This window comes from Gordionus sp. m RMFG-2023, chromosome 1 (genome assembly GCF_954871325.1).
Source record: "Gordionus sp. m RMFG-2023 chromosome 1, tfGorSpeb1-WG-v2, whole genome shotgun sequence".
NCBI lineage: Eukaryota > Metazoa > Nematomorpha > Gordioida > Chordodea > Parachordodidae > Gordionus > Gordionus sp. m RMFG-2023.
Window position 1 is genome coordinate 27,035,653 of NC_088775.1, and position 144,179 is coordinate 27,179,831.

General features: G+C 28.2%; 2 protein-coding genes across 4 annotated transcripts in view; both read right to left on the reverse strand.

Annotated features, from left to right (window-relative positions):
• Positions 1-11,223: 11,223 nt before the first annotated feature.
• LOC135922378 (uncharacterized) lies at positions 11,224-117,587 on the reverse strand. 2 transcript variants are annotated; one of them, XM_065456765.1, is made up of 22 exons: positions 116,969-117,587; positions 86,778-87,210; positions 68,521-68,999; positions 62,609-63,006; positions 62,216-62,385; positions 56,077-56,267; positions 54,674-55,295; positions 50,963-51,183; positions 40,481-40,591; positions 40,180-40,351; positions 39,960-40,093; positions 29,420-29,623; positions 28,771-29,004; positions 27,297-27,420; positions 23,033-23,509; positions 20,577-20,680; positions 19,772-19,932; positions 18,952-19,095; positions 18,512-18,635; positions 17,987-18,230; positions 12,500-12,840; positions 11,224-12,095 (listed from the first exon to the last, which is right to left on the reverse strand). In XM_065456765.1, exons 1-22 carry the CDS (start codon positions 117,515-117,517, stop codon positions 11,640-11,642), a joined length of 6,093 nt encoding a protein of 2,030 aa, XP_065312837.1. In that variant the 5' UTR covers positions 117,518-117,587; the 3' UTR covers positions 11,224-11,639. The 2 variants fall into 2 exon arrangements, with proteins under 2 accessions (XP_065312837.1, XP_065312838.1); XM_065456766.1 differs by lacking the exons at positions 68,521-68,999; positions 86,778-87,210; positions 116,969-117,587 and adding an exon at positions 64,254-64,970 and having other exon boundaries at positions 11,228-12,095.
• A 20,260-nt stretch (positions 117,588-137,847) lies between these two features.
• The window catches only part of LOC135931328 (uncharacterized), a 23,030-nt gene continuing 16,698 nt past the window's right edge, over positions 137,848-144,179 (reverse strand). For both annotated transcript variants that reach the window (XM_065468364.1, XM_065468365.1), the window contains 4 exons: positions 143,860-144,011; positions 138,695-139,280; positions 138,339-138,397; positions 137,848-138,098 (listed from right to left, as the gene is read on the reverse strand). In XM_065468364.1, coding sequence (XP_065324436.1) covers positions 138,009-138,098; positions 138,339-138,397; positions 138,695-139,280; positions 143,860-144,011 — 887 coding nt within the window. In that variant the 3' untranslated portion in view covers positions 137,848-138,008. The remainder of the gene's footprint in view (positions 138,099-138,338; positions 138,398-138,694; positions 139,281-143,859; positions 144,012-144,179) is intronic.

The following is a 144,179-nucleotide window of genomic DNA, read 5'->3' on the forward strand; positions in this document are numbered from 1 at the left end:
CATTATGAAAAATTACATTGATAATTTTAAGTAATAATTATCATTTTATATATTAAATTTATAAAATATTATATTTTAACTTGTAATAGATGTTACTTTTCTTGATAACATATTATTTCCATACAATTTTATTGCTTCTTCATAATCCTTTATGGTGAAAATTTTCCTATTTGGAATTTTTATATATTTGAGTATCATAATAATATTATACAAATTAAGTTATTTATTGCGCCGACATGCCACGATTCTACTAACCCCAATGATGTTAATATTACTAATATGATCTTAACATATATTTAAGCCTTACAAATCAATTTAAAACTTTCCTAACTATTAAAATAGAGTTTTAACTTACGTATATTGTCAATTTTGTCATGTTTAAGCGTTTAGTTTTTTTAATACAACCAATAATGTAAAGTAAAAATATTGTAATTTTCACTTCAAAAACATGTCATAACAAATAAAAATTTAAATAACCAAATAATATAAATTATTTTCTTCCCCACATATGGATATCATAGAATTCTATTTTAGAACAAAATTTAAATTTATAATCGTTACTGGGTTTAAAATAAAATCAATTGAACCGACAAGCCCCTTGTATCTACTAGCCCATGTGTTACCAATTGTGCGTGAAAAATGGATTTCAAAAAATTTATCTCTTTTTTGAAAGAATATTTGAATGTTAGATAACACTCTTAATTAAATTGTTATACTGTATTAGATTAACATTGTTTGCTTCATTTGTATATTATAAATAAAGGGAACATAAAATAATTAAATTATAAAAAATGGTAAAATTTGATAAAAAATAAAACTCGACTTTTTGTGTGCTTGTATTTTGTCTTGGCTTGATGATCGACCGAAATTAATTAGATCTGATAGCTATGTTTAGAAATGATTGCTAATGAGACACAATAGAAAGAGAGGAAATCAAAATCAGGAATTTGGAGCTCGAAAAAAATATGGGGGTTTCAGTTAAACTCAATATTTTTCAAAATAATGTTCAATTAAAACAATGGCAAAAAAATTTGAAAAAATTTAAATACTTAATGAACCTTCTTAAAAATGATTAAACTCAAAAATTTTGATAATATACGTAAACATAAAATATAATATATATAATCTCCATAATCATAACACGATTGTTTTCGTATCTCCCTAATGTATCTTAAATTTAAGGAGACTATATAGTGTAATGTTAATTTTTTGCTCTCTAGAATCGAACTCGAGCCTCCCCGTTTCAAAGGCATATGATTTACCGCATGCACCAACTTGAATATAAATAAATTTAAAATATTAATTATATATATATTAAAGTTTCACGCATGCACCAACTTGAATATAATATAATTTAAAATATTAAATATATAGATGTTGAAGGGTATTCATTTAGTTTGTGTGTATGGTATTAAATATACTTTATTAATAAATTTTATATAAATATTAATTATATAGATGTTGAAGGGTATTCATTTAGTTTGTGTGTATGGTATTAAATATACTTTATTAATAAATTTTATATAAATATTAAAATTTAAGAGTAAAAGAGGTAAAATTGTTCAATGTGTACTGTGAGCATGTATTAGAAATATCAAAATTTAAAAATGTGATGGAAATCATATTGAATAAAATTTAAAATAGAGGTGCTTTAAGATTTTTGAATTTTAAATATGGGTTATAGATTGGTCTGAAATTTTTTTTGCAGACATAGCCAGAACTGATCAAAAAACCATGTGTTGAAGGGTAATTATTTAGTTTGTGTGTATGGTATTAAATATATTTTATTAATAAATTTTATATAAATAATAAAATTTAAGAGTAAAGAGAGAGGTAAAATTGATGTATTGGAAATATCAAAATTTAAAATGGTTTGTTTAAAATTTAAATTAGGATGAACATATTTTCAGAATGGTACTTTAATATGTATTCATGAATTTCATATAAATAGCAGGAGCTCAAATTTACCCTTCATTTGATTATAATTTTGAAATTAGACAGATTTAATTCTTATAAGCCCCTTATATCAGACCTATTTTTCTGGATCAAATAAATTATTTGGGTTTTCCTGGGCTTGGGAAATATTTTTCACCATTAATATGGGCTTGGACATAGCTTGAGAAACATTTTTCATAATTATTATAGTCTAAAATTCCTGTAAATTTTTTAATTTTAAATATGGGCTAGAAATTGGCCTGAAAATTTCTTTTGAAGACATGGCAAGGCCTGATCAAAAACCAAGGCCCATGCAACTTTCATATTCTGATTGTATTTTTAAATGCATTGTGACTTTTTATATATTTTATTTCAGTCCTCAACTATCAAAATTATTATGGCCTTTTGCAGGTTTGAGAAAACCAAGTGCGAGGACCTGGCTTGGGAATTTTTTTAATATTAGGCATAGGTGTTATATTTAAAAAATAATATTTATATGGCCCTCAGGTAAAATCTAATTTAAATAAATTTTTATTCAAAAAAATAGTATTCACTCTTAGTCTTAATGGGTTGGCCTTGGTTGGAGTGAGCTAGGTTAAAATAGACTAAAAAATAGATATGGTTTTTAGAGATTTACCTATCTCCAGGCTTGGAAAATTATTATCGGTTGGCCAGGTTTGAGAAAATTTTTTTATAAAATTATTATGGGTTAGGCTGGGCTTGGAAAAAATTTTTAAAAATATATTAGGCTGGGCTTGGGGAAAATTTTTCAAAATTATTATGAGCTTGGACGCTTGAGAATTTTTTCATTATTAATTATAGGTCAGACATTGGCCCAAAACAAATTTTTTTGCAGGCCTGGGCTTGACCTGATCAAAAAACCAAGGCCCATGAAAATCTGAATTTTGATTGTATTTTTAAATTCATTATGATTATTTAAATATTTTATTTCAGTTCTCAACTATCAAAATTATTATGATCTTTCATTGGGCTTGGAAGAATTTTCATAATTAATATGGCTTTAGACTTTGCCTGGAAATTTTTTTTAATATTAAATATTAGGTATAAGTAATCAGTAATATTTAACAAATAATATTGGTATTATCAAGTAAATGCTTTAAATTTATTTTTACTCAAACCATAGCACTTAGTTTTAATGGATTATACCTGGTCTGAAGGGATGAGGGGGTAAGAAGAATAAAAATTTGATATTATTTTCAAATAACAGGTAACATGCATAAAAGTAAGAAGAAAATTTTCATTCCCCGTCATTTTTGACGGGCTATTTACTAGTAGTGATATATTTCTTTAGACCGGTTCGGGTCCTTTGTTGTTTTAGGGGTTCTGGTTTTCGCGAAACCTAATTCTGATTCATATATTTAAATTATTTTTTTTACAATATTTATTATAATAGAGATCTGCAGAAGTACCGTTTACATAGCCCGGCCTGGGTTTTATATTTTCAGGCTTGGCCTAGCTCGGGTAATTAAAAAAATTGTTTTAGGCTGGCCCGGAAATTAATGTACGGCCAGGCCTGGGAGGTCTCTAATTATAATATATTTCATTAATCAAATTTAAAAAATATATTCAATATCAAAATCGTTTATGTTTGGTTTACAGTATATGTCTCGTAGGGCAGGAAGAATTTAGGATATGTGGAATCTTTAGCATTTAAATCGTTTATAGTTTATTTTTTATCTTTCAAAGGACCTTATTTTAACGGAATCGTAATTACACCATGTGTATATATATAATACTAACCTTATTAATTTCAGTCATATCGTAAAATTTTGGGTTATATCTAATATTTTTTTTAAAAAAATCTATGGAAATATCAAAATTAAAAATGATTAAAAAATTTGGGGGCATCCATTTCTGAAATTTATAAGGTAAGGTATAAATTATAAAATTTAGGAATGGATCGAATTAGTATACTTGAAAAATCGAATATATCATAGGATAAGATGGGACAAAATATTTATACATATTTTTCTTATATAGGGGGGGGGGGCAATAAAAAATAGAATAGGTCCAACGCAGGAATATTCAATTCCAGAAAAATTATTACTTTAAAAATTAAAAAAAATAATATGCACAGATTTAAGTTTTTAAGAATTTTTCCATAACTGATTTTTTATTAAATTCCTTAATTTTATATACTAATAGTGAGCACAAATTGCGTGTTTCAAATGCAAATTACGCATTTCACGTGCAAATTGGTCAAATTACCGCTTGGCGTTAGAAACCATTTTAAAAAATACCAACTGGGTTTGCTTATTTCAATACTTTATTATTTATTCCTTTTGCGTTGGTCTAGGACCAAATCTTCAAGAACTCGAATTTTTTCGCAAGAGCCGACAAAACCTTATTACCCAGATAAGAATAATAGGGGCGAAGAAGGTAATTAAACTCCCTTCCTTTGTTGTTCAATTATATATAAATTACAATTAATATGAAATAAAATGCAAAAAATTAACATGCATGTCTTAATGGAATATTTCTATTAATGAAAATAAAATGATAGACGATAATATAATATATTAAACCCATCTTTTTTATAACTTATTAAATTTTGAATTTGACTATACTAATAAAAATCTACCTTAATTTAAACATGGGATGCGTTAAGTTCTTTTAATATTAAAATAATATGGCAAAAACGCAAACGCTCTGGGCTCACTTCATTGTAAAGGACATACTTATATAAATATATCCCATTATTTAAATTCGTTTTTGATGTCACATTTTTATTTTCTTTTCCAATTAGGAGGAAATATATTATTATTTAATACATATGCTTTAATAATAATATTTCTGTAACAATAAAATAAATATTTCACATGACTAGCTATTCCTATTGGAAAATTTTTTTTTAAAAGATTCTTAAAACCAAATTACTATAAAAAATCTTGTTTTTTGATTTTTTTTACTTGTAACATTTTGAATGGGAATGAAATTTTCTGCCGAATCAAGACTTTCATCTTTCCGAAATTTGAAACTGACCAATTTATCTAGTCGAATTTAAAAGAAAATTATAATTATATTTCACTTCAAACATTACTACCATATTTTAAATATACTATTCAACTGAGTCGATTTAGTAGCGACCCAGGTTCGGGTTTCAAAATTTAATTCAGCAATATGAGTCGTAGGTTAATCTTCTTTGCGCTAGTCGAAATTATCAGTCATTTAAAATAGGTAAATCAATAAAGTTCATAGTTTAAAAAAATAGACAGTTTTTAGGATAATAAATATTCTAATAAGTTATCGAGTTTCTTACATATTTTTTATAAAAAAAGTTTTTTTTGGTTATTCAAATATATTTCGACATTTTCTAAACTTTCTTTCTTTCACAAAATTTGACCCATCTTATAAATAAAATTATTAAATTTATTTGGAATCACTGAATGATACTGGAAATGTTACAAAAGCATATTTTCTTATGAATGCCCCCCCCCCCACCTTTCAACTTCCTTTTTATAAAAGTCTGAGCTCGATTCACCCTTAATTTTTTTAAAGGGCTCCAGATCGACTTGTAGTTTGTACCTTTTGGATTTCCATATCATTTTTACTAGAATTAATTATATTTTTAAAAATATGTCAATATTTACAACATTGGACAATTTAATCGACATTTCTTAAATATAAGAAAGTTTATATTCATTTTTGTTAAATTTATGAATGAGTATTCAGGATTCATAATTGTTAATGATATCGATAAAAATATATTCAATTTGTTTTTAATACTTGCCACTTGCAGAATCAGGCCTATAGATATTGTAAACAATAAAAGTATTAAAATAAATCGAAATTTAGGTGACATTTCCGCCATAGTAATTATCTTTTTCTTTGATTTAAATATTTATAAAATAAAATATTAATTTTTTAAACAAGATTTTTTTTGTCTATGTTTGGGTTTATAATTTTTGATGAATTGGCAAAAATTTTGTAAATATTGATTAATACGTTCGTAGGATTTAAAACTTAATAATAATAATTTACATAAGTTGTTTCGCCAAAAGGTTTATATTAATTTTGATATAATATAAAATAATTATGACTTAGAAAATTAACAAATTTTTATAAAGGCGAATTTCATATTTTAGATGTCTATTAAAAAAAAATTAATGCATGATAAATTATAAGATATTTTTGAAAAACTTTTGAAATATCACTAGTAAGTTGTGAGTAATTATTTTCCATAGAGGATGACTTAGTGATAAAGAAAAGAAATAAATTACCAAGAAAGATTATACAAAAAATTGTCAAAAATTTAGCTACGGGATACAAAACCTATAAATATATAATGGAATTTTTTTTAAGAATCGTGTTATATCAAAATGACTTTATTTTAATTTTTATTAATAAAAATTAAAAAATGGGTGCTGGAGGGGGCGGGGAATGATAAAATTTTGATATTTATAGTTTTGTCTTTGTAACCCAGTTATTTTTTTAGATTTTTTGTCAATCCGTAATTCTTTCAGAGACCTGCAGTTACTGCATGGCCCGGTTTTGTGAAAAAAATTCCGCCCGGGGGTACAAAAAATTTTTTTTACGGCACGGTTTATAAAAAATAATATTTCGGTTTCGATTTTAAAAAATATACCTATTCGACATTTTGCTTCTTTATTCTAAAAGGATAAACGAAGATTATTCTTCATTTATTACCAAAAAAAGTAGTAACTAAGTGTGGGTAGATGTTTGCAAGGGCTGACCGAAGTCCGACCCGAAATAAATATTAAAAATACAAATATCTTTAATAATACAAATATCTTTTTTTTCACAAAAATGTCAATCAGAATAACTGATATTGATTTATTCATTATATTTTTTAGAAATTTTTTCTCTGATAACAATTATATCATCTTTTTTCGTATTTAATCACAATAATATAGAAATTCGATTGTATTTTAACTTTATTTTTTATATTTAAATTAAATAAAATTTATATGTATACAAATTAAATAAAATGCAACTTTATATGAATATTGATTAGATTATAGGGATTAAATATACTTTTCTTTTATTTACGGTGGCAATATATGAATAAATACACATAATTTTTTATTGTTTTTTAATATTATAAAATTCGAGCTAGCGCCGCGAAAAAATAACATTGTAGATTTCTAGGTAGGGGTATAAAATAATTTAATTTAAATGTTTTTTTTTTATTTTCAATTATTTATTACGAACATTTACGGCATTAGAACTGTGCGCCTAGAAAAATTATCGGCGGCGACTTTAAAGCTATCAGCGGCGCACTGCTCTTCACGCTACCGTTTATATCGAGGAGGGTCAGGCGGCGCGCCAAATCTTTCATTACCCTAAAGTACTATTTTTGATTTTTCTTACTTAATTTAGAATGTTTTTTAATGAAACACTAAATTTTTCATTTATTTGAAACAACTATTCTTTAAATAAATTTTTTTTTAAAACATTGTGAGGATGTTCTTAGGTTTAAGGTTAGCCCAGCTACAGAAAATATACTCTCACTGGGACTGCTTGTTATGTTCGTTGCTAATTGCTTCGTGAGATTAATAATAATTGTTGCAATATTCAAATGAGTTAAAGAAAAATGAAGAAAAAAGATTTATTACTCAGATTAAATAAAGTTCAAGATTTTTTCAGTTTGTTTTTTAAACATTATGTAAATGAATATTAGAGAAAAGTATATATAATCGAGGATATTTTTATTGTAAATAGATCATGATTTTACGAACTTAATTTTTTTAATCTTTAATTTATATTAATTTTATTTTTCTTTTATTTTGATTATGTTTTTACCTTATATTGAAGTATTTAATAAAGATTTAGTATCATTTTAGTTCTAACCTTTCTTTATTTGACAACGGTTCTAATCTCCCAATCCTAAAAATTTCTTTATTTTACAATAATAACAATTTTAATAAAGGATTTCATTGAAAATAAATAATGAATAGATTTACATTTGATGAATAAGAAATATTATAAAATATATTTACTTTAAAAATAAATTGTTAAAATTTTTATCGTCATCTTTCTCTATTACTATTTTTAAACAGATATTACATTTTCTGGTCAAGTTGAGTTTTTTTGTTATCTTTGTTTAATATTAATCCCCCAAAATATTTATTAATTTTAAATCATATATTAAAATTATTGATTGAATTTTTTAAGAGATTATAAAAAATCGAAATATAATTATTTAAAATGTTGTAACACGTCCTGTTGATAATATGTCACATTTTATGGGGATATTAGATTTAATAAATCTGATGCTTTCTTGCGTAAAAATAATTTAATTAATAAAATAACATTAGTAATTTTTTATAAAATAAGTAAAATATTTGTTTATTATATTTTCTGGGTAAATGTGTAGCCAGTGAGCAGCAATTTATTAGAACTCACTATTTCTTATTAATTTCAATTATTATTTTGAAAGATCTGCAAGCTAGGAAATCGGTCCAAAAATAGTATGATTCCAAAAATCCTTATAGGATTTTAAATTTTTTTAAAAAAAACTAAACATCCAAGCCAATCCGTGGTTAAAAATCTAGGGCCGGGCCGATTTAAAAAAAAATTATATAAGCTAATTAGTTGGATATTCATATCATGGAATGCTTAATATTCATATTTTCAATTTCCCTTCGAAACAATTTGCAATATAAACTCAAAATAAGGGAAAAATGAAAATCCGGGGGGATGGGATTGGTGATCTATTTTTTAAATTTGAGCGGGAACTAAAATTTCGACCTAAAAGATCTTTAATTATTTTATAAATTCTCATAAACGAATCAGAGAATTTCTAAATTAATAAGAATGATCAAATTTTTGTTTAAAATCAAACATAGATAGATTTATCAAAAAAAATCTGATGAGGGGACTTAAAAATTTAACCTCTTTAAAGTATCTCATAAATAAGGATCTACCGATATTATTTTATCGGAAGGAATCGAGCCGATTATTCATCTTTTTAAAATATCGATTATGGGCCTATTATAAAATTTTTCGATAAAATGGCGCCTTAATGTTTATAAATTTTCAAAATCATATTTTAAAAAAATTAAGGAAATGTAAACATGCACTAATTAATTTTTTAATAATGGATAATAATGAATTAATAAACATTATGTCATATTTTTAATTTTGTTTCTTATATACTTTTATACATTAAAAAAAATCAAATAAAGAATACAATCAAATGTGATAATGGATCGGTAATCGGCGATATATATCTATTTAATTTCGTATCGGCTTCCGAAAAATAGTAAAGGTACACCCTACTGATTAGTGATGGAAAATCGCGCCACTCAAGCCTACTCCAAAACGGCTGAGCCGACGCTAATGGAAAATATTGGCTCAGCCTTGGAGCAAAATAAATCGGCCCAAACCTTGGATTGGAACTTAATAAAACTCGGCCGATCCCAAACGAATATTTTTTTTATTTGTATCGAGAATTAATTTCAATGTTTTAAATTAAAATCTTATACTTTACCCCCTTTATTGTATAATAACACTCATTTAACTGTAATATGGGGACGGTAATTTTATTTATCAATTTAAAATTATCAATGTTTAAAGATGTCAACGTAAGCACTTTTTTTAAATGATGATCGTTTTTATCATTTTAAAATTTATTAAAATTCCAAATTCGCTAATATGATATGGAAACTAATATTCCGATTTTTGTTTTTAAAACATAACAAATTTAAGAACAGGAAATAAAATAGAAAGAGGTAATTGAAACTTTTCATTTTAAAATGATTTACAATTCTAAAAAAAAAATTGCGAAGAATTTTCATAGAAATTTAAAACAAAACAGAAATATAGAACAAATTTATAAAAACGAATTATGTTTTAAGGTCGGAATTTTCCATAGAAATTTAAAATAAAAGCAACACTATACCCATCCTTATTTTTAAATACTCAAATTCAATCTAATAAAATTATTTATTAAGTTCCAATTTGAAGCTATAATACACAGATTTTAAGTTCAACATTGAGCCAATTTTTTCGGCTCACGAAGGTTAAGCCAATTTTTTCAACGTAGTGAGTGGTGCAATTTTGCATCACTACTATCGATTTTCATAATAAACTTATAACCTCTATAAATCAGATATTAACAAGTTGATAATTTTTAGGCCAGTCCAGCGGCCATGTTAAAATATTTTTATTATGAGCGCAAGTTATCAGAAACTTTATTGATCTCATTTCGACTTGTCGCTTAAAATTACTTTTTTTCTGGAAATGAGAACCGGAAGGTTTATAACGGGGGAGAATAGGCATTTGCCTCATGTACTTCACGGGGAAAGGAGGTTTCCTGTGCTGGTAATAAAAAATAGGGGAGGGTAGAGGATAAATCTTGGAATGTATCTCTTTTATATATATGTAGAAGATGGCAAGACTGACGCTCTATCCTCCTAATACCAGATAATTTAGTCATATATTTTCCCCATATTTATAATTTATAACCTATTTTCTTTGAAAAATTTTATAATGCGTATAGTATAATATTATTTGCTCTAAATACAAGTTTTTGCATTGCTATAAAAATTCACATTGCTTAGTGAATAAAAAATGGTAAATGACTTATAAAATATATATTATAATGGCCTAATTAGAGATCTTTTTTAATTTAACCACACCTCAATATCAAGAATAGTTGTTTATTTTGGTGTTCAACAACATAAAGTTTGGTGTAGGCTTTATATTTAAAAAATCGAACTGAACCGGGTATTAATTAAATTCCTACCGGACCAGGCCTAAAAATTTTGCCATTTGCATACCTGTGGGTCCAATAACTATCTACTTACCAAAAAAAGGATACTTTTTTAAAAAAATTCTCACCAATGCAATGCAAATTAACCCGGATTTGGATTTAATGACATAAAAAAAATCTTGATAAATTGAGAAACTAATTTAAATCTAAGAAATTTTTTTTGCAAGACTGAATTTTAGTCTATGTGCAGAACAGAAAATGGTGTCAAGAGCTGACATGTGTGTGCACTTTTAATTATTGAATAACCGACCTAGCTAATATACATATATCGTAGGTTGAACACTTCTTATTTTAAGAATCATTTAAAAAAAAAATAAGCTTACTTTTTTTATATTAATTTTATGATAAAATAAAGAACAAACAAAAATAATAAATGCAAAATAAGACATAAGATATATAAAAAAAATATGATATATAATGTAATTCAAATTATTTTATAAAGAAAGATAATAAAATATAAATAATTATTTAAATATAAACGGGTAAACGAATCTTAAATTAATTGTTATATTATCGTCATACATTTTTCGTTTCAATCATTTACCCATTTATTAATGAAATTAAAATTATATGTACAAATAATATATTCAGTATTTGGTGAAAAAAATTGGAAATATCAGTGTTTTCATTAAATAAAGAAGTAAAATATAATTGAAAAAATTATTAAAAAATTGAATTATTTTTTTAAAAAAATATAAATTCATGTCATCAAATATAAGCACTAAAAATTTCTAACAATGACAGCCCAAACATCGAAAAAATGTAACAAGAGATGCTGGAAAACTATCGCGTTAAATGTTAAATAATCTAGTCAAAAAATAAATTTCTAAATATTTAACAATATACATTACATATAGCGATTCATTATTCATAATTAAGTAAACGAACACCATTTCCGGTGCGTGCCTGAGCATCGAGCCTGGACAAAGGATAAGTGTTTAATTATTCATTCATCTGCGTATTCCATGGTTTTGATAAACTCAACTACAGAGCGGAACTGGGTCCACAAATAACCAATCTCACCCGTGCACGAAGAGAAATCGTCTGCTGTAGAGACGGTCGGAAATTCGTGCATCCTTCCATCGGAATTCACCGATGACGTGCCATGGTGGCTGTGATGACTACGCTTAAAATAAAATTGCTCGACGTATTGAACGTTGGAGAGCAGGGCCCGCGGATTAACAGCAAGAACCACGTACACCAGAACCGGGACAAGGTCATCAGCTTGAGCAGCGGAGTGATCTCCGGCAGAGAGGGAAGCGAATCCACTATGACTGAGGGCGGCCGATACTAATAAGCAGGTGCGGATTACGTGGAAAAGCTTTTCACGGGGGCAAGAACACAGATTGAGTGCCTTAAGTGCATTCCGGGCCTCGGTCCATGGGTAGAAAGCCAGGTTTCGCTTATTAATATAAAAAAGAGTTAAGAATTAATAAATAAATTGCGCGAGGGATCGAATATTGATTAATCAAACATAAAAAAATGTTTGTTAATCATAGCCAGGCTATATCAATTAATCAGTTAGAAAATTAAATACTGGCGCGTTTTAAATTCGTTTACTGTTTATATTTTCGCTTTATTTTGAAACAATTAGTAAAATAACGATAATCAAAAATTCCGGACCAAATAGATTAAAAATACTCTGGGCGTGTCGGGTTTGAAAATAAAATTTCCCCAAAATCCAAACCGAGAGTAAAATTTCGATTCTTATAGGTCTAATAATTATTAATATACATTACCTCCCTACTTTAAAAATTAGAAAGGCCCCATAAAACCATTAATAAATGTCAAAGAAACATAACAAACCTCGGGTATATTGAGATCCTTATGGCGTGGGTCCAGACCCAATGCGGTTATCTTGGCAATATGTCGCGCAAAAAGTTGATCGCGGGTAAAGTCTCCATCCCCATTTGGAAACATGGCGGAACGAAAAACGCGCGAATAAAGATGACGGCGAACATGGGGCCAAACAATTCCTTCCCATCCGTAGCTATCACCAGAAATCTCGTTTTGGTTGTTTCCGTTATAACTAGATAGAGCTGATGAACGGTGGTGGGCAGGTTTATCGAGGCTGAAGGAGCAGACTGGGCAATGGTGAAAATTAAATTGAGACGAGTGGCTAAATTGAAAATCGTTGTCAGAACCAGCTGTAACGTGGGCCAGGGTGTTTTATAAATCATATAAAATTTATTAGTTATTTTTTAAATGTGAGAATTTAAGGTGAATAGTAGTTTAAAATAACGATGAAATACCACTGGGTGTGGAATCGTCAGGTACTATATCGGTTCAGTTGCGCTTCGATTATTAGTTTAAAATTTATAACAATTTCGTTCTTTCTTTTTCTCTCTTTTCCATTATAGGTTATTGTTACGGTTCATAATGACTTCTTCAACGTATTCTTAAAAATCAAACATTATATATAATAAATGATTTTTAAACCATATAAGAGATCAGGGTTGCCATTGGCAGGTCAAAATTTTATTTTACGGGAGAAATATGAAAATTGTTTAAAAACATTGCGGGATTTTTCAAAGTAAGTAATGTTTTATATATAGCTTTATTGTAATTTCCATTTTTGTAGTGGAGAAAAGTAAATACTTTGATCAAATGTGAAAACATATTTATTAAAAAAAACTATCATAATTTTACAATTAAAAATTAGATAACTTTATGCAATGTATGAATAACGTTTAATAAAATATAAAAAAAAATATGGAAAATTCTAATAGTTTGTATTTATAATAAAAATTATATTTTATTTGAGTTTTAAATATTGGACTTAAATGCTTACCGTCGTTATTAAGATATTTATAAAAAAAACTAATTTTATTAAAATATATGGAAGAAAAGCTGATGAAGAAGGTTCACAGTACAAAAAAATCGTTTGCTATTTTATTAATTGATACTTTTTATTTAAAAAATGATAATACACTAAAATATTAAAACAAGTTTACTAAATAATTTATAATATATATATATTATAAATATCGAAGGCTCTAAAAGGAGCATAATCTAATAATGAATATGTACCTAAAAAACAAGTATAATTGTGTTTAGAAATATCTAGTTGAAGTTTTTGTTTAAGAAATGAGGATTCGCAATTTTTGTTTATGTTAAAAAATTTTCGTGATAAAGTATTTTAGAAAAAATATGTAGACTGTGAAAAATTGCCGTTAGTTGATATGACTATTGGCTGAAATATAAAGTTATTTAATTTTGAATATTTATTAATTTTTTTATTTTCCCCACAAATAAGAGGGTTTGAATTAATTGATGAAGGAAAAGAGGAGACGCAGGTTGCGTCCCAAATAAGGGATTTCGCATTGGACCAGGGTATGCAGGTTAAACCGTCGGGTCTGAGGCCGTCCTGCAATGAGAGGTTGGTAGGTTCAAAGATGTTGGCATTTTAGCCTTATTAAAAGCGTTATGGGTGATTTTATTAATCGCTTTATGCCAGAGATGGCGACCATTATTATTTTTATATAATATATTATTAAAAATGATATTTCTTTTAGATATCTTCTTACTAGCAGGGAAAATAAAAATTAATAAATACTCAATACTAAATAACTTTATTTTTCAACCAATAGTCATTTCAACTAATGGCAATTTCTCAGAATCAACATATTTTTTTAAAAAAATTTTAGCACTTAAAATTTTTAACATTACAAACGAAAAACGCGAATTAATTTTTCTTAAACAAAAACTATAATTAGAAATTTTTAAACATAATTATACCTGTTTTTAGGAACATTTTTACTATAAGTTCTTTTTAGAGCCATCGATATTTTTAAAATATACATTCACTTTTAATATATATATATATTCATTTTTTATTTTTACATTTTATTTACATGTTTTAAAGATAAATGAATAATAAAAAATAGTTTAGTGATTGAGTATATCTACAATCCAAAAAAGTGAACTTGCCAGTATACTGAATTGGTGGATAACCTCCAAGATTTTGAAAAGATCCCTGCAATCAGAATAGCATATAACATAGACTTGTTACACATTTATGAAATTTACAAACTTAAAGAATTCAACAAAAGTCTCAAAAAATATTAGACTTCCTCAGAATGTTTATCTATTAATAAATTATGATGGCAACAATAATATTAAATAAATATATTATATTGGCATAAAATATTATGAATAAAGTATCAATGTATTAAAAACATATACGTTATTGCAATAACAAAATATTATTTATTGAACAGAAGCATATATAATATATAAAATAGTATTTATTCATCAGAATCAATATCAAATTATATAAAGGTTAAAATGAAACATTTAATGTTGAAGTTTTTCTATCATTATACATATTCCTGATGAAATTTTTCTTCATCCTTTTTACTTTTTTATCCTTCATCTCAATAATTTTTTAAAAGATATGGTAATATTTTCTCATATAGATATTAATTATTTTAAAATTTAACATTTAATTATATATAGTAATTGATATTTTTAATAAAAATTTAATATTGATATTTTTAATAAAAATTTAATATTTTAATTTATATTAGTTAATAAAATTTGTTGTAAAAACTTTATAAAAATTAAAAAATTTTATGTCTTTGATACCTTGGAAATTAACAGGACATAATATAGTATTAGGTGTTATAACCAATTTCATACCCTTCAATAGGAGGATATACCATAATCCACTTATTTCATATACATAAGACTTTTATCATAATGGCATTTATGTTACCTTACGCAATTGATAATTGCTTCTTTATCTATCAAATTCTAAAAAAAATAATATATAACATCGAAAAAAAAATTACATTAGAATTTTTGGCGCCCATTTGTATACGCAGCGAAAAATACAAAATGATTTGTATTTAATTTACGCAACGACAAATAAATCGGATAAAACGCATAGCTTTATTATGAATGCATCATATCAAATAACATATTTTGTATTTTACGCATCGCTTACGTATGCGAAGCGCAAGCCACTATGAATGCAGCTTAAGTTTGGTCTCTATTTGTTAGAGCAATCCGATCTCTCTTTCTATAGGCAGTCCTCATAACCTAAATATGCGCTCTGATGAGGAATTCGAATGAGGTAAAGAGAATACATACTGGCATCGTTATTATGAAAAAATTGTACCCATTTCTCCTCAGAATTTAGATCATTTATATTGGATTATTTTGAAGAATCATAAAATTTAGAGAGCATAACAATCTCTTCAAACAAGATATCAATATCTAGCGGTATTTTATTGTAATTATCAAATCACAAAATCCATCAATTTATGATTTTTGTTCCTAACATTTATACATTTGCAAATAGAATTATTAAAATCAAATTTTGATTATAAATACTAGAGATCTACAAAAGTAATATTTTTAAATAAAATTCGGGCCGGGTCGGGCCTTGGAAATTTTTTAAAATATATTTAAATTTATCAATTTTATATTGAATTTTTTATGTAAAATAAAAATATTTTATTTTATTTGTGGAACTAGACGCTATATAACTATGTCTTTTATTTTGAGTAATTTTACAAATTAATTTCTATATTTAAATAAGTTCGGGCCTGGCCGGTAAATTTTCTTTAAAAAAATTCCGGGTTCGGGCCGGCATAACTTTTTTAAAAAAAATTCGGGCCGGGCTTGAAAAATTAGGCCCGATGCAGATCACTAATAAATACTCTAAAATTGTTTTTGCAAAAAATGCTTTATTTAAAAACCCATTAATTAAGGCAACTTTTAAACAATTGTAAATGACATTTTTAACAATAGAGCCATAAAATATATTATCAAATTTTAGCTGAAAAAATTAACATAGCTGTGTAACATAATTTTTGGAATCTGTATTAACAAAAATTCTTCTAATTGCAAGTGCATATTAACATATGTAGATTTCCAAAACGTAAAACCATGCCTAAATATTCTTTGGCCAACTCATTCGAAAAATCCTTGCAAAATATTTGGCCAGCTTATAATTTCCAATTAAAAATTATCATTTTAGTGGTTCATGATATTTTAAAATTCTATCAATGTCGGGTATTAGTGATAATAATCGGTTGATGTCATACTGACTCACACCATTCCATATCATACGTAATGCCTGTGCTTGACAATTGAATTAATTAATGATTGTTTCTTCATATAGATTATGTATTTAAATGAATAAAATGAAAATTTAATTAAGTAAAAAAAAAGATAACCTCAAGAAAATAGTCTAATCCAGATAAAATATTCCTATCCTAATTCCTAAATTTTACTAACACAAACACTTGATTGTTATTATGTTGTGGTATCATTAGAGAAAACATTAGGGAAAAGGAAATTGGAAAACTAGACATGTTTTTTGAAAATAATTTAAAAAGTATAAAAATAATCAAATGCTGTTTCTCAAAATTATTATTTATACATTAAAAACATTAAAATGCTAAAAATTTTAATGCGGGTGAAATTTTAAAATTGTGGGAGGGAGATCCGGGAGATTTTTATGGGAGGAAGATCTCTGCGTGTAAACTAAAAAATTGAAGGAACCTAATAGGAGATAAGAAATACTATAAAATTTAGTAGCTAAATATGTTTTATTAAATTTCATCGAGCTCTGCAGGGCTACATTGAAGAGTTTTTTATAGCCGAAAATTAAATATTATAAATATCCTCAATAATCATTATGTTTCGTTTCATCAATATCTCAATCAGAATCACATGTCTTATTCATACACGTAATTTCCATTTCCCAAATTAACTTTCCTGTCAAGTTAAATAAATTACATATTATATTCTACATTTAGCCAACTTAAAATCTAGAATAATTTATAGGTATAACAATTATAAAATATTTTCATTTGATATTTTTTTTTTCTAAAATCTTTTCAATTTGATAGCCTCAAATTATTTATAAAATTGTTTATAGAATCGATTCAAATTTAAAAATAATTTCTGAAAAGATTAGAACTCAAGAATTTGAGATGAAAAAAAATATAAATGGAAAACCTATAGTATGGAAGAAATTCGGGTAAAAAATTGCAAATTTTTTTAATCGGGTTCGGGTTGGAACAAAAAATTTGTGCTCAAACTCAGACACAAATTTTTTTAACTTAGGGTCGGGCCGCAAAACTAAGCTATAGATTGCATTTTTTGAAAGTAACTTAACTTATAGTTGCTGCATTTTGAATGAAGCTGTTGATTATCATATTAAACCTTCATCTACGTCTATATAATTTTTCGAGCAATTAATTGAGCTAAAAAAATAGTCTCCATGAGTAAAGCGGAGTAAACGTAATTACCAAAAAAATTAAGAATTTAATATTTAACCTGAGTTGTATAATAATGGCCCGTAACAATCCCTAGCTAGGCGGCAAACGTCTTCGCTATAACCAGACATCAGCGATAAACCAAAATCGTCAGAGGTCACTAAGGGGTAAGAATGAGTTGTGCAAAAGCTCCGTCCGTTTTTGGGAGGCGAGTAGCGATGCTTAGACGGGCTGGACCGTAGGGTCGGGAAGAAGTGAACGAGTTGCCGTCTCAATTTGAGTTGAAAATCGTTAATGAAATCGGACTGGAAAAATATGAAGAAAATATTGAAGTGATTTACTTACAATTGGGTGCAAATTATTTAGATAACTTTAACTTAAAAAATAAAATATAAATGGTTGGTAAAATATGTTTACAAATTATTTATTTTTCGCAAATTAAGGATTTGAGTTGACTAATGCAAAATTTAAAATAAGAGCAAATTTCAGAAGTGCTATAACATTTAAACATTTTTTAAAAAAAATGGTGTTAGGGATTGGACTCATTTAAAATTTTTTAGTACATAAAAATATGCATTTATAAAACTTTTTCATCGGGTGTGGCTAATTTCGCGAATTCCTGGGCAAATATTTCGATCGATTGGGCGTGTCGACGGATAAATTTTTGAGTCACTTGAGATATCATAAAATTTTCGGACAAATTTCTTCTCCTGTATAAAAATGAATGTAATTTATAAATTTTCAAATAAATTAAATATTACACATTTTGACGTAAAGTATAAAAGGTCAGACTACGTCTAATTTTTTATGAGAACATTTAAAAAAATATATATATTGTCATAAATATTTTTTTCACATCTCTATAGTAGATTGGATGCTTAACACATAAGAATTGAACTATTTCCATAAGTAGTTGGGGGGGGGGGTGAGATTTTCTTTAAAAGTGAATATAAAACGTGACAATATTGTAATAACTTTGCAAGTTTGAAATGGTCATATAATACCTATATATATATATATATATACCTAATCAAATCTAAATTTTCGTCTTCCAAAATAGAGTATTCGAGATTTTTTCTTTCGGCGAATAGACGTAAATAATTTTTGTAGGCCCGTTTGAGAGAGAATATCGTGGATAGATGAGTAATCAAGCGATCCATCCTATTATTCCTATTTTAAATTAAACAAAACAAATTATTAACATTTTTTTGATTTGGTTTCTATACACTTAAAAAATGGTATTATTATTTCCTATTTACCACATTCAAATGGTGATTCAGAGCATATAATTATTCGAATGGGAATATCTAAAGAAAAGATTGTAATCAATTATCTTTATAGGCTTTAGAAGCTGAATTAATGGATCAAGCATAATTTTAAATATACTAGTAAAGATTTAAAAGGAAGGAAAAATAACATTTTAGATAAAATCTTATATAAAATATGAATGAGATTAACTTAATGTACTTATTTCTTCTTCAATATTTTGTTTATTCCTTATATTGAATAAGTTTTCATAGATGAGGGATTTAGAATATTATAAGATTTTAAGTATTAGAATTTGAATGTAATATTATATCAAAAATAGCTGATGATTACCATATAAATGCATTATGAATAATTTTCTTTATTGTCATATAATCTATTCTTTTTTTTAAATATTTAATTTTTTTTAACATGTTAAAAAATTTTAAGATAAGGGTGAAAATTAAAAAGGATTATATAGAAAAATAAGGAGGACTTGGAATAAAAAATACATATGCATCATTGGCTTAGGAGGGTGGGGGGTATCCGTAAAAGATACGATTTCAAAAGCAATAAAATTATTTTAAAAAAAATTCAAAACCTTTGTCCGTAATTATTCCCAAATATATCCAAAACGTGTCGCCATATTGTCGCATTGTGGAAGTCTCCCATCAAGTGACACCTGTCGACTTGACGTTGCACGAGTCGTATTAGACTTAATAAGTTGGTTGAATTTTCGTCGTCGGGGTGATCGGATCCCACCTAAAATAAATTACACAATGAATAGTATAAATAATATAACTTTATTAAGGTATTATTAGTTTTTTAGAACACAAATAATATGGCAATATACATCGTGATCACTAATGATTATTATCATTACACTGTCAAGTAATTTATATAAAATACCATTTCAAGTATTCGCCTAGGCCAGAAAACCCAAATTTGGGGAAAAATTGGTTTCAAAATGATAAATTAACGTAGTTAATGGAAATTTGAAATTAAATATTTTAAAATTCTTAAAAGATTATCTCGGAAGATTTACAAAAATCGGTCAATTAAAAATACATGTCACTTGCGATATAATTCTTTTAAACATTGTTATTGTATACAATTATTAAATTATAACCCCTAATTTTTAGAAAATGATTATATGGTTCAGATCATCATTATAAAATTAATATATTTGGTGGTTTGTATTGCCCCAATTTATTAGAAAAATTGTCAAAACAAAAAAGAATTTGGCATTTTTAGGAAAAATTTGATCAAAAATCTATCTTCTATAAAAACTGAATTAAAGTGTATATATCAGTGATTGCACCATCATATTAAGTTGCGTATGTACTGACTTTACAATACAAGTGAATTAATAAATATTGGAGAAACGGGAGAAAAAAATATGAAACCTTTTGGACAGAATTGGGTCGCACAGCTAAACTTCCTGAATGTCGAGATTCGTTTAGTAACCCGGATATTGACATTTTCTTGATGAGGTAATCGCAGAGGAAGCCTTACGAGAGATTACAAATAATTAAACATAATTTAAAATTGTTTTTTTTTAAAAAATAGTTGATCGAAAATTGGGTGAAGAATTGGAAAGGTAACTAGGGACGTAAATTTCCCGGAAAACTATTATTGATAGAAATTTGAGTAAAAAACGGGAAATTTCCTATAAAAAAATAATTACAGGTCAATATTGATTTTTTTTTCATGTTTTATTAAAAATATATAGACTATTAATATATTGTATGAGATAATTTCAATTATTTAATTTGTTATCTTCGTTGAAAATGAAAACGATTCCAGATTTCTAAATCGAGCAATTTGTTATTTGTCTCGCAGTCGCAACATCTAATCTAGGTATTCAGAAAATCGGTTTATAACATCTTATCCTTTATCAACTTTATTGTCTTTAAAATTAAATCCGTATATTTTGGGTCAAGTATATGAGCAGGGTAATAATGTATGTCCCTGCAACAACAAAAAATTACCGGTTTTATTTTATAAAATGTTCGATCTCTATAATTTCGTTCCGTAAAATATCTGATATGAATAAATAGTTGAGGAACGTGAGATAAATTTTATTTGTTCGCTTCCACTAAGTCTATTTGTGTAGAAATTATTTTATAAAATTGTATAGCTGTTCAACATTTAAAAAACGTCCTTATCAAGATTATTGAGTATTGCCACAAAATATTTTTTTTTATATAAGACTATTAATTATCAAAACTTAATGTTTAAATAGTTGGGTGGGTTAGATGACTTTAAGGAAACAATTCTATTTTTATCTTTTAAGTAGTTGTTTTTCCTTAAATCTGTAAAAGAATGTTGAATTTTACACATTTTATAATAATTTGGGCTTTTGCTAGTAAATTTAAAATATATTATTTGCTAGATCCTTTAAAAGCAAATTAAGTCCATGATATTGACCCAATGCATTCAATAATTGAATATTTATTTCTCACAAGTGTCTCCAGGTTTTCTACATTACTTGCACTATTTATTATGGTATTAATTTTTGTGCTTCCTATTTCTTTAATTACTTTAATAAATTCACTACTCCAGTAAGCATATTGGTTGTTTCAATTAATTTATAGAAAATGGGACTTAGGATTGTTATTATAAAATTTATAATACATCCCACTCTTATATTCGCACACATCATTAATAAAAATCAAATTTTTTTTCATCTTATCCATCGATTACTATATTTTATATCCTTTCATTTTCACTGTTTAACAAATTTTTACTGAGTAAATATCTTGAGAGAATTTTAAATATTGAAATAATTTCTTCCAAATACACGCTGCATTATGGAAGATGGACAATTTAACATAATGGCTATTGCGAAATTATCAATATTTCATTAAATTATTTTTTCAGAAATTTATATTATTAGTTGAATTAAAATTAGAAGAGGAAGTTTGCCTATACTCTATCCTATTCCTATCTCTTTAACCTTTATTCCTACTCATTATCCTGAGTTATTATTATATTGTCGAAAATGAAAGTACATACAAACTAAATACCATTATGGTATATGAATCAAGAGGAAATTATTTTTTTTATAAAATATGATTAAAATCCTGATTTCCCTTATGTTACATCGCTAATTATAACAAAACATACTCGGTCGGTAAATAGCATAATTAAAAATAAAAAATTTACTATTGAAATATCGGGCACTAGTGTTGTTAAACGGCTCGTTTTGAGCCGATTTTTAAAAACGGCTAACACAATATTTTAGCCAGAAAAATGTTATGCAAGCCTGAAGATTTTGCTCATAGAAGGAACAAAGGTCTAGACATATATTATCGAAATCTCGAAGCTTAGGCAATATTTTTTTGGCTAAAATATTGAGTTAGCTGTTTATAAAAATAGACTCAAAACGAGCCGTTTAACAACACTATCGGGCACTAGCACAAATTCCTTAAATTCTAACCCAACCCGCCGATATCAAGTCTTGACATAATAAATTCTTTTAATTTTAAGCACATTTAAATAATATTTTAATGTAAGAGCTATTTATCTTCCGAGCGTGATGTATGCAACAATGGCGAGCATACGCATATAGTTATAAAAATATTTTTAAAAAATTTAAGTGCCATAAAAAAATAATGTTTATATAAAAATCTTAATCAAAAATTCTAACTGCGAATGGAAAAGTCAAACAATTTATAAAAGCTTACCTTATTTGTAAATTCTTAAATACTCTATAAATTTAAAATGAAAGGCTTCGAGTTCAAAATGGTATTTCAGTTTATAAATTACAAGGTAAAAAGGCATAATGCTTCATTTCACTTTTAAAATAAAAATGTAGTACTAAATGAATGCTTTCATAATAAAAAAAATAAAGGCTTACTTATGTCATCGTCCAAGATTCTTCTCTTGTCGATTTCGTGTTTGACATTGCAACTATCGTGTTTGACATTGCAACTATCGTCATTCAAATTATCCCCCTTGTTGCTAATATTTAAATTATGGCGGACGCGTGAATCCAAATTATCCCCATTATCTCGCGCATTCAAATTTCGGCGGTCGTTGTGGGTGACTACGTTATTTTCTTCGTCGTTTGTGGTGACGTCTTCGCGCGGATCGGCGACGGATGAATTCGCCAATGCAGAACAGGTGGAAGGAGGTGGGCTCGGGGAAGGTACGCGGCGAGAAGCCGAGGTTAAAAAATCGTGACCTACGACGTAATGCATGGTCTCGCGGCCAGCTATGGCATAGGTAGAACTGCTGATCGAATCCAAGCAATTCCTGGAGATTATAGTAACGGGTTTTGACGGGCCCATTCTAAGGTCGTCCATGTGAAATGTTTCTAAAAAGGGTAGTGGGGCTGTTATAAGAAGCGTAATTAATTTTAAAAAGTTATATTTTCTCATAAATTAAATAATTATTTGTATTGATGTTATGGTATCACGAAAGTTGTAGTACGTATTAAAAAATTTAATACTTGCTCTTATGAGCGAAATTACCATTAATAAATTATTACAAAATATCTATTTTATTAGGTTCACCAACATATTTTTACACATTTCGCACCGTTACGAACATATAGAAGTAATCAGACACGATGATGCGAATCGTCTAATGGTGAAAATATCGGTGCCCCTTGAAGATAAATAATTATTTTGATTTGATAATTATAATAAATAAAAATTTATTAATATTTTATAAGATACATATTCTGATGAGGAATTATCAGAGCCTAATCAATAAATATCTGTCAAAGAGTTAGAAACTTAGGCTCAAAAAAATTCTAGTTTAAATATTCTTTATAATAATTATCAAAAATTTTTATAAAAATATACCCGGACCTGGCCGAACATTTTAAATCTCCATTATTATCCATAAAAATTGTGTATCCTAAAATATATTACAATCATTCACTTATTATTCAAAATATAAAATACTTTTTAAGGGAAAAATTTATTATAGATAAGTATCATTTTATCTTTCTTTTGTTCTGTCCCAAATTCAAACAATTACGCATGTTGCCAGGGAGAGAGCGCAAAATGAGAGATACTTATATAAAAGATTATATTAAATTACAAGAGGAACCGTAAATAGAGGAATTACCATCGAGCAGTCGAATTGAAACTGTGGTGATTCAAACTCATTCTTTTACGACAAATGGGGAGATAAGATCATTTGGAAAGTTATTACACATATTTGCTGAAAAACGATCAGTAAAATAATAGAAGTATTTTAATTTTTTTTAAAACAATGGCAGTAGAAACATTTATACTACCTGACCAAAAATTTTTTTTAAATATACGGGTCGAGCCAGACCTGAAAATATAACCGGGCCGTGCAATTGGTACCTCTGCAGGTTACTGATAAAAATGGCTCTGGAATTAAAAAAATAATTAATAAGCAATTTAAAGACTGCAATGTCTATCTCGAATATGCAAATTTTGTTTTATGTTATGAATAGTTGGGTAATACCTAAACATGGGCCAATCCGTTTCAAAAAATTGGTAGGTATATTGATGCTGGCGAGTTCATTTTGAGCTATATTAGAAAAACCGAAAAGTAAAATTTTGTAATCTTTACGAGAAAAATGACAAACGTATATGATCTTATATAAATTCAGAAAATATCGTTAGACTTAAAATTTAGAGACACGGCAACAAGTAAGATAAAGTGTGAAGAAATAGGGAGGATGTATGATCTTAATTATGAACAAATAAAGAAAAAATTGTAGCTATGAAATTTAAGTTCAACAAATACTATGCCATATCTAATAAAATTAAGTATTCATATAATATACAAATTTTATGAAACATTTTTATAAATAGGTTCTGGTGCAGCTATGATTAATAGCAAACACCTGAAATTTATTGAAGATTATTTCTGTTCAAAGGAAAATGTGGAGATATTTGTAAGCATTCTGAGGCAAGTCTCACATTGAAACAATGTAAAGATGTAATAATAAACAAACCACAACAAGAGTTTTATTACATGAAAAAAACCCAGAGACCTGCAACCTTAATTTTTTTAAATATGCCCCAGCCAAGCCTAAAATTTTTTTTAAAAAATACCCAGGCCGGGCTACACATTTCAAAACCGAATATCTTAAATCGCCATTATTAGCTACATAAAAATAAATGTAATATATTTTTAAAAATCCAGGCCGGGCAGATAAATTTTAAGAAAAAATCCAGCCTGTGCCTGAAAATATAAAACTTGAACTGGGCCAAAAAAAATTTTTTTTAAAAAGATCGGGCCGGGCCCTGCCAATGGTACCTCTGCAGGTCTAATAATAATTTTCATTAGTTGTTGAGTTTTATTTGAATCAAATTATTATCCTGAAGAATTGGATGATTCCTTCATGGATAAAGTGATGAGTATGAAATTTCAGAAGTTAAATATATATATATTAAATAATAGGTAGGAAAATATCAATCCATGTACTTCGATAAAAAAATATAGGACATTGAAATATTTTAATTTTGACATGCAAAGCATTTATTGGATAGCATTAATATGCTACAAACAGAAAAAAATTTCTCATACTTGGCAAAAATATTTAGTTTTTTTACTCCTATTTTTATAACACATACCACTTGAATGGATCTGAGACTTTTTTTCATTCTTTAAAAATCATGACAATTCTGAGACTTTTTTTCATTCCAAATATGGTATAATATTCCAATGGTAATTTTTTATGAAATTACTTCTTGTAATTGATATTTTTATGTTTGCTAATATTATGTGAATTCATTGATGTTATGTTTAGAAGTGTGTAAAAAATTGTTAGCATTTGATCAACCATATCCACCCCACCTTTAGCCATATTATAAAATGCTATAATTTTAATTTGCTTGAGTCATTTGTACCATCATTTTTATTATGTTGGAAAGTTGATCGTATTATGCCATTTTTTCTTTTCTATGGACTTATGATAATGTTATTTTTTCATATTCACCTCTTTTAAATAATTTTATTATATCTATTATCAGAATCTGCAAAAATCATAGTAAATGATAAAAATAATTTTTAAAATGAGTCAGCTTATGAAAAATGAAATAAAATAACTCCCATTAAAAAAAATAATGTTTTCTTTTCACACATTCAAAATAAAATATATTTAAATTTCGTTTTGGTAGTAATTTATTCTGATAGGGTCTCACAGACCCCAATCAATCACAAAATGCTTATATATTAAAAACTTGTCAATCAAAATAAATAGAAAATTGGAATATAGATTTTTAGATATTTTTAATGAAGCTAACTGAAAATTCCAGATCATCATAATTAACTGTTTTTATGAAATATCCATTCTAGTGGCCTGGGATCCTATAAACCCCACCGGAGTATTGTATTGAAGGGTTAAAATAGATTTAGTAACTAAAATAAAAAGTAATCCATCTCATATGATGATGATACACATCGTATTATTGATTTTTTAATTACATATGAATCAATTTAATAGACAAGCTAAAAAATATTTAAATTTTAAAATTTGCTAAAATTTTAGCCCCATATATAAAATTTTTTATATTTATTTTCATATATTTTGTATGTTTTTATAATAAAAATTATTATGTCTAAGAGTTTAGTAACTTTGATTACAATATCAATAATAATATTGTGTAATTATTAATTCAATTTGAGAACTTGACCTAAATATCTATTTTGGTTTTTATTAAATATATTAAATTTCCAATTTTTTTTAAATAATGTATCAAAAAATATATATTTGTATACCTAAAATTTATAAAAAAATATTTTAACAATATAATATAAGCATAAATTAAAATTTTAATATGAAAAAGTACTAAAAACATTTAACTCATCTTCTACTTTGAATTCAATAAGAATTCATACATTATAAGAGAAAAATTTTTTTAAAAAAAAGAGTTGTCTTATAAATAAAAGGTCATTATAATTTTATTTAATATTTATATATAAAATATTTAAGAATAGTTGATTTAAATCATTTAAGCAGTCTTCGTTCTTAAATTAAATACAAATCAATCACTTATAAAATATAATCAACTCGTCCTGCTAAATGAATTTCCAGGCCACAGAAAGAATTGAATAAATATCCAGCCAACCCGAAAACTTTCTCGAATGATATAACCAGTAATATATAATTTTCTTTAAAATAAACTTACCAGAAATAATAGAAGATTCAGAATTAGTGCAAGATGGCGGTTGTTGTTGCAGAACACTCACTTTCGGGGTATCGTTCATCAGAGAGCCAGGTATCATCATCCGATTTTTAAGGTTTTGAAAGCCCTGCAGGCGATTTAATTTTTATTAGATTTCATATAGATTTAGAGCTCATCGCTAATGAAGAAGGCCACGGTCTTCGGTCAAGACCGAACCTAATGTGACAGGACTAAATCAAGAATAAAAAGATGAGGTTATTTGCGGACCTCTGTCATTAAAGAAATATTGGTCCGTCATTTGGTCCTGTTTAAGGTTAGAACGAGGCCTTGCTATTCACTGCGAATCACCAACCAATCAGTATAAAAACATCAAAACTTAATATTAGTAAAATGTTACATTTAACTGGAGCAAACAAATTAATAAAAAGGTCATTATATAAAAAAAAGGATGTGGGACAAGTACCTCCAAAACAAGAATAATTAATTTTAAAATTATTTGGGTTTTAATGTTATGGTTCTTATTTTGCCGCCTATATTTTTAAAAAAAAGTTCCTCTTGACATATATCCAAGGGAGGATAAAAAAATTTAAAATTCCTCTTGACATATGTCCAAGGGAGGAATTAGCGATTGGTAAAAAAAACATGATTTGTTAATTTATTTTTTTCTTCTCGTCTATATCAACCGGATTAGAATATATATTTTCTGGAAATGAAGAGATGCGTGTGAAGTCAAAATTAGGAATTTACCTAAAGACCAGAGGGTCCTGGAGTTAAACTATCTGGCCTCGGGCCATCATCTGATAATAAATTAGCAGGCTACATGATGTTTGGTATTCAGACCCTCATATGAATATGGCTAATAATTGAATTAATCGCTGAATACCTTGCAGGTCTACATCTTGACTAACAATTAAACCATGTCTCACTTTGGAATCAACCGACAATGCATGTATATGGTTGAAAGATGTTACATCCACTTCGGTGGTATGTATATCTTCCAGATAAAGCGGAACTTTAAATTTTTTAAAAAATATATAGGCTTAAAAAATATATAGGCGGCGAAATCATAACGATAACATGAGAACGCAAGGAATTTTATTTTCTTAAAAAATCAAATAATCCTTTTAAAATATAATTATTCTTACTTTTGGTGAACTTGTAGTCCCATATACGTTTTTATTTTAAATTAGTAAGAATATTATATATGAATTGTGAACATAAAAAAAATCATTTTATAAATATAATCTACTCAATATTTTTGTTGACTTTTTAATTGTCACAATCATTTTATAACTTCTCATTTTGATAAATTATCATTGTAATATCTCATATCATATCAATCTTTGAATGTTAAAATGATTTGTAAGCAAGTTTTGTATACATCCTTTTTTAAAATTTACGGGCCATCCTTATTAGCTCCTAGGATTTGAATGTGCTCTATAGATCAAAAATTTATATATTGCCCTGCCCAACAAACCTTCATTAGGCTGGTGCGAGCTAGTTGAATAGGGCTGTCACATCTCGAAATATTTACGCATCCGTTTTCCGTTATCATGACCTCGTTGAATTCTCCGCGCTGGTCTTGAGAGTTAAGATCAGGAATGACCGAGTCTGGTTGGGCGAAATGATTCCCTTTGTCGGGGAGGCAAGGTTGGGTAGTGGGGGTGTCTGAGTTTGACGATGAGCCCGAGTTTTTGCTATTCAAGAAGTTCTTGATGGTTGAGTAAATGTTTTTTTATTATTAGTATGAATGTCGGTGCTTTGAGCGATAAAATGTTTGTCTAATAGAAATAACTAGGTGTCCCATACACTGGAAATGATATATGAAACTTTTGTGAAACAACTAAAGCCAAGCTTTAAACTGAGTGTGAAAGGGTCAATTTCGTCTATTAACTCAAGCAAATTAATTTTTTTTCACTTTTGATTATAATTTGAATTAGCATCACAAATTGGCGCAAATCCCGATTCAGGATTCGAATGGTTATAAAAAAAATTTATCTCAACAGTTTTTTAAAATTATTCCGCTAAATATTTTTATTATAGTATAAAAATTGATTTATATATTTTTTAAAAATCATGTTTCTTGTCAACTATAAAAGAAATTTTTTACGAAGAAAAAAAATTACTTGAACTTTAGACATTGGAGATTCGAAGCTAGGCGATTTGAAAATACTTCCCGCCCCTATTTTAAACCCGTTCCCAATTAGTCGGTTAAGTTTAAAATTGTTGGGCCTAGCGGTATTCGCATTACCGTCTCCTTTTTCATTGGAAACAATACTTGTCGTAAGAAAGCGAGGGGGAGTGCCTTGGACCATGGTTTCGGAATTAAGCTTAGCGTTTTTTTACAATATTCAAAAAATTAACAATATAATACTAAGGTATAATAGGGATAAAGTTATCATTAAAAAATATATCTCACAGGCATAGTCCTTATGTAAAGGAAAATATTTTGGAGGAAATTGTTATATTTCAAATATTTTAAAAGGTTATAATATTCAACGTTATTTGCATAATATATTTGTTATACAATAATATAGCGCATTTATATTTAATATTACTATATAAAAGGTCAGTTGAATGGAATAATTATATAATAGTATATGTATATAATAGAATTGAGAATAAAAAGTTACTACTGACTATATATTATGAGGTTTATTCAAGTTATAAAATTGTCAACGAGATAAAAAAGACATGGTCTTCGGTCAAGTTAAATATTAAATTGAAAACCTCATAAAATATAGTCAATGATAACTTTATATATATATATATACACTATTCTATAATTATTCAAATTAAATCACCTTTTATATAATATTATTAGTGATGTTAAAAGTTACTTTTGAAACATAACTAGTTACAGTTACTAGTTACATTGGCAAAAACATAACTAGTTACAGTTACTAGTTACATTGGCAAAAACATAACTAGTTACAGTTACTAGTTACATTTTTACAAAAGTAACTAGTTATTAGTTACAGTTATTTTCAAAAGTAACTAGTTACTTACTTTATACATCCTTCATATGCGCATTATTTATTTATTGAATGCATTTATTTAATATAAAAAAAATTAGGATAAACAAAGTATAATCAGTTATTTAAAATAATATACAATTTATTTATATAAAAAAATATCGCAAAATTGAATATTTACATCGAATATAAAAATATATATTTGCATTGAAAAAAAACATTTATTTTTCATAAAAATTAGAATCTAATAAATGTTTATTTGCTTTTAACAACAAATTAATTTCTAGGTTATTATCTAGGAGACGTGTTCGTTTATCTCCAAAAATGAGCTTACCTAGACTGAATAAGCGCTCTACGGGAGCACTTGATGTTAGAACAACATTATATTTAATAAAGAGTAATTTTAACTTTGGAAAATCGTTATATAAAGAAAAAGTGTTGTTATTAGATTTGATAAAGTTTTCTATAAGTTCAGTATCCAGAATATTTTGGCGCTTTAGGTCAAAAAATCCAACTACATCAAGTGATGTTGGTTTTGAGCATGATTCATTAGTCTGGGATTCACTTTGAGGTATTAAGATATTTATTAAATTTAAAATTTCCTCCTTTTTTGCTTTATTCCTTTCTTGCCTAATTCAAGGCCAGTCAGTTTTAAATAAAGGGTGAAGAATTGCAGCAATGATGTTGTCATTATCATAAAGATTATTAAACCTATAAAATAATTATTTGATTTTAGTTACCTTTTTTCAATACTAGCTAATATAGTATCCTTTAGAGGTTGACAATATTTTAATCCCTGCACATCTGCCATACATATAAGTATTTGTGTTATTGTTGGGAACAATCAGACATTTTCACAAAATTTTAAATTAATAAATTTAATTTAGAAAATAAATTTAATTTAAAATTAATTTATCACAACATATTAAAAATAAAATTAATTATTTAAATATATCTTTAAAAGTAACTAGTTACCTTTGGTAGTTACATTTCAAAAATTTTAACTAGTTACAATTTTAAAAATATAACTAGTTACAGTTATTTTTTAGCTAAAATGTAACTAGCAGGTAACTAATTACCTTAACATCACTAAATATTATATATAAATATGCTATATTATTGTATAACAAATATAATATTCAAATAACAACCTTTTAAAATATATGTAATATAACATATCTTATTTCCCGCCAAGTTCAAGTTCGTATATTAATCTTTTTGCTTGTTTTCGTTCGCTCGTTGGATATCGGTTTTGAATTACTTGACTTAGTTTAATTGTTTAAACTATTTTATCTTCTAACTTTATATTATTATTGATTCGGATTCAACTATTCCCTTGTTCATAGTTGGTCAACATGTTTTCGTACTATTTTTTTTCTTCTACATTTTAAGAAAATTTAGCTTGTTGATTTATTATCTTTCCTTCATAACATCCTTTTTTAATTGAGTTTTTTATGCACACTCAATAGTTTTCTCGAAAATATCTGTGTTCTTTTGTCTAACTGGTTAGGTTTCACTACAAAAGTTTCTAATTTTTCAATAATAGAATTGACCCAGTCCATTCGTCCTGTTGATGAGTGTTTTAAATTTCAATACGTAAATAGCACTTCGTTTAAGCATTTTTCATCATTATTAGTTTGTTCACTATTCGCGAAATATCGATTTTTGATAGTTTGAATGCATCTTTCTACTAAACCATTACTTCTCGAATGATACGATGTTGTTTTTATATTGCATTTTTGTTTTTACACCATTTATCAAATTAATTTGAAATAAATTATGGACCATTGTCGATTACAATTTGACGTGGAATACATCGAGTAACCCATTTTTCTAATAATCCATTTTGTAAATTCTTACTTGTATCTTTAATTCTATCGATCTCGATCCATCTTGAGTATGCATCGATTCCTACCAGCAGCCAATAAAATCCGTCCAGTTATATATTTTTAGAAATTATGAGTGATATTTCAAAATTACATTTAAACGAATTTCGTAAAGAAGAAACTTCTTTAGATGATTATTTGGATTATATTAAATATATTTTGAATGTAAAGAATATTCCTCAAACGCAACTTTGAATAAATTATTCATAGCGTTAAAGGGATAAATAAAATAATATAAACCAAATTATTATTTCCAAGAAAAATTGATGATGTGATATAGGCAGATTTATATAAAATTGCAAAATAACTTTTAAAAGACGAAAGAAGTGTCTTGGCATCATGATTTTATTAAATTAAGTAGCTGACCAACCGAATCAGTAATGAGCTATTTAAAAATATAAAGGTACTAGCCCGTAGATGTGAATTTGAAGATAATATAGAATTACGAACTAGTGATCAATTAATAGCCGGATTAAAGATTTCGCAACTAGATAAAGAACTACGATTAAGATACCCGGATACTAGAGATGAAGAGAAATCGTTAAGCTTAAACAAGGTTATAGAAATGGCTTTAGCAATGGAACGAGGCCAACTTTAGAAATAAATAATACTAGAATGGTTTATAAAATCAAAGAGACGACTAAACAAATGATAGTAATAAACGATCAAATCAAAATTATAATAATAATCAGCAGTATCAAAATGATAATAAAACATACGTAAAAAGAAAACCAGTTCAAGGTTATAATAACTACCACAAGAATAATAATATAAATATTTTTTGTAATCGTTTTCATGTTATTCGGAATTGTCCAGCATACGAAAAAACTTGCAGCAGTGTAAAAGATTAAGCCACTTTGCCGTGTGTTGTAAAAATGGAGGAGAAGCTTACGGTATAAATTCAGTAACAACGACGATCCTGATTTCTTAGTAAGAAAAGTCTACAAATATGGACAGCACTCAACAATTATGTTATTAATAAACAAACACAAAATTAAAATGGAATAAGATATAGGTTCAGCAGTAACCATCAATAATGCAGCAATATGGAATAAAATTGGGATGCCAAAACTTAGAAAGGTTATAGCTCCAACAACATATGGAAACAATGCAATAAAAATTATGGAAGAAGCTTATGTAAAAGTTCAATTAGATGATAAAATAAAATGGCTTCCGTTATTAGTTACAAAAACAAATGATACAGCGCTATTTGGATTTCCATGGACTGTAGAATTTGATCTATCGCTACCAACAAAGGCAAAAGTCAATATGCAATAAATATAATAATAATGGAAACGTGAATATTGAAAAACTATCTAGAAAATTTGCTATTGTGTTTGATAATAAAAAATGTAGAACTAGTAAAACTACAATTAGAAGAAAATACAAAACCAATAGCTCTACCAGCAAGAGTACCGTTGCCTTTAAAAGTAGAAATTTAAAAAGAACTGAAACGTTTGGAATAAAATAACATAATAAAGAAAATATATACATCAACAACAAGAGTAACCTGGAGTACTCCAATGGTAGTGGTACATAAAACCTCAGGTGAACTACGATTATGTGGTGATTTCAAAGTAACATTGAATAAATTTTTACTAAAAGACTATCACATTCTACCAACGTTTGAAGAATTAATCGCAAAGATCGCTAATGGAAATAAGTATACAACATTAGATCTAAAAGACGCATATCTACAAATAAATATTGACGAAGAATCGCAAGAATTATTAACAATGGTAACACCAAATGGATACTACCGCTATTTACGATTACCTTTTGGTATAGCTACAGCACCAATAATATTTCACTGATATATGGACGATTTACTGGCTAACTGTTAAGATTCAGCAGTTTATATAGACGATGTTATAATCACAGGAAAAGATGATACAGAATATGTAGAGAATATAAAACAAGTCCTCAAAAAATCACAAAATGCGAGATAAAAAATCAAAAAAAGCAAAATAAATTTTATGAAAGAAAAAGTATCATATTTAGGATATATAATAGATGAAAATGGAATACACCCAGATAAAAGAAAATAATAGCAATACAAAAATATCCAACTCCAAAAGATAGACATGACATAAAATCATTTTTAGGTATATTATCATATACGGTTCATACCAAACTTACATGGAATTATCGCCGAATTACATAATAAAACTAGTGAAAATGTTAAATGGAATTGGACTAAGAAGATATATTTAAAAGAGCAAAGGAATAGTAACCGAACAAAATACTATACAGTTTTATAAATCGTACCTCGAGTTAATTTTGAAACAGATGCATCTAACCAAGGATTTGGAGCTGTACTCTTGCAAAAATATAATAACGGAGACGAATATCCAATGGCGAAGAATTTTGCAAGATGCTGAAAAGAATTATTCTACAATAGACAAAGAAGCAAAAGCAATAATAAACGGCGTAGAAAAATTTCATAACTATTTATGGACGTAAGTTTATAATCATAAACCCTTAATAAAGATATATAGCAATAAAAGAGATTTAAATTCATTAAGAAATCAAAGATTATTACGTTGGGCCTATAAATTATCCCCATATGATTACGATATTATGACAAGAAAGGCGCTGATAATATAATTGCAGATGCTTTATCACGAAATCCAATAGAGAAAAATGATGATAGAATAACAAGCGAAAATAAAAGAGTGATTTATATAAGAAATCTTATTTATGACATATTAACTCTGTCTGGAAAAGAACTTAGAGAAGAAACCGCAAAAGATCCAATCTTAAGAAGAGTAAAAATATTAATAAAGGAATATTAATCATTCCGTACTGAATTCAAAAAAAAGTTCTACATATATTGCATACTGAGCATCCCGGTATTACATCAATGAAATCCATTATGAGACATCATATATGGTTGGAACAATTAGATAAAGATGTTGAAAAACTAGTTTACAGCTGTAGGATGTCAAAAAAATGAAGAGATATACCAGGTCTTGCAGGATACCAGTGGAATCCGCCATCGTACCACTGGAAAAGGGTACATTTCGATTTTTCTGGATCATTAGATGGATTTTATTGGCTGGTAGAAATTGATGCATACTCAAAATGGGTCGAGAACGATAGAATTAAAGATACAAGTAAGAATTTAATAAATAGAATAGAAAAATGGGTTACTCGATATGGTATTCCATGCCAAATTGTAACCGACAATGGTCCACAATTTATTTCAAGAATTTGATAAATGGTGTAAAACAAGAATATGCAACATATAAAAACAACATTGTATCATTCGAGAAGTAATGGTTTAGTAGAAAGCTTTCAAACTATAAAAAATGATATTTCGCAAATAGAGAAGAAACATAATAATGAGGAAAAATGCTTAAAAAGTATTTATGAGAAGGAGACTAATTATTGGACTAGGTGAAATCTTCTATTACTGAAAAATTAAAAACTTTTGTAGTGAAACCCAACCAGTTAGACAAAGGAATACATCGATATTTTGGAGTAAACTATTCAGTGTGCATAAAAAAACCAATTAAAAAAGGATGGTATGAAGGAAAGATAATAAATCAACAAGCTAAATTTTCTTAAAATGTAAAAGAAAAAAAATAGTACGAAAACAATCCGACCAACTATGAACAATGGAATAGTTGAATCCGAATCAATAATAATAGATGCCAATATAAAGTTAGAAGATAAAATAGTTTAAACAATTAAACCAAGTCAAGTAATTCAAAACCGATATCCAACGAGCGAACTAAAACAAGCAAAAAAATTAATATACGAACTTGAACTTGATGGGAAATAAGATATGTTATATTTCATATATTTTAAAGGGTTATAATATTCAACGCTATTTAAATAATATATTTTTTATACAATAATATAGTGTATTTATATTTAAAATTATATAAAAGGTCAAAATTGAATAATTATAGAATAGTAGTGCTGTAAAATAACGTCTTCTCCTATAAGGTAACGAGTAACGGTAACGCGTTTCTTTTTTTTAGTAACGGTAACGCAAACCGTTACTCTAAATTCTTTCTTAAAAAGTATTTAAAAAAGTAAATCATATTTTATTGTAGTATAAAATTACTTTTTTTTATTCTTTAATATAAAGCCCGGTTTTTTAATTAACAACCACCATTCCTTCATTTTTATTTTAAATTCTCGTTGTTAAATTGAATGTTAATCTTATTAATATTCAATCATAATTCAAAGTAAATGTTTATAATAATATTATTATTCTATTTTATGATTTATTTTAAGAATATTAGGTCCATAGAACTTACTTCTTCAGATGAAGATAATTTAACCCTTCCCTGGCCCCAATTTAAAACATATTTTACACCAATAAAGATAATGAAGGGTATAAAGTACAATATCTAAATGTAAATTATGTCCCAACGCAAATATTCCACCCTCAATGTCCAGTAATTCAAATTTAAAAAAGCACATGAAGTTAAAAAAATGAATTAATATATTATTATTTTAAACATTACTTTAATAATAGAATATTATAAAATAACCATCAAAAGTAGTATTCTTTCATAATATTTTGAAAAGCGAAAACATGAAATTAAAATATAAGCAATTAAATTATATTTGTGAATATAATCTATTAAGCTTTTTACAAAATAAATAATTCTTTAAATATTTTTAATAAATTCCCGAATTAAAATGTTTATTTATTAAATATAATACAACTCTCCCATCCTCTGCGCTAAACATGTGGTTAGCATGGCGAAAGCTATGTTGAGCACTAAGCGCTCTTGTTTGTCAGATAAAAATTTTGAAAATCAATTGTTGCTAAAAATAAATAAAAAATTGTTACGAAAAGATGTTATCTTTATATATATTTTACAGCACTATAGAATATATATATATATATACAAGAATTGAGAATAAAAAGTTACTACTCACCATATATTATGTTTCTTCAAGTTATAAAAGTAATATGCCGAGATTTACCTACCAAGATCCAATATATTTTTTTATTTCTCATTCTGAAAGATATAGGGAGAAAATTTTCTCCTACCCCATCCCCGTTCATGCAGATATTGCACAGCCCTATAATTCTTTAAAGGAATAAGATGGCAATTGTTAGCAACCGGGTAAAATGGAATGTTTACTAACAATCCTCGATTTATTTTATAAGCAATAGTAAGTTATTATTTCATTCTTTTTTTAAATTATAAGATTAAATCGGTCCCTTAACCGGCAGGATAATTAGAAAAGATTTTTGTACTGGATCCATATCGGTAACGGTTTTGAATCATGTACATTTCCTAATAAGTAAACTCCACGATATAATCAAAATCAAGAAGGAAAAATATTTGGATAATATTTAATGATATAAATAACTCCTCGGTCTAATTATTTTCTTCCCGCTTTTATGGGGACATTAATAAACCCTCAGAATATCATTCATCGTGGTGCAAACTCTTAATGTAATTTTAGCTTAAGGCCATACCAAAGCTCCTAGCATAATGTTAAATTTAAAAGATAGAAAACGAAAAAAAAACCCCAGGGTTGCAAAATATCGTTTCCAAAAATTTGAGTATAATGTATTTAAAACTTATATAAATACTTTAGTGTTGTTACCCTTTTAAGGGACTTACACTGAGATAAGTATTTTGAAAAAGTAACCTTTGCAGCTAGCCGGGAAAGTAACTATATATATAACTAGTTATATTTAAAATATGTATTCTTTTATATCTTAAATTATAAATGTGTGTTAATTTTTTTTTAAATTAAGTAAATACCACATGTATTGAAAAATTGCTAATAATATCGTTTTAAACTTTATAAGAAGCCGCAAAATTTTTAAGTTTATCCAACTTCTCCTATTGTTTGTGATATTAATATTTTACCGGGTTTACCAGTGTCTTAGAAGACTCACATTATGACAGACAATATTTTTACAGTTCTTTCGAACAAAGTTCATTTATAAAAAAATATTTAAATATCTAAATTTATTTTTGAATAAAAAGGAAGGTTTAAATTTTTTATGGAAGATTACTCATATATCCTTATTTTTTACGAGAACTTTGATTTTATAAGATATGGAAGTAATATAAAATCAAATTCTTTTACTGAAGGAGGTTAGGAAGAATGACATTAAGTAATTTTCTTTTCTAAAAAGATTGCGTTATATAGAAAACACTAAGAGGAAATTTGTTCATTAATATATAAAAAATAGGAACTTATAAAGGATCATAATTTTTTGATGAATACTTTATTTCAAATATCTTTTAAAATAAATGATGAAGAATTAAAATTAACTATTATGAATAGAGATGACTTTTCTATAACATATATATCAGACATCAAGTCAATCGCGCTCGAAAAATATTTAATGATTTCCGATCGGGATTTTGCTAAAAAGCGGGAAGGAAAATCTCACATAATTCGAAATTCTGATATTGAATATATGAGCATAAATAGTTAATGATTAATTCATAAAATCAAAAAGAATTAAACGAAAAATGAAGATAAAATTTTTCTGGGGTACTGTGGTTACCAACAATAAGATGACAGCTAATTTTTTTTTTAGTATTCATTCAAGAATTACCGAGCCAACGTTCCAGAGCGAGGAATATAACTGAAGTAATTCAAAAAAGAAAAACATTCATGTTAGAATATTGCCGATTGTGAGATTTTGGATAAGATGGGGTTCAATATATAAATGAGATCTATATATGGACAAAACGACCAATTAAATCCGTAAATGCGTTTAAATCTAAAAATGTGAGCACGCGGATGTATTTTCAAAAACTTCATTTAAAAAATTTTTTTTTTATATACCCGGGCTGAGCTGTTATTTAAAATAGAATATTCTAAACCGCCATTTTTAGCTATAAAAATAAATGTAATATATTTTTAAAAGAACCGGGCCGGTCTGTGCAAATGATACCTCTGCAGGTCTTTGAAATAAATAAGTAAGTTGAATTTTTTGGTATAACATATATACCAATATGCTACATGGCAGCCAAGGAAACTTCAGAATCAAATTAGAAATATCTTATTCCTACTAAAAATGTAACATTACTGTTAGAATTTGAAGCAACAATACAATGACTAAACAAGACGCTTTGACAGGTCTCAAAAAAGAATATTATTTATTATTTTCGCTTCATTCTTCAAAGAAAATTGATTTGGAAAATAAGATTATTGAATCTTAACTTTCGATTTTAGCTAGAAAAATCCTATGTGTTTCAGCTAAAAGCATATTGGAGAGTGTAGTTTTAATATGTGGGTTCGCTTGGAACTCTATATGCTCTTCAAATCTAAATAAAATAATTTGTATGCATGATAAGATCATTAAAACCTAATCATAACATATTTTATTTCAAAAAAATGTATCCAGTTAAAAAAATATGTTCAGGGTGCCCGCCGATTTTTAGGGCGGCGTGAAATTCGATAAGGCGCCGCCAGCCTAAAAAAGCGAATAAAACTGCCAATGCATAGGTATATATATAATTAACATATTCTTTTGGAAAAATTTAGGCAACTATTAGATGAGTAACTGTACTACTTGTATTGCAAGTGAGTTAACTGCTATGTAGCTAGCTTCACGTTTTGGACAAGGTAACATTTTACTGTAAAAGTAACTTTACCACTAATAATTTTTAACTAATTATGTATTTTCTAGTTTTTTACGTTTTTATTATAAGGGCTACCAAAACGCTCAATTTCTTAAAAGCTTAATGCTTGATAAAAAATAAATAATAACTGATAGAATTAATAAATATGATTTGATAAATATAATAGTTACAAAAAGAATAATGAAAAATTCCCGAAAATTAAAATGGCCTATATTTTACCTTTTCGATTTTAGTGGAACCCTGACTCGTCGACGCGCCTCGCGCCAAAGGATCGAAGGTTTCAATGATAGCGGCCAAAGAGGCGGTCGAGTTACTAGGCTTCATGCGTAGTTCGGATTTATTAGTGGAGAGTTCTAAAAGAATAAAAAAATTAATGGATAATTTAAAGTATAAACCTAATAAATAACATGCTAACAAATTCAACTCGATAGGTAATTACCTGATAAACATTTCGGGGTGATTTGATCCTGCTGGCCAGAGACTGGTTCTGGAGTTTCGTCCCTTTGTTCCTCCACTATGACATCACCGAAAAAGGGGGAAGGGGTGGCGTGAATCGAATAACTCCCGGACGATGATAATGGGAACAGCTTATCCAATACATTGATATCTCTCTGCGAATGTAATGGTATTCCAATATTTAAAAAAAATATAATTTGTTGATACTTTATTTAAACATAAATAAATAGATCAATTATCATACAATTCAAAAAAAGAAGTTTTAGATAAATGTGATTATTTACCCTATCTCCTATTTCACTAGGCGCGTGCGCTTCAGTGCTCCAAGCGCTCTCGCTTCCCGCATCCCCTATATCCGATAGAACGTTATTTCCAGTGGTACTATTCGTCATCGACTACATGTAAACGAAATTAACCGAATAAACTTGTAAAATTAAACTTCTAATTTATAACTTTATTTTATTAAGTAAAACATATTTATCGTGAATAATTAATATAAACTTTGAAATAAAAATCTAACTCTCGTGACAAATTTAGAATCAAAACATTTTATAAAGAAAATGGTCTTTAATTAAAAAGGAATATAAAAAGTGACTCCAAATTTTTGTTCGTTCTTACCATATCTCATATTTTTACAATATATTCGTCACTAAAAGGAGATAATATATAAACTATTAAAATACATTTATTTCACAAAATATTAGTTGTTAGTTTTCAAGTTTAAATTATTTAAGTGTAATATAAAAAAAATTAATTATATATATATACATGATCGAATGGGGCTTTTTATAGAAGGGACGAGAACCCTCCTTCTAAAAAAATGGGTTCGGGCTTAGGTTCAGTGAAAAATCTTTGAACCCGGTTTGGGTTCAGGGTTCGGAGACCAGAAAAATAATGACTTATTAAAATTAGTTAAAATAATAGAAACATCATTTTTCAAAAAAAATTATTTTAATTAGTATCGCCATAAAAATAATTATCATAATTTATAATATACTAGAAGATAGCCCGTCAAAAATGACGGGGAATGAGAATTTTCTTCTTACTTTTATGATAGTTGTTACCTCTTATTTGAAAATAATATCCAATTATTATTCTTCCCCCCCCCCTCAGGCCAGGTTTAATCCATTAAAACTAAGTGTAAATACTATTGTTTGGTAAAATTAAATTTAAAGCTTTTACTTGATAATACCAATATTATTTGTTAAATATTACTGATCATTAATACCTAATATTTTATATTAAAAAAATTCCCAGGCTAAGTACAAAGCCATAATAATTTTGAAAAATTCTTCCAAGCCCAATGAATATAATAATTTTGGTAGTTGAGAACTGAAATAAAATATTTAAATAATCATAATGTTAAAAATACAATCAAAATCAAATTTTCATGGGCCTAGGTTTTTGGATCAGGCCGAGTCAAGGCCTGCAAAAAATTTTTTTAGGCCACTGTCTGACTCATAGTTAATAATAAAAAAATTCTCAAGCATTCTAGCTCATAATATTTTTGAAAAATTTTTCCCAAGCCCAGCCTAATATAATTTAAAAAAATATGGAATGTCAAGATATATCTACGTAATGACGCCAAACCGAAAATCATACCACCTAGACGGTTACCTTATTCAAAGATAGACGCTGTTACTAAAGAACTTACGAGATGGATAGGAGATGGAGTCATTGAGCCGGTAACAGATGTCCGATGGGCAAGTCCGATAACCGCTGTCTACAAGGATAATGGGAGCGTTAGGGTTTGCGCCGACTTCAAAGACACTGTCAACCCAGCCCTTGAGGACTTCAGATACCCACTTCCAAGAATAAACGATCTTATCGCTAAGCTCAAGGAAGGGAAGAAGTTCACCAAGATAGATTTCAAGGATGCGTTCCTACAAATTTCCATCTACGAAACCTGCAGAGACATATTAACTATATCTACACATAGGGGGTACTACCGGTTTACCAGACTTCCTTTTGGGTTAAAGACTTCATCTGCGATTTTTCAACAAATTATGGATCAAATTTTCAGTGACATGAAAGATGTCGTATTTTATATTGATGATCTACTAATAACGGGAAGTAGTGACGAAGTTCATTTCAACAACATAAAGAAGGTTTTTGAAAGAATACTATCTCATGGCTTAGTGCCTAATTTTGCAAAAAGCTAATTTTTCAAAAAAAGTCTAAGGTTCTTAGGACACGACATCGACGCCAATGGGATCCACGCCAACCATGACAAGATCGAGGCGATCGTTAAAATGCCGGAACCAAAATCAGCCGCGGAATTGTCAACGTTTCTAGGTATGGCCGGTTACTACAGAAAATTTTTGAACAACTTCGCTGAAATAGCTGATCCTTTATACAAGATTGTCAACAAAGAAAAATGGGAGTGGAATTTAGAACACTCCAAAAGTTTTGATAATCTAAAGACATTGATTAGTCTTCCAGCTTTGACGTACTTTAATCCTGATTTACCTATTGGAATTGCAACGGATGCATCTAAAAGTGGTTTGGGAGCTGTTTTGACACTGAAAAAGATGGCAAAGACATAGCTTTTGCATCAAGAACTTTAGCAAAATCCGAAATAAACTATACCAATATTGAGCGTGAAGCTCTGGCCATTATGTTTGCAATCAAGAGATTCCAAGAATACTTGATAGGGACCAAGTTTTCTATTATAACCGACCACAAGCCATTAATCCATATTTTTACCAAAGGACTGAAAGATAATAGAACCATGTCCTAAAGATTACAAAAGTGGAATATAATTTTGGGGGGTTACGACTTTAACATCAAGTTTAAAGCTGGCAAATATAATGTTGTTCCTGATTGCCTCTCGAGATTACCACAAGTAGGTGTGGATGACGTTATTGATGATATCGCGATTATAAATGACTTTGGCGATATACCTCTGAGTTTTGACCAAATACGCGATCAAACTTCTAAAGATTCTGAACTATCTCAAGTTATGAATGACATAAGAAATAATGTGCCTATCCAAAATAAAATTTATGAAAATATTGAATACGAACTAAGTATCATTAAAGATTGTCTGTAAAGCGACAAAATAATAATTCCATCAAGTCTGAGAAAGAACATACTGAAGGTGTTACACGAAGGTCATTTGGGAGCATGTAAAATTAAATCCTTAGCCAAAGATCGTATGTGGTGGTCTGGTATGGTCAACGACATTGATTTGGAAGTCAAAAGTTGCGATGATTGTAATATTTATCATGACAATCCAAAGAAAATACAAAATCCATGGGTAGCAGCAACTAAACCATTTGAAAGGATACACATAGATTATACGGGTCCATTTTTTACAAAGAATTGGTTGATAATCGTTGATGCTTACAGTAAATTTCCGGTTATAGTTCCGGTAAAGAATATTACGACTGAATTCACGTTAAATGAAATTTATAAAATTATTTCACTATTTGGTATATCTGAAACCATTGTTACAGATAATGGTACCAATTTCACGAGCAAAGATTTTGAAAAATTTTGCAGCAATTATGGTATAAAACATGTGCTAACGTCGGCCTACCATCAGCAATCTAATGGACAAGACGAACGCATGGTGAGAACATTTAAAGCTCACATGAAAAGAAGTATAAAGATTGACTTAGAAACTGCACTGGACAGATTTTTGTTCAACTATAGAAACACGCCGAATGACACTACGGGAATTACACCGTCCAAGAGAATGTTTAACCGCGACATTAGAATAAAGTGGGATTTATTAAAACCTTTGGAGGATAAAGTTGATGAAGTCAATAAATCTTTACCACGAAATCGAACTTTTAATATAGGAGACTATGTTTGGTATAAGAAACAGGGTGATGATAAGTGGTGCAAAGGCAGCATCAAGCTTAAAGAGAGTAACACCATGTTCCAAGTTTATACTGATAAAGGGATAGTAAGAAGGCATATCAGTTAAGGTACAGATAATGGTACCAATTTCACGAGCAAAGATTTTGAAAAATTTTGCAGCAATTATGGTATAAACATGTGCTAACGTCGGCCTACCATCAGCAATCTAATGGACAAGCCGAACGCATGGTGAGAACATTTAAAGCTCACACGAAAAGAAATATAAAGATTGACTTAGAAACTGCACTGGACAGATTTTTGTTCAACTATAGAAACACGCCGAATGACACTACGGGAATTACACCGTCCAAGAGAATGTTTAACCGCGACATTAGAATAAAGTGGGATTTATTAAAACCTTTGGAGGATAAAGTTGATGAAGTCAATAAATCGTTACCACGAAATCGAACTTTTAATATAGGAGACTATGTTTGGTATAAGAAACAGGGTGATTATACGTGGTGCAAAGGCAGCATCAAGCTTAAAGAGAGTAACACCATGTTCCAAGTTTATACTGATAAAGGGATAGTAAGAAGGCATCTTGATCAGTTAAGGAAAGGAGAATGTTACAACAGTTTAAAATATTATGAAATTGACCCTAAGAATTCCTCTAAGGGGGGAAGTGTGGACACGAAGAATGAGATTAAGATACCAATTACTAGACCAATAAGAATTAAAAATAAACCTGATTACTTAAAATATTACGTGCTTAAAATATAAAACGCTAAAAATATAAAAAACGCTAAAAATATAAAACGCTATGTTAACTTAAAAACCTAAAAAAATAATATAATAATCATTATGATTTATCATCCCTTATTACATATTTTATTATTCCGAAATTCAAAATCTTATTCATATATTCGATTTGATCAACTATTCCATATTTTATTCCGATTTATTCCAAATATTTATAATCTGATATTCGATTGGATTAATTATTCATTAATTATTTATGAAATATGGTAATAACAATTTTGAGAAATTTGATAATAATAATGACTGAGTTTAACAAGCAAGCTATGTGACAGATTCACGATTCCTAAGGACAACTTACGATGGATGTCAAGCTTATGATTTTATCAAACCTAAGCGATTGATTCAAGCCTACGAAAACGTATGGACTCACGCAACTCTAATAAACGATTTTATCAAACCTACGTGATAGAATCAAGCCTCCGAGAACATTTGAGACTTATGCGCTAACCAAGAAAAAACCGAGTACAATCGAAACGGGAAAAACTTATAGGACAACAAGCTCTCGATGACTGCTGAGAAGAAGCTTTGTTCTTTGTAGAAGAGGGGGAATGTTGATTAGTCTTATATTTTAAATTTGAATATTTATTTATTTTTAAAATATATTAACGTTATATCATTTGAATATCTTATATTATTTAAATTGATTGTTTAATATATTCAATTAACTTTGTTTGATATTTTTAGTATAAATAGATTGTGATAGTTAATAAAATTTAAATTTATATTATTAAAACAAATTTGCTTAACCTTACTTAAAAGAAATAAAATATATAAAAAGTCACAATGCATTTAAAAATACAATCAGAATATGAAAGTTGCATGTGCCTTGGTTTTTAATCAGGCCTGGCCATGTCTCCAATAGAAATTTTCAGGCCAATTTCTAACCCATATTTAAAATTAAAAAATTTTCAGGAATCTAATATTAAATTTAAAAAATGTTTCCCAAGCTACTTCCAAGTCCATATTAATTGTGAAAAATATTTCCCAAACCCAAAACCAAGAATAATTTATTTTTCCTTGGATTCAGAAAAATAGTGTGATGTAGGGGTTTATAAGAATTAAATCTGTCTAATATGTATATTTTTTTTTGTCATATATTATTGGGAAAATTTTTCAAAATTAGGATCAAATGAATGGGAAATATCTGATTTACCTATCATTCTACTGGTTAGCTCCTGGTATTTATATGAAAATCATGAATACATAATAAAGTACCATGCTAAAAATATGTTCATCCTAATTTAAATTTTAAACAAACCACCACTATTCTAAATGATTTATTATTTAGTTACAAAATATAAATTTAAGATATTGTTATTAAATTACAATAAAAAAATAAAAAGATATTCTAAGTTAACAAATAATAGGAGGTTAACATTAATCATAGTCAAATTATATATAAGTAAAACAAAAAAGTTATACATTTAATCAAAAATGTTATAAGTTATGAAAAATATAACAATTAAATTATGAAGTTATGAGAAAATATACAAAACTATGGAATGCATGTAGAAAGGCCAATACAGAAAAGATAAGAGAGATGCAAATATTTACTTATGCATAAAAATTACCTAATTAAGAGATATAAAGTTGTATAAAATTCAATGTGGAATGGATCCTTCTTAAGGGTTTAAACATAAAACTCTCATCTAGAATAAATTTTTAGATTATAAAATACAAATGAATAAAAATTTAATTTAAAAGACTTTTTAATTGTACACATAAATTAAAATTACTAAATATATACTTTATTAACATATTTTATAAATAATGGAAAATTTTAGAATAACCCCAAATAAATATAAATTTTTAAATAACACCTCATAAGATAGGAAAATTTCTGATTCATCCCTCATCAAATAAAAGAGAAAATTCTGATTCCCCATATAATGGTTTAAATTTTAAATAATACATAAATTCAAGAATTAAAAAAGTATTTAAATAAATCTCGTACTTGAATTGGTACTTGATGCATATAAAGTTCTAATGATCCCTAAATATTCAGGAATAGGTATAATATTAGGTGTGTATGTATTTAATTATCTTGTGCGTTTGAATTTTAAAGTAGGTACTCAGATTAAGAAAAATAAATATTTTACCAGATTAAGGAAAAAAAACATTTGCCGGGATTCGAACCCAAGTCCAAAAATCCATCTAGATTTGTAAGCGAAGTTCTTGCCCGATTGAGCCACAGGCACATTTCAAAATTAACGATTTTTTGAATTTATATTATAAAGTGTGACATGAAAAGTGGGACATGAGAAGCGTAATGCTATTTTTGTGACAAGGCTTTTATATACACTACCAGCCATAAATGACTGCCCACCCTGCATTTTTACATAAAAAAATTAATAACTTAAAACTTTTTTTACTTATTTGGGTAAAAGCGAATTGATTATTTAATTTAAGATGTCTAGACATGTTTAGAAATAAAAAACTCGGAGTTTCTATAAATCTTTCTATGAAATTTTCGCCTTTGAAAATAACATGTCAAAAATGACCAATTTGGTAAAATAGGGTTCATTAATTTTTTTCAGCAACAATTTTAAGTTGCCCATTAATTTTTGGAAGAAAGTTATTAATCACATTCTAATCTGCTTATTAATACCTATTTTTAATTATTTTTAAAAAAAATTCCTAGATTTTTTTTGTTTTAAATCATTGTCTAAAGAAACTTTCAGTCTTTATAAATATTTTAACGTACATTCGACCAAAAAGAAATTTCTATTCCAACTAAATACAAAATAATTAATTTACCCATAAGTGGTAAAAGTAATCGCCGAATTGCCAGAGAATTAACCCTAGCTCGACGAACAGTCGATTGTATACTTAATGGAATCCAAAGAGGCCTGAAAGACACCGCAAAACGACTTTAAGCGATGATAGGTATATAGCAAGGATCAGTAAACGCAATCGACGCCTTGTCGCCTCAGAGATAGCTGCGGAGATTAATCTGACTCGGGAAAACCCGATAAGTGTCACAACTGTGAAAAGGCGCCTTAGGAGCTTTGAACTTTATGGTAGGGTAGCGGTCAAAACTTTTAAGCAAAAAAAATAAACTCAAGCGATTAGACTGGGCACGAAAACATCGATTTTGGACATCTGCCAACTGGTACCACGTCTTATGGAGTGATGAGTCAAAATTCGAAATCTTCGGTTCTAAATAAGGCAATATATCCGCCGCTCAGCTGGAGAGCGAATGAGCGATCACTGCATAATTCCTACAGTCAAACTCGGGGGAGGGTCTGTTATGGTGTGGGGGTGCTTTGGTGAATCTACAACAACACGATATTCTCGAGTTGATGACTTGGCCATCCCAGTCTCCCGATCTCAATCCAATAGAACTTTTATGGGATCACCTTGATCGACAAGCGCGAAAAAGCCCACTAACCTCTCATTCGCACCTTTGGGAAGTATTGCAGAGAGAATGGAAGAATATCACTTCCAAATATTTAAAAAATCTCATCGAAAGATTACCAAAATTTTTGCAGCTATTATAAAGAATAAAGGTGGTCATATGATGAGACCAAAATTTGATCTTAAATAATTGCTGTCTTTTATTTTTTGTAATTTTATGCAATAATATGTAAACTTATAAATAAATTCGATAAACCACATATTGTGCGTTATTGGTCTTATTTTAAGAAAAATGTTAAGAAAATGCAGGGTGGGCAATCATTTATGACTGGTAGTGTATATTATAGATTATATATAATATCGTCGGTCTAGAATTTGAGTGCTCCACTCGACATTTTCAAAATATTTGAGTTAGAAGTGGATAATAACTTATTTACCAATATATATAAAAATAAAAACTAGATTAAAAATATATTAATTTTTGCCAAAGTTATTGTCAAAATTGATAAATAAATTTTTATTATATTTGATTTTAAACTTTAATTTTGATTTTCTCATTTTAAATATTCAAAATTTTTGAATTAAAGTGGATAATAATTTATTTATTCCCAATTATATATAAATATAAAAATTAGATTAAAAAATATTAATTTTTAACAAAGTTATTGTCAAAATTAATCATAAGTTTTTCCTATATTTAATTTTAAACTTTAATGCTGATTTTCTTATTTTAAACATTTACGTAAGTGGAGCACTCCAATTCTAGATCGACGATATAATACTACTACAATACAAACAAAAATAATTACATGAAAAAATGACCCCAAAATGTTTTTTTTAAATTATATTTTTTTTGAATAAAAAAACAATTGTTTTGAATAAGAACTCTTTTTAAATAGAAAATCTTTTATAAATAAAAATAGTAAATTACATGTTTTTTATATTTTATTATTTTTAACATATAATTTAAAATAAATAAAATGAAAGTTTAAATAAAAAAAATAAATTTTTTAAAATTAAAAAAAAATTTGAACTCTGAACCCTAAATTATAAAAAAGGTTTGGGTTCGGCGAAATATTGAGGGTTCGGGTTCAGGGTTTGGATTATTGTCCCTGTTTTATAGTTTAAAATATAATCATCTGAAAAAAAACATGTCAATGATGAAATTATACAATCTTATTCTTAATTAACCAAACTATTACAAAAAGAATAATTCGAAACTTCGATCCTGAAAGTGTAATAAGCCGATTTTTAAAAACGGCTAACTTAATATTTTCGCATTAAAAAATATTACCGAAACCTCGTGACTTAGCTACTAGATGTCCAAACCCTTGTGCTTTTTATGAGCAAAATCTTTAAGCTTGCGTAATAATTTTGTGGGGAAAAGAAATATTGAGTTAGCAGTTTAAAATCGTCTCAAATCGAGCCGTTGTATAATATTTGAAAAGTGAAGTAGTTATGGCGGTCATTTCATTTTCGAACCCGGCTCAATATTTTTTATCTTTCATTTTTTAGAGTTCGGCCTTTAATTTTTTAAATTTCGCCTTTTGGGCTGTATTTTGCTAATTGTTCTAAAGGGAAATTGAAAATATTAGTATAATTATTGCACTCCATAAATAAGCTTTAACTGATAAATGTACATAATTTCAAAAATAATAATTAAAATCGGCTAAGCCCGTGTTTTGTGAAAACAATATTTATATGCTTGCCCGCTTTATTTTCCTAAAATTATGAGAATGGTTTTGGTCCGAACCTGCAGATCTGATTCATTTAGCTTTGATATCGAACTTAGGTATACATAAATATGGCATAACCACCACAAATTGACAAGATATTATCATCTATGTATGACATATTAAATTGAAGGGTTGTACCGATCCATATATTTTTCTCCGATACAATATTTTCCGATATTAGCTAGTTGTTAAACGGCTCATTTTGAGCCGATTTTTAAAAACGGCTAACTCAATATTTTAGCCTGAAAAATATAGCCTAAGCCTTGAGATTTCGCTAATAGATGTCCAAACCTTTGTTTCTTCTACAAACAAAATCTCCAGGCTTAAGTTAAATTATTCTGGATGAAATAGTGAGTTAGCCGTTTTTAAAAATCGGCTCAAAACGAGCCGTTTAACAACACTAGATATTACTACAAACCCGAGATGATATATTTAAATTGATTTTATACACAATCTATTCTTGGTCATAATATCCATAATATTTTTTATTCAAAAATATGGGCAATATTTAAGGTTGAAATGTAGTGTTGTTAAACGGCTCGATTTTGTGGATTTCCCAAAACTGCAAGATAAAGATAATAGTCAAAATATTATTGCCTAAACCTTGAAATTTCAATAACCTTTTGCCAGTGGTGGACAAAATCTCTCAGCTTAGATAATTTATTTTTGGCTAAAATCTTTTGTTATTTTAAAATCCTTTTCTTGTTGCAGATAGTATAATAAAAAATAATATCAAATTTTAAGTTATTCTATCTTTTAAAATAATTTTATTATTAAACATTATAAATAAATTGAATTTTGGTTCCTTTTATTAATTTGTTAATAATAATTATAAAATTATATATAAAATCATAATATTACATACAGCAATGAAATTATCAGACCGGTGGTTTTTGAAAATATCGACGCGATCCAATATGTTTTAAGAAAACTAGATATCGGCTCAGCTTGTTAAAAGCACTTAAATCAATAAATTATGTAAATAAAATAATTGAATACCTGTGACGAAAAAAAGATTATGATGTAACACTGTTTAAAAATTTTTACCTCACTTATGCCGCAGTTAACGGCAGTCACGAATTTGGACGTAATAGGGGGTGCAAGGGAAGTATGGGGTATAAAACCCAAGGACTTCCCTGCAGCGAGGTGACTGTGCGAGAGAATTTGGTTGTTGGTAAGGGTAACGGGGTAGGCGGTAGCCGTTTCCGAATCAGATGCTAGGACGTCGGTACTCCAGGTCTCGCTCACAAGGGAAATGTTTTCGTCACCTGTTCGTTAGATATGTATATAAAATAATGGATTGAATAGATGGTTGGGCAAACCAGGAAGGTATACCTTATATATAATTTTATATATCAGCTACTGAAATCTGTTAAAATTAAAAGTATCGCCAGAGGTGCATCACTGAGTTAAACGTAAATAAAAAGATGGTGTTTAAAGGAAGCACGTGAATTATTTATAAAAAGACGGGTTGTGAAATATGGAATACCTGCAGGCAGGGATTCGAACCGAACCCGAAGAAGTGAACCCGGGTTTTTAGAAAAAAACTCTGAACCCGAACCGAACCTGAACCCCATTTATAAAATTTTCAAAACCCCGAACCGAACCCAAGAATTTTATTTGAACCCGGGTTCAGTGTATTATTTAAAATCATATATTAATATATGTAAATACAAATATTATATTTTCAAATTTCCAATTAAATGAAGTCTTAATAAATAACAACTTAATTCATTTAGGCCATTTTTAAATTTATTCTCGATTCCTATTGGAGTGTTAAAAAATTTTAAACAATTGAATTAATTTACGCCATTTATTTTTAAATTTTTATCTTATTATTCTTAAAGATTATTAATTAGAAGAAAATGGTTAACAAATCAAAGTAAAAATTATTATATTGTTAATTTAAAAAATTCTAAACATCTAACTTAAAAATTGTTAAATGTAGGACAGTTTTTGTGAACTTATTAAAATGATTTTAAAATTTATATATGCTAATCATTTATTTTTGGTTCAGTTTAATTTTTACAAGATATTAATGAAGTGCATATTATAAATGAAATTAAATTTATATATGCTAATCATTTATTTTTGGTTCAGTTTAATTTTTACAAGATATTAATGAAGTGCATATTATAAATGAAATTAAATTTATAAATATCTCTTTTTTAATTCTGAAATCATTGCTATTTAAAAAAATTGTTCTCTTTATATAGATTTAAGATTAAAGATAAAGTCATATTTGATAAGCATTTTACCCTTAATACAATAGAAAAAAAATCAATATGTTCATATTGCAAAGTAAAAATGTCTGGTAATCACTTGTCAAATTTAGAAAGACACCTGGAAAGAAATCACAACAATGAATATTTAAATTATTTAAATGAAAAAACCAAATATCAGGAATTGTTATTGGCAAAAAAACCTAAAATGAATATAAAAACCTTTTTTCCAAAAAAGCATATAAGTATAAATATATCATCTAATGATTTGATGAGTTCTATACTAGAACTTGTTACTGTAAATGGCCGGCCTTTATCAATTATTGAAGATTCGGGATTTCAAAGAATTATAAATCCACTCCTATCTGGGCTCAATTTAGTTATAAACAAAGAAAATTTATCCTGAACTATTAATAAAACAGCCCTATCAATTAGAGACAAAATATAGAGAGAGGTAGAAGGAAAATTAATAAGTTTAAAAGTTGATGCAGTTCAACGACTAGATAGGTCAATTCTTGGTGTAAATATTCAATTTATATCAAAGTCCATTATAAATTTTAGGACTCTTGGAATTGTAGAGCTGAAAGAGAGATGTACAGGAGAATATATAAAAGAGAATATATTAAAAACTTTACTAAAATTTAAAATTAATTTTCAACAAATATACACAATTACTTCTGATAATGGTTGTAATTTTTTAAGAGCTATAAAGCTCCTGAAATCTGAAACTGATTATGATATAAGGAGTGAATCAGCAGATGAGGAAAATATGGATGTAAATGTATATAAATATGATATTGATGATATACAAAATACTTTTTTATCAACTATTATATCCTATCCGATTTATAGTGTACGGTGTGCAGCTCACACACTTCAGCTGGCACTTCAAGATGCTATAAAATTATCACCTATTGTGGAAACCATTGCAAAAGCTAGGAGCCTAAATTTAAAATTAAGACATCCCACTTACCAAAAGTTATTAAAAAATATGAAACTCCCTAAGCCTGTGTTAGATTGCCACAGATGGCATTCAACCCATGATATGTTAGAAATACTGATTTTACTAAAACCCAATATCGAAGATTTTTTTACAGAGCAATCTGATTATTTATTGACTGAAGATTGGAAAGAGATAATAACGATTGTTGAAATTTTAAAACCGCTAAAAATCGCAACCAAACAATTCCAATCTGAACAGTTAACACTGACAGATTTTTATGCAGCATGGTTAAGATGCTGCATCGAACTGGAAAAAAATCCAAACCATTTTGCTCAATTACTATATTCTTGTCTTAAGAACAGAGAAGTAAGGTTTATAAAGATCGAAATTCTCTTAGCTGCCATATACCTGGACCCAAGATACAAGGTTAATTAAAAGCTTAGTAAATTAATTATTTTAGATTTATATTAAAATTGTTATTTTATGAAATATTTAAATATAAACAATATAAATCCTTAAATATTACAGGTATTACTTAGTGATGATGATAAGATTTGTGCGAAAAAACATCTTGTCAATTTATGGAGACAAATTAAAAGCTTAACAACGCCGATTTTATCTGATGATATTAGTTCCGATGAATTTATTGAACAAGAAGATGATTTAGAGAAATTGATACAACTTAAAGAAAGGCAGGAGAAAATACTTAAAAGAGGGCCAACGATTGCTGAGAAAAGTATTGGAACAATAATTACTGGATTTAGCGATTATAAAAGATTAGATAAGAAGGAAAATATTTTGCATTTTTGTGAGTCTGCTAAGCTGGAACACCCTGAATTATATATTTTATCTAAAATCTTATTTGCTGTTCCTGCAACCCAAGTTAATTTTTCATATTTTCACATATAAAAACATTTAACATAGGTTAGCGTTGAAAGATCTTTTTCACATTTGAAATTCATTCTTTCACCACATAGATCGAGGATGAGTGAACAACTCTTGGAAGATATTATGCTAATACGTCTAAATAAAATTTTTAAAATTGATACATGACTATATGCTTTGTATTTTTAACTATATTTGCCTATAAATAAAATAAAAAATTTATTTTTTTATATCAAATTTATGTCTAGTTTTTTATTATGATTTAAATATAGAATTTTTTTATCAACTCAAAAATTCTTGAACCCGAACCAAACCCGGGTTCAAAAATATTTCCCTGAACCGAACCCACCTTTTTTTTATACCCCGAACCGAACCTGGGCAAAAATTTTATCGGGTTCGCATCCCTGCCTGCAGGGGAACCAATGACGTCAGCTGAGATCGGTACTAGTCTTTTTTAACATTAGTCGAAAATATGAGAAGCAAATGATTGTTTAGATCATCCAATACGTGAATTTTTGAAAGTGGGCAAATGATGCAATTCAAAAAATAAATGATTTGGTCAGTTTTAAAAAAATAGGTTAGGCCCTGTTTGCCATTTTAGTGCCTGATGTTAGTATAAAAATGTAAACAATTTATTTTAAAACCAGAAAAATACATGGGATGCGGCTGCAGTTATCTCAGCATTTGGGGAAAAAAATAATAGCTTACATTCAAAGTAAGGCGATTTCGATGAGGGCGGCCCATTGAACTGAGAGGCGGAGTAAATGAGGGAATCGTGACGATTTGTGGCCGAGCTGTAACTGCTACCTAGAGAGGTTATGCTGCCCCCATTGACCAGCATCATGTTATTAACATGGTGATTGCGATCGTTAGCAATAACATTGTCACCATTTCGAATGACTTCACGACTGTGAACAGTGACGCCATCATTGTTAGATGGATACAGAGATACGCGGGCGGGGCGTAGAGTGGAGGCGTCTCGACGGTCGTTTTGCTGGTTCTGTTGCAGCATGCGATGACGGGCCTTCATGTGCTCAAAATTGCCATCAATGCGTATGATACTATACTTGCTTGAGAGATTTTGGCTTTCGTTACTTGTGCTGCCCTTGATTTTTGGATCGCTATCACCACCTCCCATGTCAACATTCGAAAGGTCTCGACCGTTGATCATGGCATCATCGCAAATTTCGGAGGTAACGTGCGGACCAGGCCTCTTCCCATTTTCCACGTCGTTCGATGGTGATGATGATGTCAGGGACTGCGATTGGGGTGTATCGCGTCCACTTATCATGAGGGGAGGCGTACCGACGGTCGATACACCCCCGAATACCTTAATGGGGAAATGGGTGGCTCAGTATTAGAGATCTGCATGGAAAGGCCTTTAATAACAGGTAAATCCTTAATTAAATTATAACATGCAAGGTCAAGAAGTGCAAAAAATTCGGGCAAATTATTTAATGGTTATAAAAATGATTGACTTGTGCAACAAATTATTTTGATTTTTCTTAGTATTACAAAAAGCACTTCTTGTAAGACAGTTACATTTTTTTCAAATTTTTTCGTCATTCTTATTTAGACAATTATGTGAAAACTCGTTCATTGAATTTATTGATGAAGAAGGTAATGCTAGTTTTAACAAGTAAAAATAACCATCTTCCCATTATCAGCATCAGTTAAATAGTGGTTTTCATTTGCCGAGTAAATTAACAAACCAAATAGACTGCCTTACAACAAGAAGCACTTTTTGTAAATAATGATCTTTAAAGGAACAAATTTTTTTTTAAAATGGTTTCCAGATACTGGGATATTCGTATAAATTCGATGTAAGTGACGATTACAAATTAACAACATATATGTGGTTTTACATTGCTTTGGTATAGAAAATATAAATTATTATAATGGTTTGTTTAGTCTCAAATACCAGGATCTATTTCCTAATTACAAATTAAATACTTTCATTTCAACAAGTTATAGTTTTAATATAAGAAAAGAAATATTTTATAGTTGTATGAAATATTTTGGTTAGAGTATTTTGCCCACGTATTACTAAAGCTATGTAAATAAATTATTCGATAGAAGGAAGTTTGAAAAAAGTGTCAATTAGGCCTCACCGAATTATCCTCGGCCGCGTGAATCATCATGAGCTCGCGTTCTACGTCATCATCTACATCATCGTTGACGTCATCACCGTCGTCATCGGATCCCTCGATAACCTCGTCATGTCCGCGTAAATCAGTTCCGTCGGGCGGAAGTTCCGCGTCGTTCTCAGATACGTCGTCAACTGTCTCCACTACCAAACTACCTAAAATATAATTTTTGTTTTGTATATTATGCTGATTTTAGAGTGAAATTTCGAAAAAAATGAGATAAGACCTAGATATTATGATGGTTATACTAGATTGAATCTTTATGGTCATAAGCAAATAGCGAAAATTATAATATATTTATCCTTTGAGTCATTTATTATACCTACAAGTATAAAATTTTAGTTAGTTTATTAAAATTTAAAAATTTTTATATTAGACCTTGGCCCGAATAGGTCAAATGGGGTCGCGTTGGGCTGAGAAATATATTAAATTGCTTAGGCTTAAAAATTTTAATTTTATCATAATAGCGAGTTGAAATCCATCATGAATTTCCCATATTTTCGATTTCCCAAAGCACAATAGAGCCAAACCTCAAAAATATGAGCATATTGGGCCATAAAATAACCAAATTTTAAAAAGGATTGGCCTAAAAGATAATTTATCTTATAAACATAGGCAAAGTCGGGCTGGAATTGGGAAAAATTACAAACTCGGACGGAGATAGGCTTGCAAATGAGTGTTTTGCAGGTTTCTAATTTCACTTTGATGAATAAATTCCTTGAAAATGCTAAAAATAAAAAAAAAATAAAAATAGTATTATCTAATATATATAATCAACTTTTTTTTATTAATTATCATATTAAGATTTAATAAAAAATGAATCTTTAAGATGTTTTAAAATTTTAATAAAATTGTATGTTAAATTTTTGAAATTTTCTAGAATTATATTTTAAATATGTTTTTATTTTTATAATAAAAACGCTTATATTTTTTTAAAGTTTCAAAAGTTTGCGAATCGTATCTTTTGATATTTAAAAATTACCCTATGTAAATCTTTTGCGATTTTTAGCATAAAATATCTTTCATGATTACCAAATTTTTTAAAGTGATTAAAAGGATTGAAATAAAGCCAATTATTGACATCAACATTCTGTTTTAATGAGCTACTAAAAAAAGATTCTTAGAAATCATTATATTTTTTTCATTAAAAATTAAAAAAAAATTGGGGGACTAGATCATATTTATATTTTGAATAAGTTATAATGAAATAAATTTTATTAATTTTTAACGATTAGTTTCTCTTTCCGTTAATACTAAACTTTAAATTCGAATTATCCCAATTTAAAAGAAGTTCAGAGTTTAAAAAATCTGAAAAGATTTTTCTTGTCGAAAATTTTGAGCAAAAGATCCTTGAAAGATGATTATATTATTTAAGATTATTTTCAAAAATATTTATATTTCATTGCGAAAGATTTTTCATGCATAAAGATTTTAAAAAAATTAGAATTTTAGGTAAAATTTCCAAAATTCTGATATAGAATTCTCAAAAATCTTTGAAGTGTAGGGTGGACAGCCAGCTATGGGAAAAGAAGAATTTATATGATAAGTGGCAGATTGTTAAAACCTACTTTTAAAAATAGCGCACTACCGCTATCACTACCCATCAAAAAAAGTAGAAAGCTAATAGCTACTATTTTTTAAAAGTAGCTTTGGCTACTTTTTAAGCTACTTTTTATAAAAAAAAATTAGAAATAAATTTGTTTAATTGCATAGTATCTATTATAATAATCCTTAAAAACGTCAATCAAATTTAGCCAATAGTGTTCTTTCAAAAAATATTTGTGCAATAAAAATAATTATGGCGTAATCGGTTCAATAGTAAATCACCTTACCACACTCAACATTCATTCAATTTAGCTATAATTTTTTTTTATAAATCATATGGAAAACTCTAAAATATTATTATGGACAGAATAAATAATTAAATTTTTTTTCATTCATTAATTTTATTTCTAGATTTACCACATGAAATATACTTGATTTTGTTCCAATTATGAATCATATCATTTTAAATCCTATAAATAATGATTACCATCAAAAATTCGCTAATCTATTGAAACAAATACTCTAAAGGTAAGCACACTATTTATTAATTTTATATTTTATAATTTCTCTATTCTTACCAATAATCTATGTAAATTACTGTCAATCAGTGAATCCTGACTCTTAAATTAAATGGGCCCTAACAGTAGGGTAAATATTATTGCCAAACAGTGAATGCAAATTCACTGCACTGGATACACCCTATTTTGGGTGGTGGAAGCCACTTAATTGTGTGTTTCCCCAGAGAATGACAACCAGTTCTAACATATTTTACAATGTATGTCTCCAGGAATTTAGCAGTAAAACAATTAATGAAATGTTCTCGAAATTTGTTATCAAATGCATTTTTAAAGTATACTTTTATAATATCCATGTTAGGAAGAGGATTCTGAATATAATATGAATGGCAGCTATTTTGACATCTACCTTAACACTAAATTCTAATTGCTATGTATACCTAATAAATTAAGACTCTGGATTTTGACCTATAGCAATTATTTTTGCTAATAATCTTCTAAATAGCTAATTGCAATGGGATGGATACCACCACAGAGTTTGTTGAACAATCAGGTTGACCCCATATTTGATTCTAATCTATGATAAAAGATCTTTGTTTAAAAGAGTATTTATGAAGGTCTTAAAAGCGTGTAAATGTTCTTTTTGAGATAAGTGTAGGTTTTATATGAAATTCCTATGTATATTTAATAGTTCCTCATCACTTAATTATAAAAAATACCATGATATATTTCTTAAAAAATAATTTTTATTATTATTTTAAAACTGGAGATAGAATAAATACCACATTTTATTTTTATTATTTCAAGAAATATTCTCCAACCAACTTCTCTTTAAATCCAAAAATTTTATATAATAATAATTACTATTTATTTTAAAAATTTTAATATATTTTAATGGAATGAATAAAAATTATGGTTATATTATTTTTCTTTAAATAATAATAAAAAATATTCTTTTTAATTTTTTGAACCAGTAATATCAGAATATTTATATAAAACCATACATCAATAATAAAACTTTTAATTCCATTACATAATTGAAAACGTTTTAAAGAATCATGCTGGATGAATTGATTATTTTTTGTTAATGAATAATATATTTTTATCAATAAGAAAAAATAGGGAGATAGAATAATCTAATACTAGCTATAATTTATTTATAAGTTAAAATTCTCACATTTTTTTATGTAAATAGATTAATATATTCTTAAATAATCAATCATTCAAAAAAACTATTTATGACAAAAATGGAGATAGAATAACCTCTAATACAGGTGACAAAATATTTTAATGATTGAAAATGGTTTAACATTTCAATCAGAGATATTCATGAGGAGGCTTGCAGCCCATGGGGTACCAGGTATAATATATTTACTAACGTGCCTGGGCCAGGACAGGGTTTTTGATAAAATGCCTAAAAAAATTTCATTTACTAATTTAAAAATATATTGCATTTTTTATCTTCTAATAATAATAAATTTCAGTATTGCAAACAAAGTGATTGCCTAAATACACTTAAATATTGTTTATTTTCATTTATAACAATTAAATTTTTGGATATGGGCTTGGGAAAAATTTTTGAAACCTATGATGGGCTTGGGTTTGAATGTTTTATTATATATGGACTGGGCCTGCAAATTATTTTTAATGCTGACCTGGAGGTTGATGAATAAATCAAGGCCCGTGAAGGTCTCTAATTTCAATAACTAAATTATTTCATTCCCTATCTGACTTTATTTGAACTTAAAGGAATAATCAAACCACAGATATGCCTTACTTAAATCATTTGCAAAAATATTTCTTATAATTGCTGAATTCAAGAAATTGCTGCACACAAGGTAATAAAGAAAGCCATTGTGAAGTGTACATATGGAGGAAATATTAATCCATTTTTATTTTAGCATAAATAACAAAAGAAAATTATGGTTATGACCTTGCCTTATTTTTAAGAACCCGTTGTCAAAAATATAAGTCACTAGTTGATGGTCTCTCAAGAATGATGGGGAATCAGAATATTCTTCTTTATTAAATGATGGATAAATAATAAATTTTACCTTTATTTGATGAGTGAATCAGAAATTTTCCTATATTATGATATGTGATTCAGAAATATATATTTATTTAGATGATGAGTTATTCTAAAAAATTTTCCATTATTTTTTATAAAATATGTTTATGAAGTATATGGTTAGTTATTTTAATTTATGTGCACAATAAAAAATCTTTTAAAATAAATTTTTATTCATTTGTATTTGTAATTTATAATATAAAAAATATATTCTTGCTAGATAAGTTTTGTGTAAAAAATATAAATTAATAAATCACACTTCATAAGATAGGAAAATTTCTGATTCATTCATCATCAAATAAAGGTAAAATTTATTATTCATCCATCATTAAATAAATAAGAAAATTCTGACTCTCCGTCATTCTTGACGGGCCATCAAATAAAGGTAAAATTTATTATTTATCCATCATTCAATAAATAAGAAAATTCTGATTCTCCGTCATTCTTGACGGGCTATCAGCTAGTATAATACATAAAAATCAACATTTATAAATATTTAAATATAGTTAATTTTGATTATAAAAAAATTTATGTAAAAAGACTATAATTTATGTAATAAAAATAACTATTTATGGTAATATTCATTTTTATTTATTTGTTTGCATTTTAATAATAAAATCATTTCTATACTATCATCCCCAAGTCTAGAGCGACAAACAGAAAGTATAAGCTTCGCCTTCCTATAATCTCTCAGCACTAACACTTGAGCGCAAGGCAGTAATTTTATATAAATATTTTTAATATAAGAAAAGTTATCAAAATACTCATTTATATTTTTAGATTTAAAAAACGCGTCTAGGGGATTTTCTATTATACTAGTATCCTTTATTTCAAAAAAATTATCAATGGAAATAGTTTTTATGGTTCAACTAAGGCATCATTGTTTGCTATCTCAATCATTAGTGTCTGGCGACAAATAATTGTTTTACCAGGGATAGTTTTATTCATGATGGTAGATGATGGATTATCAACCAATGACATTGGATGAACTGTATCAATTATAAAATCGACAATAACTTTAACAGCCAGTTTCTGAGAAATATTGGCATTTGCAATATTATTAATCAATTTAGCTTGAATTGAATATGTCCTTTTGAATATAGTTTCCCATATACCAAAAATATTAAGATGTTTTTCTATTTCTTTAAAACTGTTGGCATTAACATTCTTACAAAATAAAAATTACTTGGAATTTAAAAATGACAATTACCTTTAGGTGTTTCTGAGATAGCTACTAGATTTATTTGAGGATTAAACAAATATATTTGTAGCCACTTTTTATTTTTATATTAATTTGAAAATATTTCCAAATTTTGGAAATGGAAATTTAGTATTTTTGTTATTAAGAACATTTTCTTCTAGGGTGTCTTCCATTTCATTAATATCATAATTGTATGACGCACATCGATTTAAATATCTATTTGCAATGACATTTTAAATAATTTATACCAGATGATTTAGGTTTATAATACAAATTGAAAATATAAATTTCAATATTAAATAATAAAGATTATAAATAATTATGGTATTATATTTAAATTTTAATGTTTATAGTTACATCCATTAAGGAGTGCGATTAAAAAATAAATTAGGGGAAAAAATAGCGCGCTATTAGCTACCAAAAACGATAGCGTGCTACTTGCAGTTAACTACTTTAACAATTCTGGTAAGTGGACAATTTGTTTTCTTTGGTTTGATCCCCAGTGGGACAATATTTTTCTGAAAACAAACTCTTAGGTGACGTTAGAGTTAAAAGACCATAGAACTATGAACTAAGTAAGGTTAATATATTTTCTTTCTTACACTCTCTCTCTCTCTCTCTCTCTATATATATATATATATATTAAAAATAATGGCTCAATATCTACCCACTTACCATAGAGGTTATAATTATAAGTATAATAATATTAAAAAACGATTATTTTATCGATATGGAATTAAGATAATAAGTTAAAATTTCAATATTATATATTACCCGCGCCTTCGCTGTAGGTTGAGGCTCGGGCGATATTTGTTAAACCTGCATCTTCGGGATTCCCGCCTGGACCAAAAAAGACAGGGCTAATCAAAACCAATGAATCGACAGGGAGGACAGATGATGATTGGTCTATAGCGGGACCCGAAACTCGAGTATCTGTTAAGAGGCTAAAGTAAAATAAGTAACAAAACATATCAATGATTTGTGAAAAGTAGGCTTTTTGTGGTTAGCGTAATTCTAGTTACTTATATATATATACTAAAGTAAAGGCATTTCCTTTTATCAGGCTTTAAATTGACCCTCGTCACAATGGCAAAAATTTTGTGTAGTATTATCTAGAGCCAGAAAGATATATTTATCAACTTGTGTGTAAACTATCTAAATGATTACTCGACGACGGTTGGCGGAGCGAATATATTGGAAGGCGAGTTAAGTCTAAATCCTGCAACCACATCTCGGTGGCTCACCGAAGTGGTTCCGTTCGTGTCGGCAGGGCTGAATTTGTTGTAAAGCTTGGAAAACATGGAATCGTCGATCAAATTATCGCAAATCGAAGACCCCAACGAGAATCGGGTATGCTTAAGGACAATATTGTTTGAATAGAGAGAAGAGGTGGAGTGGGCGGCGAAAGAATAAGGTTGTTTGGTATGGACGGTGGCCGTATCTACGCGCGATTCCAAATTGAAGTCCTTGGAGATCGAAGAGGAGGAGGCTCGAGACGCGGAATGAGTTTCGCTTTCCGGGAAATAGAGCGCTCTGAATTGAGAATCCTCTAAGCGCTGGTAAAACTATTCGTTTATATAGGGGGAGGAAGGGTAATTCATAATAATATAAGCAAGATTGAAAAAATAAGATAATTATTTGCACCCATCCTCAAATTAAATTTTTATTTAATTACTAGTGATGGTATTTTAACCGCTTTTTTAAATCGCCTAAATCGAGGTATTTAACAACACAATAATGAATTCTACCTGATGGCGATGACTGATTAATAATAATTTGATCAGTTCAGAATTGGAATAACTGGAAAATCGATTTTAAATTTTAGATTCAAATATATGATCAATATAAGTAAAAAAAATTAAGATGTAAAATTTATATGAACAATTTATTTGTTAAAATCAAATTGTCAGAATAGTAAGAAAATAATATGTAAATTATGTGTACAATTATTTTGGTTAAAAAAAGAGAGAAAAGAAAAAGAAACAATTGTTGATTGTTTATTATTATCAGAGACCTGCAGGGGGCAGGGCCTAAAAAATTTTTAATTTTTTTAAATACCTGGGTCGGACTAAAAAATTCTTAAATACCCGGGTCGGGCCGTATATTTTAAAACCGAATATTTAACATAGCCAATTTTGACTGTAAAAATTAAAAATAAATGTAATATATTTTAAAAAAAACCCGGTCCACGAAATTTTTATAAAAAAAAATCCGGAGGCCATGCAAATGGTATCTCTGCAGGTCTCTGATTATTATATTATATGTATTGATAGGATTATTAATGTTATTTATTATTGTCAATTTATTAATAAGGATAATGTATAGATAGTATTAATGTTATTTTTTATTGCTAATTTAGTAATAAAGATTATTAATGTTATTTATCATTAGTAAAAAAAAATTTTCGCGTATAAAATATAAAAGAGGTTACAAAGTATAAATTATGATTATTTAGTCTTCTTTCATTTTGTGTTAATTTGTTTTTTGGGAATTATCAATTTTAATTTTTTTAAATATACCCGAGCCGGGCCTAAAAAATTTTCTTAAAAATAACAGGGAGGGCGGGACATATATTTTAAATGGCCGTTATTAGCTAATAAAATTAAAAATAAATACAATATATAAAAATCGGGGCCGGGCGTGAAATTGTACCTCTGCAGGTCTTGATAAATATTAATAGTGTCTCGATCCGTTAACTATTAAAGTGGTGAATCAAAACTAACAAGTCACTTAACTAGTAATATCATAAAAGTAATTGAACAGGTTTAGTCTCAGTATTGTCCACTATATTCCACATTCAAACGTAAATTACTGTGTTATGTGTCGTGATCGCTATAGGTGATCGGCTCACCATTTGTAACATGGTACAGGGTGGAAAACACCATCTTTCATGCACCCTACACTCTCTTGCGTTTGACCAATCATCCCTTTGTACATTATCCGGTACACACCATCTTGTGCATCAAAAGGTGCTTCCACTTCGACTATTTCTCCTTCCTTTTTTATAGGCCATGTATACAAATCCAACAACCATGACCACCCCAAATATCTGTTAATTCCAGCTCCAGCCATTATGATAATAACGAGGCTGACGATGTCTTTGGTAACCTCTTCTATCTCGTTGCCATTATATACACCTTCTACAGGCTTGCCTTCACAAACTGGCAACTCCTGTTTTCTCATATACAAACCCACATACCTTGCTGCACACACTAGCTCTATGTAATATCTCTTCTTTCTAGTCACGAGAACCGTGAATACAAACAATAAAGACACTATCATAACTAGCCCTATGACTGCATTAGTATTTTTCATCAAACTGAAGAGTACACAAGACCCGAACACCATCATAACAGCATAAAAACTCCTGTCTCTTCAATTCCTTAATGATGGCTTCACGTGCCACGAGTAGGCATCCAAAATTGTTACATACGCTATATAGGTGAGTGTGTAGATATACGTTGCATTTCGCAAACACCAGCATCATTTTTCATTCTCTTCATACTGATGTGATGTAAACTTTTCTTTTAAAATGGTGAGATATATCAGAAAATTTTTTGGCAGCGATATGCAAATTGAACTTCAGCAGAAATTCAGATAATATGATGGTCTTTATTGAGGCGACTTTCTAACTCGAGGCTATAGATATAGGGGAGATCCAACATATAACTAGATTTGAAAGATATTAGATGAAACATTGCTTATAGCCTAAACGTCTATTGATAATAAAGGCGTAGCAGAAAGTGATATCTATATATCAAAGAGATAGCCGGACCGATGTAATCATGGAATCATATCCCGGAGTATAAGAAGCAAAAATGGAAGAGAGTAAGACTAGAATACTGGGATAAGACGGAAGTTGTTAATGGCAAGAAATGTGGAGCGACAACATGAGACATACCAAGTAAAAGAAGTGAGGGAACAATTATCAAAAAGTGGTTCGGTAGGGAATGTGTTTACCACTTTTGATAATGATAGACAATGAGTCCCCATGCTGATACCTTATGGAAGTTAGACCATGGAGTGATGGGAAAAAAGGTAGAGGAGGCAGTTGGGAGAGTTTTCTCAATGAGTGGTTAAACAATTTTTTGGATGGGATTGAGGTACGCATGGAATTTTCATTTGAGCAGTACTTGGCGCGACACAGGGGGACTTGGGACTGGAAGAAATGTGAGTTTCTTAGATGGACCAGGATGGCTATCATAGGAGTATTGCGAGTGTTGTGAAAACTCAGCCAAGGTTTCTATTGTGCTTGTTAGTATCATGCTTGCTATTGTCAGCAGCTTTCACAAGATATCAAAGCTTATGTGTGGGCTTGTTGGCGGTGCTAGAGATGACAAAGACCATAACACATTGGGAAATGAGTTTCATTCTTGTGGTGCCGATGACATGAGTTGGGGCTCCCGGAATCATGCTTACCCTAATGTATCCTCACGTGAAGACATACAATGTTTGCTGATACTATTTTACATAGCTTGCCAAAAAGCGCTGCAAACCAACATGTTTATAAAAGATTCCCTATTTGTCATTATGCTAGCGATTCTGATGTATATAACATCAGGAAGGAGAGAATGGAAAATGATGCTGGTGTTTACTGATCTTTGGGAAATTATACTGAAGGCAGTGTATGTAACCAATGGAAAGAAGAGAAGGGAAAAATCCCCCATCTTAAATTTATCTGTTTAGTAAATATCATCTCAAGCTAATAAAAATTTTCCCCCAATACATTCCCCTCTCCCGAAAAAATGTATACAGTATATCATTATAAGGAAGAATTTGAAAGAAAAATTAATAAAATTTAAAACTTTTTAAAATAAACTATAATTCAATTTTTAACAAGCAAATTTTAAAAAAAGTGAAAACCCAAAATTATTTTTATATAAATCTAATATAGCCAAAGGTCTACAATAAGTGGACCTAAAGATCTCCAATAAAATTTACCAAATAATCCCCCCCCCAACCTTAGCAAAATCCTGGCCTATAGTACGTAACAATTTTGGATGACTACTCTTGGCGCGTGAAGCCATCATTAAGGAATTGAAGAAACACGAGTCTTCATGCTGTTGTGATGGTGGTTGCTTATTGGCACAATGAAAAGTACTAATGCAGTCATAGAACTAATTATGATGGTGTCTTTAATATTTGTATTAACGATTCTCGTGACTAGAATGAGATATTACATGGAGAGTGTGCAGCATCGTATGTGGATTTGGATGTGAGAAAACAAAAGTTGCCAGCTTATGAAGGCAAGTATGATTAAGGTTGTGTTAATGTTAACGAGATAAAAAAAAGGCCTCGTTACTATCATAATAGCTGGGGCTGGAATTTAGATATTTGCGGTAGTCATGGCAGCTGTATACATGGCATATAAAAAAAGAGAAAGAAATAGTAGGAAAAAAAGACCAAAAATCATTAAATTATAATATATAGATTAGATAGACAGTAAATATTTATAATTTTTATTTATTTAAAGAAATAATAATTTAAAAAATATCGCACTAATATAATTTGATAATTTTATCCATGCATCTTTATCATAATTTTTTATAAAATTTAAAAATGTGCTCGGTCTGCAATGGGTTGGTTTTTAGTATACCAGCATGCCTATTTTATAAGTTTCAGTAAAATTAAATCTAAATAAAATAAAGTCAACCAATCAAATAATTTTTAAAAATTGGACAAACGGTTAAACGACTTTTTAGGGCGAGTGGGTAAATTTTTTTAAAAAAAATCATGGGCGGGCGAACGGGTTAAAGAATTTGAAAACATTGGGCAGACGGGCTTAAAAAAATTAAGATAATTCTATATAAAACTTGTTTCGATTAGCGAGAAAATATTTAATAACCACAAGAAAAGTTTTCTTTCGAAATTCAATTTTAATAATAATCATATTTTATAAATCTAGCAACAACGTTAAACGATTGAATAAATAAACTTCTCACTCGATAAAATATTCTTATCAATAAAAGAAATGAGCCAATTGATATTAAAATAAAATAAAACACTTTAAAAGAGAACGTATTCCGATTTCCGGAAATTTTAAAATGGATGCTCTGATTCTAATTTCCGGAAATTTTGAAATGGATGTTCCGGTTAACAGATTTGAACTAGAGTCTCGAATCAAAAAAAATTTTTTATCATTAAGAATTTTTTTTCCCCTTTCAATAGAAAATTTCTTTCATAACTTATGATGATGATTTATTGCTATGATGGTGAAGAAATTTGCTATGGATTCATAAAACTAACATACAACTATTGATCTGTTTAATTGAGACAGTTATAAATGTTTTCAAATAAATAGCCGCGCCACTTCTAGGTGGGAAGAATTTTCCAACTGTAAATATACGCAGCTAGATAGTCTTGTTTGCAAAGTATGTACATATATTTATTAAGCTGCGTCCTAGCTCGTCTTTTTTCTTTTAAGAATTCAAAATATCTGTTATAACTGGCGATTTTTAAAGATTATGATCAGCTGATTTATTTAAATTTCTATTCCTCTATTTATAATCAAATGACTTGTCAGATTTGACAGGCTATTAATAAAACTGATTAAATATTTATTAAAACCATTTAAAATATATCGTAAAAACTTAACCCACATCTCTCAAACCTATAATTAACCCTAGCCCATATCTCTCTGACTTTTAATTCTACTGATTACTCCAGATAATTATTTAATTTTAAATATATCTTATTCAATTAAAAAATTTCCTTCAGTTGAACATTCCTTGAGATGAGCTATTATCGAATTTTAGATTTAAAAAATAGGAATAAGTACAACTTTACGAGTATTTAAAAGATTTTCATCACATCACTTGATCTCAAAATCTATCACCCAAAAAAGCAAAAAAAAATGTTTTTCAGGCTCCTATTCTGAATAGAATTTTAAAAAAAAATTGAGTTGAGGTAGAACGTAATTTGTTTTTTTATTTACATTTGAAAAAAAAGTACCAAGCAATCTTGAATATCGATAAATAAACTAATTCCAGGAAAATTCTTATATCATATCAAGTATAATTTAATGATAAAATCCGTTATCAACCCACCTCATAAAAAATAACGAAAATAAATTGATATACCTCTTTTTCTCCCAGCAAAATATCATCGGCTCGGCACAGCGACACCTTGCCCTTATCCGTCATCCTGTCACAATCTTTGTTGATTTTGGGCCAGGGCAAAACCAACATGTCCAAAAAGGGCAGACCCGATCCGTTAGTACGGCTATCTAGTTCATCTTTCGATCCAGTCGTGGCATAGGAGTAGCCGTTGCTATCAACCTTGTTAGGGTCGGAAGATGAGTCGAAACTCTTGATCGGGGTAAGTTGGGCCGATGATTTGAGGCTAGTGTACATGTCAGAAAGGATTGAATGATTGGATCTGCCGATGGGCAAAGGGGACGTGAGATTTAGGGCTGGACTGGCCCGTCTTTTCTTGAGGGAGAGGGGTGAGTTGAGATTCTTGAACCGATCCGCCAGGGTGGCCACGTTGACCATATTGACGCCACCTATGGTAAAAGGGCTACCACTCCCGTTACTCACGGCCGGGCTAGCGATGGGTTCTTTGAGCGATCATATTTTTTTTAATAAATGATTATCTGAAAATTATTAATAATAACTATAAACTTAAATGAATTGGAATAAATATTAATCAGAAATGCGCCAATACCTTTATAAGAAGTAAAACGAAAGCGTTTAAGAGTAAAATATTGAACTCCATTATACTGTTTATTGAATGTCCAATATTTTACCTTTAAATAATAACCATCATAAACCTGATACATAATAAAGAAAGAGTCGATAATTCCTTTCCATCTTCTTTAACTTGATTTAAAATTTTGTTGCGATAATTATTTATTACGAAGAATAAACAAAACACAAGCATCATAAAAATTCAAAGGAAGTAAAGTGTGTGCTGGTTAGATTTATTACTAAACCGCCGGCTCTTTGGTTGGCTAAATAGCTTCGACTTAACAGCCTAAAAAGCAAGAGACAATTAAGATTTTAAGTATGTCAATCATTTAATTTTCTAAATAAAGATTATCAGGTTATTCGATATCAAATCAATCACTTTACAACCCAACCATCTCAGATTTTGTTAAAATTTGGTATACAAGTTAATGAAGTGTTGTTGATGAATGCAAAATATTAGCCAAAATATAATTTTTGGATAAGAATGATTATCTAAAATTAGGATAACTTTAATATTAGATTCATTATATATATATATATCTATTATGGCTCATTAGCCCTAAGTAAACTATTGCATGTATTTTGAATAAATTAATTTTTAATTTTTGAGGTTATTGTAATTAATTTTTTTAAATGTTTAAAACATTTTCACAAATTTAGATATTTTGTAAAGAGTACCAAGAACTGTTCATATAAAAATTTTTAAAAAAGTTGGAAAAATGAATAAAATAAAATAGCGATAGATTGTACTCAGTATTTTAAATAGCTTAAAATTTAATTTTTCAAAATTTTTTATATTCCATAATATAAAATTTATAGAATAAAATCGCATTTTGGCCAAAAAATAAAATTTCCGGTAAGCGCATTTAAATAGCTAAAAACTAAATTTTTGCAAAATATGCCAGTCAAAGTTTTTATTTATTCGATAAGATTTATTGATTTAATTTATAGTGCTTGTAGTATAGATGTTTAGTTATATTGATTTCTTTAAATTTAATTTGTACATAGCCATTTCGGATTCTTAAGAGTTAAATTATAGGTTATCCCTGTAGTGGTAAAAGATTGACGACAGTTTGATTAGTTTTTCGGAAGAATAAGAATATCAGGTATTGATGCATAATAAAAGGACTGAGAAGGTCCATTATGGTGTTATAATCAGAGACCTGCAGAGGTATCATTTGTACGGCCCGGCCCGGATTTTTTTTTAAAAAATTATTTCGGACAGGCCCGGGTTTTTTTTTAAAAAAATTTCAGACCCAGCCAGGATTTTTTTTAAGTATATTTTATTTATTTTTATTTTTATAGCTAATAATGACGATTTCAAATTATTGATTTTAAAATATACGGCCAGGCCCGAATGTTTTTTTTAAATTTTCACGCCCGGGTCTCTGGTAAAAATATTACCTTTACTTCATCAGTACAGTATCAAAATTAAGTAAAACTAAGATAACGATATTTTATATCGGATCGGGCCGATATTTCACCTATTTTTTAATATCGGTTGTCGGTAAATATTATAAAATTTTTCGATCGATACAAAATGGTGTTTTTAACAAAAATAAAATTATAAAATTTTTAAAAAAAGTTATATCTAAAAACCATTTATTTTTGTAAATAAAATCGAAATCCATTTTTATGTTTAATTTTAATAGTAATAATTAGATAATAAACATTCTGCCATATTGTTATTTTTTTTGCATTCTGTTTATAAAAGTGTGCAATAATCTCTTTAGAATCTGTTTTTAGTGAAGCTAGTGATATAGTCCCCATCACCGCAGACTGAGCTCTGATAAATTGGAAATTTTGGTATTTCTAAAAAGAAATCTTCGATTTATTAATTTTAAATATTAATTTAAATATTTATTTCAAATTTTATAATATACTTGTTTATTACTTATTATGTAAATAGATTAATGTTATTAATTATAATATAAATAAGTGATTTTTCAATAAAAATATTTTATATACATTTAGAATTACAATTGAATTGAATATAAACTATAACTGATCATTATAATATATTTAAATGACTATGGTCTAGTTAAATTATAGATGTTATACTAATAAAAAGTATATTAAAAATTAAAACCATTGGTATCTTTACAGAATACAAAATTAGATAAGGTATCGGATCGGTAATCGGCCGATAACAATTTAATATCGGGAATATCGTATCGGCCTCAAAAAGTGGTATCGGTACACCCCTAGTATTATGGTTTAAAAAAGTTGTATATCTTTGATATTAAATTTTAAAATGGGGTTTTTAGGGATGTATAAAAATACAATATTCCGAAATTTGCCAGAAGGCAATGCTAATCAATATCCCACGCTGAATCACAACTCTAAATGCTATAATTCTAATTAAACGGTGTTCACAAAAATAAATGATTCAATGAATTTATTTTAAAAATGGCTAACTCAATATTTTATCCAGAAAAATATTATGCAAGCCTATAAATTTTGCTCATAGATGGCACATAGGATTGAACATCTATTGGCGAGATCTCGGCGCTTAGGTTATATTTTCCTGCTATGCTGTTTTTAAAAATCAGCTCAAACCAAACCGTTTAACAACACTAGTCTCGCCTAAAGGTCTGCATTTAAAAAATGAGCGGATGGGTTAAGAAACATTTAAATTATAGGTGGGCGGGCAGGTGGGTTAAAATTTCAACTTTTATTTGTTATTTAAAATCATTTAAGTAAACATTAAAAAAATATGCTCCCTGAAATTTCAACATTTTTAATACCAAAGACCGATAACTGAGGATGTTGTGGTCGGAAGAAATTAATTAGGTAAAAAATATATCGAAAACATGTTGGATTTGATTTGCATGGAAGTATACCATCAACATGGATGAAAACCTTATTTTATCCGTTTCCCTAAAAGCAAAGAGAATTCAATTAAATTATAACTGCAGTGTTTAAAATAGATAGCATCCACATCTAATCTTAAAGTAACGAGTTTTTGTATAATTTAGCAAAATTTTATCTACTTAATTTAGTTTAAGTTACCATTTATAAACAATTAATTTAAATTGTTTTTTTATATTATTAATGGTTTCACTTTTTATTTAAATATCTCACTTGAGTAGAGGATATATTTCAAACGGATATCCTACTATGATGGAAACGATCAGTTGTTAAAGTAGCGCGCTATCTTTTTTGGTAGCTATAGCTAATAGCAGGGATGTGAACCCAAACCCGGACCCTTTTAAAAGTAGAGGGTCCAAGGGTTCTAGGTGTCATAAAAATTTTAAAAATATAAATATTTTTAAAAATTTTATTAACTTTTTTGTGGAATCATTTATTTTATCTTCACGTTTTTCTTTCAATTTTCTTCCTGGACTTCCATTTTTTAGAGATTGATATCATAAATTATTTTCCAGTGTAATAATATTTTATTATGTAAATTTATTAATAGAAATACGTTGATTATTTTGAAGGAGAATTATTTTGTAGTACAAGTAATAATATTTTAATTTAAAAATGCACAACAAGTTGGTCCTCAATTTGTATGATGCTAGAACAATTATTAAGTTTGAAAGATTTCTGTAATGATTTTACTATAGGAGCATTCATTTTGTCGGAAGATGATTGGTGCCAAATAAAGGACCTTACTGTTGTAGCTGTTGAAAAAAAGAAGAAATAAATTTAATATAATATATCAAATATCAGTTATTTTCTGACAGGGGAATTAGTGTTTCCTTGTGGATGGGAGTGAAACGAAATCATCACATGGGTTTTTTTAGTAAAGAACAATAAAAGTTCTTTGTGTGCGGTTTGGAGTGAAGAAGACATTATATTGGATGAAGCCGGGATTGATCGGGAAGATTTAGCAATTTAATGATTAAATATTTGTATGAATAAATTGGATTTAGATATTTGTATGAATAAATGGGATTTTTAGACTATATGGGAACTTGGACTATTTCTAGTTGGATTGTTTTGGGTTGATAAGTTTAATTTTTAGAGGGAAGGATTGAGAGTAAGGGGCATTCTTCTATAATGTTGCCAGCTGACCAGGATCGAAAGATTTGGAGTGATTCGGTTTTAAAGGTAAAACAAAATTTTTGTGATATATATATATTATATGATAAATTTTGACAACGCATAAGTACTAACCACTATACAGGGGTAAGTGAGATTAAGGGATTCTAGAATTTTGTTTAAATGTTTAGCTTATAAAGCCCAAGATAGAAAATATGTAATTAGTATTAGGCCGGAATATGAAAATAAGATCAGAAATTTAAGACAATAATATTGGTTATATTATATGTCTAGATGTAAATTGTACATCCAATTGGTATGGTCTTATTATTTGGTAGGCCTTAAGACTCATTGAATGGTGTTATAGGTATTCCGTCATAGGAAGATTAGACCTCAAGATATGACAGAAAGGATTGCAAGATATTTAAATATTGGGAATTTATGCAAGTATATAATATAGAAGTGGATTTTTGTAATAAAGTATTTGTTATATAATTATGCATTGTGGGTTTTTAAAGGGATGGACATGTGTGGGATAGCTTATTATTAAAATGTAACTATATTGTATATGTAATTCAGTTTCAATTAAGGTTGATATATTATTAGGGGATCTATTGAGGGTGAGTTAATGTTGTTTATTTTGTAGTAATTAACCATTTTTATGAAATATCGTGTAATTTTATGAAATAGGTGTAATGTGAATTACACATATGATATATTTAATTATTTTTGATTTAATGTATGAATTTGGTATATATACAAATTTGTAGGGATTTATATGATATATTGGTAGGAATGATGGTATATGAATTTGGTATATATATAAATTGGCATGGATTTATATGACATATGGGTTAAATATGAATTTGATATATATATATAAATTTGACATGGATTTATATGATATATTGATAGAAATTATGGTACTTAGTTTTTTTTTAAATTATGAAATCTTTATATTAAATATATTTTGTTTTAAAATTATAAAATTTTATAAAAATTTTATTTGCATGTATTATACTAAAAGGAAAATATTTTCATGATAAGGTCAGCCGTGTGTTGATGGGTAGGCTTTAAGTTGGAAATATTGTTTAGTTTAAATACTTGGGAAAGTTTTTTTAAATAATTTTTTTTTTGTAAATTTATTTTGTGTATTACATTTTTGTTTATCTTTGAAATAATTTTATAGCACATCACATTTTACTATTTATTTTATGAACATGTTTTTTTAAAAAAAAGAAAAGACTCAAATTATTTTATATTGTGAATGTATATTAAAAATTCTTTACATATATACCATATATCCCATTATATTCTCAATTTTTGTTACTTTACATTCTACATTTCTGTGAATTTGTGCTAATTGTGATGGTAGAGTTAAGTAGAAATGGTATATTTTTCTTAGGATACTGAGTAATTCCTAGATGGAAAATATTGTATTTTCTACATATTATATATTTTTCCTCCCTATAAAATATTAAATTTATTTCTATACATTATGTCTTGTAATTTTGTTAAAATCTTTGTTCGGAAAATTTTCGAAATTATTTTTAATACCTAGAAATGGATTTTTATATGTATTTTAGGAGATAATTATAAAAAATGTAGCTTTGTTTTTTTATATGACAGAAGGAAAATTACATGTGGTTGAAATTGCATTTCGCACATTAACCATTTTTTACATTACAGTATTATATGTAAAATCATTATTTCCTAATTCACATTAATCAGACCCCGAATAATGTATATTATAGCTCCTATTTCCCAAATGTCTTAAAATGAATAAATTATTATGTTTTGCTGATATTACATTGTCCATATTAATGTTCCATAGATTATAAATGCAGATACCACGATGTAAATGTCATTATTGATAATATGTTTTTCCGCGATTATATATTGAAATGTATCGGAGATATTATTATAAATCTTCATAAAAGGAGACGATTCGATAAACTCCCTGAACGTTTTTAAGGCGTACCGATACCATTCAAAAGGATGATTCGATACAATAGAGAGAGAGGGACGCTGGGTTGTGAAGGGTGGGCGTGTTGTAGCTGTTGAAAAAAAGAAGAAATAAATTTAATATAATATATCAAATGTCAATTATTTTCTGACAGGGGAATTAATGTTTCCTTGTGGATGGGAGTGAAACGAAACCATCACATGGGTTTTTTTGGTAAAGAACAATAAAAGTTTCTTTGTGTGCGGTTTGGAGTGAAAAAGACATTATATTGGATGAAGACGGAATTGATCGGGAAGATTTAGCAATTTAATGATTATCGTTTATGATACTTAGATATTTTTTTAGATATTTGTATGAATAAATTGGATTTTTAGACTATATGGGAACTTAGACTATTTCTAGTTGGATTGCTTTGGATTGGTAAGTTATATTTTTAGAGGGAAGGATTGAGAATAAGGGGCATTCTTCTATACTTAATAGTTTATTAGTTCCTTTAAAAATAACAATATTAAGATTATAATCAGAACAATTATGTTTATTTGATTTTAAGGTATATGGATTAGATGCCGATTAGATTTAGAAAAATTTACAGTCCTTTTTATACGAAATATTAGAAAACATGAAAATTCGAGAGCAACAATATTTGCAAAATAGTGTATAAGCTTCTATATATTTAGACTCTCGATATCAAGTTTTATTGAGTATTGAGCAAAAACAAACTAAAGACCATCTTAAGGATTTATGGCATAAACAAAACTCCATTATTTACAATATATTGGATACCTATTGGTTGTAGTGATAATAATAATGATAGAAACATTGATGATCTTGAAATTTTATTTATAGATAGAAAAAAAATTAGATCATCTTTAATAGTAAAGTTCTCAGAAGTAAGAGAATAAATAAGGATATAAATATTTTAAAATTCTGAGAAGAAAATTCTTCAATATATCCAGAATTATATAACTTATCTAGAATCTACATGGCTGTACTGGCGACACAAGTACAATAATTTTATAAAGATAACTATCTATTTTAGGCAAGGGTTGAACGTGAATTTTCATCTTTGAAATATATATTGTCTACTTTACATGGAAATCTCAAGGATGATATTTTAGAAGATTTTATGATTGTGCGAGAATAAATCATTTAAAATATAAATTATTTCATTTTTAAATTAAGAATATGTATATATTGAAGTATAATAATAAATGAATGAAAAAAAAAATCTTATTTTGAGCCATTATTTTTATGTTCCCTGAACCCGGACCCGAACCTTTCAAATTTTATTCCTGTACCCGAACCCTTCTTTTTTGTCGAAGGGTTCACATCCCTGGCTTTAGCGCGCTGCTAATTTTAAAAAATATAATGAAGGTTAAACATGAAAATTTAAATATAATATCATAATTAATTATTATTTTTATGATTTATTATTTAATTTTGAAATTGAAATATATTCATTTGTATTATAAACCTAAATCACGTGTTAATAATTTAAAATGTCATCGCCTATTATGGATATCCAAATCGTTGAAAGTGATTCAGACAATGATATAAATGAAATGGAAGATACCAGGGAAGAAAATGTTCTTAGTAGCTATAATACAAATTTCCCATTCCCTAGATTTGAAAATTTTTTTAAAAATAAATATAAAATTAAGAGACCTACCTGCAGAGGTACCATTTGCACGGCCCGGCCCGGATTTAAAAATTTAAGGCCCGGCCCGGATATTTTTTTTAAAAAAAATTTCAGGCCCGGCTCGGAATTTTTAAAAAGACCTGGTATATACAAAAATTCATTTATGAGGTATTTTACCATATTTTTCAGCGAGTATTATCGCTTATTATTTAAAAAATGCATGTAAAAAGCTAATATTTTGAGAATATTATATTGAATTTAAAAAATTATAAAACAGTTATTTATAAAAATGGATATTTTGAGCATACTATATTATATATTGCATTTATAAAAATATATTCATAAAAATGGTGATAATATTTGTCATATACTATATTTAATATTACATTTAAAAAAAATAAAACTAATATTTATTTTATAAAACTCTCCCAAAATCCTACCTTCAGCCTCATCGTGGCGGGGGAGTGAACGTCTTTTGGCGGCAAATGGAGGTCTAAAAGGTTCCCTGTGATCTGGGTCTAGAATAGGATCACCGTCTCCTCGACGGGGTGTAAAAACCACTTAAAGAGGTTGATGTCAGGAAGGGCATCCGATTGTAAAAACCTTGCTACAAAAATTTCCCTATGGTTACAACAAAGCATGGGCGGGGTACAGCCCAAAGTACCCCGTGGGCCTCCTCATCCGCCTACGACAAAAAGAAGGATGGGAAACCTGGTGGAACCACTATTCATGAAAATGAAACCTATGACGTAGAGAATCCAGTTTACGGGTGATCGAGTTAGGGTCGCGACATGGAATGTTGGGAGTATGACGGGAAGAGCGGGAGAAGTCGTCGATGTATTGCACAGAAGACATATAGATGTGTGCTGCATACAGGAGACTAGATGGAAAGGAAATGGGACCAGAATGATTGGCAAGACTAGCGAAAAGTATAAATTCTTTGGGTAAGGAGGTAATGATGGTAAGGCTGGAGTTGGGGTATTGGTTGTGGAGAAATTGGTAGACAAAGTAGTCGAAGTGAGAAGGCTAGACAACCAGATAATGGTTATCAAGATGATTATTGGTAGAAAGCTATATAATATGATCTCGGCATATGTTCCTCAGGTTGGAAGAAGTGAAGAAGAGAAAGATGTATTTTGGGACAGTCTATTGGGGGTGACATCGAGACTGGCAAATGAAGAGGGGATTATCCTGGCTGGCGATCTGAATGGACATGTGGGAGCGAGTAGTGAGGGTTATGAAGGAGTACATGGAGGGTTCAGTTACGGCATGAGAAATTTGGAAGGAGAGAGGATTTTAGAATTTAGTGATGCTATGGATATGATTGTTTGTAATACAATGTTTAAGAAAGAATCAGAGAAACTGGTGACTTATAAGTCGGGTAGTACCAAAAGTGTTGTGGATTACTTGTTATTAAGGAGATGTGATCGATGTATAATAAAAAATGTGAATGTGATACCGGGAGAGGAATGTATAAATCAGCATCGACTAGTTGTAGGAGATCTCACTCTTAAAGGTGCCAGGGTCACTAAAAGAAAGTTTGTCCCAAGGCTGAAGGTTTGGAAATTGAAGGAGGAGAATGCTAGACATCAATTCAATATGGCATTGGCGATTAGGGAGGCGGAGGTGGCACAAGCATCTGGGGTGAATGACAAGTGGGAAGCCATGAAGAAAGCTTGGGTAATGACAACTGAGGAGGTATGTGGATGGACAAAAGGGCCGCCTAGACATAAGGAGACTTGGTGGTGGAGTCCAGAGGTAGCGAAAGCCGTGGATGAGAAACGGAGGTGTTTCAAAGTATGGTATAATAGCAAAGAAAATAGTGATAATGATATTTACAAGATGGCTAAAAGAAATGCTAAGAAATTAATAGCGAAGGCTCAAGAAGAAAAAAGACACGAGTTTGCTAAAGAAATGGAATGCGCTGATGGAATTGAAAATATGGTTAGAATGGCAAAACAGATGTCAAAAAAGAGGCAAGATGTGATAGGTGTAAAGTGTTTGAAAAATATGGAAGGAAAAATGACGATTGATAGTAGTGGTATTAAGAACACCTGGAATATTTACATGAAAGGACTTTTGAATGAAGAAAATGAATGGAATAATAATATTAGTTGTGCAAAGGTAGAAGGTCCAGGGTGTAAATTTGGCAAGGACGAGATAAGGAGAGCAGTGAAAAGGATGAAGAAAGGGAAGGCATCGGGTTTAACGATGGTGGTATCAGAGATGTTTAAAGGTTCTGATGATTTAGGGATTGAATGGTTAATGAATTTAGCAAATCAGATTGTCACAGAAGGTACTATTCCCGAGGACTGGCGAAGAAGTATAATTATCCCAGTATACAAGGGGAAAGGTGATCCTTTAGGTTGTGGGTCTTACAGAGCTATTAAACTCTTGGAACATGCAATGAATGTATTTGAGAGAGTGTTAGAAAAGCGGATAAGGGAACAAATCAAAATTGATGAAATGCAGTTTGGTTTTACATCGGGAAAAGGCACGACAGATGCAATTTTTGTGGTGAGACAAATTCAGGAGAAGTATCTTGCGAAGGAAAAGAAACTCAATTATGCGTTTGTTGATTTGGAGAAAGCATTTGATAGGGTGCCGCGTGAGATTACAAGATGGGCCTGAAGAAAATCCGGTGTGGAGGAATGGTTAGTTACCGCAGTGATGGCAATGTATGTTGGAGCACAAACAGCAGTACGGACGGATTATGGTGATAGTGACAGCTTTGAGGTGAAGGTATGACTTCATCAAGGATCCGTGCTGAGTCCATTATTATTTATCTTAGTAATGGATGTGGTGGCTAGAGAAATGCGTGAAGGACTTCCCTGGGAGATATTATATGCAGATGACCTTGTATTAATGGCAAACAGTGAGGGAGAATTGAGGGATAAAGTTAGTAAATGGAAGATGACTATGGAAGCAAAGGGCCTGAAAATGAATGCATCAAAAACAAAGGTGATGATTGGTGGGGAAAATCTAAAGATAGAAGAATCAGGTAAGTGGCCTTGTGGTGTATGTGGGAAAGGAGTTGCTAGAAATTCTATCCAATGCACCAGATGCCAGAAATGGGTACATAAAAGATGTAGTGGGAAAAAAGGCAGTTTGATGTTAGAAAGAATGACCTTTATTTGTAAAACATGCATGAAAGGGATACATAATAATGATAACCTAAAAAATGGTGGTCTGGTTATTGGCAATGGGTTAACCCTAGAAAAAGTGGATAGGTTTTGTTATTTAGGTGATATGCTAAACGCAGATGGTGGTGTAGATTCTGCTGTTGTTGCAAGGATCAGACAAGATTGGAAGAAGTTCAGAGAGATGTTGTCTATTCTTACAAATAAAAAAGTTTCTCTGAAGTTAAAGGGGAAAGTTTACGTAAGCTGTGTGAGGAGTTGTTTAGTTTATGGCGGTGAAACATGGGCAATGAAAGCAATTCACGAAGCCAAATTAGAAAGAACAGAGATGAGGATGGTTAGATGGATGTGTGGGGTATCTCTGAGAGAGAGAAAAACTAGCAAGGAATTGCGAGCAAGATTAGGTATAGAAATGATTGGTATGGTAATGCGACGAAATAGACTAAGATGGTTTGGGCATGTGGAACGTATGACAAGTGATGACTGGGTAAAGAGATGCACAATAATGGAAGTAGGAGGATCAAGACCTAGAGGAAGACCCAAGATGACGTGGACAAATGTGATAGCGGCGGATATGAGAAGCTTGAATCTTACAAGTATTGATGCTCAGGACCGTCAAAAATGGAAAAGAAAAATCAGAGGGAAAACTGGCCTACCCGGGTAAACCTGGAAATCGCCATAAAACGGAGAAGAAGAAGAAGAATTTATTTTATAAAAATGGAAAATATTTTGAGAATATAATATATTGTATTTAATTTATAAAATAAAAATAAATCGCTATTTAAAAAAATGCATGTATAATAAATAGTATTTTGAAAATATAATCTAATTGCACAATATTAATATAATTTATTTTATAATATAAATTTTTAACAAAAGAAGATAATTGTATTATATAATATTGTAAAAAAAAATAAAGAAAAATGTTGGATTAAAAACTTTCATGACTCAAGGTAAATATAATAAATGCAATAAATATTTGACAGTTTGCAAAGTAAAAAACCAGCATGATTGACGAAAACTCAAGAAAGATATTAAAAATTCACAAATTATCATGAAGAAAGAGAAGCATATCTACCTTTTCAGGTTGAAGATTACTTCTTCTTTCTTCAAGAATTCTCCCAGTAGTGGAAAAATTCCGCTCACAGCTTGCACCAATTTTGCTAAAATTGGAAATTCGCTTTGATGAGCCGCCCACCACTCTAACAAATTATCCACCTTAAATGTTTTTTCTATTATTTATGTAATTATAATATTCATCATCGGGTATTGACATATTACCAGAATTACCATCGCCCCATTTGTCATAAAACGATTCAGTTTGATTAACAGTCGTAATTTGACTGGTCGATGGTATTTCATTTACTTCCTGAGCCTCTTGTAATTTAATATAATCTTTTATATAGTTTTCCGTCATTTTGCGATCTGTCCCTGACTACATACGTAATTGCTTGAATTTGGGACAGAGAAAAAGAGAAATAAAATGATACTTGTGTAAAACAAATTTTTCAATTAAAAAATGCTTTATATTAAGTAAAATCAATTACAAACTTTAAGAAGTGATAACCCTTTATTTGATTGTTTTGGTAAAATATATTCTAAAAATTAGATATGAATTATAAAAAAATATATTAATAATACTTGAATATTGGGGCTTATTTAAGATATTCCTTTATTTGATTGTTTTGGTAAAATATGTTGTAAAAATTTAGATATGAATTATAAAAAAATATATTAATACTTTGAATAAATTTGCAGGAAATTAATAATTAGATCGATCTGTGGGTTGTTAGGTAGTGTTAACCATCACCCAATATTATATTAATCATAACTATAATATAATATAATCTTATAACCATTAACTCATAATGTAAAAATTTTTATAAAAAATATTAAGGCCCGGCCCGGGTTTAACAATTTTAAGCCCGGCCCGGCCCGGATATATTTTAAAAAAAATTTTTAGGCCCGGCCCGCCCGGGTATATTTAAAAAATTTAAAATACGGCCCGGCCCATAAAAACCAAAACTGGCTTCAAATTTATTTGTTTAAAATGTAAAAAAATATTTCATCTCCTCAAATCAATCCAGTAGCTATAACCTCATGAAACACCTAAAGGTAAATTGTAATTTTTACATTCTAATAGTAAATTTTTACAATATTTATTTCTTATTGATTAATTGCTAATTCAATGTATTCATTTGGTAAAATATTTTTGCTTAGTTACATCATAATTCCTGAGGTTCAAAATTTAGAATACCTACCAAATGATTTTTCCACTCCATTTTCGATATTACTACATATTTCTATTAAAAACTGGATGAATAATTTGTCCTATTTAATATAAATATAGAATATTTGTTGAGGATACTGCTGAAGATGAGATCAGAATGATATTTAACATATATTGGAAGAGGGGGAAATAAGTGATGATGCCAATGAAATAGTCTCACCCCAAACAAAGATGGCTCAATTACAACCATGAAGACTTTCACTAATAATTTTTTTGAAATAAAAGATAATATAATAGAAAATCCACTAAGACGCCTTCTTTAAATCAAAAAAATACTCAAATGAGTATTTTTGATATAATCTATCTCATTTTAAAAATATGTATATGAGATTAAATACTCCCTTGCCCTCAAGTGCTAGTGTCGAGAGATTATTTAGTAAGGCAAAACTTATACTTTCTGATCGTCGCTCTAGACTTGGGGATGATTATATTGAAATGATTTTATTATTAAAATGCAACAAATTCATAAATATTTATTTTTATTACATAAATTATTTTATAATCAAAACTAACTATATTTTAATATTTATAAATGCTGATATTTATATATTTACTATACAATATCATTATAAGTAAAAAATAAAAAAATTTGTTTTAATTTTTTTATATAAAAAGTAGCTTAAAAATAGCTAAATCTACTTTTAAAAAATAGTAGATAATAGCGCGCTACTTTTTTTGAGAAATAGCGATAGCGCGCTACTTTTAAAAGTAGCGTTTAACAACTCTGGAAACGATAAGAAAAAGATTAAGCTATCAAGATCAGCTAGAAAAATATTGGCAATTCTAACAAACAGTGCTTCTTCTGAAAAATTAGTTACTGGAAGGTTTTTAGTATCAATAAATATTAATTATATATTATTATATAAAGATTTTATTAGATCAAATAAATTCCTTATCCGTAATTTATTGAATATTTAGGCTTAATATAGCAATTTCCTGAATTAAAAAACTTTCTTGTAGGAATGTAGCGCTGAAACTAAATCATTTTTTTAAATTAGATGCAAAAAATGAGCTTATTTAAAATATGCCAGGCGTGGGATAAATTTTTTTATAAATAATGGGCGGGCGGGTAAAGAATTTTAGACGGGCAAGCGGGTATATTTTTTAAAAACTATAGGTGGGTTGTCGAGCAGGTTAAATTTTTTAAGAATATTGAACGGGAGGGCTTCTGGGGTAAAAACCAGCCTATTGCATACCTCTATTATGTATTTTCATATTTTCCCGTGGTTATTTTTCAGACTATGTCTAAATAAATTAAGGTTTATTTTTCCTCTGATTCAGAATATTATTGAATTTTATGATTCTACGATCTTTATATATCATTTGTTCTTTTCCGTTTATTTAATATTTTAAAAGAATTTTTATGAATCTGAATTTTATAACAAGACGCAGTCCTGAGCATGAAGTTTGACAAACTTTTAAAAGCACGAATTCTAAAGCGAAGCCAACATGTAAATTTTACTAGTATTCGATAAACAGTATAAATAAAAATGTTGTCAACAAATTTTTTAAAAATTTTTAATCTTGAAAAAAATCTACACTTAAAATTTCCTCACCCAATTTTGGATATAACACGTTGGAATTTAACATGCCAAATGCTTGAAAGAGCAATATTGCTCAAACCCTATTTGACAACATATACCAATCATTTACAAAATACCAATCAAGAAAATTATATTAGTGCCTTAGCCTGGAATTATATAGAAATATACCGAGAATTTCTGGAACCATTTAATTTTGCTATAGAGATGGCCTCATGTGCCAATACTCCATCAATTTCAACAATTATTCCTTTATATTCCAGTATTTTTGAGCATGTGGAGTTATAATAATAATTGTAATGCTATTTTAAAGACAGCTTCTTTAGTTGCCTTAACAAAACTTAATAAATACTATAATTTTAATAAACACCTCTTTATTATTTCAACAATGATTGACCCAAGATTTAAACTATCAAGTCATTTATTATAGCATAATAATATGGAAACTCTTATTGGATATCTTACTAATGAATACAATATTTATAAAATAAATAATAACAATTCAGCGGAACTTACAAATGAAGCACAAAATAACAAAAAATTGTCCTTTTATGACAAAATTTATCGGGTGAAACCTCATAATAATAACAACTTAGAAATAAGTAAATAAGTGGATGAAGCCACAATTTCCAATGATACAAATCCATTAGATTGGTGGAAATTAAATAAAAATAGATATCCAGTATTATCAAAAATTGCCAGAGATTATCTAGCAATTCCGGCCACCTCATCTAGCTCTGAAAGGGCTTTTTCAGAAGGACGGTATGTTATAACAGACCAACGTTGTTCACTAGATGAGCATACTATACAAGCTTGCCTGTGCCTAAAAAGTTGGATGCGCATGCAAGATTCTTCTTAAATACATAAAATTATTTCCTCTTCTTATATTAAAATTATATCATTCTTTTGCATTATATTTTGTATAAATAGACAGTTATGTTACATTTTTAGTTTACTTATTTTGCTATGTTCTTTGTGATAAATATGGTTCAAATTCAATACGTTTATTATTGTTGATACAAAAAATACATGATTAAATCAAAAAATTTTATATTCACATCACCTAATAAATTCCTAGTTTAAAAAAAGAATTTGAATTCAGTAAAATTTTGAGAGTTGGTTCTTAGCCCTGATTTTATGGAATCATGATTTTTTTTCCCATGTTTATTTAAAATTAGAAATTAAGGGTTTTATAATCACTATTTCTATTCTTTTAATTAGTAATTAGTAATTTGAATTTAAACCAATACCAATATAAACCAATAGATACCAATATAAACCAATACCAATAAAAGAAATAGTGTTTAAACCAATACCAATATTTTAGACCCAATACCAATACAATATTTTGTTAATATTGGGTTTTTACTATTGGTTCCAGCCATACCCTCAAGCGACAAGATTGAGCAATTATTTAGTAGTGTAATACTATGTGCACTTTTACACTTGGAAATAGAACAGGTCTAACGTCATTCACATATAAATTATATCGTTTTGAGGAAGCGTCCCATTTTTGAAACATTTTTATATACAATATAATAATTCCTTTAGTAAAAATTTTATTAAAAAATTAAATGTATCTATAGTAGTGTTGTTTTATTCGTAGATTTTAAAAGATTTTTTCTGGCACTTTATGAAGATTTTTTAGAATTATAAAATTAAGAAGTGATTTTACAATTTAAGATATGAATGCAATCTAGATAACAATATAAAATATTATGAAAAACAAAATTTTACATAATCATATTTTTTCCCCTGCGGAGGTAAGTATTAACCCCAAGCCCCCTTTGTCTAAGCCACCCCCTTGATTACAATAAAGGAATTTCACATTTTGGCTAAGGTCTGATGTGGGAGGCTTGAGGATAGTTTAAATTATATAGCGTGGGTTTATAATGATTTGATCTGAGAATAGGGACATTCATAATTACATAACAATTCAATGCAATTGTAGCCATCATATATTATAAAATACAGCAAGTGGACATGTTCTGATCATTTTCTTAATACTAAGCCTAGTCCATCATATTAAATCAGTTTTTCTTAAATTATAGGAGAATAACTTCTGATTTGTTTGTTGCATTATCGATATATTCTTTGGCATGCATGCATTGAAAAATATTTATGCCTTTTCCTTTTTGGATAAAGTGAATAAATCTAAATAAATGTTGAATGGCCGTTATTCGAAAACTCATATCGCTTTGAGGGCCACGCTAGGGCAAAACTAGTATAAAAAAATTAAGCAAATAATATTTATTCCAGTCTCACATCTTAGAAACGAGATTAATAGTAATTGTAACATTTGCTCGAATTTTCACACAAAATACCTCTAAAAATGCATCTAGATCTGGTATCTAAATAGTATATTAAAATCCTTATGAAATCTAAATAAATGGCCAAAAGAATTTATGTGAAAAAGTTTGACAGGGCCGCAAATGTATGGCTGGAAGCATGGTGTTATTTGAGCTCAAAGAGTAATAAAAATATCTATATAGAGTTTATTCACTAAAATGACTTTAACAAATTTCATAAATGTATTTATAATTATTACTTATTAGGGATGTACCGATATTTATCAGATCGGGCCGATATTTCATCTTATATCGGTTATCGGGCAATATTATATTATAAAATTTTTAGAATGCAAATGCGTGTTTAAAAATAATTATTTCAAATTTCATTGTGTTACTTATTATATAAATAGATTAATGTTATATAAATAAGTGATTTATCAATAAAAATATTTTATATTATATACTTTTTAGAATCATGAATATAGTATAACTGATCATTGTAATATATTTAAATGACTTATGTTATGGTATAGTTAAATTATAGATGTTATACTATTAAAAAGTATATAAGATGAGTAGATGTATGTAGTGATGCAGAATCGCTCGATTTGAGCCGATTATTAAAAACGGCGGAACCATTTTGCAACTCTAGATGTATGCACTAAAAATTTAAAAGATTAGTATGTTTACAGAATACAAAATCAGATATGATATTGGATAGGCCGATATCAGTTTAGTATCGGTAAAATCTGATAGGTTCGGCCTCCACTAAATTTTTATTATTAATTAAATACCTTTATTCGATGTAACGTTTGTATCGATTAAAAAGAATTGCGGCAATTCCATGGGCGGCAGGGTATCTAAAAGCTCTAGCAATACTTTGATAATGTCTTCGTCCTCGTTCCCTAGGTAGCCGGTGGCGAATTTGCAAAATGAAATAAACTCGTAAAGCTCCTTAAAATTCAGCAAAATTTCCTCGGTTTCGAGGAATTCCGTTGGCTCATGCTTATTGGTGGCACGATTGCATTCATTCACGACATCGCGACCAAAGAAAAATTTCTCGAAATCTTCAACAGAACGCCTACCGAAATTTGGATCGTACACACCTTGGCCCGGATTTTTAGAAATATTCTCTAGAATCTGGAATGCGATCAAAGCGATAGGTATTTTATCGAAGGTATTGGGGGCGTCGATATTTTCGGATTTGGTGGGCGAAGTTAGTGCCTCCTATTTTTTTTTTCATCCCCATATTAATCATAAACATACATATTAAAATAAATTGTTTTAAACTTATATTCTAAAAACCAAAATAAGAAATAAAATTAAGCTAAGAGTAAGCTATTTAACTATTTAAAAAGTGCGTATTAATGAAATCGGAAAAAATTTCAACCGCTGAAGAAGGATGTTTAATTTTGGCGTTATCCTTGGAAATAATATTCATGAAAAACATTATGGAAACGTTAAATATTTGTTAAAATAAATTTTAAAATCAAGGTACAGAATATAACCAAATCCGAGAAAATTTTTATCAATCTACCCCACCCGAGTTTGGTCGAATCGGAATGGACCTGTCCGGGAGAGTGGCAAAGCAAAACAAATACGCAATCAATTTCGCCAAATCACAATTTTTGCTCGAAAAAAAAATCAAGCATTGCGCAGTAACCACTTTCAGTCATTTTTTAACAAATTACTCCTACCAAAATAGGCTTCTCTTAAATTTAAAAGTAGATTACACTGAATTCAAAGTTAACGTGAATTCGCGGCAAAGAATACAAAAATGCATTAAGAAGTGTGAATGCAGGGTCGAGTCTTTGTATAATTGTGCAAAAAATTTTTAAGGAAAAATGCCAGCAAGCCCTAATTTTGTGATTACGCGACCCGGGGCCCTAGGGCATATGCTTGGCGAAATTATAAATTTTATGGAATTAGGAAAATAAAACTCAAAATTTAAATCTTATTTAATCCTCTAATTTATCCTTATATCTATTATAATTCGCCTTAAATATAAATAGTTTTTATAATAGGGATTTGCAATACCTGAGATAATGGGAATTAAAGGTCAGAAGAATCAGCTTCTTTAACCTTTTACTTTTATTAGTTTTAAAAACTAAATTAGTTCGAATTGAATCTAATATTGATAACTAAGTCAATAATTCAAATTAAGGAGGAAACATCAAAATTAAATTTTTTCAAATATTGGCCATCTTATGCCCATTAGAAAATTAAAAATTAATATTTGAAATGATTATGAGCTTCAATTTTTCAGGTTATTTATTAATTTACTAATTTTCTAATAATTTTTAATTAGCGAGGCATGGTAATTTTTTAAAAAATATCGGGAATAATGTATAATAAACGTATAGATAGCGCTAGTGTTGTTAAATGACTTGATTTTTCTAAACGGCTGCTAACCCAATATATTAGCCTATAAATATTAAGCAAGAGTTCGTTAATAATGTCCAAACCTTTCTGCCACCTATTAGCAAATATCCAGGCTTGCATAATATTTTTTGGCTAAAATATTGGTTTAGCTGTTTTTTAAAATAGTGCCTTTTAACAACACTAGATAGCGCTATATATGAACATTTCAATGCAATAAAAAAAATTATAACTTTTTTTCAATAAACATGATATTATTCCTAGATTAATTTTAATGCCTTAAAGATTTTAAACGATAAAAAAAAAGCCTTTTATTGCATTGTAATGTTCATATACAGCGCAGTCTTTTCGTATTTTATATATTTGCCTAATTTTTTTAAATAACTATCAAGCCGCGCTAATTATTGAGAAAATTATAAGAAAAAGTAAATGAATAATAGAAAAATTTTTTTTTTAATTTAAGCCCATATATAAATTTTAAATTTTCTACTGGACATAAGATGATCAATATTTTTTAAAAAAATTTAATTTTATTTTTATGTTCCCTCCTTAATTATGAATTCCTAATTATCAATAAATTTTATATTCTAACTAATTTAGTTTTCAATTTAAAACTAAACATCAATAAAAGGTTAAAGAAGTCGACTTTTGTACCCTTAATTCCTATTTATATAATTGCTAATGAGGTAACCAGTGGCGTAGACAAGGGGGGGTGGCATAACCTCTTAAAAAAAATTTTTAATTTAAATTTGTTTTTTTTAAATGACAGGTGGGGGAAGGGCTATATAGATATTGTAAATATTTCCTAGCATAGTAGAGCCGGGATGGAGAAAAAATATGATCTACATATCTCGAAAGATATTTTTTTTTGAAAAACATATAAATTTAATAATATAATTTATATTAATAAACAAATTTAATTTATTTTTTATAATTTAAAAGAAAATCGTTTAATTTGGTAAAGATAAAGCAAGCTTTTATTTTATTTTGACGGTGAGTCTAAATTGTTGATTACACTTGAAACGCGAGAGAATATTAAGAAAATCTCATAGTTTTATTCTGTTAATTTATTAGGATCGTATGAAAAGTTACTTTGTGATGTCAAATTTTGGTATAAAAATCTTGACAGAATAGAGCACTCTTTGAGAACAAGAATTGCTTTGCAGGCTTTTCCCATGTGTAATTGCACTTAGATTCCCTGCCTAATATCAAAACATTGCTTTTTATTTTAGCTACCTTACGATTAGTACCTGCACTAATGAAAGATCTTTTTCAACTTTGAAAAGGTTTATTAAAGAAATAGCACGGGTGAAAACCGTTTAAATAGATTAGCCCTATTAAATATTTATAAGGAGATTATTCCAGATAAAAATTTGATTCTAGATAATTAGCCAAATCTCAGAGAAAAGTAGATCTCTCTTTATAAATTCAAATCATAAAATTGCAATATGATTATATGTTTTTAGTTTTAAAATTTTTATATTCAAAACGTAATGAATTCTTAGTTATATCCTTATACACATTTATTTCTCACAATTGAACCAAAATTAATTTTTTTTTCTTTTTTATATATATATATTCTTCAAGACTCAAATTCTCTTACATTCCTCTTAATATCCCCATTAATACAAAATAATTTTTCTTCTCCCTTTCATAAACATACCCAAAAATAATTATTTCCCCCCCCCTTTATATATATTCCCCAGTCTTTCAATTTTTTATTTACTTTAACCATTACATTTATTAAAACAAATAACCAACCTCTATCAAACACCAACCAACTCTAAAAACCTTTATGGCCATTCTTTCCTTTTATATTTAAAAACAATATCTTTACATCATTATTCTCTGCAGATTATTTCTTCTTACTCTCTGTCACATGCCCATTCATTACACAATTATTCACATCCTCTCCTTATCCACATCATGGTACACTGTCCTGCATAATCTAAAAACATAAAAATCACCAAACCCGGCCTCTTCGCCAAACATAAAACCAATGGCATCGTTTGTCCTGAGTCCGGGAAGCGTCCTTCTCCTCCCTTCCTAAATCTCCTTTCCATTTTTTCTACTCACAGCCATTCTTCCACCTCATCCAACAACGCCCACACACCAACCACATCAGACACATTTATTCCCCTCCAACCTACCACCCATGGCGACATCATCAACTTCCTAAAATCCGACAAACCTCCCATTATCTCTAGAATTCTTAAAGGCTCCAGAGTACAAGTATTAAAGCCCTCTCTACATGTTTTCAATAATTATTAAATAACTTCTCCTCTCTCGATCATTGGTTCAAACTCTTCGCATTTTTATTCACGAATCTTTAACCTCCCAATCCAGAGATTCAGAAATCTTTAACCCAACAAATCAAAGACGCAACCTTACATCCCCTTACCCTCACAACCACAACATCTTCTCATGAACCCAAAAAACTCTCCAGACTACAATTAAAGGCAAAGTTAATTTCCAACAAAATTAGCAACTTAAACATCAAATCCGCTCTTCGCTTAGTAGCATCTGATGATTCATTTGCCACTAGCAACGAATGAAGAAAGTTTCAACAAAGTCAAACTTAAGCACCCCTCCGGAGTTGATTTCATACCTCCACCTCCCAATTATTTTCCTTCTGATTTCACCCCCGTCGAAGTGCGTAAATCTTTTCTATCCTTCCACCACGACTCTTCTCCCGGTTACGATGGGCTTCGTCCCATCTTCCTCCAGGATCTCACATCCCCCCTCATAGTCAGCCAGGTCCCAATTTTACAAAATATAACAACATTTTGTAACTTTGTAACAAAATAGCACACGATCTCGTTCCCGAGCCCATCAGACCACTCTTTTTCGGTGCTAAACTAATCGCACTCGAAAAACCCAATAAGGATATCCGCCCAATCGCAATCGGAACCGTATTTCGCCGTCTTGTCGCTAAACTAATATCTTCCAAAATTAAGGACAACGCGGCATTAATTTTAGCCTTCACCAACTAGGAATCGGCATCCAAGGTGGCTGCGAAATAACACACGCTACTCGTATCCATCTCCAAACCAACCTAAGTAACGAAATCCTCGTTAAAATTAATTACTCTAACGCCTTCAACTCCATTCGCCGCTCTCACTTTCTCCTGCAAATGTACCACTCATTCCCCACCTTTTCTCAATTCTTCCATTCCTGCTATTCCAAGCCATCTCATCTCCAATTCAACAACTATTTACTTTCATCATCTGAAGGGATCCAACAAGGCGATCCTTTGGGATCGATACTTTTCTGCATTGGAATCAATGAAATGGTCAAAAACATTTCTTCCAACTGCAATCTCCCACTGCATACTTTGTACATTGATGACGGAATATTCTGCGGTCCCCCTAAAGAGGTTGCTAAGGCACTCACCATCATCAAAATACATTCCCATGCTATCGGTCTCTCACTCAACAAACAAAAAACTGAGATCTGCCCATTTCATTGCTCCATCCCATTCAACAACAACTTCCATACAACCGAACTCTCATCCCTCAGTCATCTCGGCTCTCCAGTCGGTGGCCTGGAATCCATCAATTCTTCACTAACGCATCATCCAGCTTACTTCATTTCAAAAACATCTCTAAGTTTCTCCCTCTTATCAAGCTTTTTTTCACCTCAAAAACTTTTTTTACATTCCTAAAATTCTCTATGCCCTTCGATCCACCTCAATTTTCAAATTCCCAGACTCATTAAAATCTTTTGAAATCTCCGTCAAATCTCTCGCCGAAGAGATTAATCTCCGCTTTAACCATAATTAATGGTTACAAGCATCACTTCCATGTAAGCTCGGGGTATCGGCTTACGCTCACCTCTAACTCTTTCCATCAGTGGTTTCATCGCCTCTCGTCTTTCATCTGACTCACACATTAGCCAGCTTTCTAACTTCCCTGACCCCTTATTAGCTGAAGCCCATCCACGACCTTCCTCATGTGCACAGAGAGACTGGGATATTCCACTCAACGAAGGCTCCGTAGCTTACCTAAAATCGAGCCTTCACGACGACGATCTCACAGTTTTTCACCAATTAAACCAAGGACCTTGTTACGAGTTTCTGGAAACCATACCCTCCAACAACCTCGATTTGTTGCTCTCCGCTGACGAGCTAAGATTTGCTATTGGATTACGGCTCAATTGCGAAATTGTTCTTCCGTATCAATGCAAACATTGCGAAACCAGTGTCGACAGCAAGGGTAGACATTGCCTCTATTGTCGGTGAACATTTTACGCGCCCTGAAATCAGGAGGCATTCCATCTAGACTAGAACCAACCGGAATTTTTAAAAACGATGGAAAACGTCCTGATGGAATCCTTGATCCCCTGGTCAAGGGGCCAGCTCCTGGTTTGGGACTTCGCCTGCATTGACCCAAATGCACCATCTAACCATAACGTCGATGCCCTCGCCCTCACAGAATCCCGGAAAACCATAAAATACAGTTCCTTAGACCCTTCTTTCTTATTCATAGCCATCGCCTGCTCCATTCTCACCACCTTCAGTAGCAAAGCCCAACATTTTTTCAAAGAATTAGGCAAAAGGATCCGAGAAAAACCCGATCAGCCTAAGGAATCCCTCTTCTTACGCCAAAGACTTGCTACCGTCATCATTCGCTCTAACTATCTAAGCTTCATCTCTTCCATTGAATAACCTCCCATTTTCCAAGCTTCCTTTTTTTATCCCCCATTCTTTCTCGTAAATTCTATTCCTACATTTTTCACCTTTATTTATTTTACCTTTTTAAAAAATCAATTATTTACTACTACATTTTGACAACATATCATATCAGTAAATACTCAAATAAAGTAACCCATGACCGGAAAAAAAAATATTTATATATTATATACAATTTTTAATAAAAATATTACATTTGCAATAAGAGTTATTTATAGTTTGATAATATAATCATTTGTATGTATTAATTATAATTGTTAAATTATATTTTTTTAAACACCATACACATAAAAATTTAATTAAAATAATTATTTTAAACATATAAGATATATTGTGTGATAATAAATAATGGGAAGTTTGGGGGGGGGGGGGAATTTTTTTTCTTTCTCACCAAATGGATTGAATTAGTTTACAATTAACTAAACATTGATAAAATTTTCAGAATAATGCCTTTAATTTTAAATTTAGTCAAATCTGTTATTTATATTTTTTTATTTATGCTGGCTGCTATAGTGGTTAGACACTAATAAAATATAAAACATTGGCAAATTTTAAAAATCAGGGTTGGGGTGAAGCCCCTCCTCTATAAAAAATTTAACCCCCCACCCCCATGGATAGATCTTGGCTACGTCACTGAAGCTAGCATTTATTATGTAATATAAATTTGTTAAATATATGATCAGTTTAAAATATGGAATAAAATAAATATTTTAAGTTTGAAAATAAACCACTTTTTTCAAATTGGCGCCTTGAACTGGGACTGACCTGGTCTACAAAAATGTGCCACCCGAATATAGGTGAGTTTGGGCAAAAAAATTCAACTTTGCAGGCATAAAATATTAGTAATTTATTCATTTAGATGATTGGAAAAGATGGGATTATTCATAAAATTTTTTAGGAATATTATATTAATAAAATAAAATTTAAAATAAAATTAATAATGTGAGAATATAGTTTAATGAATCTTCAATTTTTTTAAACTTATTCCAACAATTTTTTACATTTATTTTAAGATTGTAATAAAAGAAAATTATTTAATATCTATTTTATTTAATTATTTTTTATTATATATTTGGTTGTATGTTTAAATTTAAAATTTCAACCAAGATATTGTAAATGTAACTTTAAAATTTTAAAGTTTCCATAACAATCACTTATTAATTAACATCCCCCCTTTTCAATCATAGAATATGAATATAATATGTCATTATAAACAGTAATTAATATATATATATCAGAGACCTGCAGAGGTACCATTTGCACGGCCCGGCCCGGATTTAAAAATTTAAGGGAATTTTTTAAAATTATATTCGACCTGGTATATACAAAAATTCACCTATGAGGTATTTTACCATAAAAGAAGATAATTGTATTATATAATATTGTAAAAAAAAATAATGAAAAATGTTGGATTAAAAACTTTCATGACTCAAGGTAAATATAATAAATGCAATAAATATTTGACAGTTTGCAAAGTAAAAAAACTAGCATGATTGACGAAACCCTATACTCAAGATATTAAAAATCACAAATTATCATGAAGAAAGAGAAGCATATCTACCTTTTCAGGTTGAAGATTACTTCTTCTTTCTTCAAGAATTCTCCCAGTAGTGTAAAAATTCCGCTCACAGCTTGCACTTAAAGCAGGAATTGCCAATTTTGCTAAAATTGGAAATTCGCTTTGATGAGCCGCCCACCACTCTAACAAATTATCCACCTTAAATGTTTTATCTATTATTTATGTAATTATAATATTCATCATCGGGTATTGACATATTACCAGAATTACCATCGCCCCATTTGTCATAAAACGATTCAGTTTGTTTAACAACAGTCGTAATTTGACTGGTCGATGGTATTTCATTTACTTTCTGAGCCTCTTGTAATTTAATATAATCTTTTATATAGTTTTCCGTCATTTTGCGATCTGTCCCTGACTACATACGTAATTGCTTGAATTTGGGACAGAGAAAAAGAGAAATAAAATGATACTTGTGTAAAACAAATTTTTCAATTAAAAAATGCTTTATATTAAGTAAAATCAATTTTATTCTCCTTTTTCGCTTTGAAAGGTATTATAAACTTTAAGAAGTGATATTCCTTTATTTGATTGTTTTGGTAAAATATATTCTAAAAATTTAGATATGAATTATAAAAAAATATATTAATAATACTTGAATATTGGGGCTTATTTAAGATATTCCTTTATTTGATTGTTTTGGTAAAATATGTTGTAAAAATTTAGATATGAATTATAAAAAAATATATTAAACTTAGAATAAATTTGCAGGAAATTAATAATTAGATCGATCTGTGGGTGTTAGGTAGTGTTAACCATCACCCAATATTATATTAATCATAACTATAATATAATATAATCTTATAACCATTAACTCATAATGTAAAAATTTTTATAAAAAATATTAAGGCCCGGCCCGGGTTTAACAATCTTAGGCCCGGCCCGCGTATATTAAAAAAAAATTTTTTAGGCCCGGCCCGGATATGTTTAAAAAAAAATTTTTTAGGCCCGGCCCGGGTATATTTAAAAATTTTAAAATACGGCCCGGCCCTGGGCCTGCAGGTCTCTGATATATATAATAGAAGGTAAATATTTTCTAAAATAATAAATATTATATAAACTTTTAAAGAAAAAAGCATTTATATAAAAAATGTAAAATAAAAATAAGCCAACCAGAGGACGAATAGTTCTATAAACTTGAGTCGCTAGAGGACGAACAGTTCTATGAATTTGAGTCATCGACTAGAGGACGATAAGTTCTATGAACTTGAGTCATCGAGTAGAGGACGATAAGTTCTATGAACTTGAGTCATCGACTAGAGGACGATAAGTTCTATGAACTTGAGTCATCGACTAGAGGACGAATAGTTTTATGAACTTGAGTCATCGACTAGAGGACGATAAGTTCTATAAACTTGAGTCATCGACTAGAGGACGAATAGTTTTATGAACTTGAGGCGTCGACTAGAGGACGATAAGTTCTATGAACTTGAGTCATCGACTAGAAGACGAATAGTTTATGAACTTGAGGCGTCGACACGAATAGTTCTATGAACTTGAGTATACTAAAGGACGAAGATTTTAAATTAGTTATTATTTATAAAACATTTTTTTATTTTTAACTTTAGATTTCCAACTTGAGTCATTATACGAAATATAATATACTTGATAGTGATCTGCATCGGACCTAATTTTTCAAGCCCGGCCCGGCCTGAAATTTTTTTTAAAAAGTTTTACCGGCTCGGCCCGAACCCGAAATGTTTTTGAAAAAGTTATGCCGACCCGGCCCGAATTATTTAAATATACAAAGTCATTTTTATAATTACTCATTTCAATATATAAAATCAAATATTTTTATTTTACATAAAAAATTCAATATAAAATTGATACAGACCCGCCCGATTTTTTTTTTGAAAATATTAGGCCTGGCCCGGCCCGAACCCACTCTTTTAAATAGAATTAGACTCAAGCCCGACCCCATGCCCGTTCGGGCCGGGCCAGAGAACGAATGAATTATTGGAAATGGGGAAGATCGTGATTTAAATTTAGTCTAGATTTTTTAATATATTTTTTTTAAAGCTTTTATCAGAATTGTGAACATTATAACAATTTAATATAATATAGCGATACACTTTATACCAACAAAATGTTTATTATACAGGGTTGCATGTGTTTTATTTGGTGATATAATAAAAACAAAAACTATTAAGTGGTATAATTATTAAATATGAAGTTTTTATAAAACAAATACCTCATTTATGTATTAAGAAAAAAAATAGTTTAAGTGAATATTTTTTCAAATTTTTACAATAATTTTTATTTTAAAAAGTAACATAAGAATTTACCTATGAGATGTTTCTAGAATATCGTAAGTAATTGGAAAATTAATTATTTGGAAGTATAAGTGGTAATACTGTATTGTATAAATCATCAACAAAAAATAATACTATGTATTTAATGATCTTTATTTCAGATTCTATGAACCTTCTCAATATTTATCATAAAGACTTACATAAAGAATTTAAACTTAAAATCAGCCACCACCCACCTTTAAAGTAATTAACTTATATTACAGATAAATGTAAATGCCATTCTTTTTTTTCTATAGAAAGGCGCTCAGAAGAACGAAATATAAAAATTATCAACCAAAGAATATTTTATTTTGTATATATTATAATAATCTATAATTCGCCCCCCTATAAACTCTGGAAAAGTTTCTTGCCTTAATTTGTTAACCGAGGCTATTGACGTATCAATATGTTTGGCAATGTCCTTTATTTTCATTCTTTCCATTTCCGGCTGAGACAAAAATTTGATTACTATGTCAATTTTCTCTTTATTCCAGCAATTATATTTTCTTTTTGGGTTTTGAATTGCCAGTGAGTTTATATGGTTTATTATAGTAGAATTGGCACTTATAGCAGATTGCGAAAATGATGTGGAAAAGGAATGATTAGATAAAAAGGAATTATTATTATAGTATAAAGAAGAATTTCTAAAACTATTATTGGTATTATTGGATAAAATATTATTAATATTAAACATTCTAAATTTAAAAAATTATTTTTTTGTAATTAAAAAGTTTTATGAGAAATTTTTATTAATTGTAAAAAAATTTTCCTAATACATGAATGCGGTATTTATTTTTTAAAAACTTGATAATTAATTTTTATACCACTTAATAGTTTTTGTTTTTATTATATCACCAAATAAAACACATGCAACCCTGTGAAAATCGCGAAGGGGGTGGGGGTGTTAATGCTTAAAACCTATTCATACTGTGATGTATATTGCCGACTTTTTTTAGATGAACCAAAGCTCTATTATGTCAAGAAAAACATTGGTTTTAGTGTAGACCTTTTTTTTTATCGGGATTATTTTTTATCCCAAGAAAATAATTTATGCCTGAAAAATTTTTTTCAATAATTAATATAATTTGAATTTATTTTTTGTTTCTTCGAAACACTCCCTTTTTTCCTCTTTTTAATAATATTATTTGTTTTCATGGTACTTTTAAAATAAATAAGATTTGTATTTTTTATTTTATATTTTTATATTTAGTTATAAAGTAACATATTTTATTGTTTTATTTATAACATATTATAGTATATAAAAATTTAATTATTAATAAAAAATTCATTCGCGTAAATTTGTTAGTTATTAAATGTCTTTATATGTGAATGATTTAATAAGACATAATTTTTGATATTTGAAAATTTTCTAAGCTGAGGTAATTTTAAAATAAATTCACTCTTTACATAAAAATTATTTATTAAAATAGAGAAACATAAATTAAAATGTTTTTGATCTATGATTTTAAATTTGTAAAACCTTAGATAAAATCTAATAAAAATAGGCCTATAATCTTATCTTATATTATATAAATTAATACTAAATATCTTCAAAATAATATATAAATTACACAATATTTATTTATATTTTGAATATTTATTGATAACTGTATAATGCAAATAACAAGATTTATAATAGAATCAAAAAGATAAAAATGTCTATATATAATAGATAATGATTTCATATTGAAACATCCCAATTATTTAGGCACATACAATGTTTAAATGTTGTTGATGACATCCTGTTTCGCTTCTTGGTCAAAAAATCAACGGCCTTGCTGAATGCTCTTTCGCTTGGAACGCTGGACGTTTGTTGAGCAAGGTAATCCTTAGCTATCAGCGATAAGGTTGGGTAAAAATCGCTGTTTTTCGCCCACCAATCAAGTATATTAGTTGACGCTGGTGCAACCGGTTCTTTGACATATTCATTAATTTCATCTCTAATGAGATCTGGAAATTCACAAGCTTCTCTAAAATTATAAATTAATATAACCAAATATTTATAATTACTTTCTCAATTCGTAATGCATACAGACCGAATAAGGCTGTGTTTCCAAATCATCTAGAGAGAAGTCATACACATTTGATTTTTGTGGCCACCCGTACATTTTATATAATGAATTGAATTTTTCATTATAATCCTGCTTTGCCACAAAATGAGGCATATATTTCATCTTAGTTTTCGGATCTAACATGGTTACATAATTGCTGAATGTGCTCAGATAGTTTATACCCAAAAACCTAGTTGGCATTCGTAGATTATTACCTAAGGAAAACGAATGACTTAATAAATTAATTTTGAAATTTATTATAAAAAACATCAATTCAAAGCTTTGGATAGTAAGGAGTTCCGAAATATATTTTCCTTCATATTCAAGAATGAAAAAATCTGGACAAGATAGACAGCCTGTAACATAGAAAAAATGTATAAAATTTCAAAATTACAACTCATAAAAAATTTAAAGAATATTAAAAGTAAATTGGCTATCACGACTGATATGTGGACCTCCATTAACTCATCGTCTTTTTGTGTAATTACATGCCACTATATCGATAAAAAGTGGAAAATGGAAAGTTGTCTTTTAGATTTAATTCAGCTACCATACCCTCATAGTGGTGAGGAGATATTACAATATTTGCTAGAATCTCTCGATGAATTTGAGATAAAGGACAAAATTATCTCCATCACGCATGATAACGCACCAAACATAGTAAACGCTGCTGAAAAAATGATTACACATTTTCATGAAAAATATTAAACAAGCTTATACAGCCACCGATGTTTAGCTCATATTATAAATTTGATAGTTAAAGAGGGGATTTTAGCCTTAGATAAAAAACTAAATAAAATAACTAATCTTGTAAAGAAGTTACATTCTTCACCAAAACTTTTACAAAAGTACTTGGAGCTCTCAGGAGGGACGATGATTCCTTTAGATGTAGTAACTAGATGGAACTCTATATATTTAATGATATCAACAGTAAACAAAGTAAGTTAAACATATTTTTTCATAATGTCTATTATGTTCAACCTTTTTGAGATATAACATTGCATTGTCTAATAATATATTTAATTTATATAGAATTTAGATGCAATTAAAGAGCTAGAAAAAAAATGTATGACGGAGCCTTTCGATATAAGCGTTAGGGAGGCAAAATCTTTAAAGGAAGTTGAAAATTTTTTAAAGCCTTTTTATAAAATAACACTCGAAATATCGTCAGATACCACTATAATTGGAACCGCTGTTTTATTTATAGCAAAGATGGACAAAATTTTAGGGGAGGCTTGCAAAAATCATCCAGATGATGATATTAAAAATGCGGCAAGTAAAATGCAAATAAAATATGAAACGTATAAAAACTATCTGAGCACATTCAGTAATTATGTATCTACCATGTTAGATCCGAAAACTAAGATGAAATATATGCCTCATTTTGTAGCAAAGCAGGATTATAATGAAAAATTCAATTTATTATATAAAACCTACGGGTGGCCACAAAAATCAAATGTGTATGACTTCTCTCTAGATGATTTGGAAACACAGCCTTATTCGGTCTGTATGCATTACGAATTGAGAAAGTAATTATAAATATTTGGTTATATTAATTTATAATTTTAGAGAAGCTTGTGAATTTCCAGATCTCATTAGAGATGAAATTAATGAATATGTCAAAGAACCGGTTGCACCAGCGTCAACTAATATACTTGATTGGTGGGCGAAAAACAGCGATTTTTACCCAACCTTATCGCTGATAGCTAAGGATTACCTTGCTCAACAAACGTCCAGCGTTCCAAGCGAAAGAGCATTCAGCAAGGCCGTTGATTTTTTGACCAAGAAGCGAAACAGGATGTCATCAACAACATTTAAACATTGTATGTGCCTAAATAATTGGGATGTTTCAATATGAAATCATTATCTATTATATATACACATTTTTATCTTATTGATGCTATTATAAATCTTGTTATTTGCATTATACAGTTATCAATAAATATTTGAAATATAAATAAATATTGTGTAATTTATATTATTTTGAAGATATTTAGTATTAATTTATATAATATAAGATAAGATTATAGGCCTATTTTTATTAGATTTTATCTAAGGTTTTACAAATTTAAAATCATAGATCAAAAACATTTTAATTTATGTTTCTCTATTTTAATAAATAATTTTTATGTAAAGAGTGAATTTATTTTAAAATTACCTCAGCTTAGAAAATTTTCAAATATCAAAAATTATGTCTTATTAAATCATTCACATAAATAAGACATTTAATAACTAACAAATCTACGCGAATGAATTTTTTATTAATAATTAAATTTTTATATACTATAATATCTATATATATAATCCTCAAAAAATGTCAATCAAATTTAGCCAATAGTTTTCTTTTAAATATTATTTGTCCAATCAAAATGATTATAGCAGTCACAGTCACAACTGTGACATTATATAGTCAATTATTTTACCTGATAATAGTCAATTATAATTTTGTTAATATATTATGTAATATTCAACTTCTTTATTAATTATTGGACGTTTGTCCTACTTAAATAGGGAGTGATTCTTAATAATATTTAATTAATATTAACGAATTCGGAAGTATTTAAGTTATGTTAAATTGTAGTTTTAATCTCCATGATATTTAGCGCCATCTATAATATTATATTTTAAATAGCATTATATTTCTAACTTGAAATGTAAATATTTTGTCTTAATTGATGTCAAATATATTGTTCTTTCTATATATCTATAATTTATCTATCTATCTATCATAGCAATTTTAAGCCAATTTAGATCATATTAGCAAAATGGATTTAATCTCCTATAAATCATGGAAAGCATTTCAGAAGTATTTTGAGGCAATAGGCAGGAAGGAACATTAGTATGAAAAAAATGTTTGCAGATAATCCTACAAGAGCTAAGGAATTCAAATCTATAATATATATATTCAATAAAAATCATCATAGCTTAAACATATCAAACACGCATTCATAAACCAAATCGAACCGCCATTTTCAAAAAAAGAATTTCAATACAAAAAACAATTACAAAACATATAATAATTACAATAATTGATATTTTTTTTAACGGACACAACATCGAGCAAAACCTTCAATCATCAGTAAATAATTATATTTTTTAACAGACACCACATCGAGCAAAACCATATACTTTCAATTTACACATCTTAATCTTGAAGATACTGAAAATCAAACATTACTGTGGGCCATTAAAATCTATTTTATTATTTTTTTTTAGATTCCTACACAAGATACCATTCAACAAAACCAAACAATGGAACGTTTCATACTACCAAAATCTAAAGAAGGCATTATTGCTTCAACAAGAGTAAATTTTATATTTTTAAGATGTGATTCCGAAATATATATTTATTAGGTGAGGGGCTATTCTAATATTTTCCATTATTTTTTATAAATATGTTTATGAAGTATATATTTAGTAATTTTATTTTATGTCCACAATAATAAATATTTTAAACTAAACTTATTTTTATAAAATTGAGTAATTCTTATATTTTTAAATTTTAATAATAAATCAACATAAGGAGAAAGCTAGAAAGAGACAGGCACTTTGTCGTATCAAGAAAAGGAACGAACAAAGTCTTATTCCTACAACATCCAACCATCTTGAAGATACTGGAAATAAACAATTTGCTTCAACATCCAATCATCTTGAAGATACTGAAAATCAAGAACAAGTTGAACTAAAAATTAGATTGCAAATCTTATATTGCTGATAAGTTTCAGCAGATAGAGGAATTATTATAATTGCCTTCCAAAAATTAAAAATACTGTGGGCCATTAAAATCTATTTTATTATTTTTTTTAGATTCCTACACATGATACCATTCAACAAAACCAAACAATGGAACGTTTCATACTACCAAAATCTAAAGAAGGCATTATTGCTTCAACAAGAGTAAATTTTATATTTTTTTTAATTTGTATTGTATGTTAGCTGATCAGATTTTTCTTATCTTATAAGATGTGATTCCTAAAAAAAAATATTTTTATTAGGTGAGGGGCTATTCTAATATTTTCCATTATTTTTTATAAATATGTTTATGAAGTATATATTTAGTAATTTTATTTTATGTCCACAATAATAAATATTTTAAACTAAACTTATTTTTATAAAATTGAGTAATTCTTATATTTTTAAATTTTAATAATAAATCAACATAAGGAGAAAGCTAGAGAGAGACAGGCACTTTGTCGTATCAAGAAAAGGAACGAGCAAAGTCTTATTCCTAAAACATCCAACCATCTTGAAGATACTGGAAATAAACAATTTGCTTCAACATCCAATCATCTTGAAGATACTGAAAATCAAGAACAAGTTGAACATTACTGTGGGCCATTAAAATCTATTTTATTATTTTTTTTAGATTCCTACACAAGATACCTTTGGTGCAATATCTAAGTATAATTTTTTCAGTGATCCTATATCAATAAAAACAAATCAAGTTAAAAATTTTAATTTATGACAATAAATAAATTTATTTAAATTAGATTCCACGGATCATATTGCCAAAATGTGCCATTCAACGGACTCTTAATCTACCCAAATCAATAAAAACAAACGAAGTTAAAAAATTTAATTTATGTTATCAAATAGATTTTTTTAAAATTAGATTCCACGATATATATTACCGAAATGTACCATTCAGCAGAATCTTAATCTACCAAAATCAATCAAAATAAACCAAGTTAAAATAATTTATCTTAATAAATTAATTTTTTTAAATTAAATTCCACGAAACATATTACCAAAATGTACCATTCATTCAACAGAATCTTAATCTACCCAAATCAATAAAAACAAACGAAGTTAAAAATTTTAATTTATGTTAAAAAATAAATTTATTTAAATTAGATTCCACGGATCATATTGTCGAAATGTGCCATTCAACAGAATCTTAATCTACCCAAATCAATAAAAACAAACAAAGTTAAACATTTTAATTTATGTTAACAAATAAATTTATTTAAATTAGATTCTATGAATCATATTACCGAAATGTACCATTCAACAGAATCTTAATCTACCCAAATCAATAGAAACAAACGAAGTTAAAAATTTTAATTTATGTTAACAAATAAATTTTTTTAAATTAGACACTACCAAAATCTACTATTCACCAAAATCTTAATCTACCCAAATCAATAAAAACAAACCAAGTTAAAAATTTTAATTTATGTATAACAAATATTTTAATAAATATAAATTTCTGAATCACATCTCATAAGATTGATAAGAAAATTTTTGATTTATCCATCATCAGGGGTTATTCAAAATTTATTATTTATTTATGAAGTATATGGTTATTAATTTTAATTTATGTCCACAATAAAAAATATATTTCATCAACTAATAAAAAAGAGTGCTACATAATCGTAATTACCCATGGAATATTTTAGAAAAAATTATTATAAGCCTGGCATATGTTTACATCAGAGCCGGTGTATTGATTGTGAAATCAATACCCATTGTAACTTCAATACCGTATTGATATCATTATAGATTCAATACCGTAGTGATATATTGCTATTGTATTATCAATACCGTATATTTTAAGATGTTTGCATCGCTTCAAATATATTGGCGACCATTAAAATTATAAAATATTTATTTATTATGTATTTTTTCATCGCTTTATAAATATTGGCGGCCATTTTCGATTTGTAAAAATTTTATTTAAAATAGATTTAATAGTTTTAAATATATTAAAATGATAAATATGATTTTCTATTCTTTTATATAATTTATCAGGGAATTTATTTATTTTACAATTCTTGATATCCTATATATTTTATATTTGTTTACTCATTATTTGTAATTTGTGAAGTGCTATATAATTGTTGATTCAAAGTTTTATAAATGATATTATGAATTCAAATAAATTAAATGGATCTTATTGATTGAGTTTATAAAATTTTGTGATTCATATATAAATGTCGAATCAAAGATTTATAAAAATCAATAACGTATTGATTTTTGATGGTATTGATTTTACAATTACACCGGGTTTGCAGGTCTCTGAATAATCACAAAAATATTAAATTATATGTATAATTTTTAGCAGGCCTCAAATTTATTTTATTTATTTTAGATAAATATTTCTGCACAACAATCATTAGTACAAGAACATTATTGTGGATTACTCAACACTAAGTGCGATTATTGCGATTCTCTAAATTTTTTATTAGAAAAACCCACAGATGGCAAATTTAAGAATTGCTGTCATAAGGGTAAAGTTAAGATACCATCAATCCGATATATTCCTTTTTTACAAGACCTTTTATCTAATCCTAACAATGAATTTCATTCAAACTTTATGAAATATATAAGATCTTATAATAGTTCACTTGCGTTCGCATCCATGGGAGCACAGATTTCTAATAGTTTAAACCCAGGCCCATATTGTTTTAGAGTTCATGGGCAAATTTATCACCGAACATCTCATTTATATCCTTCCACTGGGATGCCTCCTAAATTTGCACAACTATATGTCCTTGAGACCACCCAGGCTGTTAATGGCAGGTTGCACATGAAAGAAAATTCTGGTTGCAATGAGGATCTCTTAAAAAGATTAGATATTTTAATAAGACAGAATAACCCATTTTCTATTAGTTTTAAAACCTTGGGAGAAATTGAGAAAGAAGAAAAAAATAGGGCTATTCAAGAAAATCGTCCAGTTCAAAAAATCAATATGATTTTTCGTGCAGATCGCTCAAGTGACAAGCGAAGATATAACATTCCTAATATAGATGAAGTAGCTATGATTTTTACAAATAATGATGGTGAACCCCCATTTAAACGGGATATCAAGGTCTATCCTCGAGTTGATGGTAGTGATCTGATAAATATAAATATATTAAGCCCTAATCTTGATCCAATGGTATATTCTCTATTATTTCCTTTTGGTGACCCTGGTTGGAAACCAGATTTAAAGGGTGAAGATACAGGGAGTACAAGGGCAAATATCTCACTACTACAGTTTAAAATATTTAGATTAGCAATTCGTGAAAATGAATTCAACCCAATCCTTTTTGCTGGGAAATTATCACAACAATATATTGTTGATTCCTATTTACAGGTCGAGGCGAATAATTTAAATTTTATTAGACAAAATCAGCCAAAATTACGAGTAGATGAATATTCTGGATTAATGGACTACTTAGAAACAAAGTCAAACAATATAATTCCCGGCAAAGCAGTAATATTACCATCATCTTTTCAAGGTTCTCAAAGAAATATGCGAGAACGCTATCACGATGCAATGGCCATTGTGCTCAAATTTGGCAAACCTGATTTGTTTATTACTTTTACATGCAATCCTAATTGGCGTGAAATTAAGGAAAATCTATTTCCCGGGCAAAGTCCTACAGATAGACCAGATTTAATAGCCCGTGTTTTTAAATTGAAATTAAATGAATTATTGTTCGATATAAATAAAAAAAATTTATTTGGTAAATCTATGGCTTTTATATATACAATCGAGTTCCAAAAAAGAGGTTTTGCCTCATGCCCATATACTTATTATTTTAAACGATGATAGCAAAATTGAAACATCTCAAGCTATAGATAAATTTATTTGTGCCGAAATGCCAGATAAAATTCTCGATCCTAAACTTTTTCAGATTGTTACCCATTTTATGATACATGGTCCTTGCGGGATATTTAACCCCAAATAGCCTTGCATGGAAAATGGCATATGTACCATAAAATTTCCGAAGGATTTTCAAATGGAAACAAGACCAAATATTGATGGATATCCATATTATAAAAGGCGAGATAATGGTATTACAATTCTTTCCGGTAAACCTACGGATAATCGTTATGTTATTCCATATAATCGATATCTAATGTTAAAATTCAATGCTCATATTAACGTGGAAATTTGTACATCTATTAAATCGGTAAAATATATCTTTAAGTATATTTATAAGGGCTATGACTGTACTAATGTTGACATTTATGTTGCTTCAAATATAAATATTCATGACGAAATTAAATCACATTTAAATGCGCGATATGTGAGTGCATGTGAATCAATGTGGAGATTATTAGAAAATAATATGCATGACCGCTCGCACGCTGTTATTCGCTTAGGAATTCATTTACCTTTACAACAGCCAGTATATTTCACTGCTGGACATGAAAGAGATGCTTTATTGAGATCAGAAAATAAACATACTACTTTAACGGCATGGTTTGAGTTAAATAAGACAGATCTAAATGCTAGACAATATCTTTATGGGGAAATACCTTGTTTACCAATTACCATTGGAAACTAAAAAAAAAACGATTAAATGTAATTTCGAGAATGTATTCCGTTCATCCTAATTCTGGTAAACGATTTTTCCTTCGATAATTATTACTTCATGTTTGCGGGGCTACAAGTTTTGATTATTTAAAAACTATTAATGGAATTTTAATGAGTACTTTTAAAGAGGCAGCTATTAAAAGAAATTTGTTATCAGATGATAAAGAGTGGGAATCATGCTTAGAAGAGGGATCAATATATCAAATGCCGTCACAACTTCGGAGTACTTTTGCCTTTATCTGCATTTTTTGTCAGCCTGAAAATCCTGCATATCTATGGAATAGGTTCAGATTTATGATGATTGAAGATTATTTGCGTCAATATTCAGAAGTAATTGCAATAAACATGGCTTTAATGGACATTGAAAACGTTTTTCTTGATCATGGTTTATGCTGTCAGAGTTTTGATCTTCCTTCACCTATAAAAATCCCCCCAAAACAACATTATGATGCCCATGTTGAAGCTGCCGATTCAATCGAGCGTATATCTAAATTAAACCGATTACAAAAATATGCTTTTGATTTAATTATACAAGCGATTGAATTAGAAAATATTCCAGAAAGATATTTCTTCGTGGATGGCCCTGGAGGTTCAGGTAAAACGTATCTTTACAATACCTTAATGTGTTATATAAGAGCAAAAAATCAAATTGTATTGCCTTTTGCAACCACCGGATCCTCTATTCTTTTAAAGGGGGGAAGAACCATCCATAGCGGATTTAAATTACCTGTGCCTATCTTTGAAACTTTTAAAATCCCATATGAATTTACATAGTTCGCTAGCTCTAGATATTAAAAATAGCAAATTGATTATTATTGATGAGGCCACAATGATGACTAAACACGCTTTGCGATGCATTGACCGAATACTTAAAGACATTATGAAAAATTCCCACCCATTTGGCGGAAAAGTAATTTTATTAGGTGGTGATTTTAGACAGACTTTACCAGTAGTGCCTAAAGGCTCCAAAGTCGATATTATAGAGTCCTGTATAAAAAGTTCATATTTATGGAGTCATTTTAAAATAATACATTTGATTGATAATATGCGTATTTCATCAGATCAAGTTGATTACAATGCTAGGTTACTTAAAATTGGAGATGGGCTATCACGCAGCAATTCTGATCTTCCTACAAATAGTGTTGAAATCCCACCTTATTTGCTTGAAAATGATTCATTAATAAAATGTGTGTATGGTAATTCTATAGAAATTGCTGATATAGATAGTCTTTCTACTAAAATAATATTAACCACCAAAAATAAAATTGCACTTACCCTCAACAACGATATCATTAATATAATTTCAGGCCCTATCAAACATTATTATAGTGGAGATTCCATTGAAAGCGATAATAAGGATGATATAATGAATTTTCCACTAGAATTTTTGCATTCACAAACTCCATCCGGTATGCCACCTCACAAGCTAACACTTAAGGTTGGTACAATTGTTATGCTATTACGCAACTTGAGCCCAAAGAAAGGACTTTGTAATGGTACCCGTTTAATCATACGACATTTACATATTAATTTTATCGACGCTGAGATATTGACAGGCACTAATAAGGGTTATCGAGTTTTTCTCCCACGAATAGATCTAGCTCCAAGTGACTCTCATTTACCATTTACTTTAAAAAGACGACAGTTTCCTATAATTCCCGCTTTTGTGATTACAATAAATAAAAATCAAGGACAAACTTTTGATCATGTAGGCTTATCCCTCCCTGAGCCCGGCTTTGCCCATGGACAACTATATGTGGCTCTTACTAGATGTAAATCTCAAAATAATATGAAAATTATGATTTTGCCATCAGAATTACAAGGAAAAATTTTAAAAAATGATAAAACATTCACACAAAATATCGTATATAATGAAATCTTAAATTCATAATTTGTAAGAAATTTAAAAAAGTCACCAACTTTGTTATTCACCATCAAATCACCAACTTTACATCATCTTCAAAAACTAAACCACCTTGAGCAAAGAAAAGAGAACTTCTTCACCATCGCTAAACCATCTTCCTCACCAAAAACAGTATATTCTATTTTATAATTTCAATTTACACGTTTTATTTCAGGTTATTTACAGCAAACTACGAGCAAGAAAATCACAACATTATCTTCAAAAACGAAACCACCTTGAGCAAAGAAAAACAACTTCTTCACCATCGCTAAACCATCTTCCTCACCAACAACAGTATATTCAATTTAATTTTAATTTACACGTTTTATTTCAGGTTATTTACGGCAAACTACGAGCAAGGAAATCACAACATCATCTTCAAAAACGAAACCACCTTGAGCAAAGAAAAGAGAACTTCTTCACCATCGCTAAACCATCTTCCTCACCAACAACAGTATATTCTATTTTATAATTTCAATTTACACGTTTTTTTCAGGTTATTTACGGCAAACTACGTCACAACATCATCTTCAAAAACGAAACCACCTTGAGCAAAGAAAAGAGAACTTCTTCACCATCGCTAAACCATCTTCCTCACCAACAACAGTATATTCTATTTTATAATTTCAATTTACACGTTTTATTTCAGGTTATTTACAGCAAACTACGAGCAAGAAAATCACAACATCATCTTCAAAAACGAAACTACATTGAGCAAAAAAAAGAGAACTTCTTCACCATCGCTAAACCATCTTCCTCACCAACAACAGTATATTCTATTTTATAATTTCAATTTACACGTTTTATTTCAGGTTATTTACGGCAAACTACGAACAAGGAAATCACAACATCATCTTCAAAAACGAAACCACCTTGAGCAAAGAAAAGAGAACTTCTTCACCATCGCTAAACCATCTTCCTCACCAACAACAGTATATTCTATTTTATAATTTCAATTTACACGTTTTATTTCAGGTTATTTACGGCAAACTACGAACAAGGAAATCACAACATCATCTTCAAAAACGAAACCAACTTGAGCAAAGAAAAAAGAACTTCTTCACCATCGCTAAACCATCTTCCTCACCAACAACAGTATATTCTATTTTATAATTTGAATTTACACGTTTTATTTCAGGTTATTTATGGCAAACTACGAACAAGGAAATCACAACATCATCTTCAAAAACGAAACCACCTTGAGCAAAGAAAAAATAACTTCTTCACCATCGCTAAACCATCTTCCTCACCAACAACAGTATATTCTATTTAATTTCAATTTACACGTTTTATTTCAGGTTATTTACGGCAAACTACAAGGAAATCACAACATCATCTTCAAAAACGAAACCACCTTAAGCAAAGAAAAGAGAACTTCTTCACCATCGCTAAACCATCTTCCTCACCAACAACAGTATATTCTATTTTATAATGTCAATTTACACGTTTTATTTCAGGTTATTTACGGCAAACTACGAAGGAAATCACAACATCATCTTCAAAAACGAAACCACCTTAAGCAAGGAAAAGAGAACTTCTTCACCATCGTTAAAACAATCTTTCTCACCAACAACAGTATATTCTATTTAATTTCAATTTACACGTTTTATTTCAGGTTATTTACGACAAACTACGAGCAAGGAAATCACAACATCATCTTCAAAAACGAAACCACCTTGAGCAAAGAAAAGAGATTGAAATCTCCTTTTTTATATTATATGGCTACAAATGCATATGTGTTGTAACCCGATAATCATCAACTCTTGAAGTATAAATATTTATTATATTTTCTTATAATTCATATCTTTGTCTCTTTTTTTCTATTTCTTCCTTCTTATTTTCATTCTTTTTTTCATTTCTTTGCTCCCCTAAAATCCATCTCCTACCTTCACGCGGTGGGGAGTGAACAGTAATTCTGACTAACAGGAGCTCTGGTAAATAATGTTAGTATTTAGGGTGCTAATAAGAGATATTGTTTCATTTTTGTAATTTAAAATATAAATTTCGAAATCACATCTCATAAAAAGGAAAATGTCTGATTCATCCATCATCAAATAAAGGTAAAATATATTATTCATCAATCATTGAATAAAAAAGACAATTCCTCTCTCTTAGTCTTATGAAATTAATGAATATGTCAAAGAACCGGTTGCACCAGCGTCAACTAATATACTTGATTGGTGGGCGAAAAACAGCGATTTTTACCCAACCTTATCGCTGATAGCTAAGGATTACCTTGCTCAACAAACGTCCAGCGTTCCAAGCGAAAGAGCATTCAGCAAGGCCGTTGATTTTTTGACCAAGAAGCGAAACAGGATGTCATCAACAACATTTAAACATTGTATGTGCCTAAATAATTGGGATGTTTCAATATGAAATCATTATCTATTATATATAGACATTTTTATCTTTTTGATTCTATTATAAATCTTGTTATTTGCATTATACAGTTATCAATAAATATTCAAAATATAAATAAATATTGTGTAATTTATATATTATTTTGAAGATATTTAGTATTAATTTATATAATATAAGATAAGATTATAGGCCTATTTTTATTAGATTTTATCTAAGGTTTTACAAATTTAAAATCATAGATCAAAAACATTTTAATTTATGTTTCTCTATTTTAATAAATAATTTTTATGTAAAGAGTGAATTTATTTTAAAATTACCTCAGCTTAGAAAATTTTCAAATATCAAAAATTATGTCTTATTAAATCATTCACATATAAAGACATTTAATAACTAACAAATTTACGCGAATGAATTTTTTATTAATAATTAAATTTTTATATACTATAATATGTTATAAATAAAACAATAAAATATGTTACTTTATAACTAAATATAAAAATATAAAATAAAAAATACAAATCTTATTTATTTTAAAAGTACCATGAAAACAAATAATATTATTAAAAAGAGGAAAAAAGGGAGTGTTTCGAAGAAACAAAAAATAAATTCAAATTATATTAATTATTGAAAAAAATTTTTCAGGCATAAATTATTTTCTTGGGATAAAAAATAATCCCGATAAAAAAAAAGGTCTACACTAAAACCAATGTTTTTCTTGACATAATAGAGCTTTGGTTCATCTAAAAAAAGTCGGCAATATACATCACAGTATGAATAGGTTTTAAGCATTAACACCCCCACCCCCTTCGCGATTTTCACAGGGTTGCATGTGTTTTATTTGGTGATATAATAAAAACAAAAACTATTAAGTGGTATAAAAATTAATTATCAAGTTTTTAAAAAATAAATACCGCATTCATGTATTAGGAAAATTTTTTTACAATTAATAAAAATTTCTCATAAAACTTTTTAATTACAAAAAAATAATTTTTTAAATTTAGAATGTTTAATATTAATAATATTTTATCCAATAATACCAATAATAGTTTTAGAAATTCTTCTTTATACTATAATAATAATTCCTTTTTATCTAATCATTCCTTTTCCACATCATTTTCGCAATCTGCTATAAGTGCCAATTCTACTATAATAAACCATATAAACTCACTGGCAATTCAAAACCCAAAAAGAAAATATAATTGCTGGAATAAAGAGAAAATTGACATAGTAATCAAATTTTTGTCTCAGCCGGAAATGGAAAGAATGAAAATAAAGGACATTGCCAAACATATTGATACGTCAATAGCCTCGGTTAACAAATTAAGGCAAGAAACTTTTCCAGAGTTTATAGGGGGGCGAATTATAGATTATTATAATATATACAAAATAAAATATTCTTTGGTTGATAATTTTTATATTTCGTTCTTCTGAGCGCCTTTCTATAGAAAAAAAAGAATGGCATTTACATTTATCTGTAATATAAGTTAATTACTTTAAAGGTGGGTGGTGGCTGATTTTAAGTTTAAATTCTTTATGTAAGTCTTTATGATAAATATTGAGAAGGTTCATAGAATCTGAAATAAAGATCATTAAATACATAGTATTATTTTTTGTTGATGATTTATACAATACAGTATTACCACTTATACTTCCAAATAATTAATTTTCCAATTACTTACGATATTCTAGAAACATCTCATAGGTAAATTCTTATGTTACTTTTTAAAATAAAAATTATTGTAAAAATTTGAAAAAATATTCACTTAAACTATTTTTTTTCTTAATACATAAATGAGGTATTTGTTTTATAAAAACTTCATATTTAATAATTATACCACTTAATAGTTTTTGTTTTTATTATATCACCAAATAAAACACATGCAACCCTGTATAATAAACATCTTGTTGGTATAAAGTGTATCGCTATATTATATTAAATTGTTATAATGTTCACAATTCTGATAAAAGCTTTAAAAAAAATATATTAAAAAATCTAGACTAAATTTAAATCACGATCTTCCCCATTTCCAATAATTCATTCGTTCTCTGGCCCGGCCCGAACGGGCATGGGGTCGGGCTTGAGTCTAATTCTATTTAAAAGAGTGGGTTCGGGCCGGGCCAGGCCTAATATTTTCAAAAAAAAATCGGGCGGGTCTGTATCAATTTTATATTGAATTTTTTATGTAAAATAAAAATATTTGATTTTATATATTGAAATGAGTAATTATAAAAATGACTTTGTATATTTAAATAATTCGGGCCGGGTCGGCATAACTTTTTCAAAAACATTTCGGGTTCGGGCCGAGCCGGTAAAACTTTTTAAAAAAAATTTCAGGCCGGGCCGGGCTTGAAAAATTAGGTCCGATGCAGATCACTATCAAGTATATTATATTTCGTATAATGACTCAAGTTGGAAATCTAAAGTTAAAAATAAAAAAATGTTTTATAAATAATAACTAATTTAAAATCTTCGTCCTTTTTTAGTATACTCAAGTTCATAGAACTATTCGTGTCGACGCCTCAAGTTCATAAAACTATTCGTCCTCTAGTCGATGACTTAAGTTCATAGAACTTATCGTCCTCTAGTCGACGTCTCAAGTTCATAAAACTCTTCGTCCTCTAGTCGACTAAATTCATAAAACTATTCGTCCTCTAGTCGACTAAGTTGATAAAATTTTTCGTCCTCTAGTCGACTAAGTTTATAAAACTATTCGTCCTCTAGTCGCCTCAAGTTGATAGACTTGAGTTCACAACTCGAGTTAGTTTTGGGTCGATTTTTTCGACCCAAAACTTGACTCCAGTTTTCGGCTAAGTCGACTAGACAGTCGATTAACAACACTAGTCTTAACATTCAAAATATTCATATTTATCATGCCATTTTTGATCATATTAGTAGACACCAGGAGATTAGCCAGGAATTTGCTTGGAAGTAGTGTGGGGGTGGGGGTAATTTTTATAAAAATAATTTAAAAATAATATTGAACATCTAAAATTTTGTAAATTTATTATTAGGATTAATGACTAGAAAAATAACAATTACTAATATATTAATAATCTGTAAATAAATATCAAATATACTTTCTAAATAAAATAAATATAATTTTATCCACCGAAATTCTTTTATAATGACTCGATGAATATAAATAGCATATAATCACGAGGCTTGGATATTCGGCTAAAAATTTGGTTTCGCCGTTTTTGAAATCGGTTGAAACAGCCACTATAATATAAATACGTCCTGAAAAAAATTTATACAAAATAATACATTTTTGAACCTTTAACATGTATATGTCGTAATTTTTAAAGGGATCATGACTATCCGGGATCTTCACGGGATTTAAATGGATCCCTTTAAAATTTCTATTTTTTAAAGGATAAAGAACTATACGGTATTATCACTGGGGCAGAGATTGACCTCCAGTTGAATAAATCTTTTGATTAGCTATCGAATGATACCCTATACTAGACATATCTTATATCATAAGGCCAAAAAAACAAAATTGAAAATTAAAAACGCAACGGTGGAAAACGCTTTTAAAATAAGATTCCTCTTTATCACGATTAAAACGTGATACCGTATTATCATTCCTTAATTTTCAACCCTTTTTTAGTTATCCCTTTGAATCCCGTGAAGATCCCGGATAGTCATGATCCCTTTAAAAATTACGACATATATAAATACATTTCATTTAATTCTGCTATTAAATCTTTGAATATACTGGTAAATGAACACAATTCGTTATGTAATTTAACGCTCAATTTATTTGCGAATTGTGCCAGTTTTTCCAAGGCATTTTCAGAAACCTTTACTATTTATTTCATTAAATGCCTCATTTAAATTTTTTAACAGGTCCACTCGCACTTTAAAATCAATTGTCATCTTTCTACGGTACATATTTACTGAAATTTTAATTAAACATGTTTACAATATCTATTTTTACCCATTTGCTTTAAAAAAATTCAAAAATAATTTTGACAATTGTCATTTTTTTATGATACACCTTCACTGAAATTTTAATTTAACATATTTTTACCCATTTGCCAAAATTCAAAAATAACGATTATGACAATTGTCACTTTTTTATGGTACATAATCACTTAAAAATATAATGACAAATGCCAGTGCATTAATAATAGTAAGTCAGAGCATTATAATTAAAAGAAGCTATATATAACTTACCCTCCCATAATTTTAATATCTACTAAATGTTATTATTATATATATTGGCTAGGTCGAAAAAAATGATCAGGATAATGGGTGAGGTGAAAAAAAGAAACCTAAACCTTAGATCTTCCTTTAAAAAACGACCCATATTTTGGATCAGATCCAATAAAACGACCACAACTTTGGGAAGTCATAAAAAATGACCCGTTTAAGTCTGAGTCTAAAAAACGACACCACTATTCGTTTTCTAGTTGACTTAAGTATATAACTTGTATAACGACTCAAGTTGGAAGACTAAAGTTAAAGAAAAATGTTTTATAAATTAATAATAACTAATTTAAAATCTCTGTCCTTAAGTCGACTAAAGTTCATAGAACTATTCATCCTCTAATCGACTAAAGTTCATAGAACTATTCATCCTCTAATCGACTCAACAATATAATTTGTATTCACGACTCAAATTGGATGTCTAAAGTAAAAAAATGTAAATAACAGAACAAATATCTTAAATAATAATAACTAATATGAAATATTAGCACTCTAGTCGACTCAAATTGACGACTCAAGTTCATTGAACTATTTGTCCTCAACAATATAATTTGTATTCACGACTCAAATTGGATGTCTAAAGTAAAAAAATGTAAATGACAGAACAAATATCTTAGATAATAACTACTTTAAAATATTAGCACTCTAGTCGACTCAAATTGACGACTCAAGTTCATAGAACTATTCGTCCTCTAGTCGACTCAACTATATAATTTGTATTCACGACTCATGAAAGTTTAGAGTAAAAAAAATGTAAAATACAAAAAATATCTTAATTATTATGAACTTGAGTTTACGACTTAAGTCGACTTGAGTTCATAACTCCAGTCAACTTGAGTTTACGACTTGAGTCGACTTGAGTTCATAACTCGAGTTCACGACTTGAGTTTGAGTTAGTTGACATATTCGACTAATGACTCGAGACAGAGTCGGATGAACTCGACTTTTTAACAACACTACTAGTAACCTTTAAGGTTAAATTTATGAAGTAACAAGACATCCAAATGTTCCTCATCTTAAAGTACCTAAAAATTGAGCCTCAGCAGTGTTGTCTTCTAAAAAAATATGCTTAGTTGTTTAAATTTAAGTAATATTATGTTAAAAAGTTTCAATATTTAATCACTATTAGAATATTATGAATACGCTATTTTTTCTAGGCACAGTAATATCAGATATATCATAAAAAAATAATACAATAATTCATATTTACTTTGATAATATGGAATAACATTATGAGAAATTTTCGTTGCTCCTCCATTATATTAATGATATTTAAACTTAAAAATAAGCCATATTTATCTGGACACACAACAATATCCTTGAATAAATAATCGATAAGTATTTCAGATATCACATTGTTGATCATGATCGCACTCATCTTATTGCTAATGCCTATAGAAGAATTGGTTAATATAGTGTTGTAAGTATCCTTAGGGTAAAAATGGTTAAATGTATAAAAAATTTGCACAATAATATATATGATAGGCTTTGGTAAAAAATTGAGTAAATCACCATCTTTGCATAATTTAATTATATGTGATATAAAAACTTCAATATTGCTATAAATTTCATTGACTTCTGTATTATATGGTAAAAGGTTCTTTTGTAAATATTGTGTGTTATTGTTTTTTGTATTAAGATGGTAAACATTGATTTGGTTAAAAATCTCATCTTTATTCAAATCACCTATTTCTATTATACTTAGTATATGGGATAAAAATTGTGTCAAGCCTATTTTGTGAGAAAATATAGTTAACATGTTGGTTAATGATAAAATTATATAATTTAAGGCATAGGATAACAAGATATGTGAGTTTAAAAATTTGGAAGCATTGGTTTTTGATTCATGTTTTTCATTGTTTTTTACAAACCTTACTAAATTCAAAAAAATTTCAATAAGAATATAATTTGAGCTAAAATTTTGGGTAATTAAACTAGAAAGATTAGCAAAATCATTAATTTGGTTAATATAACTAGTCAGCAACTGCAATGAGGAATTAAAAAGATTAAGTGCTAATTTTTTATCTGCTTTAAATCCCGCCAGAAATAGTTTGCTATATATGATAGGGTTTATAACCATTTTGTATAGAAAATTTGAAATATTTAGTAATTCACTATTGTTTAGGCGATTGTTTTTATAATTTGTGATAGAATGATCATGAATAATAAAAAAGGGAGCATTATGAAACAATGTCATGATATTTGAAGACCACTGACGATTTTTGAAATCAATATGAGATTCCATAGAATTATCATTTGATGATAGATTATTATAAATATATGATTCTGTAATCAATAAGTTAGGATTTTGATTTTCATGATATGAAATATTTTTATGAAATAGATCTGTACCACATATATTGTTAGTATTATTGAACCAAGATAATAATTGAAATCTAATTTTAATAAATAATTTAACAAATTAAAAATATAATTTAACCTTAATTTTATAAGATGCATGTTTATTTGTGAAGATACTATATTGTTTTTAACGTATGATATGTTAAGGTTTTCTTCTTTAATATTTACCAGTATATCCAAAAAATTAGCAATGGATGTTGCCTTCATATAAATGAAGAAAATGATTAATTATATTCTAACTACTTTGATTTCGTTGTTTTGCATGATAATATTTCTTGAAAGAACAAATACTCCACTGCGTTAATAATATGTCAAGATTTAAAAAATTTTATAAAATTAAAATTGAACCATAAAATAAAAACAAAATATTTTTTATTTAATAATATATTTGTCATTATAAAGACTATAATTATCTTCTAAGGAAAATTAAATGTAATAGTGTCAGAGGATAGCTAGTGAGGGAGGGGGGGGGGGGGGGGGGTATTCACCATATATTACAAAAGAAAAGGTCATGTAAATTTTGAGTTTATTTTTGATACATTTTATTTGAGCATGTCTAAGAAAATATGAAGAGATAAATAATAATTAATATAATATATCAAATATAAAATAATATAAAATAAAACATTATTTTATAAAAAGGGAGGTGGGACTGCAAGTTCCCAAAAAACATTAATAGTTATATTTTAAAATAGTTATTTGAAGATTTTGTTTTAAAAATATATTCTTTTGGTTCTGATGTAAGAGCTCTTATCTTATCGCCTATATTTTTTAAGAATTTTAAAGTTCCTCTTGGCATATGTCCAAGGGAAGATATAACGATCGGTGTAAAAATATAATTTGTGAATTTGGAATATTTCTTTGTTTTTTTTGGCTATATCAACCGGATTAGAATTTAAATTTTTTGGGAAAGAAGATACGCATGTGAAGTCCCAAATTAAGGAAATTATTATTTTAATATATAAATATTCTGAATGATTATAAATCAGATATAAAAAAAAGAAAGAAATCCAATTAAAAGCTACACCTTTTTAATTTCAATAATTATCTTGCACCCTGCACAGTGGTGTATGGCTTAAATACTTAGAGGGGTGGGGGCTCTAATTTTTAGGTAAAATATTTCCAAATAACTTTTCATATTTTCATTACCTTTGGACTGTTTGACCTTTATAGTATTTTGATATATATATCTGGAATCCTCTTCAATATCGATGTCCATTAATATTTATGGACATTAATTTTGACAAATTCTTTACTTTTGAATTTGTTCGACTATCTACCATTATCAAATTTATAATTACAAGATTACCCCTTTAACATTTTCACATACGGTAGGACAGAATAAATTATTTACTGTTGTAATTGTAAGGAATAAAAAAAAATTAAATAAAATTAATAATATAGTAATATTAATTATAAGTAAATTGAATATTTTATAAATTATTCCTTAATTTATTATTAAATATTTATTCTATCAAGTAGTAGTAGATCATAAATTTAAAACAATAAAAAATAAGAGTGCAAATATTTAAAATATAATAAAAAATAAAAGTAAGAAAATTAAATGGTCAAAACTCAAAAGTAGTAAACATAAAAATATAATGTCCTTAAAAATTTTTTCAAATTAACATTCTCCACTTTTCTTAAATTTAAAGAAATAATATTTATATAGTCTATTTCACGATTTATACTATCTATTAAAAAACTTCCGATTTAGCAATGAAAAAGCTTACATAGAAGCAAGGGAGGCATTGTTTCTCTGAGAATCTTTCTTAAAAATGTTCTTAAAAAAAATTAATAAAATCGTTATAAAAAAAATGAATACTAATCTAACTTATATGCTAAATTAAATATTTACTATTACTTTTACTACGTTATAAAAATTAATATTATTTTTATTACTTTTAAAGATTTTAATGAGGTAAGCACATTTAATACTGCTATTTTATAAAATAAATAAAAGAAAAAAAACATAATACGATTTGGAGATATTTTGCATTAAAATATAAAATGGCTTAATTTTTTAATAAATAAAATAAAAATCATGCTAATGTATTGTATAATTTAACATTTAAAAAATAAGAATTAGGTAAGCAAATAAAATGCTTTATTTTTTAATAAATAAAAGAAGAAACATATTTATATTATATTATTATCACTTCTTTTTTTAGAAAAAAAAATTCCTCCTTTTTTAGAAAAATTAATTAATTTGAAATATCTAATAAATGCAATTGTATAAATAAAATTATCATTTAGCTCAAGAAATTTGGATATAAAGAAATTTATTATTTAAAAAGAAGATCAAAACCAATTTTACGAAACTTAAAAAAAAAATCAAAGCTTGAATTGGTAATTTTTCTAATAATATAAAAAATATTAGCGGCGTACTGGATGTGAATTTTCTAATTCTCTATATTATTGGTCATGCCTAATATTAAATATGCTTGGAATTTTTAGGAACTAATAATTTTTTGTAAGCAGTTTAACGTTGTGAAGAATCAACTGCTCATTTGCAGTCTATGATTCAATTAAAATCATTTGGCTATAAATCTAAATAAAAGATGGTAGATTCGATGCGCAAAATATCAATTGGAATTTTACTCAAAAACAGAGATGAATTCGGCTTATTTATAAATTTTTATTTTTTTGTTGGAGTAATAAGAATACAAAATGTCTTTCAATTGCTTCCCTAGTAAAGTAAGCTTAACGCTTCGTCACTGGTGACATGGAACCTTTATTTTAAATTGAGTGTGAAAATTTTACATAAGATAGCATATTTTTGATTTGTAAAACATGAGTTATAATATAATTTGTTAGATAATTATTTTAAAAATAAAAGTGAAAAAATTATAAAAAAGTGAAAAGAATTTTAAAAAATGAAGGGAAATATTGTAAAATAACAATAAATTGTAAAGGAAGGTTGAAATTATCAATTAAAATGAACAAGGAAATGATAAAAGTGTTGTTAAACGCTACTTTTAAAAGTAGCGCACTATCGCACCGCTATCGTTTTCAAATGAGTAGCACGTTATTAGCTACTTTTTACGCTATTTTGATTTTTTTTTTAAATATTTTTTACGTAACTTTATTTCTTGTTATTATCTTTACCAAATATTCTATATTTATATCATATTATAATAAATTTATAACCTGAAAGCCTTCAGGAAATTAGACCCATTATTTGTAATCATCTTACAAACCTTGTTCTGAATTTTGTAAGACATATGGATTTCTCAAATAATATTTGCTAGAATGACATAAGTCTGACAGCCAATTATTCTTTTTAGAGCTAATGCTGCAGATTCTCGTTTTAGATTTTTTGGATCAATCTAATGTGCGGTCACTCCTAAATAAGTTCTAAAATATGAATATCATATTATAAATCAGAAAATAAACATTTTTACCTTCTATTGTGCGTCCAGCAATCTGCTGTTGTACAGATGTAGGAGACATCTGATAGATTTAATATTAAAGATTCTTTCATTTATTTAAAGCTATCCAAAATTCTTAGCATCAATGTCTGCCGGCAAAATATCTTGGTACGTGGAGAAAAAGTGTTTATCATCTTTATAAAAGAACCATTATCCACCAAGGATAATGGTTGGACAGTATCTATTATAAAGTTCATTATGACTTTGTCAGCCAATTTTTGAGATACACCTGGTGATGATGAATCCAAATTGTTTAATTTTGTTTGAATTAAATTTGATTTGAAAGTGGATGTATCTTCTTCCATTACCCCAAAACTTTTGAGATATTAAATCTCTTTATAATTCGATGTGTGAACAGTCTAAAATTATAACAGTAATACTTAGAATAAAAATTATGTAGGGGATAAGTACATAAAAATGATTGAAATAACTATTTTAAAATGTTTTAAATAATTTAGATAAAATCTATGAATATATAAAAAAAATGAATGGTATTTGATTTAAATTTATTTTAAAAATTAAGGATTAGCCTACACATTGATATTAAATTTGTTTAATATATTACCTTTAAATATTTTGTCAAATTAAAGCTGCTTGTTTGATTTGAGGATAAAATTTTGCGACACATCTTGCATCGAAACCGATATCCAGTAGTAATTTTTTCTTCAAGATTAAAGTATTTTTTGAATTTTGGGAAAGGATAATCTATATTTTTCTCATTTTCCAAAGATATTTCGCTATTTTCAACAATCTCACACATTTTTAATAACTAGATTTATAATGTATATTTTTAAATATAAATTTAAATTTTCAAAATTAAATTAAATTAAATAAAAGGATTATAATTTTAGATTTGATAAAAAATATATTTTAATAATTTTTAGATGTATTTATTATGTAGCTACTTCGCTACTTTCTAAATTAGTAGCGAGCTACAGCTATCGCTATTTTCTAAAAGTATCCCGCTAAAGCTACCGCTACTGAAAAAAGTAGCGCGCTATTTTAACAACACTGGATAAAACTAATACAACCAGAAAAACGAAACTGGTTGAATATGGGCGAGTACTTCGGAAATGACATTACGATAAACTAGGAGAGGTGCAATATGTTCAAACAAGGAGACACATAAACAATTGGGTAATACGATGAACGAAGAAGAATGAGATGTATGATAGGGGTTGGATAATTAAGATTAGTGAAGTGGGTCATATGAATTAAAGATGACCACAAAATTGAATAAAGATGAAAATGAATCCATAAAATCATGATAGTTTTTACGTGTGTATTATAAATGTATAAAAGCATATTATTATTTTGTAACGTTATACAAGATTATATAACACGATATTATAAGGGACTATAGGTCTGCATTGATGTGTGTATGTCATGTGCAAGGTATGTATTGATATATTAGTAACTCAATGTTGATCTTAATACTTAGATGTAAAGATCTGCAAAATTAGGCCCGGCCCGGGCCGGGCCTTGGAAATTTTATTAAATATATCTAAATTTATCAATTTTATATTGAATTTTTTATGTAAAATAAAAAATTTTGATTTAATTTATTGAAACTAAACGCTATATAACATATGTCTTTTATTTTAAGTAATTATAAAAATTAATTTCTTTGTTTAAATAAATTCGGGCCTGGCCGGGCCGGTAAATTTTTTTAAATAAATTTCGGGTTCGGGCCGGGCCGGCAAAACTTTTTTAAAAAAAATTTCGGGCCGGGGCCGGGCTTGAAAAATTAGGCCCGATGCAGATCACTACTTAGATGTGATATGGAGAACAATACATAGCCAGTATTCAAAGAGAGTTTCAAAAAAATTCTCCCGAATTTTTGGTTAAATTTTTTAAAATATATAATAATTAAAAATAGCTTTACCAAAATGTTACGCCATAAATTTTTATTTTAACTCAATCATACATAAATTTGGGTATATGTTGACTATTAATGATAAATTAAGATTTAATTTAAGAGAAAAATGTGATAAAATATTTTAGAAATAAGAGAGAATTTAAGCAATTTAATAGATTATTTTAGGCAGAATTAGATTAGATGCGATAACCTTAGACATTAAGACGAATTTGACATATTTATTTATTTTAAAGTTAAGAATGAAAGTTAAAAAAAAGTTGTCATAGAAGATAAAGAAGTCGACGATCATTAGTTATCGGCACAAGAATTTGTAAAAACAGTAGTTAATCTCCGACAATTATCGCCAATTGTTTAACGAGTAAAGCGTTAAACATTTTCAAGAGATTAGAAACAAGTGGCATGCTTGAATAAATTTTCAAGAATTTTACTTTAGTACTAGTAGAAACAAAAAAGGAGACTAGATTAATCGACAACAAAGAGATAATCAGTTATAAGAGATTATCAGAAAGAAGAAACCAAAACTAGAATAATTTATCAAGAGGATTAAATACGGTTAATAGACAAAAGGTGAAAAAGGAGAATAGAATCAATCGATAATATAGTCAAGCGGTTACAGAGATTAAAAGCTATTCATTCTAGAGATTGTTAAAAATAAGAAAATTAAATTAGGATAGTTGTCAAGAGAATTTCGGTCGGATTTTACAAAAAATAAAGGAAAGGAAAGACTAGAATCGATTGATAATCATTGACTAACAATCGTGTAGGTGAAAAGAAAGCGTTAATCGAGTAAAAGTTATCGTTAATCGCTTAGAGATAAAGAGCAAATCGTTTACAAGCAACAAAAGATAGGATTCAAGAATTTCAAGTTGTTATTAAAAGAAATAAACTTTGTAAAAATAATGAAGTGGTAATCTGATACAAGCAATCGTTGGAAGCTAAGAATAAGAGACAAGGGACCTCAGTCGTTAAAACTTATAGGACACAAAAGATTAATCCGTGATGTGTGATGATTAAAACAAGTCACAGGATAAAGAATGAAAGAAGACTAGCAATGATAGAGATATAAGATCAGAAAGCAGAAATCGAAGGGAATTTCGGTTATTTGAGGAATGGATATTCTAATTTAAGTGGAAGGGTGGTGTTCTTTATGCTAATACATATTTTTAATTATATGCAAAATTACTTACTGAATTATGAAGATCGGTTATTCACAGACAGAAATAATTTTTTTATGTAAATGAGATGAAGAGAATAGTTTAGAGATTTTATATTTTAACTATTTAACAATTTTTTAGTTATTCAAGGGCCACTTTAGTCTTAAAATAATAAAATTTCAAATATAAATCAGTGAGGTTAAATTTTCATTTGGATTCAATACAAACTTTTAACTTTATCTATTAACGAGTTGGAAAACAAATGATCTTCCCATTTTAACTATTTTTTTATGAAACTCTTGACAGAATACTATCAAAGTGACCAGATTAAAAAATAGGAGCTATTTGTTGAAAAAATAAATATATTTGGAATAAACAATCGCTTGCGGAGCTTATCTGTAATAGAAAAAAAGAAGCTCATTAATGAATTAATATTTATACTTTCTTAAATTAAGCATGTGACATCAGAAAGATTGTTATGTAAGTAGTGTTGTTAAACGGCTCGATTAGCCGATTTTTAAAAATGGCTTGTTAATATATAATTTTTGAATATTAAAACTTTTATATTTTCTTTTTAAATTAAATGACCTTTTCGTAAATTTTCTTTTACTTTTTATAAAATATAAAGACGAACTTGTCGAAATTCTTTTTTTTATATAACCTTTTAAAAAACTTATTATTTTTAATATGTAAAAATGTAAATTTAAAATTAATATATATAGAGCACAAAATGTTAAATATTTGAGTGTTAATTTAAAATAAAATAAATTTAAAATATAATTTTTATTGCCTTTCATTAATTTATTATGATAGCAGCATGATTTTAGATACTAGAACTTGGTGAAGCTAGAAGAAAGAGGATTAAGGAAAATGATGTTAATTTAATTCTAAAACACGTAAGAGATGATTAAAATGTAAAATTAAAAATAAATATAATAAAATATTTAAAATATGAATAAACCTATATGGGACAATAAGAAAACAAAATCCATAGATGAATTAGAAGATTATTTAATATACCATGAGAGTAAAGATGTTTTAAATTTAATATTTAATCTACCAGATGACTTATATTTGCTTAAGGACACAATGTTACCTATATTTGGAAGTTCAAGTTATGAAGAAGCAATATCTATATTAAAATGTTTTTGTAATTATAAAAAGGTAAAAGAGATAAATGAAAAATATAGATCAAATAATATATCTTATCTTAATAAAAATTTTAAAAGTCAAAGTAATAAAAACTTGAATAAAATTGAATTATGTAAATTAATACCAAATGTTAAAAAAGAAATAAATTCTTATAAATTAAAAGAAATAAATTATATGATAACAATTGAAGAAATAATAGTGATTAAAAACAATAAAGAAATAAAAATTAAAGAAAATAATAAAATAAAAAATTTTATAATTAATAAAAAATTTAAAAAAACTTTGGAAATAAAAAAAATTAGAACAAAAATTAAAAAGAGAGGCAAGGTGATTAAATATTTTGATGTTGGAAAAGTTTATGTGGAGATCGTATGTTGAAAATGGAAGGAGAAAGAGAAATTTTTTTATAAATAACAAGTTGAAAATAAATTATGATATAAAAAAATTATTTAAATTGAAAAATAAAGGAGTAAAATTTAAAATTAAAAATAATTAAATAATAAATTAAAAATTATTATATAAAATGAGACAATTCCAAATATTCTATTATTCTTTATTCCAAATTATGATTATTCTTATAAATGATTCTGATAGATTATTTATTCCATTATCATTTCAATTATTCCAAAATTATTTTATAAAAAAGATAATAAATAACGAGATGAACAAGCTAATGTGAGGATGATGTTCAAGCGAATGATTAGACTATAAGGATAACAAGCTACGAACAAACCAATGAAAAAGATATGACTCAGGGTAAACAACGAACAAAATATCAAATGAAAATTCTACTACAAAGGAGAAAAAAATTTTAGAGTGGGAAGAAGTGAACAAGTTCAAGATTCGAAAATATTCGAAAATTCAAAATCAAGTTCAAAAGCGAGATATTAATTACGACATAGAAAATGATTGTTATAAATAAATAAAAATTTTTGTAAAAAATATATATATAAATTTTTGAAAGAGAAATGGGATGATCACTACAAACAGCAAATTAACAAGCAATGTTCAAACAACGATGTTTCACAAAAGATGTTTAATAAACGATTCAACAAACGATAATCATATGGTCAAACAAACAATTTCAAGATATACGAACAAGTGACTAATGGAGCAATTGAGAAACAAATGACTGAAAGTGAAGATGAAACTGAGGAAAGAAGACATTTTTTTAAAAAAAAGAAGGAAATGTTAAACTTTTAGATTTTCTTTTTAAATTAGACCTTTTCATAACTTTTCTTTTACTTTTTATAAAATATAAGGACGAACTTGTCGAAATTCTTTTTTTTATATAACCTTTTAAAAAACTTATTATTTTTAATATGTAAAAATGTAAATTTAAAATGTATATATATAGAGAACAAAATGTTTAATATTTGAGTGTTAATAAAAAATAAAATAAATTTAAAATATAATTTTTATTGTCGTCCATTAATTTATTATAGCTAACTCAATATTTTATCCAAAAGAAAATAACGTAAGCTTGAAGATTTTGCTCATAGGTGGCACAAAAGGTTTGGACATCTATTAGCGATATCTCAAGGCTTTGGCAATGTTTTTCTGGCTAAAATCTTGAGTTGGCCGTTTTTAAAAATCGGCTGAAATTGAGCCATTTAACAACACTATATGTAAGATATACCACTATATCCTGTATTTATATCAGAGACCTGCAGGCCCGGCCCTAAGACCGGCCAGGCCGTATTTTTTTTTTAAATATCCGGGCCGCGCCGGGCCTAAGATTGTTAAACCCGGGCCGGGCCGGGCCGGGCCTTAATATTTTTTATAAAAATTTTTACATTATGAGTTAATGGTTATAAGATTATATTATATTATAGTTATGATTAATATAATATTGGGTGATGGTTAACACTACCTAACACCCACAGATCGATCTAATTATTAATTTCCTGCAAATTTATTCAAAGTATTAATATATTTTTTTATAATTTATATCTAAATATTTACAACATATTTTACTAAAACAATCAAATAAAGGAATATCTTAAATAAGCTCAATATTCAAGTATTATTAATATATTTTTTTATAATTCATATCTAAATTTTTAGAATATTTACCAAAACAATCAAATAAAGGAATATCATGGCACAAAATATTAATGATATAATTAATAAAATTAAAAATAATATTTATTCTTTTAGAAATACAAATAATAATTTAACATCATCATAGATGAAAATAAAAAAAACATTGGCTACGTACAATGTAATAATTGTTCAAGTATATTATCTTATAATTATAAACATGGTACATCACATTTAAAAAGACATAAATGTGATGGTAAATCCATGAAAATTAATAAAAAAAATTTTACACCTGAAAAACCAACCTATAAATGTAATATAAAATATTTAAAGGAAAAATTTATAGATCATTCCTTAACACTTTGCGCAAAAGATATTAGACCTTTCGAAATGATAGCTGGGAATGGGTTTCTTAAATTCAGCCAGGCTCTAGTCGATGTTAGGGCAAAGTATGGTAAAATAGATATCAACTCATTGATTTCACATCCCACCACTCTATCACGCCCAATGACATTAATACTATAGACCAGGGACGAAGCGTCCATAGAAGCAAGGGAAGCATTGCTTCCTTTGAAATTTTTTTTACAAAATTCTTAGATAAATTTAATATAATCTTTATATTATGCTAAAAAAAATTAAATTACTTCCTTAAAATAATTAATATATTTTTTATAACGTTAAAAAGATTTATAATATTTTACTACGATAAAAAATTTACGTTAAAAAATTTACTATTATTTTTACTAAGTAAAAAAATTTACTATTATATTTACTATGTTAAAAAATGATGGAAGCAAATTTAATATTGCTTATTTTCCTATAATAAATATCAGAGACCTGAAGAGGTACAATTTGCACGGCCCAGCCCGGTTTTAAATTTTTTAGGCCCGGCCCGGATATTTTTTAAAAAAAATTTTTACGGCCCGGCCCGGATTTAAAAATTTAAGGCCCGGCCCGGATATTTTTTAAAAAAAAATTTTACGGCCCGGCCCGGATTTAAAAATTTAAGGCCCAGCTCGGATATTTTTTAAAAGAAAACAGGCCCGGCTCAGAATTTTTTAAAATTATATTCGACCTGGTATATACAAAAATTCACCTATGTCAGCTAGTATTATCGCTTATTATTTAAAAAATACATGAAAAAAGCTAATATTTTGAGAATATTATATTGAATTTATAAAAATTATAAAACTGTTATTTATAAAAATGGATATTTTGAGAATATACTATATTTTTTGCATTTATAAAAATAAAACTAATATTCATAAAAATGGTAATAATATTTTGAGCATATACTATATTTTATATTGCATTTAAAAAACTAATATTTAATTTATAAAAATGGAAAATATTTTGAGAATATAATATATTGTATTTAATTTACTCTTTAATTTATAAAATAAAAATAAATCCCTATTTAAAAAAATGCATGTTTAACAAATAGTATTTTGAAAATATAATCTAATTGCACAATATTAATATAATTTATTTTATAATATAAATTTTTAACAAAAGAAGATAATTGTATTATATAATATTGTAAAAAAAAATAATGGAAAATGTTGGATTAAAAACTTTCATGACTCAAGGTAAAATATAATAAATGCAATAAATATTTGACAGTTTGCAAAGTAAAAAACCAGCATGATTGACGAAACCCTATACTCAAGAAAGATATTAAAAATTCACAAATTATCATGAAGAAAGAGAACATATCTACCTTTTCAGGTTGAAGATTACTTCTTCTTTCTTCAAGAATTCTCGTAGTGGAAAAATTCCGCTCACAGCTTGCACTTGAAGTAGGAATTGCCAATTTTGCTAAAATTGGAAATTCGCTTTGATGAGCCGCCCATCACTCTAACAAATTATCCACCTTAAATGTTTCATCTATTTTTTTATTTATGTAATTATAATATTCATCATCGGGTATTGACATATTACCAGAATTACCATCACCCCATTTGTCATAAAACGATTCAGTTTGTTTAACAACAGTCGTAATTTGACTGGTCTATGGTATTCCATTTACTTCCTGAGCCTCTTTTAATTTAATATAATCTTTTATATAGTTTTCCATATCTTGCGATCTGTCCATGACAACATACGTAATAGCTTGAATTTGGGATAGAGAAAAAGAGAAATAAAATGATACTTGTGTAAAACAAATTTTTCAATTAAAAAATGCTTTATATTAAGTAAAATCAATTTTATTTCTCCTTTTTCGCTTTGAAAGGTATTACAAACTTCAAGAAGTGATATTCCTTTATTTGATTGTTTTGGAAAAATATATTCTAAAAATTTAGATATGAATTATAAAAAAATATATTAATACTTTGAATAAATTTGCAGGAAATTAATAATTAGATCGATCTGTGGGTGTTAGGTAGTGTTAACCATCACCCAATATTATATTAATTATAACTATAATATAATATAATCTTATAACCATTAACTCATAATGTAAAAATTTTTATAAAAAATATTAAGGCCCGGCCCGGATATATTTTAAAAAAATTTTTTTAGGCCCGGCCCGGATATGTTTAAAAAAAATTTTTCTAGGCCCGGCCCGGGTATATTTAAAAAATTTAAAATACGGCCGGGCTTAGGGCCGGGCCTGCAGGTCTCTGATAAATATACTAATAAATCATGATTCATACGATATTTTTTTGGTGTAATTTTTTTATTACGTTAAAAAAATATACAAGAGGGAAGCAAATGTTAAACAAACTGAATCGTTTTATGACAAATGGGGCGATGGTAATTCTGGTAATATGTCAATACTTGATGATGAATATTATAATTACATAAATAAAAAAATAGATGAAACATTTAAGGTGGATAATTTGTTAGAGTGGTGGCGGCTCATCAAAGCGAATTTCCAATTTTAGCAAAATTGGCAAAACCGGTATTGGCAATTCCTGCTTCAAGTGCACGCTGTGAGCGGAATTTTTCCACTACTGGGAGAATTCTTGAAGAAAGAAGAAGTAATCTTCAACCTGAAAAGGTAGATATGCTTATCTATCTTCATGATAATTTGTGAATTCTTAATATCTTTCTTGAGTATAGGGTTTCGTCAATCATGCTGGTTTTTTACTTTGCAAACTGTCAAATATTTATTGCATTTATTATATTTTACCTTGAGTCATGAAAGTTTTTAATCCAACATTTTTCATTATTTTTTTTTACAATATTATATAATACAATTATCTTCTTTTGTTATTATATTATAAAATAAATTATATTAATATTGTGCAATTAGATTATATTTTCAAAATACTATTTATTATACATGCATTTTTTTAAATAGCGATTTATTTTTATTTTATAAATTAAAGAGTAAATTAAATACAATATATTATATTCTCAAAATATTTTCCATTTTTATAAATTAAATATTAGTTTTTTAAATGCAATATAAAATATAGTATATGCTCAAAATATTATTACCATTTTTATGAATATTAGTTTTATTTTTATAAATGCAATATAAAATATAGTATATGCTCAAAATATCCATTTTTATAAATAACAGTTTTATAATTTTTATAAATTCAAATATAATATTCTCAAAATATTAGCTTTTTACATGTATTTTTTAAATAATAAGCGATAATACTCGCTGAAAAATATGGTAAAATACCTCATAGGTGAATTTTTGTATATCAGGTCGAATATAATTTTAAAAAATTCCGAGCCGGACCTGAAATTTTTTTTTTAAAAAATATCCGAGAAAGTGATTACCATGAGATTTCGAATTCTCACACCATCAAAATCTCACGGCTGACACCGTGTGAAAGTGATATCATGAGATTTTGATTTTTATCGCTTCAAATACATTTTTAGGCCATTTAAATCATCAAAATCTCACGGTTTTTCAATATTTCAAAATCTCATAGATATTTTTAAAATCTCGCATTATTAATTAAAATATACTTTTAAAACGTCAGATTTGAATGAGGCTGTTAAATTAGAAATATTTATATATAATACAATTTAATTTGAAATTCTTTTTCATTATGAAGTAAATTTTTAACAATATATTTTTTATTTCAGAAATATTTTAGCTCAAATTATAGATATATATGACTTCCTAAAATGTTCTAAAGTTCCAGTGCACCGCCTTCAAAATTATAGAAAATCAATTATTCTATGAAAGTAAATTTTAGATATGTCATGTTATTAAAATTAGCCATTATAAGTTTAATACAATATATTATTTTTTAACATTGAAAAATGCTCAGGCCATTGATTATTATCTTTTTTTCATCTAAAATTAATTATAGCTGCAAATGTAACTGTATATATATATATATGTAAGAACATTTGATAAAATTTTACATATAGACATTATTAAATGCTATTTTACAACTAAAATTTAATTTAGATTATCACATAAAGATGAAAAGTAAATGTTAGATACTTTTATTATAATGTATATTGGGCTTATAAATGATTGCATAATTAATTTATTAAAGTTAGGTATTAAGTGCAGTTTATTATTCTAGCCATTGATTATATATATTTTTTCTGCATCACAAATATTATTATATATATAATTTAATGATATTTAGAAGAAAGAAAAGTTATACTGACAGGAGATGAACAAAAAAAAATAATTAAAACAATGCATGAGGGGGGTGTATCTACAGTTGCAGGTATTGCTATGGGAGGGCATCTGGGGATTAATAAAACTAATCAAATAATAGCTGAAAAGTAAAAATTTGCAATATTCTTTTAATTATATTTTTTAAGCTTTTATTGGTTGGGGAGCAATAAAAGTGTTAGAGAGTTTATCAAATTCTGTGAGGTTTGTCAAAAATCAAGCAGTCGTTTTGATAAAACCTCAAATGTTTTGCACAATATTAAAGTTGTGCCATAGTCTTGGTATCAAATTGGCATCGATTTAATCCAGATGCCAGAATCCAAGGAAAAATACAAATATATTTTATGTGCCATATGCTATTTTTCAAAATATTTAATGGCTAATCCTATTAAGGATAAAACAGCTAAATCTGTTGTAAAAGCCTTATACATCATTGTCAACACCCACCAATGCTATGAAGTAATAAAATAAAAATACCAATTTTAACTGAATTTTATTATATTAATATATATTTTTTTAAATTTAATAAAACTAAAATATATATTTATTAAAGATTCAGATAAATGATCAAGGCAGGGAATTCTGTAACAATGTTTGTACAGAATTCCATAAATATTGTGGGATTGTCCAAAGAGTAACCTCAGCCTACCACTCACAAGCAAATGGTCTGGTTCTTGCTAGAGAGTTTGTTGATCCAAAGTCTCCCAGAGGTATTGTATTTAGGATATATTTGAATTATTTTTTGAATGATAACCTTATAATTATTTTTGAATAATAGCCTTATAATTATTTTTAATGTTTTTATTATAATTAATGCATTGCCTTTAGATAGTAGTTCCCAAAATGGCCTTTATGATGAAATTATCCCACTTGCTACGGAGTTTGTTGATCCAAACTCTCCCAGAGGTATTGTAGATATTTATTTGAATTATCTTTTGAATGATAATCTTATAATTATTTTTTGAATAATAGCCTTATAATTATTTTTAGTGTTTTTATTATAATTAATGCATTGCCTTTAGATAGTAGTTCCCAAAATGGCCTTTATGATGAAATTATTCCACTTGCTACGGAGTTTGTTGATCCAAACTCTTCCAGAGGTATTGTATTTAGGATATATATTTGAATTATCTTTTGAATGATAATCTTATAATTATTTTTTGAATAATAGCCTTATAATTATTTTTAATGTTTTTATTATAATTAATGCATTGCCTTTAGATAGTAGTTCCCAAAATGGCCTTTATGATGAAATTATTCCACTTGCTACGGAGTTTGTTGATCCAAAGTCTCCCAGAGGTATTGTATATAGGATATATTTGAATTATTTTTTTGAAAATAAAGCAGCACGTGTGTTACTTATATACAGTGGTTCCCAAAATGTTGAGTTTGAAGATAAAAATATTCAGCTTGACAGGGATTTTATCCATCCAAAGACTCCCATAGGTAATGTTATTTCTGATATATATTTGATTTATTTTTTAATTTATTACGTATACAGAATTGGATGATGATATTTTGATAATAAATAAATTAGAAAATATCCCTAGATTTTTTTTCCTACAACAAAGGTTTGGAAAAAATTTCATGCTAAAATATATGGTCTAAAGCCTCCCAAACGTTGTCGGGATGTAGACTATGAGAAACAACTTGGTGAACCCACCATCCTGGTGCAAATTGAAGGTGATGGGAATTGTTTTTATAGGTAAAACATATTAATATAAAATTTCATTTTATTCTACTTTATATAATTTAGGGCGATTAGTGTAGAGCTTACTGGAGCTCAAAATTCCCATGATATTCTCAGGCAATGGTTGGCACAATTTATGCTAACATCCGAGATGGGAAAGGTAATTGAAAATTATCTTCACGACACGAACAAAAAAATAGACACAAACTTATGTCTTTAATAATGTAATGACACAGCAGATATGGGCTTCTGACACAGAAGTCAGGGCGATGGCCACAATGTTAAATACGGCTATTTTTACTTATATAAAATATAATGATAATTTTGTATGGGCCCGATATGACCCATTTTATATTCGCGACAATATAAAAATATTTAATAATAATTTTATTTATATAAAAAATGGGGGGAGTCATTTTGAAAATGTTTTAGATTGCGATTTATCTTCCATCTAATCACTATTTATTATTTTATAAAAATATATAAATATATTTCATTCATATTATAACTTATCGCCTTATATATATTTTTTATGAAAGTTGTAGTTTATAAATAATATTCAATTACAATCTGATATGCAAAATATGATAATAATTATATTTTTCCATTATGTTTTTATTAAATTTAAAATTATGTATAAATATTTATATCAATAAAGTTCTTCGTCTATTTTCTTATACCAAATAAAGTTTTATCTAATATTGGTGACCCAATTCAGTACAAAATAATATAGAGATGGATTATTTTTAAAACATTATATTAGGTAAACAAAATAAGCATAACGACTAAGCCATTTAGGCTAAGAATTTATCTTACTGTTTCTTTGCGTGATTTTTAGAGGGTTGGGTAGAAAAGGCGGTTTGCCTCTAGTAAATTTTCTGTCATATATGAGCTTTGTCTAAATTAATGTCTATCGAGAAGATGTACTTTGTATAAGAAATATCATGGGATCGGAGTATTTGGTTATTTTATAAATTTCATGTTGTGTAAATTAGCATGTTAGTAAGGATCTCTTCCCTACCTAATATTGCTAAACTTTAAATATGATATAGATTGGAGTCTCGTATCAATAATCTGAACTAGTTCGCCCGTACTTTAAAAAAATTAGTTTCAACTTTGGGCGAGAGGGTTAAAAAATTTGGGAGAATTTGATATTTTTCAGGCGAAATGAGCAGAACAGTAAATAGTTTTTCATAATATTCCATATTATATGTTTAATTAAAAATACATTAAAATAAATAAAGAGCCAAACCAGCCATAAAATAATTTTAAAACAAAATATATATAAAAAAAATTATAAGTGAAAGCGAGGGCAGGTTAAATAAATCTTTTCGCTAAAAATCCGCCCATTACAGACCTCTAATCTGCATATCTTATCACACACTATTTGGTATGATATGCAGACTAAAAATATAAATTTAAAACTATAGAGAGGCGGCGACTATTTAGATAAGATAGATAAAAAAAACAATTTAAATAAAAAATGTACGCTACATGGATTTGAACCCGCATTAAGAGGATAGGTATGTAAGTATTACTAACTAGACTACCCACCACACCTTGTAATTCTTAATTTTATTTGTTATATATAATCTACTTTTTAATTAAATTTATATGTATCAAAAAGAGAAATTTTATTATATTGTTAACTTTAATGATGTTAAAATAAAGATGAGCTCTTGAAATGACAATATATATTTTACAAAGCATTACTAAAATATTATTTTAAAACATAGATTATAATTAAATAGTTAGGTGTGATACCATTATTGTCTCTATATTGTATTTTATATCCTTAACTTTAATGATGTTCCTTGATTTTACAGCTCTCATTATTCGACTTAATGACCTTAAAAAAATAAAGATGAGTTCTTAAAATGAAACGATATATATCTTGCAAAGCATTATTAAAATAATATTTTAAAACATAGATTATAATTTAACAGTTAGGTTTTATACCATTATATCGCTTCAAAAACATTGGGGGCCATTATCATCAAAATCTTACAACCCATCCGTGTGAAAGTGATTGCGTGAGATTTCGAAATCTCACAGATCACTTTCACACGTTACACCGGGCTTTAAATATTTAAATCCGGGCCGGGCCGTAAAAAATATTTTTAAAAATATCCGGGCCGGGCCTTAAATTTTTAAATCCGGGCAGGGCCGGGTCGTAAAAAATTTTTTTTAAATATATCCGGGCCGGGCCTAAAAAAATTTAAACCGGGCTGAGCCGGACCGTGCAAATGGTGCCTCTGCAGGTCTGTGATTTATATAAATAAATATGCCAGAGGCATATCCAGAATTTATTATGGAAGGAGAAGGGGACACTATTAGGTGGGTTTTCCCGCCATTAATTTTATTGGAGGTCTTTAGGCCCAATATTATAAGCGTTGGCTATATTACATATCTTTAAAAATAATTATTTACATTTTTTTTATAAAAATGCTTTTTTAAAAAATTTAAATTTGGCATCTGCTTTTTTTAAAAAAAAATCATAAGTTTACGAAGTAGAATATATATAGTATATAATAATATTCGTAAGACTTTTTATCAATCAATACACTATCTTGTTTTTTTTGGTAACATTTGTAATGGTTTTTTGAATCTGCGGATACAGGTTAGTAAGAAAGATCGGGATAAAGAGATTGACTGAGTAACAATGTTAACACGAATAACTTTTTAACCCTAGAGCATAAAGAGATTAGATTTTTTTTATTAAACTGTATTTTAATATATAATTTCTAACCTAGGTCTTCTTTTAGAAAATCTTTTTTGGTTTGACATATTTTGCCAAAAAATCGTAAAATATATATCCGTTTAAAAATTTTTACTTTAAATAGTTAGCTATAAAATAAAATTTATAAGATTTTTGTATAATGTATATATATATATATCACCCTGAGAAAAAGCTTTTATGGGTAAAGCGGTTAAAATGCCCTCTTTGATAAAAGCTGTAAAAAGATAATTTCAAATATTAACGTTTAAGCCATTCAAAAATAATATTAATAAATAGTTTCTGTTATATAGAATAAAAATTCTAAATAGTCACATTTCTGAATGATTAAATATATGTTCCGGTTATTCAGTCGATGTTATTTTATTATCTTTCTTTTGACTTGTTCATGCTCAGCTAGTATTGCTTATTTGTATTTTAGGAAAACTAATTCAAAAAATTCGTGTTCTTTATGCCTCATTTTATTTAACAATCTTTTTTTTGGAGTTACCGGATAATTTTATTTTATTTATAAAAAGTTAACTATACATAAAAAATTTAATATAATCAAAATATATTAATGGAAAATTGAATTACTAAGTGAAACAATATATTTATATTTACCCAAAGTAAAATATTTTAAAAATATTAGGCCCAACCCAGCCGAATCGTAATTATTTTTCAAAAATAGACCCTGCCATAAGCCCGTTCAGGCCGGGCTCTGACCGAGTACGGCCATGATTTGCAGATATCTATTGCAGACACCTCTTTTCCTTCACACGAATATCTCATAATAGTAAATTCTAAACTTTTTCTATGAATTTAAACGTGAATATTATTTGTAATTACCCCCCCCCCCCCCACCTCCAGTATTTTTTTTAATGTATGAACATAAATCTTTTTGAAACAGTATTTATATATTATATGAAATAAGATCATGTAAATGCGAATTTAAATAATATAATATAACAAAAATACGAATGTTAACAATATTTAAATTTCTTTTTTTTTAAATATTTTAATTAACAACAAACATTGGATATTTTATAAATCAAAATATTAATTGATAATTTCTCCATCGCGAGATATGTTAACAACAATGCATCATTTAACATAAAATTGTAAACATAATGTGATAATTAAATTTTAATGAAATGAAGTCAATAATATTTGATAGTCAGCTAACATAAAACATCGTGAACTACTTCACCTCCCTTAAGGTCATGTCCAATTTTCGAATAATGTTATTGATTCTTTAGGAATTGCGGGTATAGAAGACGTAATAGATTTGGAAGAGCAAAAATTGTTTTGCTAAAGAAATAAATTATTGCCACATGTAAATATAATTTAAACTATATAAACAGGAAAGGCTTTTATTAAAATTATACATATTTCATGTGCTAAATATTTCCTATTTTTCACATTGAAATAAAATGACAAAATAGTGTATATATATACACACTTGAAATATAAGTTAGTAATTTTGGCTTAATAGTAAGCAAAATATACGATTTTTAAAAAAAATAAAAGTATCGAAGTTTAAATTAAAACCTGCAAAAGATCTACGCACGCGTACGGGTTGATGGTTGTAAGATTATCAATCTTATCATCTATATAATTGATTTGATTTAAGTAAATTAACATGTAACACAAAAATGTATTAATTTCCAATCAAACTCACAACTTCTTCCTTCCGGCTAGGTTACAATTAATAATATCAATTCAATTAATTCAGGTTTATGTCTAATCTAAACATACCTTGTGACTGAAAATTAACTAAAAATTAATTACATTAAAGATAAGTGACACAATAAGAGAAAACATACGAACGTAATTTATTATATATTGAAATTCTCGAATAAGTTCAATAGCAACCCTAAATATCTAATCAAAAGTAAAACACTTACCGACGGCGTGTAATCCCATTAAGGGGATTTTCTTAGTCATCGTTTCTTCTCTTTTCCCGCGCGAATCGGTTCCGCTATCAACCTTTGAGGTTGCGGAAGTGGAAACGGTTGAGTTGGAAGAGGAGCGCGTGGTAGCCGACGGTGAAGATCCGGATGAGTCTGCGCATATTCTAGGGTAAGCTTGTTGATGTCTTCCAGATCCCGCCCCATTTTTGACGTCAAGGTAAGGGGATGGAACAAAAGTATGGTTGTCGAAACAACAGAGGTCGGCTACCAGTCCCCTAGGGTTAGAAAGAGTCAATGAAGCAGGAGAAGCAGAACTTGCTTGGGGATACAATATGCGTCTCAGGGTTGGGTGATTTTGGACGAGAAGTGCTTCGTTAGCCAAGGGTTTATCTTGAAGTTGATTTGTATTATGCCCTCTATTATCGACGTGCTTATCGATGAGTGGAGGGGGAGGCAGATTGGAAACATTATTGCTGGTTGAATGAGAGGAGGGAGTGAATGTGGGGATAGAGGGGATGGCTTTGAACTTGTAGAGAACTTTTTTAGGGGCAAATTTTTGTTTAACGTAACAACGACGAACCTTTTTTTAAAAAAAATATATAATTTTGATTGAATTCATTAATTTTTTTATACAAATTAAACAATTTCCATCTTGACAATTGTATAGTTGAGATAGATTTGGTCTAAATGACTCATGCTTATATACATATAACTTATATGCCTTAAAGGTTTATGCTGTGTTATAGTTTAAAAATTAGCGACGGGGACACACTACTCCAAAAAATAGTAGGGGGCACGCTAAAATGGGCAAAGAGAGGGGCGAATTTTTGTTTTTCCCAAAAATTTGAGGCAAATTTTTTAAAATAGTTTATGCTTCATATCGAAGAATATCATATGAAATAAACTAAATCCCTATTATATAAAATATTAAATTAGAAAGTTATATAAAAATTGAAATATATTATAAAAATATATATTGCATAAAAAAATTTCATAATATTATAAAATAATCATATTATTGTAATATAATGTATAAATAGGAATAGATCGAAAAAAGTGAAGAAAAAACTACAATATTCTATAACGAATCTTTTTTTAAACATTTTTAACTTAATCGTACGTTTCCTTGATTGGTTATCGTTTGCAGATCTATGACTTCTCAGTCAATTTTTAATATTCGGAGAAGAATTCCAATGAATGAGAGGAGGTCTATTATCATTATTCTGGTTATATGTTTTATCATAAAACATGCAGGTAAATCAGTCATAATGGCATTCATAAGGGGCTGCGCTCATATTCAGCAGTACTACATGTGTGTTAATACAATTTTGAACTCTTTCAAATCACGGGGGCATTTAATACTTTTATTATTATTAACAATATACTCCCTCATCACATATATTGCTAGATCCAGATTTTGCTTCATTCTGAAACAAAGTTAGTAGTTAGTTTAATTTGTTCTTCCCCATAACGAATGTGAAGGTCTGTTGGCTCCTTATCTTTTTATAAATATTCCACAATAAAACAAAATAGCTAAAAAGATAAAGCTGTATAATTTAATATAATATTTTAATTACTAAAATTATTAAAATTAGCATCCATTAACTCATTTTGCATATTCTCCAAGACAATACAAATGAATTAATATTCGTTGATGTCAGAGTTCCCTTTTTCCTTCATTACTACTAATCTAAATTTCTTTATTTCCCAAGATTCATGAGCTATTTAATATGTTCTCATTAGAAATATTAAATAAACATTCACTTAGAAATTATAAAAAAAATTTCAAATCTACCAGCAATATCCTTAAACTTTAGAACACGAATCATTCGCTTTATTTTTGCCGCGTTAGGCAAACTGATTGTTCTTGTCTGAAGCCTTAAAGACAGACTGGATAATTCTAGAACATCAAGGCGATATGAGATAAGAATTCATCACTTTCTAATCGAAAGTCTGTTAAATCTCAGACTTTTGTTAGAATTTGCTTAATTTTTGAAATGAGTATACAGGGCCTCTTAACAGTACGAAGACCACTTGACATCCATTGTACATAAAGTACCCTTCCAATCTTCAGCAACTGAAGGCCTAATTCAAATACTATTTGATCCAATGCTTTTTAATTTTTGTTGGATTAGCTATTTAAACTATACATTGTGTCAATAAAGGCTATAAAATGATTAACGCCTGTAACACTTTTTATTGAATTCATTACCTGTTAATTGTAAAAGGTGGTCTAAAATATGGCAGAGTATGATCGTTGGATATTGTGCGCAAAGGCGCGTTTATACACAATATTCCTTCCCAGCCATGAAATTGGCGCCATTTTTTCAAAAATGTTTCAAGAAAACCCAGCGGATTTAAGAAGATTCGGTAGCGTATAAACAATCCTCTCCACATCTTTTGATTTTAGTTCAATCAGGTCTTTAAATATAAAAATAGGTTCATCAAAAGAGGAACCCAATACCTATTTTAGATATATAACCAAGGCGGTCAGGCGCGTACGCAGGAATTTGGTCTGGGGGGGGATAATAAATTTTTTTAAGAAATATTATTGTTTTTTAAAAATATCAAGCATAAATTTATTAGGACTAATAACTATTTCTTATACAAAATTTTAAATTAATGTGAATTATAAAAAAATTCTATGTACAAACCGGCATATAAAAAAACTATAAATAAATATGAATTAAACAATATTAAACGGATATAATTGGCGGTATAGAAAAACTATAAAATAAATGTGAATTATAAAATATAAAGTGAATATAACCACTATATGAATCACTTATATGACCCAAAATAAAAATTTGAATTTTTTGAGCCTTTAAAATTTATATGTAAAGTATAAAAAATTTAAATGTTGGAAATATAAATTAATACACAAAAATTTTAGGAATAATTGTTATTGTATGTTATATATTTACAATGTAAAATCCAATCTTCGTTGGGATTGAGTTAATTTTTCAATTATCTCATCCTTGCTTGTCGTGAAATGCCTATGAATATTCAAAAGATCCAAACCTTTCAATATACTTTCAGAAGTTGTATTTCTTGGTATGTTTTTCAGAGACCTGCAGGCCCGGCCCCAGACTTAATTTTTAAAAAAAAATATCCAGGCTTGGCTCTATATTTTAAAACAGTCAATATTTGAAATCGTTATTTTTAGCTATAAAAATCAAAAATTAATATAATTTATTTTAAAAAAATCCGGGTCGGGCCTGAAAATTTTTTTTAAAAAAAATCTGGGCCGAGCCGTAAAAATTTTTTTTAAAAAAATCCGGGACTTGTCCTGCAAATGGTACCTCTGCAGGGCTCTGTTATTCTTCTTAAAAAAAAGAATGCTCTCTCATTAGTTTACTAATGGGAAGTTGTTTATATATATATATATATAACTATTTTATTACATTGGGAATATAATCTAAAATGTGTTTGAAATAATGCAAAGCATCCATAGCATTTTTTGGGACTATATCAACCATATTTAATCTTTTAAAAATAGTTATTCGGCTAATAAGGCATCATAAGATCTTTAAGATCTTCATGATAAAAATCTAACAAATATTTTTTTTTCTATCACAATCTGATAAAGGTTGAGAAGGCTTTTGTGGAAGTAATATCTGTAGATTGGTAAGTTCTGCCTGATGAATTAAAAACAGTTCATTTATTTGGGTTATAAATAAATGTATCTAAGAGAGAGGACATTTGTTTTATAATACTTTCCTACTGATCTTATATACTCTTATACTAATGTTTTGACGACGAGTTTGTCTTGCTGCAAGTTGAGGGAGACAAATATTAAACACGTATAGCTCTGCTTTTGACTTAACAATAACATAAAATTCTTCATCAACATTAACCCTAATTTCCTTGAGTTCTAATAAAATGCTCTCCGCTATTCTTATCTTCTTAATCAAGTTAATGTCATGTTTTTGAAAAGTATTACATAAAATAGTTGTATATTTAAATAATACATTCTAATGAGATAAAAAAAATTTGGAATAAGCATTGAATCCAATAATTTTAGTGCTTCTGAGGAAATATTTTTTTCAGGCAATTGTGATATTTCAGTAATAGCAAATAATAGGCTCTTCTAACTATATAATAGCTGTTACTGCTTGATGGCGGAGACTCTATCTCGTTGGACAAGCTTGCAATTTCTTTCTTCCTATTGGACTAGGAGTTTCAGAAATAATTATTATTTGACTTGAAATTTGAAAATGGTAGATAAATATTAGCCGCTAAAAATTTGAAAATAATAGGTAAATATTACGCCAAGGAAAACTTGAAATCGAAATTAATTGATAAAATAACTTAGTAGATGAATGTGATAATGTAATTAAATATATATTTAATATGAGATAGGAATAAATATTAACAAATATAAATTAATATAAACAGTAATATTTTTGAAAAATATATCCAGCATCTGCATTTTTTGGCTTTGGGGCGGTCATAATGTTGTTGATTTATCTACCGGAAAGAATGCAAAATATGTCCCATATCTAAACCATTGGGCTCTTGTAGATCTATTAACGATTCATAATCTACAAAATGGCGATTTGTGCTTCAAGATAATATGCAGTATTAAATATTATCTTGATTTTTCTATCAGTTTGATTAACCATTTTATATAATCACTGGCAGTATTTTTTTATTTGCTTACATAGCCTTTTTTCAGGAGCTTTCTATGCATCTGAATTCTTTCCAATGTTTTTTAATTTATGCGTTCTGTGTTGTAAGTGGTTGCTACCATTTGCATATTGCACCATTCACTTGAAATATGCATTCTTATGTTATGAGGAAGCAGGGTTACAGCTAATAAACGGCTAGTCAAAACGTATAAAATGACATTCTCATATTTTTATTGAATATTTTTTTAGAACCAAGTAAAATAGGGAAGGGTTAGTTTTTGGATTATAAATGCACAATTACATTAATATACTACCATTTTCTTTTATAAAATGTTTTAATTTCATGATTAAAAATATTAAATCTAATTTACATTCTACCAATAAAAGAGTTATTAAAATTTTTTTTATACCCGGCAGGGTTTTAAAAAAAAATTAGGATCCTCAACACCTCTAATTTTAGCCTAACATAGATTAAATTTTCAACATTTTGTTTATTTATTTCTTTCTTTTAAATTTTTCACTTTTTACCTGAATAAACGAGAGATTTATGACGAAAAATAATAATGCGCAGGTCAAAATTATGATCAATATTTTGTGGTTTTTCCCATCGTTATTCAGATTCCCCGAAATGTTAGATTCAAATGTTGGGTTGGCTTCGGATGTGGATGGTATTATGCCATCTTGAATTATGTTTTAAATAAAATATCGCCAAAATAAAATCGATGAAAATTTTAATTTTTTTAAAATATAAATATGCCATTTTATTCCTCAGAAATTTTACCCGGAGGCCAAGAAGTACCATATCTTAGAAAAAAGTGAAAACTGGACTTGAGGAAGATTTTAAAAAT

Bases quoted from the DNA above. Each gene is read 5' to 3' on its own strand.
- LOC135922378 (XM_065456765.1), bottom strand. From the start codon at position 117,517: ATGTTAACTATATTTTCTCACAAAATAGGCTTGACACAATTTTTATCC. The intron at 87,211-116,968 runs GTAAATATGAAT...AAAAAAAAATAG, and splicing joins TGTTATTCCATATTATCAAA to GAGGCACTAACTTCGCCCAC. The intron at 51,184-54,673 runs GTAAGCTATTAT...TCTAACGAACAG, and splicing joins GAAATCGCCTTACTTTGAAT to GTGACGAAAACATTTCCCTT.